We start from the raw sequence: 131157 nt of genomic DNA, 5'->3' as shown, positions 1-131157 counted from the left end.
GAGTCACGCAGGTGGCGTGCGGTGGAGGGCATACTGTGGCACTCACAGGTACGTGTGCCCATTGAAGGTGTACAGGTATATCAGGGTTCCCCAATTAGTTTTCCCCAAGGGCCACATTATGTCTAGGGTACCAAGCCGAGGGCCACAACATTGCAGGGGGCGACAAAAACGTTCGTTTAGCATTTTTCATTTTAAAAATGATTTAAACTAGTGAAAACAGCCGATCTACAAGCACACAGTGCTTGTAGATCTGCTGTTTTCACTACTTTTGTGCGACGGCCTTGTATGATTTGCAAAAGAACGTAGAAATTTGGAGATTCAAGCTTTCCACCCGACAACGACGATATACTAGTGTTGTTGCTGCTCTTATACCACCATTATTACTGGGGTTGGTGTGGGCCAGACAGTAGCCCCCCGTGGGCCGCAAATGGCCCGCGGGCCGCCTATTGGGGAACCCTGGTGTATATGGTTAACTATAATTACCCCTGCCCCCAGCGACCAGTAAAATACTCCCTCCCTTTCCCACTTCCGCATTACAAAACTTTGGATCTGTCTCTTATATCTGTTGTTTCAGATGATGACATGTACACGTTCGGCCTGGGTCAGTTCGGCCAGCTGGGCCACGGGACGTTCATCTTCGAGTCGCGGGTGCCTCGAGCCGTCGAACATTTCAGGAAAAGCAGAGTGTGCCATGTCTCCTGTGGAGAGAACCACACTGCAGTGATCACAGGTAATGTGTGCAAAGCAGGAAGTCTTTGTTTTTTTTGCATTAGTACACAAACATAGCCGATGTACAAGTTCACAACGCGTTGCTTCACGACTCGGGAGATGGATCTGCTTTTTTGACAAAAATGTCCTTTAAAATGTGAGCAGCTCGGGTGGCGCAGTGGTAAAGTCCCCAGTGGTGCAACCCGGCTTTGTCTGGCATCTATGCGAACACAATTATTGGCCCCGTGTTTGGGGGAGGGTAGCTGGGCGGGGAGGGTGATATTGGTCATTGCACATACTCCTACGGGCTGGAAAGGTGGGACACCTGTCAGAGTGAATTGTTGTGCGGGAGGAGTAGGAAGAAGACTCTACGTCCTCCTCACTGGCAGGTGAGTCAGTAGGATGCAACAGCAGTGACACTGACAACACAGACGTGTGTGGGGAGGAATCAATTGGCATAACTACTACATTGGGGAGAAAAACACTGTAAAAAAAACACCCAAAAATCGCATAGGTGCAGCTACAGTACGAGCAAATCTAGGCCTGACACAATTATTACATAATCGTCTAATGGTTAGTTGCAATTATTTTGTCGTAATCGTCATAATCGTTTCCATGTTGAAAAATGTTCATAATATATATTCGTACATTTAAAAAAATGTATAGCAGATCTACAAGCTCACATTGCAACGCTTTGTGAGCTTGTAGATCGGCTGGTTCCATTATCAACGTTCTTTTTAACCCATTTAGACCTGGTGCTACCTAGACATTATTTTACCTTTAAGGCAGGGACGCTCTCTGTGTCACATTAGTATTTGCTATACACATAGCAACCTAATTTATTTTACTTTTTCTGAATACAAATTTGAAGGTTTTCAGAAGACGTTTTTAGAATCGGCCTTAGGCCTAAATGGGTTAAAGTATAAAGTTGTCAAATATGTCAGTCATTTCTTTGTATACAGGATATGTGTCATATCTGCCGTGTGCAACTTCAAACATGTGCAACTTCAAACAGAAATGCAATTGTCAACGAACAACGAAAGCACGATTAAATCGTCAATCGCAATTATTTGAGTGACAATTAATCGTCATGTAAAATGTCGTTGTGGTGACAGCCCTGTGCACAGCTCCAGTACGAGCACATGGTTTCATGCAGTCTGTGTCTCGTCCCAGCTTGACTGATGGTGTGTGTTGTTACGGTGGATTCCAGATGGTGGCCTGCTGTACACGTTTGGAGACGGGAGGCACGGCAAGCTGGGTCTGGGAGAGGAGAACTTCACCAATCAGTTTAAACCGACTGTCTGTCCACGCTTCCTCAAGTACAACGTTCAGTCGGTGGGTGTAGCAGTGTGGACATGTTTCAGTTTGTTAATTTTCTCCCCTGTCCTATTAACCCATTAAGACCTCAGGGCGATTCTAAAAATGTCTTCTAAATCCTGTTTTCTGAATGTTGCTATAATAGCAGTGGTGCTCAAACCTTTGCATGTCCCCCATTTCAAAATAATGCAGGGCATGACATTAAGGCTTGTCCTGTTGTCCGGGACAACTAATACATCTTCATGGACAAGTTCATTAAAAATGTACTTGTCTGTTGGACAAGTGGCTCTTGGTTTCACTTTTTCTGTGACACTCCTAGCAGCTTTGTGCTGAGGGTGGAGGGGGCCAAGGGGGGGTATTATTTATTTGTCAAATAAAAAAAACGAAATGACTGTAATGGCTCATTTTTATCCGGACAAGTGACTTTTGGCCTGGACAAGTGAATGGGAAATGTACTTGTCAAAAAGGACAAGTGCCTCAAAAAGTTAATGTCAAACCCTGGAATAATGTGTTCCAGGGACCCCCCAGAATCAAAGATATGAGTTGAAAATGTTCGCTTAAAAAAAAAAGAAAAAAAAAAAAAGAAAAAAAAAAGAAGAAGTTACACAGTGCCGCTCAATATGCTTTATTTTGTATTGTTTTACCTTATTAAAAGATAATTAGACAGTGCCGCTCAATATGCATGATTCTTTTTTATAACCTAATTAACCGTGTGTGTGTGTGTGTGTGTGTGTGTGTGTGTGTGTGTGTGTGTGTGTGTGTGTGTGTGCGTGTGCGTGTGCGTGCGCGCCATGGCAGGTGATGTGTGGTGGCTGCCACATGGTGGTGCTGGCGCAGCCGCGGGACCATGAGAGCGGAGAGCTGACCCTGGAGGAGGACGACGCCGTGGCCAACTACCTGGAGAGGCTGGAGCTGCTGGGGGACGCCGCCGCCACCACCACCCTGGACCGGAGCCTCTCCGCCAGGGTCCGCAGGAGGGAGAGGGTGGGTAGAACTTTAGCCCCGGCCACACATACTATTAGGGATGAGACCATGGCTGTCACGATTATGACATTTTACATGCCGATTAAAAGTTTTACTGCCAGATGTTTTATTTATTTATTGGGTCTGGTGCCAGCAAAAAGCGGCTTACCTTTGCGATGTTATAGTAGATAGATAGACGTTTTTTATTTTTATTTTATTTATTTTTTTTTTTGATTGCGCAACATGCACTTTGGTGGACCTGGCAGCAGAGAGCGGCGTCATGCAAGAATTAATGTGAATTTGGCCGTTCTGAGTTGCCATCCATTGAGACCAGTCACGCGCCACAAAGCCACAGGGCCAGAGAAATCAACAAGGAAGTGAATTGGTCTCCGTTGATGTTAACGCATAATGGATTTTTTAGAGCATAATTGCGGAAGATGTGTTCACTGTACACGGCGGCGCCTAACCACGCCTAACCCTAACACATACCTTCCTTTCAGGAGCGCTCCCCGGACCAGTTCGGTGCCATGTTTAGCACCCTCCCTGCCAGCATGACCGGCGGCGACTACCTCGGCTCCCCTCTGCCCGTCCCCAGCCAGACCATCCCACCCAGGTTGCCCCTGCCACGCCTGACCCGCGGAAAGACGCCCAACGCCACTCGCCAACAACAGAGGGACGCAGCGTCAAAACGTCAGGGTACCTACATTACTAGAGATGTACCGTCACTGTTGTCTCCTTCCCGATACCCTTTCCGATAACTTGCGTATCGATTGATACTGAGTAGTACCGATCCGATACCAATGTGTTGTTTAACTACTTTTTTGCCACAAAATGAGTTTCCTGAGTTATTCTCGATGGTCCAGGCTGCCAGGCCTGAGTTCCCCGAGTTATTGTTTTATTTTGTTTCATTAATAATCAATTGCAGCATTCAAAAGACAAAATAATTGATGACTGTTTAATGACATATTATGACATATGTGATAAATGACATTGTATCGGAATTGCATAGACTGACATACTCGCCGATACTGTTACCATCATTTTAAGCAGTATTGGCAGTTTTTCCCGATATTGGTATTCTATTGGTATCGGTATTGGTACAACTCAACTACCTTGCCTTCACCTCTTCCTTCTCCTCGCACTCTGTAGAGGAAAATGTTAGAAACAAGGTTTAGTTTAAAGGCCCGCTAGTGGCCCCTAGAGGTTGTGCTATTTCAGGTGTCCATTCCGCCTTGACCCATTCACCCATCCGGTTTTGAGATGCCTTGTTATGTGCAAGTGCCAAGTGGAAATGATGACCTTAGCATGTCTAGTGATACTTACACTCTCTCGCAACCTAATCCCACACCTGTAAAGTTGTAATAATCAGGATTGAGGCACACCAGACACCAGCCAAACACAGGTGGACTAATTACTGCGAAGCTGATGAATAGCTTTGCATCCAGTGTTGATTTTGTCAACTAAAAATATGACGAAAAACTAAGCTGTGATGACTAAAACTAATACTAAATATATTGACAATTTCGTCAATAAAATAAAAAGTAAACTAAAATGTTGGGGAGGGACTAGTGGAAAAGAGTCATTTTACGTTTGGTTGCTCTCCTATGTTGCGTGCTGAAAATAGCAGATCTACAAGCTCACAACGCGTAGATCGGCTATTTTCAGCACGCAACCAAGTGCAAAATCAAACAAACAATAGTCCCGTCTTAGCTTACACAGGATCTAAAGTGAAATATCATCCTGTTTTCTGACATGGCAGAGCCAGAGCAGCATGAGAGAGACAGCCCGACTGACACTGACAGTGTTAAAGACCTCGGAGACACAACAGATTTCCTCAATATGGTAAGTCACGTCAATTACGTCTTCCCTTAAAGCAGCGGTTCCCAAACTGGGGATCGGGGGGAGTGCTTGTCAGGGTCTGGGTGTCCCCAGTTCACATATGATCATTTTGGGGCGTCATGGCCTGAAAGGTTTGGGAACCCTTGCCTTAAAGGACCATACTGCTGTCAATACAGATCCCCAAATGATTTTGGGGGGTGCCCAGATGATTAACTTAATGTGCAACATTGTTTTCTCACTCAACAGTAAACAAACCAACACAAAGTTTAACTGTGTAGACTAGAGGGTATCTACACATTTCTAAAATGACAATTTAAGGACTTTTTAATACCTCTAAAATGAAAAAGTATTATCATTGGCCAAATTGTGGAAATAGCTGATGTACATGCTCACACGCCTCGCGTTGTGAGCATTTAAATCTGCTATTTTCACAATGGAACCGTGTTATACAAATTGTGGGCCCCCAGTTAAAATATGGTAATTTGGGGGATCGCAGCCTGAAAAGGTTGAGAACCACTGTGTTAGATGACAGATATCTTTAATATAGAGATAGCATTATGTAATAGTATTTGTTGTTGTACACTGCAATGCACCAATCTCACCAACTCAAATTCCTTATGTGAAGATTTCTTTTTGCCAAATAATTTGATTTGGATTCAAAATCTAAACAGTTGTTTTAGAGACAAACATCTGTCTGCAAAGAGAGACAAGTTTTCCTCTATGCAAGTTTATTTGTTCAGTGTAAAAAAAATGACTTTGCTGTGATTTTATTTCCCCTTGGTAGACGCATGTGATGAAAGTGGACCCTGGGGACAAGACCCTCACTCTGTCCCCTATCCAGAAGGTAACTGAACAATCTCACCATATCTGTTCTCACAGTCAGTTCTCACAGCCATTCACTTTCATCAGGTTGTGTGCATAATCTGCATATCATGTTTACAGCATTCAATGACGTAGCTTATGCCACACATTCTACTTTAAGTTTTTCCTTGAAAGTCCCTTTAATGTTGTTATACTCTGTTGATTTACCAACTTCTTGAATCTTTGCTAATGTGAATAGTGTAAATTAGACATACAGTATCATACCAGCCTCTCACCTGTCACTCTATCTCCCATGTCTTAGTTGTACTTTTAGGTTATCAATTTCTGACTCTCCTGTCTTTTTTTAAACCTTTTGTCTTTTGGTTCACTGTCTCATGCTGCTTACTTTTCACTTCCATTCTAATACATTCCTCTCCCATCCTATTGTTTTCTTCATGCTTTCTCACACTTGGGATTAGAGGAAGGGTAAGCATGGTAAGGCCAGGGAAGGGGAGTGCGACAAAGACGACCAAAAGGGAGAGGAAAAACACGCGCGGCAGGGGCGTGTTTCGTCTACGGCCTCTTCCCCCCGGAGGGCAGAGCTCAGCCCGCAACCGGCGCTGCCCACGGAACTCTTAGGGAGCCAGGGCTCGCTTGCTGCACAGAGCCCTGGTCGCCGGAAGGCCCAGGGTCACGGGGCGTCGTCCCCTAAAAGAGCAGAGGAAAAGCTCCCGCAGCAGGGGCATGTTTCCTCGACGTCCTCGTCACCCCGGCGGGCAAAGCTCAGCCCTCAGCGGGCGCTGCCCACTGAACTCTTTCAGAGCGAGAGCGAGCTCGCTGCACAGAGCCCTGGTCGCCGGAAGGCCCAGGGTCACGGGGCGCCATCCCCTAAAATAGGAGAGGAAAAGCTCCCGCGCCAGGGACGCCTTTCCTCGACGTCCTCGTCACCCCGGCGGGCGAAGCTCAGCCCTCAGCGGGCGCTGCCCACTGAACTCTTTCAGAGCGAGAGCGAGCTCGCTGCACAGAGCCCTGGCCGCCGGAAGGCCCAGGGTCGCGGGGCGCCATCCCCTAAAAGAGGAGAGGAAAAGCTCCCACGTCAGGGGCGCGTTTCCTCGACATCGTCGTCTCCCCGTAGGGCAGCCCTCGGCCCGCAGACTGAACTTGTGCGGAGTCAGAGTGCCCGCTCACTCGCGGCACAAAGCCCTGGCCGCCAGACGTCACAGGGTCGCGGGGCTTCGTCCCCAAGCCGAGGAGAGGAAAATCCCTCGTGGCAGGGGCGCGTTTCCTCGACAGCTTCATCCCCGCGTAGGGCAGAACTCAGCCCCACTGACCTCCTACGGAGCGAGAGTCCCCGCTCGCTCGCGGCAGAGAGCCCTGGCCGCGGTAAGGCGCGGGTTCGTGGGGCGCCATCCCCAAGCAGAGGAGAGGAAAAGCTCCCACGGCAGAGGCTTGTTTCCTCGACACCCTCGTCCCCTCGCAGGGCGGAGCTCAGCCCGCAGCGGGCACTTCCCGCTGAACTCCTGCGGAGCCAGAGTCCCCATCCGCCTGAGGCAGAGAGCCCTGGCCGCCGGAAGGCACAGGGTCACGAGGCGTCATCCCCAGGCAGAGCAGGCGGTAAGGAGAATGTTGTTGCCATGGAGCGGTTAGAACCTGCCGCTTCAAAGGATAGAGCTGCTAGGAACAAACCTCTGAGCACAGGCGACGTTAGCAAAGTAAAGAGCCAACCACAGCCCAGGTCAGTCCAGGTGAAAAGCCAACAGGTTGAAGTTGTGAAGCAGGCAGAAAGGGGACCGCTGACAGAGGCTAAAGTCAGCTCTGCTCAAGGTTCAGGGTCCAAAAAGACACATTTTAAAAATAAAGGGGTGAAAGGTCAGCTAGTGCAGAGTGAGACCAAGCCGATTAAGGTAAAAGGCAAAGGAGATGCGTTGTCCTATGAACGAGGTGGGGTGGACACTCCTGTTCCAAGTGATTCTTTGGATCATACAGGGAGCTCGGAGAGTCCGCAAACCCTTTCCAAAGGCCACAGGGAGTCCAATAAGACCTCCAAGTCGAAAGTGAAAATAGCCCTATCGAAAGATCCCAAAAAATCAAAGAACGAGACAAACATAAAAGAGGCTCAAGCCATAAAGGGCTCTCACCCTGAAAATGGCAAGCGAGCGGAGGTGGAACAAAAACCCGACGGGACGCCGAAGCTCGGCCTCATCGCAGCCGCGTCCACACTGGCAGCCGCGTCCACGCTGGTAGCCGGCTCGGCTCTCGTCAGAGAGGTAACATCCGTTGGCAGTTTCGCTTCCCCGTCACCCGTCCCCTCCGACGGATCCGGCACGGAGAGCGACTCCCGCGACGTCTTGAGAGACAGCGTGGCCAAATCCGAACACTCGCAGAGTGAGGAGTCAGAGGAAAAATCCGAACGCTCGCAGAGCGAGGAGTCAGAAGCCAAATCCGAACGCTCGCAGAGCGAGGAGTCAGAGGCCGAATCCGAACGCTCGCAGAGCGAGGAGTCAGAGGCCAAATCCGAACGCTCGCAGAGCAAGGAGTCAGAGGCCAAATCCGAACACTCGCGAGGCGAGGATTCAGACTCAGAGTCCCGGTCATTCGCCGTTGAGGACGGCAGGAAGACCGCTGTCAGCATCAACATCGTACCACCCGAGCTGAGTGACTCTAAGGAGGAGGAGGAGGAGGAGGAGAGTGAGGGAGACGAAAGCGGGGAAGAGAACATGGAGGGCAGCATCGCCGACACAGCAACGGACGACCGGGACGAACAGGAGGCGGACGAAAGTGACAAGACGACAAGCGCGGCGGAGAGCGGGACCGCCACAGAGTCCGAGGTGGCCGGCGCCGGGACCGCAACGGAAGCGGAGGACAGCGAAGAAGAAGAAGACGACACCGACACCCTGACGCCAGGAGCAGAGGAAGAGGAGGAAGGCGAAGAAGAGGGGAAAACCAGCGAAGGCGAGGCGGAGGAGAGTGACAGAGGCGAGAGCGAAGGAAGCCAGTCGCAGGGAGACGGGCGGCAGGAGGCGGAGGAGGACGACGACGACGGCGGGTCGGAGGCCACGGCGAAATCTGAGAGCGGTGTCGACGACGAGGAAGAAGAGGAGGAGGAAGAGGAAGAGGGGACGACGGGAAGCGAGGGAGTGAGTGAATCCGAGACGAGCGGGACGGGAAGCAAAGTAAGCCAGTTAGAGGATGAGGAGGAGGAAGGAAGTGAGATAGCGTCCAGTAGCGAGATGGAGAGCAAGGGAGGAGACTCGGAGAACGAGGAGGAAGGCGACGAGGAGGAAGAGGAGAGCCAGGAGGAAGAGGAGAGCGGGGAGGAAGGAGAGAGCGAGTTGAGCAAGTCTTTAGGCTCCTCGGAGGAGGGGCAAGAGAGCGAGGCAGAGAGCGGGACTGTGGAGGGAGAGGAAGAGGAGGAAGAGGAAGAGGGAAGTGAGATGGAGGAAGAGGGCGAGAGCAGCGAGAAGGCAGAGAGCGACAGCCAAGGAGGAAGTGAGGAGGAGGAAGAAGAAGAAGAGGAAGCTGAAGAGGAGGAGGCTGGAGAGGAGGAAGAAGAGGAGGAGGAAGAGAACGAAGAGGAGGAGGAGGAATCTGAAGAAGAAGAGGAGGAAGAGAGTGAGGAAGAGGAAGAGAGTGAAGAAGAGGAAGAGAGCGAGGAGGAGGAGGAGGAAGAGAGTGAGGAAGAGGAGAGCGAGGAGGAGGAGGAAGAGAGCGAGGAGGAGGAGAGTGAAGATGAAACGGAGGACGAGGAGGAGGTGAAGAAGAGCAGAAAAAAGCCGGCCAACGTCCAGAGACAAAGTACCAAATCTGCTGCTACGAGGTCCTCCAAGCCAAGGTCCGGGAACAAAGGCCTGGACGCGGGGGAGGCGGAGGAGTTTTGGGACGATGTCTTACCCCAGTACCTCCGTCTGAAATAGCGCTTTGCCTTTTGCCAGGTCGCGAACGACAGAATAGATTGATACAATACTGAGAGACATTAGAACCGATTACAGTCGGGCTTCCCTTGGATGTGGGTTAGCCACTTAAACCTTATACATACAATATATACAGTATTTATGTTTTTAAATGCCGCATTTTGGCCTATTGTCTGCTGTGTCGGGGATTGGCTGGCCACCCACAGGGATTTTAGTTTTTTCTTTCTTTCTTTTGAGCTGTGACTCGGAGATATCGATCCATGCTTTCTCGTGAAACATTCTCTTTCGGTTTGTTTATAATGTTGTGTTTTTGTTTAAGCAGACCAGCTTGTGCAATTGTGTTTCAATAATTTAAAATAACCTTTGGGGTTCACTTCATTCACTTAACAGAGTAGTACAGTTAGAGAGGTGTACTGTAGTACTTAGTTGTCATTGTCTCGACTTCATCATGCTTTTGTTTTTTACTTTGCACTTTAAATGCTGACATAACTCTGACCAAAAATAACTGTGCCATGATATTCAGATGAAAGTTCCCAGTCTCTAGCTGATTTTCATACCGTTTTGAAATGACTGGAATCCAGTGCTTATTCGAAATTTCAAAAATCAAACAAACTGTAATGTTGGGAACTGTTATGCGATGAGCTTTTTATTTAGTTTTTTATTAGCTTGGCAGCTAGACATAAATAATATTTGATTATTGCCACAGTACAAGGTGTTTTGCCTTTAAACTTTGGCCATAGAAAGGTTACAACATCGTGATTAATCCCAATGATATGATTATTGGGAATGATTTATTTATTTTACAGTTTCTTTTCAGACATGTACCTTTTCCTTTCCTGCGTTTTACAATAAATGTTTCAAATTTTATATAAAGTGTTCTCTCCTGTTGTGAAGTATAGGCTACTTTAAAACTACTAAGTCGGCCATACTATCCATGACCATAATTTGCATTTTAAAACAGAATGCCATACGTTCTAAAAGTCAAAAAAGATGCAGAAATGAATAATAATGATAATAATATAGCTTAGACTCCCCTGCTTTTAAAGAGTTGACAGCGGTAATGAGGCATGAGGCCCAAAAGGCAGGAGCCTATCTCCTGTTTCCTTAGCATGAGGCAGCTTGACGTACAAACTACAAGTACACCCCCTGGACATAATGCTGCTAAGTTGCAGGGACTTAACCCCAATCCATGGGGTATGACCCGGCCGGGGATCGAACCCCGACCTCACAGTCATAGGCACATAGACACACTAACCACAAGGCCACCGAGCTGAACACAGTAAAATACTGACCATATTTGGTAAATCCCAAGATTTAAATAAAACTATTAATTTAAGCAACATGTTCATGTCCCAAAAAATCGACAAGCTCACATCACGTTGCAATACGTGTTGCATTGCGAATAGTGATATATCACCCAGCCCTTCTCTAAGGTATTCCAAGTCATGGTTATACCTGTAAGAAATGTCAGCACATCGTGGACTGTCACTCAACAGACTTATTAAGCGTTTCATTGGCCTGTTCCAGTCAGAGGTGGGACCCGTTTTCTTTCTCCCCTCCATTCATTTGCAATCCTCTCTGTGTGTGTAATCCCACTAGTAATCCTTAGAAATCCCTTACGGTGCGTACTCTGTTGTATGTAGTATGGAACTCAAGGTCGGATTCAGCCTACTTTCAAATCATACGAGGAGCTTCAAGTAAAACTTACAGGGAATTGCTTGAAGATAGGATCTGATTCAGTCATTCAATTCACGAGAGGACCTTTATTTATTAGTTAGTTATTAGCTAACATTAATGTAACAGCAGCCACTCTTCCTGGGCACTCCAGGAATGCATTAAAACGTACAATTCCCCACTCATTTGGGATTATATAAAAGAATGAATTGAAAGTAAATTGAGTCCGGCCTCCTCTCAGGGCAGTAAGGAACCATGTGTTGTGGATGGATGTCCTTGTAGCTTGTAGTAGCGTCCTCGCACTCCTGTTACGTTCATTGTGGGTTGTCTAAGATGGTACTTTTTTGACCCAAGTGTGTGAGTTTGTGACATGACATACATTAATGCAGGGTTTCTCAATTGGGTGCCGTAGTATCATTTTAAACTTGAAGTACAAAGTTATTTTCAGTCAGTTCTAACCAAAATGGCTCAACGTTTTCCTCGCAACATAATCATTAAAATATCGTCACTGTCGGGCAGACAACTCATATCTCCAAGTTTCAAATGTGTGCGTCTTTTGGTAAAGCAAAGCCCTGCTTCATCATACAAGACTGTCGCACAAAATGCGAGGCGTTGTGTTCTTGTAGATCGGCTGTTTTCACTAGTTTAGTACATTTTATAGATGATAGATACAAAACCAACGGTTTTGGACATAAAAGGTTTCCACCCGACAACGACGATGTGCTATAAATATAAGGTGCTGGGAGTGAAAATTATAATGTAGGTGTGCCTTGGATTAAAAAAAATATTTATGGGGTGCCCTGAGACAAAAAAGTTTGGGAACCCCTGACTTAGACCCTCCATACATACATACGTAAAACGGACCTGAGTTTCACTGTACTTTCTCTTTAGAAAAGGAATCTAAATCAAATCTCTTCACCAAAAATAGCCGATCTACAAGTTCACAACGCGTATTGGGATGCGTTGTGAGCTTGTAGATCGGCTATTTTTGGTGAATGTTCCACCCAGAATAGGGATGCTGGGGTTCAAGTGATTAAACAAAGTTAAATAAAGTTATTCATAATTTGTCCTAATCTCTCAAATCCACCTTGTGACATACTGTATCTTAAGGGGGAGATATTTACATATCTACATTTACAAGTGCTATTAAGTAACAGGGTACCGTGGATTAAAATGTTATTTACTGAGCAAAAAAAAAGAAGAAAAAAAAAAAAAAAAAAAAGTTTGAGAACCACTGCTTTAATGGGTGTTTTAGTCCAGGGATTCCCAAACTTTTCCACTCGAGACCCAAGACATACATTTGGTATCTTGAATGAATGAATCATTTAAGCCCCATTTCAAAAAGAGTGGAAATAGCCGATCTTCAAGCTCACAACGCGACTTGTTGAGAGCTTATATTGATCTGATATTTTCTTTTTGAAAAAGTACATATTTTTCTTTTTTATTCCTGAAATGTTAGATTTTCTTTTTTACTGTTGCAAACGTTAAAAATGGACGTTTACCTGTGGCTCTTAAAAATCAATTTTAGTCCCTCAAGCTGACGCTCTCCCTAACGATTTGCTTCAAGGGTATTCACGCATTTGTCACTCCTCTGACTGTTGATTTTGTTCCCCAGGATTTAAGACCCGGGGAAAGTAAGGATGAAGAAAAAGGAGAAGAAGAAGATGATGACGAAGAGGAGGAGGAGGAGCAGGAAGATGGAAAGGAGAACGACACTTCTACCGTGACAGAAGGGCGGTCCTCGCGGAGTTTGGACGGCTCGATTGGGGACGCGGACGAGGTCTCTCACAGTCCTGTAAATACCGTATGTCATTTCACACAGCATTGAACATAATCGTCGCTGCCGGGCAGAAACCTCTTATCTCCTTTTTGTGTTTTTATTTTTTCGTAAATGAATGCCATACTTGATCATAGTTCAGCGTCACACAAAGTATAAAAAATAGCAGATCTACAAGCTTGAAATGTGGCACAAAATTACACTTTGAGTTTGTCGATCTGCTATTTTTGAATTTCAATCCTAAAAAGTAACAGTTTTGGACATATGAGGTTTCCACCCGACAGAAGATATTCGCCCTGTAACAACTTACAGCAGTGGTTCTCAAAGTGGATTCCAGGGACACTGTGGGTTCCTTTAGGGGGGTCCAAAAAAACCCTGGCGGGTTCATTTGGTTCCGTTTGTACACTGTCAGAGTTAAGGGGAGACCTTGAAATGTGAAAGTTTGAGAAACCCTGACTTACAGTATGTCTTTGTTGAATGTTTCTTTTAACTAACAGGGGTCTCCCCGTGTCTCCAGTTCTTTAGTAAACAGAAAATACAATTTTCAGGTCGGAACCACAGTCAATCATTTACACCCCCCTTAACCCATTGTAAGCAAACAATTTAATTTTGAACCTTGTGATCCCATCATAAATCATAAACCATGGGATTGTATTGTTATTGTAGACTGACTGGATGAATCAAACATACACGTTTGATGCGTAGACTGACGATTGATGAAGTTACAGCATTGGTCTGCCAATTGGCTTAACGATGAACTAGCTAACTAGTAAACGCCTAAGGGCGACATGCGACCTCGCCCTAAAGGGTGAGGTCGCGCCATGTCTTGGCCATCTGGCCAGTGATGTATATCGGACCAGTTACCCATATATGGAGATCCCTGCTACCCATATATGGAGATCCATGTACTGTGTATGGAGATTTGCTGTGAGACCCTAACATGCTTACTCAGTTATTTGTTATGTGAAAGTCCTATGACGTCTATGAAATCTGACATCATACATACACTACCTTTATGCCCATATATGGAGATCCCGGTCTGTAGAACCAGCCACACAGATATGGGCTGTCTTCCTCCATATATGGGCATTCCCATAATTTGTCCTGTAAAGTCCTGTTACATATGGGCTTAATATTGATGACATCAGGGATATCCATATATGGGAATAAAAGGGATTCTGTTAGTGTGGTTCCCCTGACATCACAGTGATGTCAGAGTCTTTTCTGCGTGTCACTCCCCATCTCTCTCCCCATCTCCTGTCAGTCTACTGTCCTATCAATAAAGGCATAAAAACCCTAAAACAAATCTTTAAAAAAGGGCAATATTCTATTATTTCCAGAAAACAGAAGAGCTGAAAGAAGAATCCGTACCCGATGGAGAGCCGAGAGGTGAGCAAAGCATTTTCAAAGGCGTTGTTGTTTCTGTGAAGCTGCCATGTCAAGAAGAAAGGATTCACTCTGTGATGCTTCCAATATTAACTGTCTGTTAACTGTACTGTACAAATCTGTTAATGTCTCCAGAGTGTGAGATCACAGAGGGGTCCGCTACCATCGATACTGAAGACACAGACATCAGCAGCAAACCAGCCAATGGGACAGCAGATGACAAATCAGACAAATCAAGGAGCCAGTCAGGTTCAAGCAAAAAGGTGTGAGGATGTTCACAGAATTAATTCGCCACACCCCTGATGTTTATGGCTTCAAGTAGTGGCTTTGAGGTTTTTAAGTATATCAGGGGTCTTCAATGGTTTCAGGCCAAAGACCCCTTATTTGAGAGAGAGATGAAGCAGGGACCCCCACAACCTTTTCAGAGATTCCATAGTTTCATTGTTTGACAGCACAATCATCAGTGAATTTTGGATTCATGTCAATTTGTGTTTTCAGATATTTACCATTTGAACTGTCAATACTTAATTAACTTGGCCTTTCAGTCTTCTCTTTTTACCCTCTACACCAAACCTCTTTGCCAAAAATAGACGATCTACTAGCTCAGCGCGAGGCGTTGTGAGTTTGTAGATCATCTATTTTTGGCTAAAGTTCCCAGAATATGGACACTAGGGTTCAAGTGGTTAATATAAAAAGAAGAAAAAAGTTTCTATCACTCAAAGATTTGGAGGACCCCCTGTAGTAACTCTGGGGACCCCCTAGGGGTCCCGGACCCCCTGTTGAGACCCTTGAAGCATATGATTATATAACACTTAATCTTTGGACCAAATTGGGGGCGATATCTAACCCTACCTTGTATGTACTGTTTGTCCTCAGCTCTTCTCGTTCAGTCGGCTGTCATCCTCCAGGTCTAAGCGGGCCGATGAGGAGGTCGCCGTCGGTGCGAACGCGGCCGTCAAAGAAGGGACCCCGTCTGGGTTTACTAACAGCAAAACTGAGGCCGGCGCAGGCAGCCCGTCGGAGCAAACAATGCCCCCTCCCAACGCCAGGCGGCCGCGGTCTCGCTCTGAAACCTGCTCCTTGCTGTGATAACAGCCTTTGGAAGACGAAACTGCTTCTGTGTTTCAGTGGCGTGTGCAGTATCGTACAAACAGTTCAATGTGCCTTCTTCAGATGAACCACTATTATTCAAAGGTCAACCACTATCTGTTCACAAGTGACCAATCTGTTGGGTCCTCGCCTCCGCTCCAATCTCAACGGTTTATGTCCAACCTGCCATGCAGGACCGAGCCTATACCAAACACTACACGTGTGAGCGAATGTTCCTAATGGTGTACATCTCTGTAGTTTAACTGAGATGCACGATCATGAAATGATGGACGATAACCGATATTTTACAGGCTCATATCTGTCGATTCCGATCCCGATATTTATTACATTATAATATTATAATGCAATATACTGTATATCTTATTGGTATCGGTATCGACAGATATGACACTGAAAATATCTATATTTCATATTTGTTTTAAAAAAAAGTTGAAAAGCTTTCCCAGAAAACCCTGATTGAATCTTCAGCCTTCACCATTACAAAGGGCTTTTTCAGCTTCACATTCATATGTGAATATCATAAAACAAAATATCAGCTAAACCGATCAGTTATTTTGATATCGGTTCGATACCAACTTTTATGGCCGATATTGCTGATACCGATATGATGTGCATCCCTAACTTAAACACTATGTTCTTAATTCATCCGATTCTTTTCCCTCTACGCCAAATCTCTTGTCTGCCTATTGTTTTGCTAAATGTTTGCCTAATATGACATGCCCAGAGTTGGGACCTTAGGGTTTATGTGGCTAAGCATGCAGTGCACAAAAGATCATCATCCTACTGACTGAGACCTTACTGCAGGGTTCCCCAATTCATTTTCCTCAAGGGCCGAATTATGTCTAGGGTACCAAGCCGAGGGCCACAGCATTGCAGGGGGCGGCGGTGGCGTTCCCGCTACTCCAGTGACAGTTCAGATATCGTCGTTGCCGGGTGAAAATCTTGTATGTCCAAAACAGTTTGTTTTGCATTTATCATTTTTTGAAATTATTTTAACTAGTGAAAACAGCCAATCTACAAGCACACATAGATCTGCTGTTTTCACTACTTTTGTGCGACGGCCTTGTATGATTTGCGAAAGAACGTACAAATTTGGAGATACGAGATTTCCACCCGACAACGACGATATACTAGTGTTGTTGCTGCTCTTATACCACCATTATTACTGGGTTGGTGTGGGCCAGACAGTAGCCCCCCCCGCGGGCCGCAAATGGCCCGCGGGCCGCCTATTGGGGAACCCTGCCTTACTGTCTGGTTCAGTAAGAGGCGATAAGCAGAGCCCTCTATTGGAGAGTTGCGCCAACTCCGCTCAATACATGGGGCCAGGTCTTCTACATACACTACACATCTATTGGCGAATAGTGACAAAGCGTGAACCTGAAGTTTACAGAACTCATTGGAGTCTATGAGGGAAAAGTGACATTTCAAGTTACATGAACCACTAGACCAGCGCTGTTTCTGACGCCGCATTGGCATAACTCTCTAATACAAGGCTCTGGCGATAACGAGCCGTTCAGGATGAGCAAATACTGTATGTGTAAGCCATCCTTTTTAGCATACAAAACCCAAGGAATTGAGAGGAATCAATTGTCACATGCATAATATGACCTCATAACCTCTGACAATCACCCATGTCCAGTGTAGTTGAAGATGTGACTGATAAGCAGACATTTTAACTGCAGACTGCATACTATATATTCTCCCATTTTTCACGGGTTTTATTTCATTCCAAATCCCTTTCTCTTTTTTTTTTAATTACCTCCTTGACCAAAACCACAAAATAAGTAAGCATCATGGGCAAGTGCACTAATTTCTTTGGACACATGGTGCACTTAAATGACAAGATTCCATTACAATCAACAGACAGTTCAAACTAGGGCTGCAGTTGCAGCTATTGGTTATTTTCAAAGCGATTAAGTGTGATTTTATATATATTTTTATACATCAACAAATCAACAAATTCTAATTTAAGCATGCTTCGTTTTACAGTGGTGTAACGCAAAAATAGAATAAATTAGAAAGTAGCCAATCTACAGCCTCACAATGAGTCACAAACTTGTAGATTGTCTATTTTAGACTAATCGCAATCAAACTCATGTATTCAATCGATATGTTGGATTAAACGTTGCATCCCTAGTTCAAACACCCGCTCACAGCATTACTCCTTAAACCTAAATACACTAGACCCTCCATGGTAGCTGATTGAGCAACACTGCACTATATGACATGTATTATTAGTATCACCACGTTGCTGTGGATAACATTTTGTTTGTATTTTTGTATGGGTTTGTTTTGCATCTGTGTGGCACATCTTTTTTCTTCTAGGCTGTAGTTGAGCCTCTTGTGCGCGTGTGCAGTGAGAGAGAGAGTGAGAGCGCGTGTGCACTTTTCTAAACTGTGAGATGTAAATAATTTAATTTATTGCTTAATGAAACATCCTTAAGCACATTTGGGCATTTGCACTTTTTGATGTAATTTGTATGTTTCAGGGTAAACGCCCACAATGAATTTTATATTGTGATATGATAATCCCCAGACTCTTGTATGTCCATGTTTCATGACTTGGACTTTTGTGATACAAGTAAAGCATTTTGATATACTGTAAGAATGGGTGATTTGTTTTTCCTGTTGTAACATTCAATAACTAAATATGTGACAACCGAATGTTCGCTTGTTCGCTTGTTTTACAGTGTGTGTGTGTCCCCGGCCGAGGAGTTGAGGCATTACATTTATTTCGACTCGGTTCCACAGATGGATATTGTGAAAATAGCAGATCTACAAGCTCACAGTTGCGAGGCGTTTTGAGCTTGTAGATCTGCCATTTTAAAAAATGTGAATGTTAAATGTTAATAATCTTATATCATTTCACAATTTGGCCAATGTTTTTTATAAATGTAGTTTGCTGATCCCTTCTGATGCAGTAATCAATCATTTTGTTAAAGATAAATAACTAGAACTGCAGGCTGTTGAGATGCCAACTTGCTCCTTGTGCACAAGTAGGCCATATATGGCCAACTTGTACGCCAGCAGAGCGTGCCATGAGGTGCGCTCACCACTGGCATCACCAGGAATGCAGGTCCCTCATTGGCTTTTGGGACGCCACCAGGAGGCCAGAATAACTGACCTGGTGGAGACCTGTGCTCATATTGAACCCAGTTCAAATATGATTACTTTGGGGGCCGCAGCCTCAAAAGGTTGAGAAGCACTGTTGTAAACCAGTGTCTCCGTGATGCCCAAGGTTTCTGGAGTATGGCGAGTCGCTACAAACAAAGGACATATCTATAGGACCAGCACTGAAGCGGTGAAAAATGTTTTGACCAGCGGGAAGATCTGCATAATCGATATAGAGCCAAATGTAGGTCTCCTTCAACCCCATTTCCTTTGGATTCATGATTAAAGTCTAGCATATCATATTATTGGGGACTGGGTATTTTAGCAAAACGTTGGCACCATACTAGTCCTACATACTTTCACCTATAGAAACTTCACTCAAACTTAAAAAAGGGAGTAAAAAAAAGTCTGGACGTGTTTGTACTTTTCACTTCGAAATATTTTATAGTTTGGGAAATATTTAACTAAATTAATATTAAACCCCTTTATTCTTTCACTTGTTTGCAGTTATGTTACTTAAGCATGCTTTAACTTACTGACTCCATTTAAACTAGAGCTATCTCATGACTTCCATTGCTGTGATCAATGTTTGATATCTCTACAGCTATCTATCCCTCTTCAAAGCACATGAGTATCTCACAGGGTTTTCTGCTTTTCCAATAGATGGGAGAGAAAAGACACAGAGAAGGATACTTATGTTTTTGTAGGCTAGGCAGGCTACTACAATGCTCAATATAAATATGAGGTACTTAAAGTACTTTTACTTTACTTTCCATTTTGATACTTCAACTCCACTACATAGGCTACACAATATATTTGACTTTTTATTCCTTTACAATTACAGCATTTTTCACAGATTAGTTGTTACTTTACAGATTTTATTATTAACTAGAAGCAGTGCTCTTCCGAGCACAGGTCTCCACCAGGTCAGGTAGGTCCTGGTGGCGCTAAATGTGTGCAGGGAAAAGGTTTTACCTTGGCCTCTAAGGAGTGCGCATACAAAGTTTGACACTAATCGGTGGAGTTATAGGTGAAAACATGAATCGGCCTGTTATAGCGCCACCATGAGGCTGATTTGATTTTTCTTAAGTGGCATTTATTCCTCTGCCTATTGGGAATGTGCATGCACAATTTCACCAAAATCGCACACTGCGTTCAGGATTTCAGGCATTTTATTCAAAACTGACCAATCCTGCAAACTTTGAAAGCCAGTTTTAGCCAATCAGGATGGAATATGGAAAATCTGACACATCCATGTCGATCACATGACTGTAGAGATACTGTCTACTGATTTACGTGATTTTTGGACAAAATCTGTAGGAGTACTGGCAAAAGTTAGTTTTGCAAAAGTCGGCCTCCTGGTGGCGCTAGAACAGGCCCATGTGAAATATTTGGGGCAGAGGTTCTGAATTGGTATCGAGGGAGTGTGTGTGCACAGTTTGGCAGCGACCGGGCCAACGGCGCCGGAGATTAGCTGGTAACGGACAAACGGACGGACGGACAACATACTCTCCCTCAGCCTTCGGCTGGTGGAGACAATAATACCAAGTGTGTGTGTGTGTGTTTGTGTGTGTGTGTGTGTGTGTGTGTGTGTGTGTGTGTGTGTGTGTGTGTGTGTGTGTGCGTGTGCGTGCGTGCGTGTGCGTGTGTGTGTGTGTGTGGTGGTGAGGTCTGACCTCGACGTCGCAGGGGCGTCGTTTCAACGTCTTTTTAAAAGGCAGCTCAGGCGCAGCTCAGCTCAGGGTTGACTGCACGTCGTATGGACGTTGTATGAACGTCTGCTTGCGACGTGGTATCGGCCCGATACTCCGATACTATCCCGATACTTTTCGGGCGTCGTATGGACGTTGTAGGAACGTCTGCTTGCGACGACGACGTTTCCAGAGGGTCTGACTTGAACGTCCGTTGGTTGTGTGCCCTCTAGTGGGCACAGAGTTCTATTGTAACTTATAAACTAACATGCAATGTTGTATTATTAAATTACATTTTAGATGTTTTAGTTTTAGATGGCTTTTCCCAACCTATTGCCCAAACACCAGGGAAATTGTATTCTATATGTGATGCAAAAAATATAGCCTACTTGTGATGCAAGACACGTTTCACTGATTTATTTCAGAAGTATCATCAAATATATATTTAAAGACAAGATCAAACTTGATTTGTTCAAGCTCAAGGACAGGTTAGGGCTACTTGTTTATTGTTACATCTTGTGTAGGCCCCTTAAGGTAGTAAAACGTGTTTTGATTTGGCTTCCTTCAGATAGGCCTAATAGAATAGATCAACGGCAGAATAATGATAAGCTACAAATCGTAAAAATATATATAATATATATCAAGAAAAGAGAGAGTGCAAAAAAAGAGAAAAATGTATAACATAAAAACAATATTCGTATATTGGGCTCTATTAATTTATGGACTCATTGCTTTTTTTTCCCTCAATACTGGTCTGGAATATTAGACCTACTTTTGAACAAATTAAGTCATCATATAAGTTATAACACAGTATAAGTAGGCCTACATATAAGTTGTAAGTAGGCCTACTCATATGTAGAAGACTTTATTAGAAGTTTGCATAGGAAAAGGTACAGTTTCATGACGGTACAGTTCACTGGTACAAGGTCAACTGAAAGGAGATCCTAGAAAAGCACTAGTCTTATTTACACAGGAAACCATTGAAGTAGGCCTCATATAACATTGAATGACAGACGGATAGAACTCAGTACTATGCAGTATAGTCAGGGAAAAAAAATAAGAAAAAACATTGCAAAAAAATATACAATAGGTAAAAAAACACATTATAGCCTAACACATTATAATGACACTTTCTGTATGTAGCCTACGTTAAATTCTCATTGTTGTAAGACACTGCAATCATTTTATAATGCTTTATAATCGCTCTTAAAATGCATTAGAGCCACTTAGAGGAGTGAGGCAGGAGACCGCAGTCCGCAGCAATACAGTCTCCATGAATGTGTATACAGTAATAGGCCTATGTTGCAACTTTAGAACATGTAGTTCATTCTTTTGGCCACCAGATAGAGATCTGGGCCATTTTTTGGTTGAGTTGTTTAAAGCCACGCCCATTCCCCCCCCCCAAAGCCACGCCCATTTGCCTTCAACCTCCCACATTCCTCTGTGTTAATTAAGCAAGCTGCTAAAAAAAAAAGTTGTGCCTCACTGCCCATGCAATCCCTGCATGTGTGTGTGTGTGTGTGTGTGTGTGTGTGTGTGTGTGTGTGTGTGTGTGTGTGTGTGTGTGTGTGTGTGTGTGTGTGTGTGTGTTTAGGGCAGGGGTCTTCAACATTTTCAGGCCAAGGACCCCTTAGTTGAGAGAGACCCCCACAACCTTTTCATAGATTCCATATAGTTTCATCGTTTGACAGCACAATCATCAGTGTATTTTGGATTCATGTTAATGTTTTCAGATATTTAATCACTTGAACCATCAATACTAAATAAACTTGACCTCTCACTATGTACTTAGTCTGCTCTTTTTCCCTCTACACCAAAGCTCTTTGCCGAAAATGCTATTTTTGGCTAAAGAATATAGATGCTAGGGTTCAAGTGGTTAATATAAAAAAAGGGGAAAAAGCAAGTATCTATCACACAGAGATTTGGAGGACCCCCTGTGGTAACTCTGAGGACCCCCTAGGGGTCCCGGACCCCTGTTGAAGGCCCCTGATTTAGTGGATATACTGCCAGTAGGCCAAAGTATACTGCCATGCATTTTTGTTATATTTACTTTAAATGGTTAAAAAACCCCAGTGGTTACCAAACTGGGGGTCCGCCAAATCATTTTGGGGGATGTCCAGATGATTAGCTTAATGCACAACATTGTTTTCTCACTCAACAGTAAACAAACCAATATACATAAGTGTATACAGGGTTTCTACGTGTTTCTAAATGCATAATTGAATTACTTTAAGACCTTTCTAATACCAAATTGTATAGGCTACATAAGAAAGTGGCATACATTGTGAAAATGGCTGATCTACACGCTCACAACGCCTCACACTGTGAAGGGCTGTGACCTTTTAGATTGCTCACTCATTTTTGGGGGCCACAGTCTGAAAAGTTAATGGATTGGCCACATGAAGTCAAAAGATCAACATGGGAGCCATGCCATTGTTGGACCCAGACAAAAAGCATTGGAAACTGTGGTGGGAAAGAAGACAAAAAAGCGATTTTAGTATTTTGATTTCAGTGGTTAGGGGGCACGCATACAAGTGGCTAAATATGTCTTTTTAGACACAATAACCCTTCTTTGTTACTATTTAAACCAGCCCCCATAAATCACATCTGCCCATGAAAGATTGCGGTGCATCTTGGGAATGGGCTTATTGTGTCTAAAAATACACATTTAGCCACTTGCACAAATCAAAATCGTTGAAAATACTAAAACGATAGAAAGAAGTAAATGAATTTTTTTTAACACTCATCTTTTCTTTTCTCTAACGACTATCTAAAATATGAACCATTGTTGCAGAGTCTTGCTCAAGGACTCTTCAACACTAATTCTGGGGGAGCCCAGGATCGAACTGGGAACCCCTTGGGAAACCTTCCAAGTTGTAAGACAGCAACTCTACCCCTGCGCCACTGCCACCCTATCCACATGTTTGTCGTGCGTATTATTACAAGACACACTAACCACTTCAGCTCTATTACTGTAAGCCTATATTATCGTCTATTTCCAAAAGATGTCTTATACCTTGAGCTTGTGAAATGGGACATTCTGTGTAACAATTACTTTTAGTTTTGGTACTTTATATTTTGATGCAGATACATTTTGTGCTTTTTTCCTCAAGTAGCCTACATTTTGAATACAGGACTTGTTGTAACAGACTTAGAGTATGTCTACATTGCAGAATTGATACTAAAATGTCATAGGCCTATTAGTCCACCACTGGGGTTTACTCTCTGGCAGGCTGACCAGGATGTACTATTGAACAGTGCATGCTTTTAGTAGGACATCAAGGCTTGCCCTGTTGTCTGGGACAACTAATACATCTTTATGGACAAGTTAATCAAAAATATAAAATGTTCTTTAAAAATGTACTTGTCCGTTGGACAAGTGGCTCTTGGTTTCACTTTTTCTGTGACACTCCTAGCAGCTTTGTGCTGTATGCAGACTGTGGAGTGGAGGGGGCCAAGGGGGGGTCTTATTTATTTGTAAAAAGAAATTAAAAATAAATGACTGTGAAATGGCACATTTATATAAAGTGACTTTTGTGCCTGGACAAGTGAATGGGAAATGTACTTGTGTGCCTCATAAAGTTAATGTCGAGCCCTGCTTTTAGGATCAGCTGACAACCAAGTGTAAACAGTCTGCTGCCGTCGCTATGGTAACCATAGTTCTGGCAGTCCAAACAATGCAAATGTTAAAGGTTTGTCCCAGCGTCTCTACGGTTACAATTCTAATGCTTGGGATATAATGTTACAGGACGTGGACCTGAACAATTGAGTCAAGGGTTCAGGAAGCATCTGTTATTTTAGATTTTAACCACTATTTAACCATTATCTTATGCTTTGTCTTTTCAAAAATAGCGGACATACAAGCTCATAGTCATTATGCGCTATGCTATATGAGCTTGCAGATCTGCTATTTTTGAAAAATCTTAAATATTTGTGCAAATCTTTGAATATATATATATATCTTTTTTGAAGTGAAAATTTTGAACTAAAATATTTGCTTCTTGGAAGATAGATCATTTTATTTTTATTTATTTTTTAGGGGGGGACAGGGCATTTTCAATTAACACAACACAACAATGCCATGTAAAATACCTCGGAGTTAGCAAGAATGTTAGTTTCCATAGTCCCCGTTCATTCTTCGCTTTGACCCCAAGCATATACTGGTCTGATGGTTGTACTAGTCCTGTGCCTGGGGGTGTGCTCACAGTATATGAGGAATTGAATGTAGGGGTCTCAGAAGTAATGTTGAGAACCCAAACTGGTGCCCGTTGGGGAGAATAGGTGTCCAGTTGTGCAATACCCGTTGTATCCATCTGTCTGTCTGTGTCCCTTTCATGCCCATACATTATATGGAGATATCTTATCTCTGTCTGTCTGGCTCTCTTTTATGCCCATATGGTGTTCTGTGTCCAGGCCAGTCTGTTTGATCATGTCAGACCGACATTATTTGGGCATTGTTCCAGCATGCGGCTGTTTCACCCGTTTATGCCCATATATGGAGTGTCAGTGATGCGTCGGGCATTGTTTCAGCATGCGGCTGTTATGGTGGCGACACTATTTAGTATCAGTGATGTCAGCATGCAGACAGACGACAGATGGCGGACAGACCACAGACAGACATTCGGTAAATAATAGTTAGATGTGCTGTGGCTAGTTTTTCTGATACATGCACATGCTCAAGCTAACATGACTGAAAACCACTATATTAATACCACTGTTTATTGGATATTTGCAAATCGAATTCCATAGGTTTTTTCACACGGTATATTTCTGCACCAAGCATCTGCACAGAGTATAGGCCTATAGGGGATTCTGTGTCTTTGCCGTTTCTGCCTGGAGGCAACTGGAACGTGAGGAGGCCACCAAACCAAGGTTTGCCATGATTAATCCCCAGGATTAAGTATGCCTGGTTGTCAGGTGGGGGTGTCGCTCTCCATTCCAACATGTCGCCACTCCGAAATTGACTTCTTATTGTCGGAGTGGCGACACTTCCATAGAGGTTAAGTTTAGGGTTAGAGATAGGGTTAGTGTCGGAAAGGAGACATGTCGGAGTGGCGGGGTGGTGAGTGGTTACCCAGCTGAAGTTATCCACACCCACAGATGTTGTTGGATGGAGAAAAGGGGAGAGGATGATTTTTATGACGTTATTATATCGGCGTATTTCAGTTGGGCCTTTTGACTCAGAGGCTTTCAGCTTTCAGGAAGTAACCAAAAATACACAGGGAAGACATATTTGCATATTTGCGACCGTCAGATTGCAGTTTAGTATCAAAACCTCCACCGGCCGTCTGTCCGTCCGTCCGTCGGTCACACGCCACACGTCACACCTTTGCCCTGCTCATATCTCCGCATCAGTATGACATCACACTGCTTGGTGTGTGCCGTCAGGGTCATTTGTGTACGGTGTGATGTCATACTGATGTCAGCAGTGTGATGTCATACTGATGTCAGCAGCTATGTCTCTATATATGGAGTTATATGTTGTTCGTGTCCAAATATGGGGCTTGTGAGGTCAGACTTAGTGAGATTCGTCGGTTATCTCCATATATGGAGGGAGAACCAGCTTATGAGCCGATGAGTTGTGTCAGAGTCGAGATCCTGCTTGCACCTATCTGTCGGTAGATAATGCCGGTCTTATATAAGGGTCATTTGTGTACGGTGTGATGTCATACTGATGTCAGCAGTGTGATGTCATACTGATGTCAGCAGCTATGTCTCTATGGAGTTATATGTTGTTCGTGTCCAAATATGGGGCTTGTGAGGTCAGACTTAGTGAGATTCGTCGGTTATCTCCATATATGGAGTGATGTGTTGGTTATCTCCATATCTGGAGATTCAACCTTCAACGATTTTGACATCTTGTTACTAATCTGTCGGTAGATAATGCCGGTCTTATATAAGGGTCATTTGTGTGCGGTGTGATGTCATACTGATGTCAGCAGTGTGACTAGGGAGTCTTACTGGTACTACTACTCCTGACTAAAGGTTGCCAGTGGCACTTGTTATTCGCTATTGCATTTGTTGGCCTACCGTTTGAAACATGAGTGTCAGCCATTCTTACTCATGTGGGAGAGAAATTAGTTTCATTGTAATCTTTTGTTGTTGTTTTTGTCCCCCTATAACAGACATGGGCAACTGGCGGCCCGACCCCACCTTCACTTAATGCGGCCCTCAGGTTAATTAATACCAGAATACTGATAAATTATTGATTTCAGCTGTTCCAATTCCAAACATGACCTGCTTTAATTCCATCAGTCTATATTAGTAGCTTAATGACTAGTAGAGTAGTATTAAAATGTATTTTTTATGTCCAAAGTATTTGTATTTAGGTTCATAAAGTTAACATGAGTATATAACTAAATGTGTTTGAAATTGCTAAAAATGTATTTTTTATGTCCAAAGTATTTGTATTTAGGTTCATAAAGTTAACATGAGTATATAACTAAATGTGTTTGAAATTGCTCAAAACGCATCGCGCTGCGATGCGTTTTGAGCTTGTAGATCTGCTATTTTTGCTTCTTTTGTATGAGATACTAGAATGACAAAGTAGGACGTAGCAATATGCATTGTGGCCCTCTGGAGTGAAGGTGTAAATATAGTGGTCCTCGTCATCATCAAAGTTGCCCACCCAATCAACTGATTTGTTATTGTATATTAATCTCGAAGTTGTTGAAGGGGCCAAAAAATGGAGGGCTTTGCCTCGCCGTCTTCTCCGCTCATGAGAAGGCCATGTTTTGAAAGCACAGACCGCAATTTGGCCTGATAAAACTCCACGGAAATGCGCACACACATCGGTCAGTGTTCTGTTACACTCTGGCTCGAGGTGTTCATCTCAGATGTCGCCTGGCTCTGAGCAAAGCGCTCTTTGAGGTTTTCCCCTAGGCCTAATAGGCACTTGTCCACCACGTTTGCATTGCAAATTAATCTCGAACAGCAGCCCTGCACTGATCACACAACAGTGATCTGTTACCAGTGGTGGTAAAAGTACTCACATTCTTTACTTAAGTAAACTTATCAATACTGTAATGTAGAAATGCTCTGTTAGGGCATGGTCACACATATCGTCACTGTCAGGCAGAAAACGTGTATCCAAGTTTCAAATATATGTTTTTTGGTAAATTAATATCATACAAAAAGTGTCTCACAAAACTAGTGAAAATAGCAGATATTTTCACTATTTTAGATCATTTTAAAATGATAAATACAAAACAAACGGTTTTGGACATACAAGGTTTCCACCCGACAACGAGGATATACCTATTAGGACAGATTCTGCCAGTGCCAATGCATTTCAATGGAAATGGAGTGTTTTCTTTTTTCAGAAACCCGCACATGGCAGCAAACCGCTCCATCCCCATTGAAATGTATTTGCAGAATCCTCCCTCTAGGTAGAATACAAGTGAGGTGTGACCGTGCCCTTACAAGTAAAAGTCTGGGATTCAAAATGTACTTGAGCAAAAGAACACAAGTATTGGTATCAAAATGTACTTAAAGTTCCAAAAGTAGAAAGTACTCATTATGCAGAATGTCCTGCAGTTTTCAAATGTTTAAAATGTATACAAAAATATTTTGTAGTGGATTAGAAGTAGAAGTACTGACCATTGGAAATACTCCAGAAAAGTAAAAAATACCTCAAATTTGTAATTACAGGTAACCTAGTCATCACACAGCAGTGATCCTTTACTGCAGACTACTCAGAGCACTCAGAGGGAGATACCGGTATCCATTTTCGTTCCTGAAAATGAACGTGATCCTATGTGTAGATAATGGACAATTGGTGTTTACTCATTAGTTAGTGTGGGGACATAAATAATGACTTGATGACATGATCAATCCTCATTACTTCTCAGATGCAGTAGCTATTTAGAATTTCACAGCTCATCGGATGAATGCCCCGACAAGCAATAATATAATTGGAAGGTGACAGGCTTCCTAGATCAGATACTAGGCTATGTGACCAGCAGCAATACACCTGGAATGTGCAATACACCTGTACAATGAGTAAACTGGGCTTTAAATGTCCCAAATCTAAGATGTTTTGAAATTCACATACTTTTTTCCTATTCTTAGCCTACCTATACGCTATAGGCCTACTCCCAGATAACAGTAGCTGTGTTTACATGGACACCGTTCTTCCAATCTGATTAAAATAAACCCGATTGAAGGTTTTGGATGAAGTGTTTACATGTGGGGAGATCAATCCGATCTGGTGTTCGATCGGGTTGTGAAAAGGTGTAGACCACCCCTCTGCACCCAATACGAATTTAAAGGACAACTTTGTTTTTTTTTACAACAAGGGTTCATATTTTAGATTGTAATTAGAGTAAAGAAATGAGTGTTACAATTTTTTTCATTTACTGCTTTCTATCGTTTTAGAGAGTTTGATTTCAGTGGGTGGGGGCATGCATGCAAGTGGCTAAATACTGTGTGTCTTTTAAGACACAATGAGCCAACACATTCTTTATTATTTACAGCAACACTACTAGTCCCCATAAGTCACACCTAACCATGAAAGGAAACCATGCGGTGCATGTATAGGGGATGGGATTATTGTGTCTAAAAAGACACTTAGCCACTTGCACGCATGCCCCCAAGCACTGAAATCTAACTCGCTAAATTGGCTAAAACAATAGAAAGCAGTAAATGAAAACATTTTAACACTCATCGTTTATTTTCCCTAGTTACAATCTAGAATATGAACCCTTGTTGTAAAAAAAAACAAAGTTGTCCTTTAAATCGGGTTGGACTTGATCAGGTTTATTTAAGCATAGGCCTGGAGAAATGTAATCTGGTTTATTTTAAACCTTGTATTAATCCGATAAAAGATGTCCATGTAAACATATAGCTACTACTGTTGTTTCATGCAGACTCATGGCGGGACGAGGGAACAATTACGGGTCACATTTCACAGCTGCTGTAATCTTGGTTGCCGGGCAGCCATCTGTGTATTAACAGCCGCCATTCCTTCGATCTGTGCAGAAGAGCATAGCAGGGGATTCTCTGTTTGCCCCGCTTTTGGTCTCTCTGGCTTCTCTGGTTACCACAACATGCCGAGCCGTTGCCTAGCAACCCCTGGGCCTATAAAGGTGCTCCATGCACTTTTTACCTGACACAACAAAGGTCCCAGAGCCCCGCACATCACAGCTGAGTGAGAGACTATACTTTGAAGCAATCCAAAATGGTGAGGCCTTTTTTTTCTTCTCATTTATGTTCAAATGTTGTTAATACAAATGAACAAATGATTAATGTTCTTCTAATGCAGTGGTTCTCAAAATGGATTTCAGGGACCCTCTAGGTTCCTTTATGGGGGTCTAAATTGACCATTACAAGTCTGTAACTCTGACAGTGTGGGTCCATTTGAGTTAAGGGGAGACCTTCAAATTTCAAAGGTTGAGAACCACTGTTCTAATGTATGTTGATATTTGTGATGCAACAAAGGGATAGTCCTCAATGCTTCTATATTCGAGAGAATATTCTGTGAAAATGAAGTTAAGGCATTACAGACATGGACTTCGAACCGTGTGTATCTATTTGTAGGCCTATGTCCAGCAAAGTTTCATTTCAAAATGAGCCATCCACCATTTGGAGAAAGTGTCATCTTATGTTAGAAAACAATTGTTTGGGTAAAAAGGACAGCTATAAATGTCCTTTAATTATTTGTATTTGTTTATTTAACCTAAGAGACCTTTAATTATACGTAATGCTTTTGAGGATCATGAAGGGAAATGTTCAGTAATTCATATAAATATAGGTCTAGCAACTATTTATGCCTTCCCTTGGAAATTTACGTCAATGTATAACTCATGATGGACTGGCATAATTATTTGCTAGCCTAAGACCTTTGCTCACTAAGAGGAAACGCATTCAAGTATAAAACTTGTGAAATATGAAGAAAATGTAATTTTGTGCAATCTGTATGGTAGATCATGTTATTATGGGATGGTGTCTCCCTGCTCCTCTATTGAGACATTTAGTCATGTCAAAGGTCACGTCCCACCTAGACAAAAGATCTGAAATGAATTTTGATCTAATGGTCAAAACCAGGTTCAACAGAGTCTGTGTGGTGTGTGTGTGTGTGTGTGTGTGTGTGTGTGTGTGTGTGTGTGTGTGTGCGTGCGTGCGTGCGTGCGTGCGTGCGTGCGTGCGTGTGCGTGTGCGTGCGTGTGTGTGTATGTATATCTATTGTTTTGTTTTTCTGTGTGTACCTATTTTGTAAGTAAACACTCCACTTTTCCCATAGCGTGAATGTATCTCTGTCCATGTTGGCCAAGCTGGAGCTCAGATTGGCAATGCATGCTGGGAGCTGTACTGTCTGGAGCACGGCATCCAGCCAGACGGCCAGATGCCCAGTGACAAGACCATCGGAGGGGGAGACGACTCCTTCAACACCTTCTTCAGCGAGACCGGAGCAGGGAAGCACGTTCCCAGGGCCGTGTTCGTAGACCTGGAGCCAACAGTCATAGGTAAATAATTTCTTTTGATCTGATAACAAAAAGCATTAACTTGGGCGCCCACTGGCCTAGTGGTCAAGGCGCATACCACATACTAGGCTATGATGCCTGCTGGCGTCGCCGGTTCGATTCCCGATCCGGACGACCTTTGCCACATTCCCCATCTCTCTCCCCATTTCCTGTCAGTCTACTGTCCTATCAAATAAAGGCATAAAAAGCCCCCAAAAGAAATCTTTAAAAAAAAAGCATTAACTTCCTGACCATTGATTTTCATTTTCACAGATGCTTAATAGAGCAATGTACCCATGGCCACGAGAGTCTCCCCTGCACATGAAACGTATCATTCGTTACCGACAGGGACAGATTAACCCCCGCTACCCCCCTAATTTTTTAGGGCTCGGATTTTAAGCTATGATGATCATCTGTGCGCCAAAAAAGCACCTGTAGACAACAGAGGAGGTGCCCACACATTTCATTTTAGTAAATTGTCAATGACCACTCGGCCAAGTTCCCCCAAGGGCACCTGAGAACCAAGGGCCCTTGGCAACGGCCCTACCGGCCCAATGGTTAATCCCAGCCCTGGTTACCAATATCTTTATGCTTTCTCTAAACAGACAGTTTTGGATTGAAACTGAGGCTGCACAGTGTGCGCTCAAACAATACTTCTGTAAGAATTAAAACAGAATGTTGATTGTAACATCAGAATGATCTGTTCTTGGTGTTATTGGGTGGAAGGACATATGGACAACTACAGCCAGGAGCCTATTACTTAATCACTCAGTAGGTATGATTGAGTATGTCAAATTAAAACTTAATTAACGTTTAATGAAAATCCACACTCCATTTTGCCCATGGTGTTTGACACTTAAGACCCAAAAGGTAGCCATCTCTTCAAGACAAACTAATGATCATTCCTAACCCAGTTTCATAGATATATGTTCAAGTTATTTTGTTGACAGACACAGACAAACGAGCAACTTAACTGGTGGGGGGAACAGTCATATTAAATACGATGGATATGTTCCCATTATAGATGAGGTCCGCACAGGTACCTACCGACAGCTGTTCCACCCTGAGCAGCTGATCACTGGCAAGGAGGACGCGGCCAACAACTACGCCCGTGGTCACTACACCATCGGCAAGGAGATCATTGACCTGGTTCTGGACAGGACTCGTAAGCTGGTAAGCTTTTCTTTTCTACAACAGTATGAAATACTTAGTTTTTTCTGACAGAAAGATTTTTTTTTTTTTTTTATATTTTATAGTCTTGTGTAGCCAGACAACCATTCCACAATCTCCGAATGCTATATAGAGTCTGGAACTACACCTCCTGAACAGCCTGTAATGGAAGCTGGCATTTCTGTTCATGAAAATATATTTTAAAATGTCATTTCTGCTAAGCAGAGCTAAATATGCTTAGATGATTTTTATTTATATTAGGATAAATACGCAAACGGAAGTGGGGAGAAGGCTTCACTTCCGCTTTAAGCGGATACTCACCCTTCTTTTTTACGTTATTCCAGACTGTATGATGGGAGCATTTCCAAATCGTGGAGTCAACAGTCTGTCCACGCGAGACTATATTGTAATTAACTTGAACAAAATATGAACATATGTTATTCCCTGTTTTATTTATTCAGGCGGACCAGTGCACTGGGCTCCAAGGTTTCCTCATCTTCCACTCCTTTGGTGGAGGAACGGGCTCTGGTTTCACCTCCCTGCTGATGGAGCGTCTCTCCGTCGACTACGGCAAGAAATCCAAGCTGGAGTTTGCCATCTACCCTGCCCCTCAGGTGTCCACAGCCGTGGTGGAGCCCTACAACTCCATCCTGACCACGCACACCACCCTGGAGCACTCCGACTGTGCCTTCATGGTAGACAACGAGGCCATCTACGACATCTGCCGCAGGAACCTTGACATCGAGCGTCCCACCTACACCAACCTTAACCGGCTGATTGGCCAGATTGTGTCGTCCATCACTGCCTCTCTGCGCTTTGACGGTGCCTTGAATGTGGACCTGACAGAGTTCCAGACCAACCTGGTGCCGTACCCTCGTATCCACTTCCCTCTGGCCACCTACGCCCCGGTTATCTCGGCGGAGAAGGCCTACCACGAGCAGCTCTCTGTGTCCGAGATAACAAACGCCTGCTTCGAGCCGGCCAACCAGATGGTGAAATGCGACCCTCGCCACGGCAAGTACATGGCCTGCTGCCTGCTGTATCGAGGTGATGTGGTGCCCAAAGACGTCAACTCAGCCATCGCCACCATCAAGACCAAGCGCACCATCCAGTTTGTGGACTGGTGTCCCACAGGGTTCAAGGTGGGCATCAACTACCAGCCTCCCACCGTGGTTCCTGGAGGAGACCTGGCCAAGGTGCAGAGGGCCGTCTGCATGCTGAGCAACACCACCGCCATCGCGGAGGCCTGGGCCCGCCTGGACCACAAGTTTGACCTGATGTACGCCAAGAGGGCCTTCGTCCACTGGTACGTCGGTGAGGGCATGGAGGAGGGAGAGTTCTCTGAGGCCAGAGAGGACATGGCGGCCCTGGAGAAGGATTACGAAGAGGTGGGCACCGACACCCTCGCGGACGAGGGAGAGGAGGGTGAAGAATATTAGGGCTCCCAACGTTGCAAAATCAATGACTGTAAGGTTATTTTTTTTACTGTCCATTATCTCACAGTAATCCATATGAAGATGTACAGTTATGAGATATGTCCCAATAAATCAAACATGATTTCACGTGGAGAATCATACAGCCAGACTCATTGTGCCGTGACTTTCATAAATGTGTTGAATTAAAGAAGAAAGTGTCAAATCTGTTTCTACAATCGTTACTTTTCGTTCTATAGGATGCTAACTAACAGCTAAAATAATTTAAAAATGATCCAGTCACTCACCGATTGCCTGCATTATATTAGGAGCAGGAGTCTAGTTTACTAGGCTAGCGTTATACCCAGAGCAGTACACCATAATCAGACTTTTCATATAGTCAGCTTGGTTCTTTGTGTATTTTGTGCACATTATGTCCTTTCTTTGTGAATAAATTAAGCCAACTAAGACAAATGGACTGGCAGCTTAAGTGACATGGTTCACATAACGCTCACTGCTTTGATGTTTTTGTTTTTATCTAGGTCTGTCGCTTAATGCCATTTATTGTGCACATACAGTATATAGCTAAGAAGATATTAAATAAGGTCTATTTCTATTCCAGCCCTGCACAATGGATTGGTTTTAGAGTAGTAGATAATGTGTGCATACATGACAGACAAGCACAACACTCACAAACAGAATTTTAAGGTTATTGTACTTGAGAAAAATGTGGTATATTGTCAGATAAAGGTTTGGTGATTACATAGATATAAATTCATAATACAAATTAGGTATGACTAGAGGGAAAAAACATCGATTATTAGTTTTTACCTCTGGTCATGTCGGTCTGTCTGTCTATCAGTCCATCCTGATGCACAACACATGACCACTTTCTTAAAGGAGTTGTTCACCCCCAAAATGACTTTTTTCTATTGATTACCCATGCCATGGAGACTTGAGTTCAATACAAAGTTTTTTGTAACATTCCTAAGACAATAATTTGATTACAATTTACCCCCATTGATCCCGGATGGGGACCCAAATACATTTGGGTCCCCATCCGGAATCAATGGGGTAAATTTACTATAATCACATTTTTGGAATGCTACAAATACAAAAAAATATTATTGAACATCAAGTCTCCATGGCATGAGTAATCAATAAAAACAAAGTCATTTTGGGGGTGAACTACTCTTTTAACATGCTGAGGAAGGCTTGACACCCCAATTAATAAAAAGTACCATAAGTTTTCTTTCTTTTTTTAACGGCCAGTCTTGACTGAGGGGGCTAGTAGTTGGTCCAGTTGAGGGGGCGACATAGGATGGGATGAAAGGATGAAATATGATCCTCCAAGGTTAAGTTTATATAAGCCTCGCCCCTCTGCTTCCGCTGTCCGGTCAGAGTTTATATAAAGGCTGCTCGGAGCGCCTCAGCCTCATTCATCCTTCATTCACCGAATCCTCAACGTCGGCAAGAAGGGAAGCACAAAACAACTGTTCAAAATGGTGAGTGTTATCATGCAAATGGAATATGGAATACCTATATTTTAATAGAAACAAGAAGGGAAGGGACGTTTAAATAGCCTGCTGTTTTAGAAGTCTAAAATGTGGAGTAGGCTTTTGACTATAGGCCTATTAAATGGTCGTTAAACGATGATGCTGGACGATTAAAAACAATATTAATTGATTTGTTTTTCATCTAGATGATTTTTTTCCCTTCTTTTTTCATTTCAAACATCTATAGCCTATATTTGGTTGTTCATACAACTGTCTTCCCTCTGCAGATGCTAAAAGCCAAATGGTCCGACCCACATTATAACATGTAGGCTACTGTACAAATCTGTCTTCAGATCAATAAAGGCACATTTGTGAAGCTATAGGCCTATAGCTACTGGTCTCTGGTGGGTTTTATCACGGTCGATCTGCGTTTATTTAGATGAAAACGTGTCCTTCGGGTGCAGTGATGCTGCAGTGTTGTAGTGTGGGGACAAAAATCAATGCGGGTGTAACGTTACGATGATATTTGAATAGAGTCTGGAGAGGAGAGGCGCGACGTGATGCCGCGCAGCACACACACTGCGTCTGTGCTTACAATGGATAGATGCACACATGCAGTGCAGTGGTGTAAAGTAACATAAGCTATAGGCTACTAAAAACTAAAAAGTAGGCCTAGAATTTGGGGTATTTGTACTTTACTTGAGTATTTAAATTTCCAATCATTTTACTTCTACTCCACTACATCTTGGAGTGTGGAGGGGGGGTTAAAGTAGGCTAGGGGGACTATTAGTGGGCGTGGTTTACTGGTGCCACAAAAAATATCCCAATATCTTTTTCCCATGGATTTATATCAATTATTTTCAGCCTGGAATCAAAACATCCAGGACCTTGGTGAATCATGACCAAACCTTTGATTCTGTGAAAAGAAAAACATTGAAAACCGCTAAACAAATGCTATTTATTAAATGTAGTAGGCCTATATAGGCTATGATATCATTAAATATTCAAATATATTTTTTCACAGAATCACACGTTTTATGTTGATGACTTACCAGGATTCTGGGGGAAAATGAATGGCAGATTTTCTTTTTTTTAGTGGCACCTGCATGTAAACCACTGCTATGCCCAATACAACAGCCATAAAAAAGATTACAAAACAGGGAGAAAAGAAAACCCAGAGCTGATGCTGGTAAGAGTGTAGATACGACAAACATAGATATGAATAAAAAAAATGGGAATAAAAATATAATACTTTTTTTAAAGGCCAATAAAATAAAATAAGTCTGACCTTGCCATCTGCAAATGATACGCCAGCTGTCCATGGTAAATACACAGGACACCAGCACTTTGTTGTTGTATAAACACAGATGGCATATTGTGTGTGTAGGTTGTGCAATGTTGCCAGATTTTGTGAGAGAAGTAACAAGTAAGCAACCAGGTCTATAGGAAAACAAGCCCAAAAGAAGCAACTAGGGCACTAGGCCATTGGCACCAGGTGTAAAATGGGTTACAAAATCGTGGGATTAAAAAGAAAAAAACAAGCCAAAAAAAAAAAAAGGCATTCTGCCACTATTTACAAGCAACTGAACAGAAGAACATTTGCTTATAATAAGCAGACATGGCAACGCTGTATGCTATCAGCAGTGGGGGTGGGGTAGATAGATAGGGAGTGGCCTTTCTTTGTAGCACAGAGTTTCCATGATATCCGCTGACACAGCCTGCGGTCAGCGGATCTACTAGTCATCACGATTTGCTTGACCCCATCCCATCTCCATCTCCATCCCCATCCCCTCCCCTGCCAAATGGCGGGGGAGGGGATGGGGATGGGGATGGAGATGTGATGGGGTCGAGCTGATAGCGCCACACCGGCTGCTGCAGGGAAATTCTGCGGGTGACTCGGCATCACATATTTGACTGGCAGACGAGCCCCTCCCTTGCATGGCCTGAATTAAACATGGCCTAATATATATGCAGTTACAACCGCGGTCTATGTTTCCTTCAGTCCCTTTAAGATACGCAAGCGGATACGTGGTGAATAAATATTTAATCTGTGTCATGATGCGGCACTCAAGTGGCCCATCCCGTAATGGGATTATATGTATGACATATAATGGTCAAAGAAATAAAATGATAGATGTGTCATTTTACCGAACAAGTAGTTTGGTAAAACGTCATTATGGCTATTTGGATGGAGAAAGGTTTTACATTTTGTGAATGGATTAACACAGTCTTTTTTGGGGGGTTATACATGATGACTGCACTTAACACGTTTAACTCTCTGTGTTCATATATCGCAACCTTTTTGTGAAATCCTGATTTTAAGTACACGTAACAATGCTGCATTCAAGATCATAGTTGGGCTGGGCAATATGGACAATTAGTCTGGTAGGAAGATAGGCCTCCCGCGCACCCGAAAGATATATTTTTCTAACCTACCTTTTTAGAATCCTTAAGGTGTCTAGTTAATGAATTTTGATGTTCCCAGATCCAATTATTGTCCCATGTATGTTTTTTAACCATATGTTGTGTCCGTCCTGGATTTTTGGCTGTGAAAACGAATTACTTTAAATCAACATAGCTCCTGAACCATACATCCGACAGAAACCATTCACCCCATTTTATGTTCGTCTTTGCAATATGAATTGATTGACATGAAGATTTGCCATGGTTCCATCATGTTTAGTGCATTAAAACCCAAATAAACACAAACAAAGTTAAAATTCGCCTAAACTGGATCACAACAACTCCTCCCCCATGCACCCTATTGATATATTTTTTCTAACATTTGCATTTTTAAAATCTTCAAGATGTGTAGTAAACAAATGTTGATGTTCCCAACTTGAAATATTGACACATGTATGTTTATTCTGGCATAGTGTTTGCTATAGTGAATCTTTGCAAATGCAAAAAAGAGAATGTAAAATCTACACAAGGTCTTAACTATACATTATTCTGAGACAAATGTCCAATTTGTCTGTTTCATTTTGGCATGAGGCATTGAGGGAGATGGCTAGTGACATAATATGTACATTTATCATCAATACTCAAATAAATGCTAAAATGCAGACAATTCAATAGGCGGAATTGGGCCAGAGGACATTTACCAATACAAATGAAGGAGTTTATGTTTATTTTTATTTTTTTCAAATTGTTAATATGAATGCTTTAGGTGCTTGATACACACATCCCATCCCCAATTCAAAATATAGTGCCAGGTTTTAATTTTGCCTACAGTCTTGGATATCTGAAAACATTTAAAATATACATGAAGTCTTAATTAAATGATATGCTTAGACAAATTACCCTATTTTGTTTTATTTTGGCATGACATGTCATGCCAAAATACCATTTCATGCCAAGATTTGATTCTAGACAACCTCAGGTTTCGATGGAACCAACCTTGTCTGGCAGGGGGGGGTAAATGCCTAATGATTCAAAGATAGACAACATTTTGGCAAGGGATAAACGGCCATCACCAATTTTCAAAAGGACCTTTGAGCTTTCGCCTCGATTTATGTGAATGGAAACGCGTGAAAGCCTCCCCTGTACAGACATGCCAAATTTAGGACAATCTCATGCAGTGTTGGGTAGGAACCATGACGTTTTTTGTATTCAGTACAAATATGTAATTTACGCCTATTGTAAAAATGTTTATATGTTTTAAGACCACATACTGTACTTTCTTTATAGGGGCGGCATAGCTGAATGGTTGGGGAGCCTGCCTTGGGAACCAGAGCTCCTGGTTGTCCCAGGTTCGATTCCAGGCAAGCGTAGCAATGTTGATCTGTGTGGAGGAAAATAGGTATCTATCTATCTATATAGAACACTGCACTGCATCTCAACTCAATTAAAAGCACATTTCTAATGCACATTTAACATGACCACATTGACCAGGTCACCCATATGTTGTAGAGTTAAAAAAAAAAAACAATGCAATATCAACAATGCAATATAACTAGACATTAGCCTAGCATAAAATACCAATGAATACCAAAATAAACAAAAGCAAAACATAAGCATGTAAAGGAAAATCATGGACTGCCAGGGAGGTCTTTAATAAAGATAAAATATCAGTCGACTGGGCAGCTCTGATGTGTTGGGGCAAGCTGTTACAGAGCCTTGGGGCCCCAGGCTGTCCTGCATAGACCACAGTAGTGCATCTGTTGACCACTGTACTACATCTATAGACACTACATTGGTCTACAGATGCATTCAAGTGGTTTACAGATGCATTAATGTGGTCAACAGATCACAATAGTGGTCTGCAGCTAAAGTGGTTTACAGATGCAATAGAGTGCATGGTATACAGATGCACTACAATGGACTGTAGTGCATCTGTTGACCACTGTACTACATCTATAGACACTACATTGGTCTACAGATGCATTTGAATAGTCTACAGATGCACTAATGTGGTAAACAGAACACAACAGTGGCCCACATATGCACTAGAATGGTCTACAGATCACAACAGTGGTCTATAGATGTAGTACAGTGGTCTATAGATGTAGTACAGTGGTCTATAGATGTAGTACAGTGGTCAAAAGATGCACTACTGTGGTCTATGCAGGACAGCCTGGGGGCCCTCAGGCTCTGTAATAGCTTGCCCCTACACATCAGAGCTGCCCAGTAATCAGTCTTTATTAAAGACCTGCCTGATCTTTAGCTGAGACTGGCAGTCCATGATCTTCCTTTACTGATGCTAATGTTTTGCTTTTGTTTATTTTGATATTCTATGCTATTTATATTGCATTGTTATGTCTTGTCTATTATTGTTTTTAACTGTACAGCACTTTGGGTGACCTGGTCAAGTTAAATGTGCTTTAGATTGTGTTGAGGTGAGATGCAGTGGTCTAGATAGATAGATAGATAGATAGATAGATAGATAGATAGATACCTATTTTCCTCCACACACATCGACATTGCTACCCTTGCCTGGAATCGAACCTGGGACAACCAGGGGCTCTGGTTCCCCAGGCGGGCTCCCCAACTATTCAGTTATACTGCCCCTATAAAGACACTACAGTAGTTAATGTATGTGGTCTAAAACAGATAAACATTTTTACATATTTACATATTTTACTGGATTCAAAACACTGCATGGTTCTTACCCAACACTGCAAGTGATTGTCCTAAATGTGGCATGTCTGTACAGGGGAGGCTTTCACACATTTCTGTTCACATAAATCGAGATGAAAGCTCGATTGTCCATTTGGAAATTGGTGATGGCCATTTATCCCTTGCCAAAATGTTGTCTATCTTTGAATCATTAGGCATTTACAGTACCTGCCAGACAAGGTAGCATGACAAGGTTGGTTCCATTGGAAACCTGAGGTTGTCTAGAATCAAATCTTGGCATGAAATGGTATTTTGGCATGACATATCATGCCAAAATAAAACAAGATAGGGTAATTTGTCTATGCATATCATTTAATTAAGATACACGCATATTTGATATTGTTTGCAGATATCCAAGACTGTAGGCAAAATTAAAACCTGGCACTGTATTTTGAATTGGGGATGGGATGTGTGTATCAAGCACATAAAGCATTCATATTAACAATTTGAAGAAAAAAAATAGACTATGTCCTCTGGCCCAATTCCGCCTGTTGAATTGTCTGCATTTTAGCATTTATTTGAGTATTGATGATACATCACTAGCCATCTCCCTCAATGCCTCATGCCAAAATGAAACAGACAAATTGGACATTTGTCTCAGAAAAATGTATAGTTAAGACCTTATGTAAATCCGCCTTTTGAATTGTCTGCATTTTAGCATTTATTTGAGTATTGATGATCCATACATGTACATATTATGTCACTAGCCATCTCCCTCAATGCCTCATGCCAAAATGAAACAGACAAATTGGATATTTGTCTCAGAATAATGTATAGTTAAGACATTATGTAGATGTACATTCTATTTTTTGCATTTGCAAAGATTCACTATAGCAAACACTATGCCAGAATAAACATACATGTGTCAATATTTCAAGTTGGGAACATCAACATTTGTTTACTACACATCTTGAAGATTGTAAAAATGCAAATGTTAGAAAAAATATATCAATAGGGTGCATGGGGGAGGAGTTGTTGTGATCCAGTTTAGACGAATTTTAACTTGCTTTGTGTTTATTTGGGTTTTAATGCACTAAACATGATGGAACTATGGCAAATACTTATATCAATCAATTCATATTGCAAAGACAAACATAAAATGGGGTGAATGGTTTCTGTCGGATGTATGGTTCAGGAGCTATGTTGATTTAAAGTTATTAGTTTTCACAGCCAAAAATCCAGGACGGACACAACATATGGTTAAAAAAAACATATATGGGACAATAATTGGATCTGGGTTCATCAAAATTAATTAACTAGACACCTTAAGGATTCTAAAAAGGTAGGTTAGAAAAATATATCTTTCGGGTGCGCGGGAGGCCTATCTTCCTACCAGACTAAATCAAATAATAACAATATGTTTTACCTGTACTACCTCTAAACCTATATTGTGGGGGATGACTATTGCTACTTTTGCAGAAAAATATTTACACAATGAGATTTCTTATCACAATAATAATCAGTAATGCCTAAAGAAAGATTATGCACCGTTTGAGCTAGAATAATCCGGTAAGTAGTTCCGTTTTGCTGTAATGCAGTCTTTTATAGCCAGGAAAAGATGACACTTAATGTCATATTACGATATCCAAAATCTCTGACAATTCTAGTCTCAAATCATGATGTTGATATAGCTTGTATTCTAATGAAACTATTTTGGTGCTTGCTTTGTTTAAAAATGGGCCAGGCCGAAGCAAAGTCTTGAAGTGAAATTGAAGTCAGGCCGTGAGGAATATTTTAAAAACCTGGTCTGTGTCATCAAGGGCAAACGTGGCTCCCCTTGCATGACTGCAGAGCGTCTGTAAAGTAGACGTGTTCCTTATGTTTATGAGTACATAACAAGGCACACAGTGACAAAGATTTTCAAGCTGCAGGTTATATGGCAATAACACTTGTAGTACACACATTTATAGTGCATTCAAACATGTAGGAACATGGCACACGCACACACTTTCAGTTATGATTATGATTTTATTCATACTTTTTTTTTTATAGAATTGAAGGTAAGCATGCAATCTACTTTAGATCAAATAATTCTTTCTTTTGTTCTTTCTCTTTGCAAGGAAACAGGGAATCAGAGAATAAGTTGTATGTAATGGATGATATGAAAGTCGCTGTTCGAAGGGAAATTGACAGTCAAATTTGTATTTTATTTTTTAAATGTCCTGTAATGTCTTGTCGAATGTCATGTTTTGATGTTTTGTGTGGACTCTATAAAAAATAATAAGGGGGAACCCATAAAAATTGGTCCGCTTCCCAAACATGGGTCCCGACCCCCGAGACTCCCGGCCCACCGTTGTGCTTTCCAGTATAAGACACATTGTAATGTACAATATTTATCCAGACGATAACGGCTCTTAATTTCCCCCCTTGCAGCGTGAGTGTATTTCAATGCATGTGGGCCAGGCCGGCACCCAGATGGGCAATGCATGCTGGGAGCTGTACTGTCTGGAGCACGGCATCCAGCCAGATGGTCAGATGCCTAGTGACAAGACAATCGGAGGGGGAGACGACTCCTTCAACACCTTCTTCAGCGAGACCGGAGCAGGGAAGCACGTTCCCAGGGCAGTGTTCGTAGACCTGGAGCCAACAGTCATAGGTAAAGAAAGAGGTCAAAAGGAAAGCCACTTTTCGCCTAGGTTATATCTAGGCGTGCGCCTAATCGTAATCATTTGAGATAATCGCAATTATTTCGACCTAATCGTTTCCATGTTGCAAAAATAGCAGATCTACAAGCTTACACCGTAACACGTCACGCTTTGTTAGCTTGTAGATGAGCTATTTCTGCTATTTCTCACTCATTTTCACTGTGTCAGTTGTTTCTTTGGGTATTTAAGTTTGTCATATCTGGCCTGTGCGATTTTTGGTTCCAAAGGTTAAAGACGAACTGAAATTATGTTTTTTATTCATATTTCAATGCCAAAAACACAATGAAATAGCAATGATTGTGTGACAATGAATTGCAAACTTACATTTGTATGAAGAACGCATTGAGTCTGCACACCGGATGGATAGGAAGCTCTGTAAGCTTCCTATCCATCCAGTGTGCAGACTCTATATGTTCTTCATGATGATTCTGCTTGTCTAGCACCTGGGCCACGGATGTGCGTGCACTACTTCCTTCATTCAACTTACATTTGTAACCGTGACTGCCATAGTTGTGTGTCGGTTATAATTCATTGCCTTGGGCGAACGATGCACAGACTAAAGAAGTGTGTATCCCCGTGTCGTCCCTCAGATGAGGTCCGCACAGGTACCTACCGACAGCTGTTCCACCCTGAGCAGCTGATCACTGGCAAGGAGGACGCAGCCAACAACTATGCCCGTGGTCACTACACCATCGGCAAGGAGATCATTGACCTGGTTCTGGACAGGACTCGTAAGTTGGTAAGCCAAGCTAAATGACATAACTCCACCCAACTCCACCCCAAGCGCACCGCAGCTCTGAGCGTGCACGGTGGGTTTAACAGTAAATCGCTTATTTTGCACGCTGAAAATTCCTATTTGTTTGTAGTCAGCCGTCTTTCATAATGTTGCATAACTCTCCACGGTGATTTGTCCCAAATGGGCTGCCGTATTAAGCGATTTACTGTTAAACCCACCGCGCATGCTCGCAGCTGAGGTGGGATTGCAATGGAGTTATGAGATTTTTCAACTTTACCACTCGTATTTTAATGAAATGACAACAGATTGTGGTAAATTCTCCTTTATCGAAGCAACAGTAATTTGAACATTTTCCGTATTCATCAGAGAAAAGAAAATCAGGGAGAACCTGAAGAATGCTGTCTTGGGGCATGGCAGTGTAGATGTTTTAGTCATAAAATGCATGGCTTATGGTCATCGCCTAGCATTGTGCACACATTAGTTATAACATGAAATACTAGTGATATTATAACATGTACAAAATGTAGAGAGGTGCTACAGGGGAAGGCGAGAACTTGACCAACTCTTTGTTCTTCGTTTAGGCGGACCAGTGCACTGGACTCCAAGGTTTCCTCATCTTCCACTCCTTTGGTGGAGGAACAGGCTCTGGTTTCACCTCCCTGCTGATGGAGCGTCTCTCTGTCGACTACGGCAAGAAATCCAAGCTGGAGTTTGCCGTTTATCCCGCACCCCAGGTGTCCACAGCCGTGGTGGAGCCCTACAACTCCATCCTGACCACACACACCACCCTGGAACACTCTGACTGTGCCTTCATGGTAGACAACGAGGCCATCTACGACATCTGCCGCAGAAACCTGGACATTGAGCGTCCCTCCTACACCAACCTCAACAGGCTCATTGGCCAGATTGTGTCGTCCATCACTGCCTCTCTGCGCTTTGACGGTGCCTTGAATGTGGACCTGACAGAGTTCCAGACCAACCTGGTGCCGTACCCTCGTATCCACTTCCCTCTGGCCACCTACGCCCCGGTTATCTCTGCGGAGAAGGCCTACCACGAGCAGCTCTCGGTGGCCGACATCACCAACGCCTGCTTCGAGCCGGCCAACCAGATGGTGAAATGCGACCCTCGCCACGGCAAGTACATGGCCTGCTGCCTGCTGTATCGAGGCGATGTGGTGCCCAAAGACGTCAACTCGGCCATCGCCACCATCAAGACCAAGCGCACCATCCAGTTTGTGGACTGGTGTCCCACAGGATTCAAGGTGGGCATCAACTACCAGCCTCCCACCGTGGTTCCTGGAGGAGACCTGGCCAAGGTGCAGAGGGCCGTCTGCATGCTGAGCAACACCACCGCCATCGCGGAGGCCTGGGCCCGCCTGGACCACAAGTTTGACCTGATGTACGCCAAGAGGGCCTTCGTCCACTGGTACGTTGGTGAGGGCATGGAGGAGGGAGAGTTCTCTGAGGCCAGAGAGGACATGGCGGCACTGGAGAAGGATTACGAAGAGGTGGGCACCGACAGTATCGGAGAGGGAGAGGAGGAGGGCGAAGAGTACTAGAAGGCTTGTTGTTGGCTCCAGGAATGGTGTACATGATATCCACGGTCATCGTTATTATCCCAGTTTGAAAAGAGTTGTCTTCATTTTGCCGTTTGCTCCAAAACGTTGTGTTACAACGTTCAATTCAATAGCAAATTTAAGGCTCAACTCCCCCCGAAAATGTTTATGTATCAGACATGTTTTTTTTAAGAAGCACATTCCTGCCCCACCCTTTTAATAAAGAAACGTACTTCAAGTAATTCATCTGACTTGTGTTTTCACTGGGTTACTGTTGTAGAATCAGCAATCAATCAGAATCTGTATAGAATCAGCTGATTATTGTTCTCTCATTAGCAAGCACACACTGCACATTAATAGGTAGTAGGTAGGTACCCACCACCACCCTATGCAACACACATGTTATATATTAGACAAACTAGGTTTGTGTATAAGAACATTTGTGTATAAGAACATTGTTATTAGACAGAAAATGCCTTTTCAGGTCAGGATCAAATCATGAGATACTCATACAAGATACAGGACAATTACAGGTAAGTGAAACTGGAAGTGATGGGCGGCAAAGAAATAAGCAGACAAAATTGGAACTGGAAGATTTAAACCTGAAGCTAATGAATAGGTAAGCTCTAGAGTAGACTATATTCAGATAGTAATCATTGCTATAGAGCAGGAGTAGGCAATTAACCTAACATTGGCACAGGGGAGGGTGATCACTGGCACACTGGCAGAAGTGTTAGAGAGGATTTTTATTTTAAAACCAAATATTCTTTTAGTCACCAAATTTGCAGCAAATTACATCCTGCACACAATTCTACATTCATTAAAAATCTGAACTTCGACTGGGGAGGGAGTCGGGGGGATAGATGGTTATTGCTCTCAGTCTAATGAGTGTTATAACAATGTCCTGACAATTAAAAAAATATGTCAGAATTTTGAAGGGGTGTCATTAAAATGTACATATGTTGACATGGCACACAGACACATGTCACACATCTAGAAAATAAAAACATGGCACTTAATTTCAAAAAGGTTGCTGACCCCTGCTATAGAGTAGGCCTAGCCTATAGACTAGAGTGTTTGTTCAGTAACAGGGGTCTACCCGTCCCTCCAGTTCGGTCTAACAGCATATTTGAGCTAGCATCTATTCTATGGCAAAGTGTAGCCTAGCCAGTGTCTGTTAATGTTGCACCATTAATTTGGATATAGATGGCTAAAGGACGCCCCCTACTGACATAAGAGAAGAAGTGAACGACATGCTCAGGAGCAGAAACGTGTCTGTTTGATTTGTGTATTTAAAAGAGCAAGCATTTAAATCAATGGTATTCATTCTTAATTGTATTATAGTTGCAGCTGTGTTTACCTATTTATGACACTCTTGTCACTCAATGTTAGCCTATATGAGATACATAAAGGGTTTGGTGTGTAAAGAAAAATAAGCCAAAAAGCGTAGGATCTCCTTCAGTTGACCGTGTACCAGTGAACTGTAGGCTACTGTCATGATGAAACTACAGGGCTGCCAAGTTCCAGAAATTTTTAAGAGTGAGACATTTTTTTGGGGGGGGGGGATGTATTTTTTGGCCTTTTTAACATCGATTTAGAGCGATTTCGTGGCGTGTGGGGCTTAAGTTGGTTGGCGCAGACGGGGTCACTACCTCATGCTTATAAAGCATTCAAACTGAGTGACCAGCACAAGTAGAAATAAACTTGCAACAAGAATGACCAATAAATATACATTTATTAGTAAAACTACTAATACTGAATACAGTACTACTAGTAAGGCTAGTGGTTCTCAACCTTTTCAGACTGCGCCCCAAATAATCATATTTTAACTGGGGACCCCTCCACCCTATAAGCGTTCAGGCAACATTTTGTAGGCTATAACACGGTTCTACTGTGAAAATAGACATGTGAGCATGTAGATCTACTGTCTATTTTCACAATGTCTGCCTCTATTACTTGACAATTTGGCCAATGTTTAATTTGTCATCTTAGAGCTATTTTGTCACTTTAGAAATGTGCAGATACCCTATACACTTAAACTTTATGTTGGTTTGTTTACTGTTGAGTGAGAAAACAATGTTTCACATTAAGTTAATCATGGCGACCTCCACAAAATAATTTGGGGACCCCTGGGGGTCCCGACCCACATGTTGAGAACCACTGGGCTACTGGGATTCTTCCCTCTAGTAGAGTAGTAGACTAGTAGGCCTAGTGTTGGTGCAAACCTCCCTATCTCTTCTAAAGCCCTCCTCAGAATATGGGGATATTAGGGTTCAAGACAAGTGGATATAACCCATGAAATTATTGCGCGTGGGCTCTTTCGTGCATGCGCTCGCGGGAGGCAAGAGCTGGATTGTGGTCATCTTTGTGAAATATTGCCCGGCGTTTACTCGCGGAGCGAGTGTGTTTCTCCACCGCGGGGGCGGCGCGATCCCCGGCCCCGCAGATCGAAGCGAGAAAGCCGCCGTCTGTAGGGCTCTCTTTCTCGCTCCGTCGCCTGCATGTGTGTATGTGTAGAGGGGAGAGAGAGTGGAGGAGCAGAGCAGCTGCATTCACTGCGCTTAGAATTCTCCGTGCGACTTTTACCAGTGAGAAAACCCCCGCAACTTTCGGGAGAGGTCCGTGGGATGGCTGTAAAATTGCGTGAGAAATGGCATGTGTGGCGTGTGGCGTGAGAAGAGGTTAAATTGCGTGACTCTCACGCTCAAAGCGTGAGACTTGGCAGCCCTGAAACTATATACCTTCTCATAAACTTCTAATAAAGTCTTCAATCAATCAATCAATCAATCAATTCTAATAGTAAAACTATCTAAAATGTGTAGGCCTAGACGTTTTTCAACGCAGTATCAGTGATTGTCATGCACGTTTTCTCCTCCTGTGTGTGTGTGTGTGTGTGTGTGTGTGTGTGTGTGTGTGTACGTACGGTAGCCAGATAAGTCGACCTCTTTCAAAGTCGACCCAGACTCTTTTCCCAACGGGTCTGTGGCTAAAATTAGCCACAGATTTGACTAAAATCAAATCTGTGCTTCTGGGGGTCCCTGGAACAAAAAGGTTAGCAATAGGGGTCCATCCGTGGAACAAACTATTTTGAGATGGGGGTCCACGGCCAAAAATACATTTTGGGGGTCCTTAACCACTGATAGGCACATTCTACAAATGCCTTCTAAATCATAACAATTTTCTGAAAAAAACTTATGTGGCCATCAGTGTTTCTCAAACTTTGTCATGTGAAGGACCCCCAGAATGATATGTATTTGGCTACGGACCCCCATCACAAAATATTTTGTTCCAGGGACCCCCAGAAGCAAATATTTGATTTTTGTCTATTCTGCATCTAGCTGAAGGCCTCAGACCCGTTGGGAAACGAGTTTGGGGTCGACTTACGTACGTGCGTGAGAGAGAGAGAGAGAGAGAGAGAGAGAGAGAGAGAGAGAGAGAAAGAGAGAGAGAGAGATGGATAAACTAGTTGTATGTATCATTGTTGATGATTGATTGATTGATTGATTGCTAAAACGATAACACAGAAATCCCCGATCAGGGCGTGTTACCATGCATCAAAAGGTTCTTGCTCTACGGGAACACACAAACATAAAAATGAAATGAAACAAAATAAAATAATGCTCTGTGATCGCTTATTTGGCCTTCCTGTTCCTGACTGTGCGGAAGTGACGCATGATACGAGGAAGCAAACAAAACAACACTACTCACATGTGTGCATGGTGGGAGCAAGAATTCAACCTCGGACCACATTTATTCTCCACGTTGAACCAGAGGGAGTTTTATCACCGTGTTGTCCATCAACATGACTGCACCACAACAGCAACACTATCCCCCTCCGGACTTTGGGGGTCCTGCACCAGACCCGATCATCAGACCTCCGTCCTTCCAGCACCAGCCGGGTTCAGGAGGAGGCTTCCATCCCAACATGTGGACCTGGGGGGCGGGCGATCATCAGTCCCCCCAGGGCTCCGGCCCATGCATGATGAACCCGTGGGACCACCACGGAGGTGGTGGTCCGGGCGGGTGGCAGCCCGGTTGGACCGGCCCACCACCGGGCTCCAGGGGAGGATGGGGGAACCACCGTGGCCCACATCATCATCAACCCTACGGCAAGTAGCACTGAGCGAATGTCCTGGATCTTCTAGTGCAGTGGTTCTCAACCTGTGGGTCAGGACCCCCAGGGGGTCCCCAGATGATTAGCTTATGTGTTAACATTGTTTTCTCACTTAACAGTAAACAGAACAACAGTAGGCCTATAAGTGTACAGGGTATCAACACACTTCTAAAGTGACAAAGGACTTTTAGGACCTTTTTAGTATCTCTGGTGGTTAAACATTAGCCAAATATTAGAGGCAGCAAACTGTGAAAATAGCAGATTGCGAGGTGTTGTGAGCATGTAGATCTGCTATTTTCACAATGGAACAGATCGAATCAAACTAAATTTGATGCCAACTCCTACAATTCGAAGTGCTTGACAGGGTGGGGGGGTCCCCAATATTATTATTTTGGGGGTCACTGCCTGAGAAGTTTGAGAACCAGTGTTCTAGTGAGCCATTGGTTCTCATTGTCTCCACCAGCCGAAGGCTGAGGGAGAGTATGTTTTCCCCTCCGTCCGTCCGTCCGTGCGTCCGTCCTTGCGTCCGTCCGTCCGTTACCAGCTAATCTCCGGCGCCGTTGGCCCGGTCGCTGCCAAACTGCACACACACTCCCTCGACACCAATTCAGAACCTCTGCCCCAAATATTTCACATGGGCCTGTTCTAGCGCCACCAGGAGGCCGACTTTTGCAAAACTAACTTTTGCCAGTACTCCTACAGATTTTGTCCAAAAATCACGTAAATCAGTAGACAGTATCTCTACAGTCATGTGATCGACATGGATGTGTCAGATTTTCCATATTCCATCCTGATTGGCTAACACTGGCTTTCAAAGTTTGCAGGATTGGTCAGTTTTGAATAAAATGCCTGAAAAACTGAACGCAGTGTGCGATTTTGGTGAAATTGTGCATGCACATTCCCAATAGGCAGAGAAATAAATGCCACTTAAGAAAAATCAAATCAGCCTCATGGTGGCGCTATAACAGGCCGATTCATGTTTTCACCTATAACTCCACCGATTAGTGTCAAACTTTGTATGCGCACTCCTTAGAGGCCAAGGTAAAACCTTTGCCCTGCATTTTTTACATCAGCCTTTTATAGCGCCATCAGGAGGCCGACTTATGTAAAACACATTACATGCCTGACCTGGTGGAGACCTGTGCTCGGAAGAGCACTGCTTCTAGTTCTTAAATGTTTTCATTCCAAGGACTCACTCACCCACAACTCAAGCAGTGGTTCCCAAAACGTTTAGCTCGTGACCCAGAAGAGAAATTAGACTTTTGCCTGGTACCCAAGCTAATGAAAACAACAGACTATTTTCACTACTTCTTAAACGTTTGTTTTCTAAGTTATGTAATATTCGATTTTTCTTTGATTTCTTTATGAAATGACTGAATTTATTTTTGGGAATGTCTTTTGAAAATGTGGGTCGGGACTCATTTATTGGTCGCGGTCATGTTGTTTCAGTTTGGATTCGAACCCCCCCAGGCCTCAGGGGACCCTGAGGGTCACTGGACCCTACTTGAGAACCACTGTTCCAGGGGACATGTTTATATACAGTCAATGTAAGGACTGTTACTGTAGACTTATAACTGGCCGGCCCTTCACGTATAAGCAACTCAGATGTCATGATGCTATCTGACATCTAGAGTTGCAATACCAACCCTTGACAGCCCTTTCATCCAAACAGAAAACAAACAAAGTTAAACTCACCAAGATTGCACATGTAAGGAAAGCTTGGATTATCCTCTTTGCATCTCTTAAGTTAGTTTTTGTTTCATCTCATATTGTAGAGACAATATCAGAATCAGAAGAATCAAAAGCCTTATTGTCTTATCACAGATTTACAGAAGTAAAGAAGGGGAGAGGAGATCAAGGAAGAAAAAACTAAACAAATATATGTACATTTACAGAGATAAAATATAAAGGTGCGTGAGCATAGCAGCAGATGTATACTTAGATACACAAGATATTCTTATGGCATAGAAGCAGATGTATACTGTGCAGTGTGCATGATTTGTGGACGTTAGTTAAGATGCTGGGGGGGAGCATGATGTTATTGGGCTACTTTCTTGTGTTGGATTTTGGAAGCACTTGTTTTCAACAACGCAACGTCCTCCTGCCTCCTGCATTATGGGCAAGTTTGAAACGGGTGGACCCATTGAGTAATTTCCAGCGAGTGCTTCCAAACTCGGAACACCTAGAGAAATAAACACCTGCAATAAATCTATTGACTGAAAGTAGCTCATGTCACGTCTATGGTGGATTTTTATTAAACTAAAACCACCTGACAAGAGGATAATCCAAGCTTTATGTTCAGCTGCAATCTTGGTTAGTTCAACGTTGTTTAATACAATCAGATAGGACTTTTCAACTTGCAACTCTAGTTGACAGATAGCATTATAGCATCTGATTTACTTCTGGCTAATAACTGGTTACCTTGAAGTTAAAGTTGGATTTAAAAAAAGATGAACTAACCACCAGGACCAGATCTTATACATATAGCAGAATAGTGATACTGATAACTTGGATTGTCATATTTGAGATTGTCCACGACTCTATTTCCATGATATTGGCATTCAAGTTAGAGTTTATTTTGAAAGTTTAAATCCAATAGTTGACCACCAGCATTCAAATTAATGAGACACAACATATATCTTTTTTATTCTCCCACATGCATGTTCCAATATTTAAAAGATAAGAGCACATTGAATCATGTTAATATCAAGCTATGAAGCTCAGCAGTCATCACTGCCGGTTTATAAAACTACCACTAGATGCTGCTATTGTGTAAGCTGCTGTCTGGCACAGTTGAGGAATATGTTGTCATGCCTGAAACATTTGGCCCTTTCAGGACAGAACTTCTACCGTGGAGGACATCAAGGTGGGCATCGGGGTGGGAGACAGAATAACGGAGCTCCCTACAACAACCAGGGAAAAAAGGTAAAAAAAGGTCCCTAAAAAGGTCAGCTGAACATTAGTCTGTCCTGTTCAAATATCACAATGGTCTATTGTTGATTGTGTCTATTCTTTGGTTATACAGAAACGATACCAAAGAAGAGTGGTTTGGTGTGATGTCACAATTATTACATAATTGTCTAATTCTCCCCTTTGCAAATCCCGCCCATTCTGCCCTGTTACTATGGTGGTACAGATGACCCTGGGCAGATTGTTTTTATAGTGGCAGTGAATGGGGGGAGAGGGTATTTTCATTGCCTCATTATTTCAATTTAAAGTACCAAAGGAAAAACATCTAGGTGATATTAATAAAAAGGGAAGACAAAGGTACAGTAGTTACATTGCAAAACAGGGGGTTTCCCCGAAAATATATGTTTTAATTTGTTTAATCCCAGTGGGACAGAATCACCATTGCAGATTCTTTTATAGTGGAAGTGGATGGGATTTTTCTTTTTTTCATAGCCTCATTACAGCTATATAAAGTACCCAAAAAAACACATCTACGTGATATTAATAAAAATAATAACTCTTAGTTATATTGATAAGGTCCATGTGAACTAGTTTGTTGAAGCTTATTCATTATATTGAGCGAAATCGCGATCACCTCGCGTGGCCGTACTAGACGCACGCCGTGTCGCGCAGTGCGGACCGTTGTTGAAAGCCTGAAGCAAGATTCTCCACTGCACAAACTCCACCCCCGATAGCAAAAAGTGAATGTTTTTTTTCTGGTTGGCCAGTCAGGGAGTCTCAGGGACCAATCAGAAGGCTGACAAACGGTGGATTGCAATTGAGATAATCACAATGGGCCCGATTCATCAATCTGGTCGTAAATATAGTGTAAATAAAGTGACTAAATCTGGCTTATATTTCTGTTTTACCTTCAAAATCCCTGACAAAAAAAAAACATTGATGAATCTGACCCCTAACTTGGGAATTTCCTACATTCGGTAAGAAAAAGAATATGGGCGTAATTTGGCTGTAAAGTGCTTGATGAATCGAGTCCAATGATCATAATCATACGACAAACGGTTCATGAGATATATAGGCACTTCCTGTTTGGCGAAGGGCACTTCCTGTTGCACCAATTAAGGTCAAGGACTCTTAATCAAGTCATATGACGCCACCCACGCGTCTGTACGACAAACGGTTCATGAGATATATAGGCACTTCCTGTTTGGCGAAGGGCACTTCCTGTTGCACCAATTAAGGTCAAGATCTCTTAATCAAGTCATATGACGCCACCCACGCGTCTGTACGACAAAGCGTCCGTCCGTCCGAGCGTCCGTCCATCCGTCCGTCTGCCCGTCCGAGTGTCTGTCCGTCCGTCCGAGTGTCCGTCCGTCCGTCCGAGCGTCCGTCCGTCCGTCCGAGCGTCCGTCCGTCCGCCCGTCCGAGCGTCCGTCCGTACGAGCGTCCGTCCGTACGAGCGTCCGTCCGTCCGAGCGTCCGTCCGTACGAGCGTCCGTCCGTCCGTACGAGCGTCCGTACGAGCGTCCGTCCGTCCGAGTGTCCGTCCGTCCGAGCGTCCGTCCGTCCGAGCGTCCGTCCGTCCGAGCGTCCGTCCTCACACATCAGCTCCCGCTCACACATCAGCTCCCGCTCAGTCCCCGTCCGTTTCCGGACGGAGCAAGCTTGCTCCGTCCGGACACGGACGGTCCGATCAGCGGCTGTCTCTCTATCCCTGTGCAAGAAATGCATTTTTTATTCATATGTTCCAATGTTCAATGCCAAACACGCAATTAAATTGTCAATTGCAGTTGCTAGTGTGACAATTCATTCAACTTAAATGTGTAATGGTGACAGCCCGAGTCTAATCTTGTTTTTAACCCACAGCAGAAGAATAAGAAGGAACCAGAATTTACCCATTTTTGTGACACCTGTGACCGGGGTTTTAAGAACCAAGAAAAGTATGATGAACACATGTCTCAACATGTTAAGGTAACTGAAGTTAATTTACTCATAAATTGCTTTCTCAAAATGTGCCCTGTCTGCTTATGGCATTTGGCACACTATCCCTTACTGGCAACGCTGTGATTTAATCATATAATCTGTTTGTTCTTCAGTGTTCAGTTTCGGATTGCACCTTCACTGCTCATGAGAAAATAGTCAACATCCACTGGAGAAATGTAAGTGTACTGACTAATGTGACATCTTAACAATCTGCCTAGCAAGCAGGAAATAACCATAATGTTTTACTGGCCAATAATGTTAGCCAATGATTATAATAAATATCAGCCAATACTGATTATCCACTTGAACCCTAGATTCCCTGTTCTGGGGTGAACATTTTGTGAAAATGGCAAATTGACAAGCTTGGCTATTTTCTGCAAAGAGATTTTGGTGTAGAGGGAAAAAAGGGAGCGGACCCGCTCTAGAGTCCCGGGGGACCCTTTTTATATGGTTAAAGAGGTTCATGTTCATATAGTCTTTGCCCATATGAAAACTAAAGAAGACTATTACTATTACACTACTTCCAATATGTCCAAGTAATGCAGACAAATCAAATATTTGAAAGTTATGCCTGAATTTGTTATAGTTATCATAGATACCAATGGAAGGTATGTTTAAGAACATCTTAATTAAAGCCTTCATTTATACGGGTAAACATTTTGTGCTCATGTGTAGTGGAATTGTGCAAATGTTTATTGGCTGAAATTTGAGACAGTCACCCTCAACAATAGTGCTTTTAAACCAGGAAAATATCACCTAAAACACTTAGGCGATATGTTATCACAATATACCATATCCAAACTCCCAGACGATAGCTAGTCTCATACCAGCATTCTCTCTTCTTCCAAATATCTACAGAACCATGCTCCAGGAGCTAGAAGAATCAAGCTGGACACACCGGAGGAAATTGCAAAATGGAGAGAGGAGAGGCGCAAGTCAGTACTAATAAACCCTGTAATCAGCGGTGCTTTGGTGTTTTCTTTTCAGGGCGGACGGTCATTTATTGACGTCACGTGCACGCGTGCCTTTAGATGTGTGCGTGTGCCTACATGTGCGCATGGAGCAAATAGAAAATACTGCGCAGCTTAGAGAAACTAAAAGTTTGCTTGGAACGAATCTCAAACAGTACAAAGTAATCGAGCCATTTAGCCTGAGGACGCACGCACAATGCACATACAGTCAGTCACCACTGGAAACCTACGTAGCCTAGGTATTAAAGTAGCCTATCCATATATTAAACCATTAACCTGCCCGACGCGTCGGTTCAAAAAAAGAAGAAAAAGTGCACCCTGGCCATCTTTAAAACCACCTCAAATCAAAAGGTTGATCCTTTCTAAGTTAATATACTAATGATTGCTAACGTGACAATGAATAATATCTTGGTCTGACTTTAAAAAAAGAAAATAAAGAAAAGGTCCAGCTCCTTGGTTCAGGAGCGTTGTGTGTTTTTTCCGTCCACTGCGTCCAGTATAAAAGACTTATTTTTTAACGCAAATGAAACATTTATTGATGAACAGAACATGAACAGTTTTGTTTTACCTGTCGTTTGAAAAGAATTACTACAATTATTTTCGATAAAGATGTTTCTTTCGTTTTTTAACGCGTTGAGCACAGAGAGTCCATAGTTTTGTTTGTCGTTGTTTTATTTTTGTGGCGACTTGTGAATCTATGGGGGATGTGCAAACCCACCACTCACTGGTAAACCTGGTAAACGTGTTATGCAAATAGCCATTTGATTCGATAGGCTATGGTGCGTCGTTACTCGTATAGCCTATAACTCTATGGTTCTAGCATGCACTGTTCCATGCCGTTCCTGCGCATGCATATGGGAAATATATTGGCCGGACAGCGTCCGGTCAAGTCCGGCCTCGAAAGCACTACTGCTTGTACTATGGACGCTAGGGCTGTTGACCGTTCCTCTGGTGTCCTGTTTTTAACAATAACAAGTCATTTTCTATTAGGATTTGTTTTTATAATAATAATATTTTGTTTGTTTTTATAACTTGCTTACTACATTGTTTTCTTTTGTATTGTCCCTGTCAAATAAAAATAATCGAAAGTTATTTTTTATATTTGAATATACAAATATTCCCCATATTCGAGGAATATTAGAGATTCTAATATTAATTTACCAGCCCTAATGGACGCCATAGCTTATTGTTTGTCTTTGATATGTCTTCCATGACCCTTGCTTTGGCATCACCTAGTTGTTGCCTTTATGCAATATACAGTATATGCACCCAGTTACCTAATGTTGTACCCAGTGACCTTTTTCTTTACCATTACACACCACTAGGTGGTGCTAGTAAGCCATGCTCTTCCATCTCAAATGTACCTGCTTCTCAAACGCCAAACCCTAATGTTTGATTTTATAATGTGTGACAAAGCTAGGATTTGCCAAGGGAATTTTTTCCCTCAGGATAATAATGAATGGATGTTCAATTATTGTTCAACAGAATTCCAATTATGTCTTTTTCAGGAACTATCCGTCACTTCAGAATGTGGAGAAGAAGAGAAAGTTGATGGAGTTCAGAGAGGAGACAGGAGGGGTCCTGGAAACTGCACAGTTTGGGTATGTACTACTTCCACTAATGGAGTATAACGTATTAACCCAGAACCACTTTAGTTAAATCATTATTTGATGCTTTAACTATTGAAAAATAGCGGATATACAAGCTGACAGCACTGAGTGTGCTTGTAGATCTGCTATTTTTGAAAAGTCTTGAAAATATGTGCAAATCTTTGAATACATGTATTTTTAAAGCGAACATTTGTAACTCAAATATTTGCTTCTGGGGGGTCCCTGATACATAATATGTCGAGGCAACCCCATCTTTCAAACATGGCAACCATGTTTGTTTACATTTGAAGAAAACATAAAGGCTGCTATATCATGAATGCCTGAACGGATTTCCAAGCGGATTCTTTTGTTTGAAAGCTATGAACAGCGTGCACACACGTGGTGCATGATCTATGCATGGGTGTGCATGATCCGTGCTATGAATTACATGGAAGACTTGTGGCATCCTGGAACTTCAAAGAGATTTTTAAAATGCAGCGAATGAGTTAATGACATACATTTCCTCCATTTAGAATGTTCTCTCTTTCTCTATTGTAGCTAACACCAGGAATAGAGAACTCATCTGCCTGTTTAACCACTTATACAGAACCATCTAAAAACAATTGAATATTGTGTAATAGTTCATTTTCTTCTGTAATATAATTAAAACAAAAAATAACTTTCATAGATTCTAGATTCATTGCACATGCAGTGAAATATTCAAAAGTTTTTATTTATTTTTTATTTATTTTTATGGCATACAGCTCATGAAAAAGAAAATTACAGAATATTACACGAGACCACTCAAAATGAGGATTTATGATGCTGAAATGTCAGCCTTTTGAAAAGTAAGACTCAATACTTGGTCTGGAATACTTTTGAACAAATTATTTAATCAATGGCATGACTCAACCCACAACACATTCAATGCCAGATATCTGTTAATTCAGGCCGGTAGACAGTGCCAGCATTGATCCCCATTGATTGTACCTTATTTTGAAGACCCACCGAAGCCACGAGCACGTCCACGCTGTGCACATTCACACTGTTCTCATATCATCAACGTGGGTGTCCTCTTTCACCAAGAAAAGGAAAAACTGTTACCGCGACGATCCACCGAGTAGCCACGGCCCGTTGGAAAAAAGCCCCATCCCAGCCAGTTGACACAAACCCGGGAGTAGATACCAGCATACATCCATGTTTCTGCATTTAAATCGCATTGGCCCGAATGGAGAAGCAGATCTGCACATATGCGCCCAAAGCATCATGGGAAATTGAGTTCCTGCATTACTCCGGGCTTCATGAGGCCGTGATTTGAAACAATGAATAGATCAGTTGACGGACACACTGTTCAATGGCACAGAACCTGAACATACTCGTCAATGGCATCAAATGTGTTAAGACCTAAGCCCAATTCTACAAATGCCCTCTATATCGGTAATTCTCACAATAAAAAAATATATATGTTAAAAAATAGCAGATGTACAAGCTCACAGCGTGGCATGAAGTGACGTGCTGTGAGCTTGTGGATCTGCTATTTTTGAATATCCAGCGCTCAGACCTATGACACAGATGCTTTCCCGGTTTTTAATGGGTTGACACTCTGTCTCTAGACGAATGAGAGGCCGAGGACGAGGCAGAGGCCGAGGTGGATGGCGAGGTCGCGGGAGGTTCCAGGGCGGCAGCGGCGGCGCACCCCAACGAGGTGGCCCTCAGTGTCCAGAAAGTGGCACTCCAGGGAGGCCACCGCCCCTCACTCAGCCCCCCAGGGAAGGGGATCCATTGGGGGCTCTCGTCAACAGTGACCCGGGTGAGTGACTCAACGTTGGCAGCAAACGTATAGGCCTAGAATTATTGAATGCTTTAGCTATAGAAAAATAGCAGATATACAAGCTCACAGCGCGGCACCGAGTGCCGCGCTGCGAGCTTGTAGATCTGCTATTTTTGAAAAAGTAGTGAAAATGTGTGCAAATCTTTGAATATATGTATTTTCAAAGCGAACGTTTGTAACTCAAATTTTGCTTCTGGGGGGGTCCCTGGAACTAAATATTTTGAGATGGGGGTCCGTGGCCAAATACATATCATTCATTCAACTTCAAAAGTTTGAGAACCACTGACATAGTAGTCTTTCAAGAACAGACTAACTGAGCTCCAGTGAAGTGAAAAGGACCTTTTCTTTGACGATTGCTAGCCAGATTGCTGACATAGAAACATAGGTTTTTCAAAAGACACTTATAGAATCGGGTCAAAATTCTAATTTTCACGTATTTCAAAAATAGCAGATCTACAAGCTCTAAAGCATAAAATAATTATACACTATAATGTGTACCCGTTCTGAATGGGTTAAACAAACAACACATTTTGTGATCAGAGGTTCCCAATCAGTAGTAGGTGGAGATCTCTGATCCCGTGGCTACACCAGCACATCTGGTGACATCTAGGGCTGGTCACGATTATGTTTACATGACGATAAATTGTCACTCAAATAATTGCGATTAACGATTTAATTGTGTTTTTGTCATTGACAATTACATTTCTGTCTGGCTTGTAGGCTTTTAAGTTGCACATGGCAGATATGACACATAACCTAAATATACAAAGGAATGACTGACATATAGTATTTGACAACTTTATACTTAAAAAAAACAACATTGATAGTGGAAATAGCCGATCTACAACCTCAACAGAGCTTGCAGATCTGCAATTTCCACTGTTTTTGAAAATGTTTGAAAATATATGAAAAATGTTCAACATATAAACGATTATGACGATTATGACAAAATAATTGCGATTATGTCAAATAATTGCAAATATACAATTATGTAATAATTGTGACAGGCCTAGTGACATCTAATCTAAATGCAATGAATTGGCATGGAAACAATTAGGGGGAAAAAACAACTACAACTTCATTGTAGGGCAGGGGTCCTCAAATACAAATCTTGAAGGTCCACAAATATTTTTTTGAAACAGGCCCGGGTCCGGGGAAAAAATAAAACAATTAATATATATATATATATATATTAAAATATATTTATATTCGCTTATTTTTAATATGTCGGTCAATCTTAAATAGTAGGCTAAGATACAAAAAAGTACCAACCAGGGGTTGACACCATGGTCTCAGAGGCACTTGTCCGTCTGGAAAGTACAGGTCATGTTCTACTTGCCCTCAGGTCATGACCACTTGCCCTCATTATTGTTCATCTTACATAATTAGGGATCCCTTTCTTATTTTTTTACAATGGCTGATGTGTTGTTGTTTTTTTAGTAGTAGTTTGTTGATACAGTAATAACCTCGCCCACCAGGCTTCATGCAGTAATGGTCTTTTCCCGTTTCTTTCTTTATTAAAAGGGTCCTTAAATTATGACTTCACTGTCATCTGGGCTGGGGACTCCTCCAAAATCATTTGGGGGCATTACTTGATTGAAGAGAAACAACCCATTAAAGCAGGGAGAACATAATGTTCAATGGAGCAGAGATATTTTGCGCTAGTGCTGGTTTCTTTTAACACACTGGGATAATCTTCGAATAATTTATGCTTGTGTCGCAACGTGAATATCGATATGAAAACAAGGTGTCGCGCGTCAGAGACAGGGGAGCACACACTGAACGCGGACGGCTGCGCAGCGTCGCATCGTGGTATCGACGCACGTTGTGCCGCACGGTAACCCCAACTGGATGCGGCGCGCTGCCACACAGCACATCCATTTCCCCCGGTGGGGAGAACCATGGGAGAACAACATCCATGCAGAAAGAGAGGCAGCCGTCACGGGCCGTCGGGCCGTGGCACGTCGCGACAAACTCTGGAGATAAGATTCTCCAGAATACGTATTATTGCAAACGTATTATGAATACGTTTGCAATCCTGCAAACGTATTCATGTTGATGATGTTTAGCGTGAATGAAACCCCACTGATTTATAACTAGTTGCATTGTTGGTGGCTGCTGCTGTTGCTGCTGCTCCGAAAACATCCGCGGTCTGTAGCAACAGCCTATCAGCGCATCGTTGTCAAAGACATGACAGCCCATAATACTTTGTTGCCAGGCATCAGCCAATCACCGCGTCGTTGTCTCTCTCTCTCTCTCTCTCTCTCTCTCTCTCTCTCTCTCTCACACACACTCAGCGCATGCAATGAAAGTGAATGAATACGAGAAGTGGAAACAAAAACGTGGAGATGTTTTTCCACTTTTTTTTTTTTTTTTTTTTTTTTTTTACAATAATTCGTCCTGGGTCCGGTCGGCGGTGCCTCGCGGTCCGGACATGGACCGCGGTCCGCCTATTGAGGACCCCTGTGGGGTATTCACAAATAGTCATTTTTAGTATTCAAATTATTCCACCTCAAAGTATTCGAAATCGAATAGTCTAATATTCAATAGGAAATATATATATATATATTTTTTTTTTCATCCAATAAAACAAGCAATTCTCGGTCTAGTAGTGACAGTTGCATTAGCTGGCTCTTCTTCCATCATGACATAGAATTTGCCGGCTAGCCGCTGTTTTTCCCACTGGTAATTAGTTACGGGGCACAAATGTGACACATGACATCAGTATAGACAGAGCATTAACCAATTCATCCACCAGGGGCATTGACAACTCATTCTTATGACTTCCTATCTAGCCAAGCTGTATAAACCATGAAGACATAAATAATTTAAAAAAAAAGAGAGAGAAAGAAATGATAAAATAATATGTTCGACTTCGGTGTGCAACGTCAAATAGTGACTTTGATATTCGAATATTCTAATATTCAGTGAATGCCCTACTTCATTGCCTAACCCTAACCAATGCAAAGACAGCATTGCAGGCCTTCATATTAGAATGGTGAAATGATTGGTTTTCACAGTAGTGGGACTAGGTTTGTCAGCGCCTGTTCAAGCCACTGTTCTAGACTAGTCTACGTTGAATTTTGACCTCACCAGTTGTATTAGTATAGGCAGAGATTTCTGATGGTCTGGCTATGCGAGACCACACACATGGTGACCCCACCCTTCCAAAGTGTTGACTCAAATGCCACTAATGGACAGGTCTATTTGTTCTGGTGTGGTATTACCACCTTTTTAAGACATTTACATTTAATCCATTTTGGTGGATCCATTCAATCACTTTTAAAAGTAGTCTTTATGTTCTGTCTCGCGTATTGCCAAGTCCCTTCTGGGAAGAAAATGATCTTAGGGTGCCGGTGCGAAAGCTGATCCTTATGCACTCCTACACGCTTCCAGATTCGGACAGAGAAGAGTCGGGTTCCAAACAGGACGGGCTCGTGGTGGCCCCCAAACAGATGAGCTCGGGACTGGGGTCACTAGTGGCCAACTACGGATCCATGACCGAGAGCGATAGTGACGAGGAACCAGAGGGTGAGTTTCAGTATCAAAACACAGGCCCCAGCAAGGGATGGGACGATATGAACATTTCATATCACGGTTATTGTGACAAAATAAATCGGGATTTACGATATTATCGCGATATTCAAAATCCATTATCCTGGGGTGGAATATTTGCCAAAAACTAGCCGATCTACAAGCTCACAACGCGTCGCGAGCTTGTAGATCTGCTATTTTTTGGCAAAGACATTTGATAGAGAGTGAAAAAAAGACTATCAAGTATGTATATTATAAGTACCTTTTACCAATTAAGTGGTACCAGATATGCAGCTCGGCAAATAAAATCTGAATTGATCCCAGTGCATGACGGAGGACGATATCACGATAAATTAAATCTCCACGATACGATTATTGTGTCGTATTATCGTGTTTTTAATCACGATAAACGATAATATCACGTTATCGTCCCATCCCTGGCCCCAGCAGACATGCTGCTCAGTACAACTACACCCAAAGAGTCATGGGGTTACTCTTCCCTTCACGGCGCATATTTGAAATGGTAAACTTGGTGAAGGGTCGTTATTCATTGCCCGCGGAGGGTGGAGCTGTTTGGTTTTGTGTGTCAAAGCACAGACGCCTGACGGCGTTAATGTGGGCTTAAAGGTCAGCCGTCTGTTTCCACAATAAGGAAACATGTTTCTGTTTGTGAGATCATCAACAGTGACACCATTAAAATGTAATGGCGTTGATCAACAAACAGCATGTTCCGCATACACGATTGGACTTGCATGCAGTCATGTGCTTCCTTCTGACGATCAGTACTTGTTGCATGGAAATGACCTTGTGTACAATGTAAAGCAAGTCTTTAATGGGGTCTTTAATGGGAATGCAACATCGTTTCAGTTGTTAGACCTTTAAACAGGGTTCCCAGTACTGGAAATGTTTTGGAATTGATCAAGGGTCCTGGAAGGTCCTGGAAAAAATCGCTATGCATTGTCTTTGGTTATTGATTTTGTTAATACCTCTGAAATTACAAATTAAACATTGTCCAAATTGTCAAATATTAGAGGCAGAAATTGTGAAAATAGCCGATCTACATGAGCATGTAGATCTGCTATTTTCACAATAGAAACGTGTTTTTCTCAACTCTTAGTGCTCGTCAGGGTGCCAGGTCCCCAGTTAAAATATGATTATTTCAGGGGTCACAGCCTGACAAGTTTGAGAACCACTGGCATACACTACCTGTCTTTGGCCATTGCGCATAGGAGTAAGCGACTTGTTATTGAGCTGAATTATTGTTATATAGTCCTGGAAATTGGGTTAAATATTCTGGGAAAGTTTTGGAAAAGTTTTGGAAATTAATTGGTAAAAATGTGTGGGACTTTTTAAAGTCCTGTTTCTGTGTAGTCTTCAAAATAGATAGTCACCAAGGTAGTCTTCTCGCAATTAAAAAGCCTTTATTAAAATGGCATTCCTATGAGGCAATTAAAACGTTGAGTCAAAAACGAATATTTTCATTGTCTCATAGGACTGCCATTTTAATAGGTGCCATGGCATTGGTCCGAAATCTCATTGTTCCTACATCCCATTAGTCAGAATCTGGTTATGTTAACTCATTGACTGCCAAGGCCCGAGTTTCACAAGTTATTACAGTAGTCCCAGGCTGCCACAGCCCGAGTTTCCCGAGTTGGAAGCCATTTTGGAAAAAACAAAACAAAAAAAAAAACATTTTTTTTTTTTTTTTTTTTTTTCAAAAACATTTTTTTATAAAAAAAATTCTAAAAATGCCTAAAATGTATTAGGCATGATCGCAATCGCGAAATTGCATGGTTAGCCCCATAACAAACATCTTTCAAAATGGCAAAAATAGCTGTTTTGTCTGACTTTGAAGGCTTCTATCTCATGAATGCCTGAACGGATTTCCAAGCGGATTTCTTTGTTTGAAAGCTGTTAAAAAGTACTACACATATGGTGCATATATGGTGAATGGGCGTGCACGATCCGTGCACAAAAAATTGATCCGTGCACTAGAAATCTAGGAACGTGGCATCCTGGTACTTGGCGGCCATCTTGAAAAGGGCATTCAATGAGTTAACCTGGTGAAAAATACTATGCTTAAACCTAACCCAAAACCTAACCCTAACCTCAGTAAAACTACCTAACCCAAACCCTAACCTCAGTAAAACTATGCCTAAACCTAACCCTAAAACCTGACCCTAACTAAATTCGGACTAATGAGATGTAGGACTAATGAGATTTCAGACTTATGGGCAGTCCCCTTTTAATAAAAGCTTTTAAATTGATGGAAGTGTGCCAAGTGTGCCTTGCATTCGGAAGACTTCTAGCCTAATCCAAAGGGCAACCTTCCAGACAACGCTTACTGATCCTCCTCACCCAAGCAGCATTCCAGCCATCTGCCAAGTGTCCATACATCTTCCTTTGTGTTTCAGCTATTCCCATACAGAGAGGTAGCACACTGTTGCAAGAGAACCAGGCTCTCCTTAAGACTCTGCCCGCAAGGCCCCAGGATAAGGCACCTCCCGGGGATTCGAGACCCCCATCTCACGCCACAGACGCCCAATCTAGCCCTCACGCCCGGGGCCGAGGAAGGGGGAGAGGGGGGAGAGGAGGAAGGGGTGGCAGAGGAGGATGGCAAGCAACACCTCAAAAGCGACGTGCCACCCTGCTGGAGATGGTAAGGAGGCAGAGTACACATGCACAGTCAATATTTACTGTATAAAGCATATACAGTAATAATTGAAAATGCATCTGCATTGTTAATCACAATGCAATACGCCAACATATCTGACAAGAAAATTATTATGATCCTCAATAGATATAGATGGATAGATGATTTTAATACTGTTTTATTTTATCTTCTATAGTATGTATGTGCATCAATGAAAATAATTACACTTAAAGGAGTAGTTCACCCCCAAAATTACTTTTTTTCTATTGATTAGTCACGCCATGGAGAGTAGAGTTCAATAATATTTTTTGGTTTTTGTCACATTCCTAAGACAAAAATGTGATAACAATAAATGTACCCCCATTGATTCCGGATGGTGACCCGTTTCGAAACGGGTCACCATCCGGAATCAAAGAGGATAAATTTACTCAAATCAAATTTTTGTCTTAGGAATGCGACAAAAACCAACAAATATTATTGAACTCTACTCTCCATGGCGTGACTAATCAATAGAAAAAAAAGTCATTTTGGGGGTGAACTACTCCTTTAAGAACAATCAAAATGTTATTTAGTGACACATTGCTGTCATGATCTGGTGTCATTTTCTCTCCAATGTTCACAGTTACTGGCCCCAGATGTCCGTCACGAGAGGAACGTCCTCCTGCAGTGCGTGCGCTACATCGTCCGAAACGGCTTCTTCGGTCTGGAGAATGGACCTCAGAATGGGGATCCAACGGGGCACGCCCCTGCGAATGCAGCCGGCGGCACCGCATCAGAAAACCATATCAAAACTACAGAGAAAAAGTGTGAGAAGGAGGAAGTTGTACTGAGGGAGAAAGTCTGCCCGGGGGAGGCCCAAGACACTCGAGTGGACTTGGAACCAAAGGCGAGGCAGGGCACCAAGCTGGGAGAACAGGTTCTCGTCCTCGACGCCAAGGACAATATCACAGATAAAGAGTGTCACGAGCTTAGGACGACTTCGACAGAGGAGGTCCTGCCTAGCTCTAATGTTTATGATGATGAGATATGGGAGAGCCCTGGTGCTGCTATGTAAGCAAAACAAAAATGATTTACGTGTTTCAGTTCATGGAAATTATGTTATTTTTGAATGAAATGATCATTGTTTTGAACAGAGGGGGATGACATGCAGTTAAGTGCCTCGTGTTGGGTTTGAACTGAGGTCAGCTGCGATAAGGGCTATAGCCTTCAATGATTGTGACATGCGCTCTCTCATCTGTTTTTGTTTGTACTTTTAGTTATGTATACGTCTCTTTGTGACATACATAGACCGTACACTTTTTCACTATGCAAATAAATGTCATTATTATCCTTGTGGCGTATTATTTTCAAATGTGTTGTAATTTAGGACAATCTATATTCTACACTACATCAAGTCAGGCCAGAGGAAGAAACTCCTTCCAAGTTTGGTATAATTAATTTTAATTCCTCGCCACTAGCAATACAAGTGTCTCTCAAGTATGTAGGGGCACGGCCCAAGTTTAGGTTGAACGTTTACAGAGAGTGCGGCTGTTGTGCCTGTTTACTCTGTGAGGTTCCAGTGTTGCGCAACAGCCTTTGGAGTCGCGCTTCACAGAGTGGAACTTTCCTAGCACGCAGCCCCCCTTTCCCTCCCTCACCGCACTGCAGGTGCATGTGTCATGTTTACAATTCGCAGTGATGCTGACATGTTGGAAGATTAATGCCGGGCGTGTCTTCGTGTTAAAAAAGATATATATAATATATGCTGCCCCTTGAGTTTCAACGTGCCCTTCTCGGATAAACCACCACACTGACTGCTGTCATGACGCTCTATCTGAAGCAGGGACGTGCTGGCCATTGGGAAAAGCGGGACAACTCCCGAACGGCTGGTTCATTCCCGGCCGGTCCAGGCCGGCCATTAGGTAAAGAAAAAAAAAAAATATGTCGGCCTTCGTTTCATTTTGGGGGCTGGGCAGCCAACAAAGTAAATCGTCACTGTCGGGCAGAAACCTTGTCTCCAAGTTTCAAATTTGTACATTTTAGGCCGTTGCACAAAAGTAGTGAAAACAGCAGATCTACAAGCACACGACGCCTCACGGGTGCGAGGCGTTGTGTGCTTGTAGATCGTCTGTTTTCACTAGTTTAAATCCTTTTTTAAATGATAAATACAAAACAAAACGGTTTTGGACATGCAAGGTTTCACTTTCCACCCGACAACGACAAAATATAACATGTACAGTAATTGGCCCAGTGGCTTGTCACTTGTCATGATCTGAAATGGCAAATCTTTGAGTAGCAGCAGCGCTATAGAGAGAGATCTCTCTCAATAGCGCGCAATGAGGGCCTCTCCAACTCTTTTTTCCCGGGCTGAATCAGGGGCCCAGCATGTCCCTGATCTGAAGTGGTGGAGCTTTTCGCCTGGAGGCAGGGTGGCAGAGAGAGATCTGTCAGAATGTTGAGTGATTGCTCGCTCTGATGATGTATAGGTGATCTGCACAGGGAGTGTGCAGGACTGAGTCGTCTTATCGAATGTTGATCAGTCGAACCAACAGGCAAAAGAAACGGGGCACATGAGGTGATGTTTATATTGTGTCATTAATAATAATACATAGTACCATGTAGCGCTTTTCCATGTACTTAAAGTCGCTTTGCAGACAAAATTAAAACCATGTTTATTAGGAAACACTATTGTTAACAGGTTAAAAATGTAAGAAATAATGGTAGAGAAGGGGGATTAGAATTAGGTATGGGATGCTAGTCTGAAAAGGTGGGTTTTGAGTGTGGCTCGTGGCGAGGTTGGGGGCAGCTTAATCTCTCAAGAACAGGTGTAGTTTAACTTTTCTTTGACTATGGCTAGCAGGGACGAGCCGAGAATGTTTTCCTAAAAGGGTATTTTGGTGAAAATATTGAAAATAGCAGACCTCCAAGCTCACAACGTGTTGTGAGCTTCGGCTATTTTCGGTGCGTGCATGGTACCACACTGAACTAAGCATAATCAAGTCAATACTGGAGATGTGTATAAACTGCATGGATTTCTACACGGAGGGGAATAATTTCAATTTAAGATGCTGAATTCAAGTTCAGGAGAGTTTGGACAAGGCAATTCTCTTGAATGCTGCCTTCAGGTATGGCATGGAAAGGAGGCATTTGCATTTTTTTCACCACAGTAAAAACTGCATTCATGGTTCTGGAGAGGGCACTTTTTGAGCGGTGGTAGACCGCTCCTTAGCATGGCCGTGTGTGTATCCGTGTATGTATCCGTGTATGTATCCGTGTATCCGTGTATCCGTGTGTGTATGTAGCCTGAACTACCACTCAGTGACCAGAGAGGGTGCTGTTGAGTCTAGTCTGAGCATCAACTGCAATACTCTCTCTCTCTCTCTCACACACACACACACACGCAAGCGCGCGTGTGCGCACACACACACACACACACACACACACACACACACACACACACACACAAACACACACACACACACACACCACAACCACCGCTCAGTTCACACGGGTGTGATTTTACAGAAGGATTAAAAGGCAGGGGCTTTGATGTCTATGTGAGCATGTGCCTATGATGGCTAGCAGATTGGGGGCAGCTTTGATGTGTGCTGCTGGGAGTGAGTTCCATAGGGAGGGGGCGGCAACAGAGAAGGCCCCTGTCACCCCAGGTGATCGTTTCAGTCAGTAGTCATTCGAAACATCAAAATGTCATTAAATTAGAAACATTATTTTGATGCAATTCAATCAATCAATGCATCGAAAGCTATAGTCTGTGAGCGTAGAAAAAGCAGTTCAGCATCACAACCACACCACCAGTGGTGTTCATGGAGAGAAGAATAATAGAAGAGTTTTATTTGTCGCTCATACAGCAGCAACATGTTGGTGGCCATTGATTGATTGATTGATTTAATACTTTATTAGACAGAAATGCAAACACTGGTACAGTTTTTAATTTGGGCTAAAAGGATAACACCAAAAAGTCCTGAGGATGTGTTTCCATTGTGGTCCTAATGTATCCAATTCATCAGCATAAAAACACCAAAAATACAATATAATCATTGGGACGTGTGTGTGTGTGTGTGTGTGTGTGTGTGTGTGTGTGTGTGTGTGTGTGTGTGTGTGTGTGTGTGTGTGTGTGTGTGTGTCTGTCTGTCTGTCTGTCTGTCTGTCTGTCTGTCTGTCTGTCTGTCTGTCTATCATTTTTCAAGATTCTCATACAGCATTTGTCATACCGGTAGATACCTATTGGGCTAGTATTTTTGGCCTTTCCTTTCCTTCACATCATGTTTAGATTTTTCGTTTCTTTCCTACCAGTTTTAAATAATGTGCAAATAAACTAAAATTCAAAAGATAGCCTAATACAAAAAAAATGATTGAGATAGAAATAAAGTACAGGCAGTAGAAACCTGTCAAATATGTGCTAAGAGGCAAAAAAAAGGCACACTATAAATCACTTGTTTTATATTATTCCGCTTTAATAGTCCATTAATTTTGTCTATGTGCATAGTGCAAGTAACAGCAAACTGCAAATGCCTCGTTTACCCTCCGTCGTACGGCGGTGTCGCGCCGGCAGACAAACAGCAGATCTGCAAGCTCACAAGTCATCGCCTCCGCGACGCCTTGTGAGCTTGCAGATCTTCTGTTGGACACTGCGCATGCGCACGTGCGCTTGTTTGCGTACACCCCTCCCTCGCCAGGGACCTGGCGTTTTCCAACGGGTCTGAGGCCCTAAACTAGATGCAGAATAGATAATTCTGCATCTACCTCAAGAAGACCCACATTTAGAGTGAACATTTTTAACTCAAATCTTTGCTTCTGGGGGTCCCTGGAGCAAAATACTTTGAAATGGAGGTCCGTGGCCAAATACATATCATTTTGGGGGTCCTTGACGTCCTTGACATGACAAAGTTTGAGAACCATTGATGTAGGCCGATTCTACAAATGTCTTCTAAAAAACGTATGTTGCTATGTGGTTCCCAAACTCTGTCATGTCAAGGACCCCCAAAATGATAGATATTTGGCCGTGGACCCCCATCTCAAAATATTTTGTTCCAGGGACCCCCAGAAGCAAAGATTTCATTTGAGTTAAAGCCCTAAACTAGATGCAGAACATCTATTCTGCATCTAGCTTAGGGCCTCAGACCCGTTGGCAAAAACGAGCACGCCCCTCGCCCTCCCCTCTCCTCTCCTCTCGTCCCCTCCTCTCCTCTCTCTCTCTAGACTAGACTGACAGCCCCGGCCCGTAGCGTACCGGCAATGATACAGCAAACACACACACACCCCTACTGCACGTTATAGCAGCTTTTATAACCACCCGACAAGACAACATCGGACGCGATCGATCTCCCTATCGATCGATATCGACTGATCATGGATTTACCGATGATCGCCGTCTGATCCATCCCCACCGCCGCCGTCTGATCTGGAATACAGAAAGGAGACATATTCGGGACGTGTCTGGATGAGATGGATGGCTCGGTTGGTGGTGGTGCGACACACACCGGCCAGCCTGGTTCTCCTCCTCCTCCACCTCCTCCCTCCACTTCTCTGAAGAAGACCACCTAAAAAAAAGGACCTCCCTTCATCATCCCCATCCTGCATCTCTGGATTATAATATCGTCTATAATATAAACATCGTGAAAACAATCTGCGATTCTCTTCTTTGGGAGGTAATGAACCGGCAAGCTGCCCGGCTCCGAGAAGGAGACTGACTATAGGGCTGGTTGCCATTAGCGGTCCAGCTTTAGCTTTTTAAGCTAACGGCTAGGTAGCTATTTAAAAAGGGGGGGAAAAAGCAAGCTAACTCCCCATTGTTTTGTTTATTTGCTTTGCATCACTGAGGTGGGGACGGTCATAACACATATATGCAACGAGACACTGCCGGCCGGACACCGTGGACAATACAGTGCCGTTATTTTATCAGTATTATTAGCGTTAGCTTGGTTGTTACACATTCATTACGTTGACTTATTACTTATGGCCCCATAGAATTGAACCTGACAGGAAACCATCTCGAATTTCAACCCAACCTCAGTATATTATTCTTGAATTGGGAATTAGCATCCATAACACTGAACGGTCTGCACTGTGGGGTGTCTACTGAAACCAAAAGTCACCACCAAAGTTGTGCAGAAAAGTTTACCCCAGTGACGTCACTGGGGTACAATCCATGAATGTGAATAACCCTTACTGTCTGGTTTTCTAGCCGCTATACCCTTGGCGGCGCAAGACCCTGGTTGGCCGTCTGCTTTGGGCCCATAGCAGACAACACAGCCGGCGGCAGCCGCGTCTTGGCCCTTGTTGACACCGACATGCACCACCAGGACTTCTCTGGAGATCCAGCCGGGACTGGCAGTAAGAAGATGCCCCACCAGGCAGCAGCGTTCCACCATCGGAGGGGCAGCGCCGGTGCGCCTGCGTCCTCCGCAGCCGGTACCGGCAACGTGGACGACAATGCGCCACAGGCCGGGTCCTCCTCCCCGATGCTCCACCACCAGACACAGTCGTCTCAGGCGACCGGCGCTCAGGTGAAGAAGAAGAGCGGCTTCCAGATAACGAGCGTCACCTCGGCTCAGATCAGCGCCAACAACAGCCTGGCGGACGACACGGAGAGCTACGACGACATGGACGAGTCCCACACGGAGGACCTCTCCTCCTCTGAAATGCTGGATGTGTCCGCCGTGTCCCGGGCGACGGACACGGGGGTGCCCGAGAGGAGCTCCTCCGACGAGACGCTCAACAGCCTCCACGGGGTCGACACGCCCGGCCTCACGTCCCCCAACGAGCCGCTGCACCCACAGCCGTTCCCCCCGGGCCCCCAGCAGCAGGTGTCCATGGTGAACGGCACCGTGCACCATCACCACCATCATCACTCCGACAACATGGCCGGAGCTCAGCTTCCTCCGCCAGCCACTGGGGGGGCCCCCGCCGGGGCTCCCATGGCTACCTCTGGCCCGGCTCCGGTTTCTACAGCTGTGCCAGGACCGAGCCAGTCCCAGAGGCCACCGGTGTTGGATAACATCATACCTGCTGCCGCCGGGGCAGCGATCCAGCAAGTAGCTGCTGCTGTCGGTGAGACTCACCAAACTGTGAACGCTCTCAACGCCTCAGGTGGAGGCGGGCAGGGGGTTTCCGCTGGGATGGGACAGGCTGCCACCCCCAGTGCCCCTCCCCAGCAGACCCAGACTCAGGCCGCCACTGGCTCCCGCTTCAGGGTGGTCAAGCTGGACACTAACTCTGAGCCATTCCGCAAAGGGAGGTGGATGTGCACGGAGTACTACGAGAAGGAGGTCCCCCAGACCGCCGCGTCAGAGACCGCCAGGGCTGCCGCTGCGGAGGCGGCCGCGGAGGTGGAGCCGGCCAGCCCGGGCCCGGCTGCTCTGCAACCGCCCCAAACGCTGCAGCCCTACCCACAACCAGGCCAGGACTTCACAAGCCCCCAACCCATGCAGACCCCCGCCCAGGAGGGTGTTGTCGGTGGCGGGGGGCACATTCTCCAGCAGCCTCCTACCGTGCCACAGGTGATGGCACAGGGTGCCGGGGGTCAGCCTCCCTCCGCGATGCCCCAGCCACTGCCCGTGCAATATGCTGCTGCTGACTCCCATCAGGCCCAAGCTGGCTACGCTGCACCCCAGCTCCCTGGCGGGATGGTGGGCCAGGGAGCGGTTCGGCAGCCAGATTTCATCCAGCCCACGGCCCCTTTCCAGACACAGGTGCCTCCGCAGCCTCACATCACCCCGAGTGTCTCCATGACGATGGGGCTCGGGGGCGGAACCCAGCCGGCGGGCGCTCCTGCTCCGCAGCTTTTCCTCCAGCGCCAGCAGGCCCCCGCTGCTCATGCCAACTTTGCCCCGGCCCCGGCAGCACAGCCCCAGCAGCAGCTCCACCCCTCTCAACAAGCCCAGGCCCACCCCGCCGCCGCCATGCCAGCCCCGGGGGCGCCCGCTCCTCATGGGACCCACTACTTGCCCCTGACGTCACTGCAAGCCGACCTCCAGCCTCTCCTGGCGCCAGGCGCGACTTTCATCCAGGGTGGACCTCAGGGGGGGCTGCAGCACATGGACATGGGCTCCCTGAGGTCTGCCCAGCTGGACGATCCCCAGAGACTGCTGTTCCAGCACCAGAGCCTGCTGGGCATGCCCAGGGGAGAGAGAACGGTCACGCAGGCCATCGGCGCCGCCGGAGCTCTGACCCAGATGGGGATGGCGGCCGAGGCCAGCGCACTGGTGGCTGCTGCTGCCGCGGGTCTCAGGACGCATACCGTAGAGGGAGACGACAGGTGAGGTTTGAATGGCTCATCTTGGCCTATTACAAGAATACAAATGTAAAAAAAAAAAGAATCATCCACTTTAGGCCAAGAGTGGACATTTTATGTTTTAGATATGCATCATCAGTGAAAACCTATAGGCACAATTTCATGAATAGGGTTAGCGTAATATGATTAGATTCATGAATATTCTATACTATAGGGATGGGACGATATGAACATTTCATATCACGATAATTGTGATTGTGACCAAAGAAATTTAGATTTACGATATTATCGCGATAATCAACATCCATTATCCTGGGACGAAACATTTGCCAAAAGATAGCAGACGCGTTGTGAGCTTGTAGATCGGCTATTTTTTGGCAAAGACATTTGATAGAGAGTGAAAAAAAAGACGGTATCAAGTACGTATATAAGTACTTTTTACCAATTATAGAGGGTTTAAGTGGTACCGGATATGCAGCTCGGCAAATAAAAGCTGAATTGATCCCAGCGCATGACGGAGGACGATATCACGATAAACTAAATCTCCACGATAGACGATACGATTATCGCAAGTGTTTTTTTATCACGATAAACTATAATATCGATTATCGTCCCATCCCTAGTATCATCCTATAGCTTTAACTCACAATGTCATGAATAGGGTTTGCGTAATATGATTAGATTCACGAATATGCTATACTAGTGTTTTGCTATTTATAACCACAACAGACATCGCATACAAACTGCACCGCGGGAGTTTGATTCATTGGATTCTAGCAGCTGTAGGTTGAGGCCAACGTTAGAGGGCAAAGCAGCCTCATGATCCCCTAAAGGTCACTTTGATAGTGTTCAGTTTGAGTCTTCAGATTTCTAGGCAACTGACGCTGGCGCAGCCTGTCGTCGGTGCCCTGAAACGTGCTATTCTGAAATATATCTGTTGCTGCCTGTAAGTGCTGAGTCACTGTGTGCAGGACCATGATGCACTGCTCTGTTTGACCCCCAGCCCTCTATTACACCAGGTTTGGAGAACAGCTTCAACATGCAGTAGTCTCTTCTCTCTGTCTCTCTCTGTCTCTCTCTGTCTCTCTCTCTCTCTCTCTCTCTCTCTCTCTCTCTCTCTCGGCTTTTATTAGACACTGTGGCTGTGTTTAGTTCTGACACCCTTGGGGAAGCTGCGCACAATGGTTTGTTCACGTTTCACAATGTCACGGCACTTTGGCGAACCAACCTATCCGCCGTCCACTGTGTTTATCCGTTCGGCTCTTTCCTGAGGAGCAGTTTATCATTGCGCGTGCAGGTACAGTAGCTTCCTAGAAGAGGTGCGGTTGTCTCTAAATATAGCCGCCTGCCCTGGATCCAACCACAAACTCCTGCCATGTGCCGTTGGGAGATACAGCAGAGGGTCTTTGTCTTTGGGCAGCAGCTGTCGCCGCTGCAGCCGTGATACGGGCCCCCGCAAAGGAAGCGGAGAGCCGCGTTCGATCCGGGCCATTAAAATCTTGGCTCTGGTTTGACAGCGAAATGTAAGCATTCCTCCTCTCTAGGCATTGTGTGTTTTTGCTAGAGTTCTGCTAGTGGTGGTACCATGCACACGTCTGGGAGGTCTCAAGTTTGAAATCCCAGCTGCAGTCACAGTCTCCACTCGCACTATTGAGCAGACAGAGCCCCCACCAGATTGTGGTCTAGAGCAAGGGTCTTCAACGTTTTCAGGCCAAGGACCCCTTAGTTGAGAGAGAGATGAAGCAAGGACCCCCCACTACATATCGTATAGTTGCAGATTAAAAATGTACATGGATTATTTCTTATACAACTTAGACTTGACAGCACTATTATCTTTGTAGGCTGGATTCATGTGTATTGTCATGATATTTAACCACTTGAACTGTCAATACCTAGTACTAGTCTGCTCTTCTTTTCCCTCTACACCAAACCTCTTTACCAAAAATAAAATAGCAGATCTACAAGCTCACAACGCCTCGCGCTATTTTTTGGCTATAAATGTTTCACTAAGAATAGGGATGCTAGGGTTCAAGTGATCAAACATGATCACACAAAGATTTGGCGGAGCCCCTGTAGTAACTCTGAGGACCCCCTAGGGGTCCCGGACCCCCTGTTGAAGACCTCTGGTCTAGAGATAAGAAGTTCGTGACCTCAAAGCCTGACCTGGAAATGAGAAGTCACATGGTAAATTTGTAGATTGTAAAAAGAAAGGGGAAAAGTACACACACAAATGTGCACATAGCAAGTAAAGGTCCAGATTATTGCTCCAGTTGCAATAACTTTGTACACACAAATATTGCTAAAGCTGCAATCCATGACATCTGCAAGTTCGAAATACAGCAAAGAGGGCAGAGCATCTATTGTTGTACTGTACTTCCGTGTTGGGTATCCTGCAGAGTGAATCTGGAACACTGCTGGGTACAATTCAACTTGGTCAACATCTGTCAGTATCAGAACATGGAGGGTGCCTCCAACCACTGCCAGTGTGTGTCTGCCAGTGTTACTGTTCTAAAGCAGTGGTACTCAACCTTTTCAGGCCGTGACCCCCCCCCCCCCCCCCCCAAAATAATCATAGTTGAACCCTGAAAAGCACTACTAGGAGTCGGAAGAGTTTAGGAAGTACATTTTATTTAAGACAGTTCTGTTGTGAAAATAGCAGATCTACATGCTCACAACAGCAAGTAGAGCTGCGATTTTCACAATTTCTGCTACTAATACATGACTATTTGGCCATTGTTTAATTTTTCATTTTAGAGGTATTAAAAAGGTCTTACAAGTCCTTAAATTGTCACTTTAGGAATGTGCAGATATACACTTAAACTGTATGTTGGTTTGTTTACTGAGTGAGAAAACAATGTTGCACAATAAGCTAATCATCTTGGGGTCAATCATTATCCTGGGGTGGAACATTTTCCAAAGAATAGCAGATTTACAAAGATGGGATATTTTTGGGCAAAGAGATTTGGTAGAGACTAGAGTGAAAAAAAGACTGTATCAAGTATGTATATTATAAGTACGTTATACCAATAGAGGGTTTAAATGGTACCGGATACGCAGCTCGTCAAATAAAATGTGAATTGATCGCAGTGCATGACGGAGGACAATTTAACGATAAATTAAATATCCACAATACGATTATCGTTAGTGTTTTTAATCACGATAAACGATAATATCGCTTATCATCCCATCCCAATAAACAATTATTCACCTTAAAAATGTTACCATCTTTAAATTATCCCATTAGGGTGGCTGTGCGAGTGTGCATTGTACGTTTGTAGACTTTGTACACATGCCCGCTAGAGTAGGCCCAGAGAACGGAGTAAATAAGTGAGAGTAGGCCTATTCATGTTCAGCTGTTAGTAGTCAGAGCTCCCCCCCCCCACTGTGACAGCCATCACAACAGCTGACATATCCCCACCATGGCGCTGGTGTGTTTGTGTGCCTAGCCCACTGTGTGTCTTGTGTTTTCCGCTGCGCATGTGTGCACGTCCAGGCGTCTGTTTATGTGCCTGCCTGCCTGCCCTCTGTCCGACTGTGTGTGTGTGTGTGTGTGTGTGTGTGTGTGTGTGTGTGTGTGTGTGTGTGTGTGTGTGTGTGTGTGTGTGTGTGTGTGTGTGTGTGTGTGTGTGTGTGTGTGTGTGTGTGTGTGTGTGTGTGTGTGTGTGTGTGTGTGTGTGTGTGTGCGCGCTGCACGTGTTTGTGTTTTGCCATGAGTCAGTAGCTGTACTGTCTACAGTGCAAAACAGTAGCTGGTCATCACATTGTGTGTGTGTGTGTGTGTTGTTTACAATCCTGCTCCTATCACGTGGGTTCTGTCCCTCTCACTCTCTTGATCTCTGATCTCGATAGGGTTCTCTAGACACGGATCTAGATCCCTATCTCTGTTACTTTCTTTCTCTCTTTCCTCTTGTGTCCCCTGTTAAACCATTAAGACCTGAGGCAGATTCTACAAATGCCTTCTAAGTCAGTAGTTATCTGACTTTTTCATGCCAAGGAAGGACATGGCCGCCTGCGGACCCCCATCTGAAAAAATGTTTTGGGCCAGGGCCAAAAGGAATCCAAATTATTCACCATTTTTCTCAAAGAATTTCAAAAATAGCAGACGTACAAACTCGCAGCATGGCACGAAGTGACGAGCTGTGAGCTTGTACATCTGCTATTTTTGAATAGCCAAGGCTAAAATCTAAAATGCTTTCCCGGTTTTAATGGGTGGCTTAAGATGTTAGTACACCATGTAATCTATACTAACACTTCTCAGACAGTTTTTTGTGATCACACACTAGGCTAGGTATGACAAACCTTTTTATGGGCACTTTGCAATGGCTTTGATACAACCGAACACATAGTGAGTCAATAATAAAGTTAACATGAATAATAAAGTTAAGATAAGTTCTGACTATCTGGGGAGAAATGTCTTATGCAGATCAAACATAACTACTCAACTGATCACAATAGCCCTCTCATCTGCCTGATGGATCAATAAGAGGTGGGTGCATGGGTGCCCAGTAGGGATGGAACTTGAAACAAGGGTTCGCTACAAACTTCAGGGTTGGTTGAAACTAAGGTCTCAGAGTCACTTGCCCATCGGGCAAGTATAGTTCATGTTCTACTTGCCTAAATGTCATGCCCACTTGCCCGAAGAGTAAATCTTCCATTATAAAATGATAGGTAAGATTTTAATTACCGCTCAATTTAACACTTTTTTACCCCCTGGGGCGGTGCGATAAATGTCATACGTACCTACATTTTTATCCAAATACGTGCATAGCTGTGATTGAATATGACTACCGGTTCACGCCTATTTTATATTTTTAAGTGTTGCAACAGTGAACACAGCACAGTATAGGTAAACAGTGCTCTTATTTTACATTCCACAGACCAGAAGACAGAGTGCTCTGGCCACGTTCAGGTGTTTAGACAGATATCTCATGTTGTGTTTATAGACAGTTGCGTCCCCTCTGAAATGAGCACTTTCCCGGTCGGGCAACCTGAAAGCCAACTTCACCTGCCCGAACGTTTTATGTACCTGCTGGGGGCAGGTGGGCAAGCCTTGGTGTCAATGCCTGCAAACGTGATAACAAATTTATTGAGTACCCGGTATCAATAAGCTTTGGGCTTATCAAGCTTGTTATCGAGCAGAACGGCCCATAAAACGATCAAGACAAGAGGCGATCAGGAAATTATTACAGTACTATTCATTATATAAAGTCATTTAACACTTATTGCACACTAATAAATGATTGTTTTTATGATAATATTTGTTACTTTTGTCAATTGTCATCTTCATAGATGGTGGTCAGCCACAAACTCATAGTCACAACAAGTGGCCAATAAAAAAAGATACCAGTTCTGTTCAGAGTTTGTCTCACGTCTTTCCACAAAATATTAGAAAACGCTCAATAGTGGGCTCGATAAAAGCCCGACACAATAAGCAGGATCGATAAGGTGCTCTTTATCAATACAAATGTACGAGCTCCATCCCCAGTGCCCAGTGCCTGCCCTGCCCACCCCTGCACTATGCTATTTTGTTTCCTATTTCTCTCTGTCTCCCGTTCCTCCCTCTTTTCTCCCTCTCCTCCCCATCTCCCTCTTTTCTTTTCCTGTCATTCTCTGTGTTTCTGTTTGTCTTCTCAAACCGGATCAACATGACTTGACATTAACGCTAGGGTTGGAGTCAACATGACTTGACATTCAGCTCAGTTACGTGTTTACTCCTCATGTAATTCATTTCTATGATCAGGAAACTCAGAAGCGTCACTGCTTTTGTGGAAAGTGAATTAGTTTACATTGCACTTCCTGCAGCCCAGCCAGCGCAGTTGCATTGTGGTTAGAGCAGGGGTCTTCAACAGGGGGTCCGGGACCCCTAGGGGTCCTCAGAGTTACTACAGGGGGTCCTCCAAATCTTTGTGTGACGGAAACATTTTTTCTCCTTTTTGTATATTAACCACTTGAACCTTGAGAAATTTAGCCAAAAATAGCAGATCTACAAGCTCTTATCTGCAATTTTCAGCAAAGAGCTTTGGTGTTTGTGCTGTCAAACGATTACACTATATGGAATATATGATAAAAGTTTGCGGGGGTCCCTGCTTCATCTCTCTCTCTCAATTAAGGGGTCCTTGGCCTGAAAACGTTGAAGACCCCTGGGTTAGAGTGTCCGACTTGAGACTGGGTGGTCGCGGTTCGGTCCCCGGCCAGGACACACCAAGGATCATAAAAATGTTACCCAATGTTTGGGTAAGTCAGTGTGCCGCGTTTAGCATCATATATCCAGGGGGTGTACTTGTACACAAGATGCCTCACTCTAAGGCAGGGGTCCTCAAAGTTTTCAGGCCAAGGACCCCTTAGTCGAGAGTGAGATGAAGCAGGGACCCCCACAACCCATAGATACCATGTGGTTTCATCATTTGACGGCACAATCGTCAGTGTATTTTGAATTCATGTCAATGTGTTTTCAGATATTTAACCACTTGAACCGTCAATACTTAATAAACTTGACCTTTCACTCTGTACTTAGTCTGCTCTTTTTCTCCTCTACACCAAACCTCTTTGCCAAAAATAGCCGATCTACAAGCTCACAACGCCTCGCAGTGCGAGGCGTGGTGAGCTTGTAGATCTGCTATTTAGGCTAAAGTTTCAGAATATGGACGCTAGGGTTCAAGTGGAGTCACACAAAGATTTGGAGGACCCCCTGTAGTAACTCTGAGTACCCCCTAGGGGTCCCGGACCCCCTGTTGAAGACCCCTGCTCTAAGGAAACAGGAGAAAGGCCCCTGACCTATGGGCAACATGACCTTGGCAGTTCTCATGGCTACTTACTTTATTACCTTACCTGGCTGCATCTTTTGTTGACGTCTTGGCTGTCAACTGCAGCCTGCTCTAAAATAATGAAAAGGGAATGTTGCAGTATTGACAGTATGCCAATATTCTGTGATTAATTGTGGGAAGTGAAATGACTGTAGAGATATTTGAGATATTTGAGCTACTGTGCATTTGAAACCCTGGTTGCTTAATGGAAACCTGTTGACAAGTGGTTTCTGTGTTGACAGACTTATGAATTAGTGGTTCTTCTTGCTTTAAAAAAGTATCTCTAGCCGAGGTTTTCACATTATGAATCTGTCTGTTTTTATGGGTTTTTGCCCGAAGGACTTTGAAATGGCTTTGAACGAGCCGTAGGCAAAAGCTGATATGGGAAGACAGGCGGGGTGTTTTACAGAAGACAGGTGTGTGCGTGCGTGCGTGCGTGCGTGCGTGCGTGCGTGCGTGCGTGCGTGCGTGCGTGTGTGTGCGTGCGTGCGCGCTATTGTTCAGCCAGTTCTCTTCTCTTTTATGTTCATCGTTGCTATCGGGCAGAAACCGTTTATCTCCATATTCTAACTTTGTGTTTTTTTGTAAATTAACACCCTACTTGATCATACTACAGCCGAGCGTCACACAAAAGCATCAAAAGTAGCAGATCATATATCTTTTTAAAAACATTTGTAACTCAAATCTTTCTTTCCCGGGGTCCCTGGAGCAACATATTTTGAGATGAGGGTCCACACGGTCAAATACATTTAATTCTATGGGTCCTTGACATGAAAAGGTTTGAGAACCACTGATATTAGAAACATAGGTTTTTCAGAAAACCATTAAGATTTAGAATACTTTTTTTAGGTATTTGTCTGGTCTAAATGGGTTAATGTCACACAACACCAGAACACCTAGTCACAGCCATACCACATCAATCATCATCATCACCACTGTGTCCTGCTCATAGTAGCAAAAGAAGCAGCTCCATGTCCAATTCCATTTGTCCCCTTTGTTATTATTTACTCTTCCTACCTATTTACCACTTCAACTTGGTGTCTCTATTTGCCATCTGCCTCTGTGAATGTTGTCAATGCTAAACAAAAACCACATGTGCACTGTGCACATGGGGTGATCACTGCCTGCCTCCTGTGAATTGTTTTATTTTAACACTGGTAACTTAACTGGTGGTCGCAAGTTACTATGAAAAGTTCTACTGGCTGTCTGTCCCTCCGTCTGTCTGTCTGTATGGCTGTCCGTCACGTCACACTTTTGCTCCTACTCTTATCTCCGCCACTGTTGCACTGTTGCCACTTTGATGGCAAATCACAACTTCTGCCCCTGATTTCTCACATGGCCTCTTCTAGCGCCATAATCAGGCCGATTTCTGCAAAACACATTTTTTGACACTGCTCCTACATATTTTACACAGTATCTCTGAAGTCATGTCATCAACATGGATCTATCTCATTTCCCATATTCCCTCCTGATTGGCTACGATTGCCTTCTAAAGTTTGTGTATGCGACGTGACGGTCGCATAGGGGTGGGCGATATGGCGATAATTATCGTCTCGGCGATACAGCTTTGCCACGATAGGCCATTTCAGAATATCGTTTCTCTCGTGATACAAACAGTAATTTAGAAAAGGCTCTGGATACAGCGAGTGCACGTTCCATGAGTCGCAGCTCTATTGCTTAATTTATACTTCTATAGTACTGTGGTGTAATTCGCCAAAAAGAACAGATCTACAAGCTATAACGTGTCGCGGCTCAACGTGTCATATAGTTTGAGGATCTGTCCCCTGCTTTCACGGCCCCTCCCCCGTGCAGCACGCAGACAGCTACAGAGTGTCTACAGCACTGACTGAGTTGTGATTGTGTGCAGGAGCACGGCACAGTGGTCCACGATTTAGTTTCACTTTCACGGGACTTTAGTAAAGCAGTGATGCAGCTTGGCCTGCATTCTTTGAAGCATATTTTTTATAATGGATGCATTAAACTAACAGGACGCAAACTACTTATCCGTCCTGCTATCGCTATCAGCCATCTCACTGCTTGCAAAGCTGAACTGTGCTGGAGTCTCATCCATAGCTGTGTGTTCTGGCAGTATTGATGAGATGATTTAGATCACCTTGTAAATCCATGCATCTGTTTTTATTAACTATAAACAAGTAGCTATTTGCTGCTATTTGTAAAGTGCTTATGTTTTCACCATTGATGCATGCGTGTGTCGTCGCGAATCGCGGTGAAATCGTCGCGTCTATTTTGCGTCTATTTTATCTATTACATAATTGGCTTAGTCATAAAAACCATGCCATTATTGTTAGTAGAAAAGCGAAAAGCTAGGATGATAATGAGTGAGTAATTCTCTAAAAATAAAGCTTGTATCATAACAAACCTCCTCAGGGGCGGTGACGTTTCAATATTCAAATGGGTGCTCGTTTTTTACCCCGCCCCCCCCCCCTCCCCCCCCGCCCCCGCCCCCGCCCGCCTGCTCGGCCAGCCGCTTAGACAAAATGATAATAATGACCATTGCTATGTTTGGCCACTAGAGGGCACTGAAAACCCACAACGCTAATATGTTCCCCATTTTCAGCAGTTTTGTGACACTTTGGTATCATGCCAATAAAGCTCCTTTGAATTTAATTGAAAACCAATGAAACAGAGCAGCCTGAATTAAAAATGCAGACAGGCCTATACTTGAGTAACTGTAAATGTACAAACGTATTGGTATCAAAATATCCCATTTCATGTCAGCAAAAGAAAAGGCATTTTTTTTTCCATCATTGAGTACTTTATTTACAGTTTGCCAATAGTACAGTGGTACGATAACGATGTCATAAAATGAATGCACTGTAGGAATTTTTTATGACACACGAGCAATCATGACTTTTCAGCAATCAGTGTGTTTCAACATCTTAACACAGTAATTAATGCATGATATTGCACCTACATTAACATGCTACAAGCAGAAACAGACCTTTTTTTCCCAAGATCTTTGTCTATTTTAATTGTGGAGGAACATGGTTTTTTTTTTATGTAATATTTTCTGTGTAAAAAGAAAAAGAGAAAAAAAACCCTAATAAATATTGTCAAAAAAAATGTGGATGAAACATCTCTCCCTCCCTGATCGCGGTCTGTCACCTTCACTGTGCCTGCTGCAGTGCTGCTTGGCCATCATGGATCTCTATAAATGAAAAGTAATTCAAAGGAGCTTTACTGGCATGATAAAATACTATAATGCCTCATTCACATAGGGAGCAGCAAAGCTAAAGTTTAGCTTGCTTGGTCAATGTTATCTCAATGGAAACCAGCTTTAAAGCTTTCAAAGCTTTGTTCTGTGTATCTCCTGTATCTTTAAAGCTGGTTTCCATTGAGATAACATTGACCAAGCAAGCAAAACTTTAGCTTTGCTGCTCCCTATGTGAATGAGGCATAAGAACAGTTCAGTTGAGATTTTTTTTTTATTATTTTGGAGGTGGGGGTAGAATACTGTAGAGCTACATGGCTACATCACACAGAGTAGACATACAGCCAGGATGTGGAGGCGGGCTATGACGCTGGGTGACGCCCTCGAAAGGGACAAAGCCGACGTGTGATATCGGCCGAGTGCCAGGAATGCAGTTTGGCCAGTTTGGGGCGAACGACTGAGTGCTAGGAATTGTCGGCGAAAAATCAATGGGCTCTCATAACAGTACGCTCAAGCACTCACGCGCCCCCTATGTTCCCGCCGCTGATACCTCCTGACTTTGGTTGGTCATAAGGTAATTTGTTTCCCCTCAAGTTTCAATGGTAAGGCATGGGTTGTTGTCAACCTGTGGGTCGAGACCCCCAGAGAGGTCCCGCCAAATTGTTTTGAATATAGCCTATCTACAAGCTCACAACACTCAAAAAACATTTCAAAGGAACCCATAAAACATTTCTGGGACCCATTTGAATGACCTGAACCATCATCACACCAACTAGTAAATATTTTGAGGTAAAAGATGATAATTGTTTAACACATTGACCGCCATTTTAACATACCTCCGTACTCCCACCTGCCATTCGTCTCCATAGACTTCCATGTAATTGGGTGTGCACGGATCATGCACACCCATGCCTAGATAATGCACCACGTGTGTCCACATTGCTCACAGCTTTCAAACAAAAAAATCCGAATGGAAATCCGTTCAGGCATTCATGAGATAACAGCCACTATGTTTAACAAAGATGGCTGCCAAAATGGCTGCCATGCTTGAAAGATGGGGTTGCTATGGGGGTTAAACATGCAATTTCGCGATTGCTATCATGCCTACTCCATTTTTGGGGGTCAAAAAAAATTTTTGAAAAAAAATTTTTTTGATTTTTTTTTTTTTTTTTTTTTTTTTTTTTTTTTTAATTCTCGGGACTATCGGGCCTGGCGGGGAAAGACATTGGAATAATCTCGGGACTATCGGGCCTGGCAGGGAATGAGTTAATCAAACATCTGAATGTTATCATTAAAAAAAAAACTATCTTTCTATCTGCAGCATAAAAATGAATAGATTATCTATAGAATATCTGTGTGGGTCTAATAAACCAACCATAAGGTAATTTGTTTTCCCTCAAGTTTCAATGGTAAGGCATGGGTTGTTGTCAACCTGTGGGTCGAGACCCCCAGAGAGGTCCCGCCAAATTGTTTTGAATATAGCCGATCTACAAGCTCACAACACTCTGATAACATTTTAAGGGAACCCATAAAACATTTCTGGGACCCATTTGAATGACCTGAACCATCATCACACCAACTAGTAAATATTTTGAGGTAAAAAATGATAATTGTTTAATCAAAAATCTGAATGTTATCATTAAAAAAATCATAGATTAGTCTATCTTTCTATCTGCAGCATACAAATGAATAGATTATCTATAGAATATATGTGAGGGTCTAATAATCATAATAAACCTAAAAACCCGCATAAAACAGTATCGTGATAATATCGTGTATCGTGATACTGCATGAAGCATATCGTGATAATGCTTTTATCCAGTATCGCCCACCCCTACGGTCGCGTATCTCCCGATTAGGGAGTCTTACTGGTAACTTAATGTTTATTTTACGTTTCCCTCCTTTCTTGCCCGAGTTATACTCTGTATAATTTAACATAAGTTACAGTAAGCCTCTGCTTCTCTCTGAAAAGATGAGAATGTCTACCAAGCACAGGACTTCCAAAACGGGAAGAGAACGCTGACAAGAAGGGGAAACGTTGCAAATCCGGTATTGCGAAGAGACAAAAAGGAAAAATAAATGAGTGGTGTGTTGTGATTTATGGTCATCTCTGCGTAGTTGGTGGTGTGCAGTTTAAACGAAAGGATCACCCAGGACTCGTCTGGTGTGTGTTGGGAGCTATACTTAGGTTCTTTTGTAACGTTTTCAACAAAAGACAAATGGCTCTCGGGGTTAGACCCAGGTCGAGCCTAGCTTTTCTGACCGCAAGCACAAGTGAGGACATGAATGTTTTTGACCTTCAAGGCTACAGTAACAACTGCTACTAGTCTTTCTTCATACATCCAGATGTTGTACCGTAGTAGTGTACTGTATTTGTCATTAAGTCCTAGCACTTGCATGCATACATTTTTTAACAACACTTTCCACAGTTTAAAGTCTTTATTTTATCCCTAGATAATTTAGGGATCACCTCATGTTTTATAACACAATTCACTTTACTGCTGTGATTGCAGAATACCTTATTAACAGAATAATGCCTACTCAAAAAACACAGTTTTCCCTGTAAGGAGGCCTGTCTGTTAGTAGGAAGTAGGCATTAGGTTTTCACTAGCAATCTCTAGTTCCAACACATGGCCCAGTAGAAGACAAGAGCATAGCAAAGGCTTTGCCCCAGTTTCAGGAAGAGGCTCATTTATTTGTATAATAAAGTTAAATACATGTTGGAATGCGACAGTTGAACGCTTACATTTTCTTGCTTAGAAAGTTATCTACGGTGTTATTTTGTCCAATCTCTATGGCAACATACAGTATAACTTGTTACTGCTTGAAGGTCAAAATTGCATTTCTCCCCTGAGCAAGCGGGCAGGCTCTATTAGCTCAGTGATGAAGGGTTCATCACTTGCACAGGAGACACAGGTTCAAATCCGGGGTAGGACATAAAAGTTAGTTACATAATGCAGCTTTAACATTCTCCAGAGTGTGTCTGTCCCAGCAAATTTATTGAAACTTTATAATGGTCTCAGTGTTGCCTCTATGGCAACGAGAAGCGAAGATCTCTGGAATGTGGCAGTGCCACATGTTTTCATTTGGTCCTAGGGGTTAGTTACTGTAGTTTTAAGTCCTTTACGGGTGCTCACATACTGCATTCCTTAATGCTGTATTTCAAGTTGGTAGAACAACATTAACATTCACTCATTATGCTAGAATAAAAACTAAGAGATGCTTGTAGAACATTTTGATCAAATTGTATGTACTGCACAGGTGGATAAACTTGCAGTGTGGATACAGGTGAATAGTTTTGACCTCTTGGGACCGCCAGCTGGGTCAGGTGCTGTTGTCAAACGGCTAAGAGCCTTCAGGCTATCAGTTTATCTAAAGGGCTGGTGTATCTTCTACTGCACTCAAATTAGCACCTCTGTCATATACCCATAAATATAATTACAATATTCACAGCGACCGCAAGATTCCGCAAATTCTAGAGAGACGGCAAACAAATGGCAGAGAGAGAGAGAGAGAGAGAGAGAGAGAGGAGAGTTGGATTCAAACCCGAGTCCAGCTGAACTCACAAGAATCATACATTGGATTGGTTTATTGTTTATTCTCCAAAGGATCTTTTTTTTAAGATATGTTTTGGGGCTTGTTATGCCTTTATTGACAGGACAGTACCGTAGACTGACAGGAAATGGGAAGAGAGATGGGGAGTGACACAAAGCAAAGGTTGGTCGGGGAACGGGAAATCGAACCAGCGACACGCTGTCAGGCTACACTGAGCCAAGAGTGGTATGCGCCTGGAACGGTAGGCCAGTCGGCGCCCCCCAGCGTGGTTATTTGAACATGAAATCGATTGGGGAACCATGAGATTAATTTGATCCCAAAGCTAGAACGTGTTTGTTTTTTCTGCAACTGAAAGACATGATACCTCCTCTTCTGAGGGGGGGGGGGGGGGTTTAATGAACTACAGGTGCACAGACTCAGACTGAAACAATGGGTGCGTTTATATGCACATTCAGAATGGCATTCAGAGTGAACTTATTCAGAATAGAGCTTCATACCCAAACGTTTACATGGGACCTGAATACAAGTATCCCTCATTCCACAGTCGTTTACATGACCAAAGGATTCATTCGGAATAGAACTGTGGGCATGTGTACTTCAGTATACTTCAGGTCGGAGAAGGGTAGGGTGGGGGTGGGGGGTGGAAGGGGGGGGTACTCGGTGCAACATACTTCATTTATTCCAGACAGCAGTTCATTCAGAATGGAGCGTTTATATGACAAATGTATCCCGATTGAAGCGGCATATACCACCCCTTCAGACCAGAATGAAAATGCATTCCGGTCAGACCGGAATGGCCATTCCTAAACGTTTATATGAGCATTTCTATTCTGAATGAGCAGTCATTCTGAATATAAGTGGAATACATCTGTGCATATAAACGCAATGAGTTATGTTGCTAGATATTGTAACCGTGAGACGACCACACCTGATAACAATCTCACCGTATAATGTCTCCTCCCACAATCTCTTGACTTCAATCTCATCTGATAACAAGTCCTCCACTGTAAACCTGATCAACTGATAACTCCTTGCCTGCTCACCTGACATCAATCTTTTCTGATAGAAACTCCTCCTGTATCTCCTCCCCTCATAACAATCAGTGAGGCGTTTATACTGTACACCTATCCAGGGGTGTCACAATGGGGAGGAAAGTGGGACTGAGTTACTAGGGCCCAAGGTGTGTGTGTATGTGGGGGGGAGGGGGCCTTAATTATTTTATACTTTAACTATTGACAAATAGCAGATATACAAGCTCACAGCGCGGCACTGCGAGCTTGTAGATCTGCTATTTTTGAAAAGTCGTGAAAACGTGTGCAAATCTTTGAATATATGTATTTTTTAAGCGAACATTTGTAACTAAAATTTTGCTTCTAGGGGGTCCCTGTAACTAAATATTTTGAGATGGGGGTTTGTGGCCAAATACATATCATTTTGAGGGTCCTTCACATGAAAAAGTTTGAGCACCACTGACATAGTAACTTAGGTTTTTCAAAAAACTTTGAAATATTCAGACTTGCACAAATTTTCACGATTTTTCAAAAATAGCAAGATCTACAAGCTTGTATATCTGCTTTTTTGGAGCTGTGTGGAACAGAGCTCCCCATAGGCAGCAATGTGTGTCCTCACCGTCAAGTGAGAACTGTCCTCACCATCAAGTGAGAACTGTCCCGTTGAGTTTGAACAGGACCTTTTGTGACCACACGAGGGCGCTGTTGTTCAGGCCAGGCCAGACACCCACACACACACACACACACACACACACACACACACACACACACACACACACACACACACACAGCTCCACTTCGAACAGAGGTTCGATTTTTTCAATAGCTAAAGCACAAAATGTGAGTGAATCCTTGTACCCAGGGCCCAGAATGTGGTGCGACACCCCTGCACCTGTCATCCCCTCCACCCCTCTTTTCATTTCTCTATATTCAAGTCATCTCAGCGTCAACTTTTCATCCCTGGGCGTGGTATTTACGATCATTGCTGTTGACAAACTTTACTGTGCTTTTTGAATCTTGCATCAACATGACTACACCGGATCTTGGACTGTTTAACCAGTATGCAAATACTTTGTCATGATGTCATTTGCTGCTTGGCACTCATTTACAGCTCGCATATGGCTGCTGTAGTGAGTATTGAACCAGTAACTTAGTTTGTGGCTTGCTCTGTTGGTTCCGCTTAATAAGTACTAGACCAGCCTGCCAGACAGTATTCTACACTAGGGCTGCAAATATTATCTTATTGTCTCCGCCAGGCCGAAAGGCATGGGGAGACTATCTTTTGCACCCGGTCCGTCCACGTGCGTGCGTGTCCGTGTGTCTGTGGACAGCTAAACTCTGGCTTTGTTGGCACGATGGCAGCGGAACTGTGCAAGCACAATCCCCGTGTGCCAGAGTAGAACCTCTGCCCTCAATTTTTCACATGGGCCTGTTAGAGTGCCACCAGGAGGCGGATTTGTGTAAGACACATTTTGGGACAGTACGCCTATTTTGTCCAAAGATCACGTAAATCGGTATACGGGTCATTCAGATTTTTCATATTCCATCCTGATTAGCTAAGATTGGCTTCCAAAGTTTGCAAAAGTGCTCCCTTTTGAGCAAAATGGCTCAAATCATTAACACTGAGTGCGATTTCCATGAAATTTTGCAAGCACATTCCCACTAGGCCGAGGAAGAAATTAGCAAAAATTGCTGATCTATAAGATTGATGCGACATGTGAGGTTTTACATCTGCTGAGTTTTTTTAATCTTTAATGATTCTTTTATGTATTTATCAATTAAATCGATTAGCTATTGCATAGGCATGTATTCTTTGTGGAAACTATAAATGAGAGATATCATTCTAAGTGACTAAAGCTCCCCTCAAGCCAACTTAACTCACTTCCTGACTGTTTATCCCCCCTGATTTTCCAAATTGAGCATGGTGGTGCATCGATGCCGTTTATTACCCAGCTTGGTTGAATGCTCGGTTCTGATGGTTTCATCACAGCATTCTGCGGTCTGTTATTTCTCAATAGAAGCAATAGCAATCAGCTCATTCGCAACAAAAGTAAATTTTACCCTTATGTACACAAGGACAAAATAAAACAGCCTGTGTCAAATGTGGAAACTAATGGACTGTTTTCTTCTTGCGGAAGAAATTAAATAATTTTTGAATCAATACAATATTTGTTAAACTTCAATTAATGCATTTCTTTATTAGGTGTGTAATAAGCGTTATAACGAACCATTGAACTCAAATCTTTGCTTCTGGGGGTCCCTGGAACAACATGTTTTGAGATGGGGGGGGGTCCACGGCAAAATACATACAATTTTGGGGGACCTTGACATGAAACAGTAACCACTGACATGGAAACATGTGTTTTTCAAAAACCTTAGAGGGATTTAGGAGACATTTATAGAATCGGGTCAAAATATTCAAAGACTTCAAGATCGCAGCGTGGCACTCGGTAGGAGATCTACAAGCAATAGGAGATCTACAAGCTCATCGTGTGTTTGCGACGCATTGTAGATGTCCTGTAAACAAAGGAGGGGTCCTAGTATAGACCCCTGGGTAGGGATGGACATCGGTATCGGCCAATATCAAAAATCGGCAGGTATTATATCAAACCGGCCGAATCGGTGACCGGCAGGTCACTGACATAAATACCGGTTTTATGCAGATTGTCAATGGCACAGCACAGCATGATGCTCTGGTCCTGTGACTAAAGTAAACATTAGCAAGTAGCAGCCAGTCTACTTAGTGGCAGCCTACAGAATACAGATGGTGCTGATTACCTTTGCAATGTATGGATATATTCCATAATCCTGTGTCAATGTCGTCTCCAAAAAGAAGGGGGGAAAAAGCATGCGTCACCTGCTTTCCTCCTGCCTAGTCCAGACGGTCATATTAGACTGGATATTGTCTGTGATTTTGGATATTGTACTATTGTGATTGATTTGGCATTAGTGTTCTTCTAGCTTATTGGTACTCAAATTGAAGTATGTCTTGTAGGCCTACTTGGCCTGAAAAAAGGGTATTGGAACAACCCTATTTTCTAGTTCTTAGCTAAAGAAATCGGTATCGGAAAAATCGGTTTTGGCAGGTCAGACCTTCATGAAACCGGTGGATCGGTATCGGCCAAGAATTTTGCAATCGGTCCATCTCTGCCCCTGGGGGACTCCGGTCAAAGAGTGTGAATCCTTAGTTGAGCCTGCGGGTGATATAACTGAACTAGCCTGGCCTTTAACTCACACTGGTCCCCTGACAGCCGGGCCCACACATGTACCCCTGTGAAAGGCTACTGTGAGAACGTTTACTCTTAGGGTTTCAGCCCACGCACATTGTCAAAAAGGCTATTGAATGATCTCGCCCTCCTCCCGTCTATTGTCAATAGACAGAAGAGCAAGAGGACGGGAAAACAGGAAAGCATAACTTTGCCGACATATTCTTCGTCTGAACGCGGGCCAAAAGTCGTATTGATCTAAGGTTGTTTTTGCTTTTGTGCAGTTGAACCCGGAGACCTCGGGATACTGGCTCAACGTGATTCTCAGGGCGCATGGTGGGCTCGCCGTGTGAGGCCTGGAGATGGGATTCATGGCTCTTTGAAGTGAGCCCGGATCTCTGGGATCCGTTCCTCTCAAAGAGCCGTTCAAAAAGACTCATTTTAGTTACTATAGTTACTTTGTCGATTTTGTTTATAGTTACAAATCACTTCAACCCTATACATTTCGGCCATATATATATACATTTCCACCATTTGAAAATAGCCGATCTACAAGCTCACAATGTGTCGCATTGCGACGCATTGTGAGCTTTGCGTCGCATTGCGACTCATTGTGAGCTTGTAGATCTGCTATTTTCAATTGTTTTTCCTTCATTTTATTAATTGGAGAACCTGTGAAATGGGACATTCTGCATAATGACTACTTTGTACTATTGGTATTTTAAGTACATTTCAATACTTTTGTACTTTTACTCAACAAACATTTTACTTTTACTTGCAGTAACAGTATTTCTACATTGAAGTATTGATACTTTTACTTAAGTAAAGAATTGACTCCCCCTCATCAAAAAAAAAAAAAAAGAAAGAAAGAAAGAGACGGATCCCTAAACTGCGAACCGGATCCCATCGTTCATTTCAAAGAGCCGTTCAAAAGACTCGATTCGTTGGCGAACGTCCCATCTCTTGTTGTGAGGCCTGACTCTGCTCCAACATGTGGTGGTGTGTAGTTTCTGACAGGCATTCCGATCCCCAGGTAGTTAGCTCCAACCTGGTACAGACATGTTTGTGTAGGAACGGTCTATAGGAGTACCGTCACGTGTTCCTCTGTATGATAAGCCCCTGATGTAATTGTCTGTCAGAGGTGTTGCACTTGCACTGACGTTGTACGGTCAGGTTTAACACAGAATCGTAGGTAGAGTTCTCTTTCATTCCGCTGTAGAGGAGTGGTTAAATGTCTTTTGACTTGTTTTTAACGGCATGGCACATAGGGGCCGAGCTGGGACTGTCTAGCACTAATGTCCCAAACAACTGGTCTGCTGCTCAGTGTCAATTTTCTTCACAGTTCCAGTAGGCCATGGAATTCAGTTCGGACGATTCTTTTGCTTTTCGGAACTTTCATATTGTACTGGAAGGCAATGGATGGACTGAAATTGGGCTGAGACTTTGCTCATTTATAACAATGCTAAAATGGAGCTTTTGTAATATAACATCTTTATCCAATGCACTTTACATTCATCGATGGCAGAGGAAACCATGCACCAACCAACCTGCTCATCAGGAGCAGTTAGGGGTTCAGTGTCTTGCTCAAGGACACTTCGACATTAACACAGGGTAGCCCAGGATCGAACCGGGAACCTTCCGCTCTACCTCCTGATCCACTCCCCGCTCCACTAGACTGACCATATGACGTAAAAGATCCAAATAAGAAGCCACACTGTTAGTAGAGCTCATCTTAACTCACCGGGTGCCCACGCGTCAAACTCTTTGATGTCACTGGAGGCCCACAACGTTTTGACGTGTTTACTGTATTTACAGTATTAACTTTAAATCTCACCGTTAGGTCGGGGCTACGCCTGGATGCAGCCCATTAGCCGCTGGTCGCTTCGAGTCGACGCTGAGAGCATCGCGCGGCCGTTTTTCTCCGTATACTCCAATGCATTTCCCCATCTTTATCTCTGATGTTTGTTTTATGGCTAAAACTGTGGCGGGGTGCGGCAAAATGTCCAAATTTTGATCGGCAATGAACAGTTATGATCAACACTGGTCCATACAGAAAGTTACACAACAACATCCTGTCTGCGGTCATGTGACCAAGTGACGTCATGACGCATGCATTGACGCAGCAGGGCCGGATTCAATACAATGGTGGTGGGCCTGGGCAGCGAGAGGGGATAAATGGGGCTCAATCCAGGGGCACCCGATGTGTTAACCTCACTGGTATCCCCAAAACTACAAAATATGTTATCTTGCACCAACTATTATCCTAATTTATCTTGAGAAATAATTTGTTGCCGTTTTTTATGCTGTATTCTTCATTTACAAGAGTGTAGACCAGGGGTGTCCAAAGTGTAGCCTGGGAGGCCAAAATGAGTCCCGATGACAGATTTTGTACGGCCCCCAGCTTCATTCCTACCATAAACGGCCCGCCAGCACCATCAAACAAGAATATGTTATAGTATAATTGGTAAGGATTCATTGTTCCCTGTTGTCTCATTCTGAAGGAGTCAAAGAAAGGCTCTTTTGTTGTGTTTGCTACCTTGCAGGTCTGGTTACATTTGGTAATGTGAGTTGTTTTGTGCTTTGTTCAGAGCACAAACAAGGTGACTTTGTGATGGTCCGAACGAAAGTACATTTTGTCTGGAGAGATAGTCTGGACTAGGGGTGGGCGATATGGAAAAATACAATATCACAGTATTTTTCCAAGCTGTATCACGATGCACGATCTTATCACGATTCTATTTCATGTTGGTTTTTATGGTTATTTATTTTCAAGTTACTTAACAGTACAACCACCTAAACTAAAGGAAAAAGTTCCCTTTGAGAGGTCTAAATTGACCCTTACAATGAAACTCTGACAGTATAGAAATGAAACCAAATGGACCCCGAAGGGTCCATTTGGTTTCATTTGTATACTGTCAGAGTTAAGGGGAGACTTTGACATTGCAATGAATCTTTGTATTAACAATTCAACAGGATTTTTTATAAAGCTCCCTCATTGTATCACGATATATACAATATCTCTGAAAAGCAATATCGTGGAGACATTGTATCGACTCTCAACGATATTTATCACCATATCGCCCACCCCTAGTCTGGCCACAGTTTGGACACACCTGGTGTAGACTGTAGAGACAGGAAACTAAGGAAAGAGAGAGGAGATGCGACAAGACGGGAGTCGGGTTCAACCACAGGTCCATGTGGCTCCAAGGAGAGCATATTATGGTCTGTGCCACTGCCTGCCTGTCTGAGCTGCCACGCAGGCACACATGAAAGTCACTGGTTGACTTAGGCTGTGATGTCACCCAGATGACCCTCACTGTATATACAGTATACTGTAGTTCCTGCAAGCGCAGCTCAGTGAAAATGAACGGATAGTCTTGTTATTGCTCTTGTACTCCGGTATCGCTCGCCAGTATCGACGTCTCACAGCACACCAGTGTAGCCCGGCACACGGTTTGGGAAGTGTGTGTGTGTGTGTGTGTGTGTGTGTGTGTGTGTGTGTGTGTGTGTGTGTGTGTGTGTGTGTGTGTGTGTGTGTGTGTGTGTGTGTGTGTGTGTGTGTGTGTGTGTGTGTGTGTGTGTGTGTGTGTGTGTGTGTGTGTGTGTGTGTGTGTGTGTGTGTGTGTGTGTGTGTGTTAAGGTTGGCAACTAACTGAAATTCAAGTAAGGGACACCTGGCCGGGGGTCGCCTATTTCCAAGAAAAATACGGGACACCCAGGAAAAGATGAAATCGTACTGTACAGTTTTGTTATATTAACCACACGTCTTTGAATATTTTGACCCAATTATTTAGGTGTCTTCTAAATCCTTGTCAAGGACCCCCCAAAAATAGCAGATCTACAAGCTCGCAGCGCGGCACTCGGTGTCGTGCTGTGAGCTTGTATATCTGCTATTTTTCAATACCACTGACCCAATGGCCTAGTTAGAACACACTTAGTGAAATTGAACATGGAGAATCGTTAACTCTGAAGGCTCTTATGGGTGAAAATACCCCTTTTAATTCCTGGCAAAGGTGTTTGTTGTGCGTTGGCAGTTCCGTGGGAGGCTTTTTGTGCGTGCCAGCTGCTCTGTTAGACCTGTCCTGTTACTTGAAGCTAGTTTGAATAGGCCTGATGATGTGTTTGGGCTCTGCTTTTAAACTCAAGCGCTCCAACATGGCTATACCTCGACTCCGCCACAAGGTGGCAGCGACGGCTCATGAATAGCGCCCGTCTTTGCAATCCCATGGTTCTTTACATAACATCACATCACCCAAGCCTTGGGAAAGCACTGGCCTGAAACGCTGTGTTCTCACACAGTGGAAATGGCTTCTCTGTCTCAAACTGGCACAATGAATGGACCGGGCGCAGTCCCCCTTCAAAAGCACCAAGATCCTCTGTAGTCATTTCACAATGAGAGCATTCTACTCATTTGAAGGACCCACAGTTCGATATATGCATTAGGCCAAGGACCCCTATTTTAGTACGTTTTTACCTCTCACAGTAAAACCCTCTGTTCATTTTAGCCTACTCAGTGGGTGTACAAAATGGAATCGAATTCTTTCAGGACTAACTTATATTCAAATCTCGAAACAACCTGTTTATGCGTTTAAATTGTCTGTAAAGCACATACTTATACGTACTTAGAAGACTGCACTAATGTATTTGATTTGACCTATCGTTATTAACTACATCCAGGTCATTGTATAACGCTACTTTCATTTTTTGTTGTGCTATAGTTGATGCTTTGGGTGCGTGAGAGTGGGTGTGTGAATGTATTTATTTTGTATACTTGTACTGTATATAGAGGGTAGCGTTGTCCCGACGTGCCATTGTTCTGACGTCCCATTAGTCCCACGGTACCTTCCCATTAGTCCCACGGTACATAACCTCAGTAAAACTATGCCTAAACCTAACCCTAACCACCGTCGGACTAATGGAACGTCAGACTATCAATATTTTCCCTATGTAACTATGGTATGTTTTTATTATTATTATTATTTTAGTCTATGGCATATAGGTCAAACTCAAGGCCCGGTGGCCAAATCAGGCCCGTAAATGAATTAACTTTGGCCCACGGGATGATATTTAATTACTATTAGAACTGGCCCGCTGGTATATTGCACACGTACACCATCATAATACTACAAGTCCCACAATGCACTGCAAGTGCAGGAGTTTTCAAGCCAGGTGGGAGGCAGAGTACATGTACTGTGTGTCTTCTGAGTGGATTTGATTTACTTTCTCATTTTACTATATGAAAGCAGTGATTGGGGAGGATCATAGAGACGCAAACTCGGCCCTCGAACATTTTGTTTATTTTGGCCCACCTTCTATTTGAGTTTGACATCCCTGGTCTATGGGAACCTCTCAAAAAATGAGATGCTTCATCTCAAGATGGCTGCCCTTTTCTTTATTTTTTTCCTTTTCTCCTTTGCTTCCCCCCCCCGTTTCAATAAATACTGACAAGAAAATGGACCCCTCTGGGTCTGTTTGTTTCTTAACTATTCAGTCGTTTTGCCGGGGAACCCCCTCAAGGACCCCCGGAGGACTCCCCTGTGTTTTACTGCATAGTGCATACCAACGTTCTCCACACCTGAACGTCCTGAGACTATTTCCATATCTTAGAGACTTAGAAATATACACCTTGTCAAATATATCACCCCAGTGGCAGTTGAAGTCTCACTTGTTTGTGAGTAATTTAGTCTGCCATTTAGCCGGGGAACCCCCTCAAAGTGCCCTGAAGGACATTTTTTACCAGTGTTTTACTGCATACCAATGGTCTCCACACCTATGCCATATCTTAGAAATATACACCTTGTCAAATATATCAGTGGTTCTCAACCTTTTCAGGCCGCGAAAATAATAACTGGGGACCACCCGATCACCCTGACGAGCACTGAGAGTTGAGGCATTACATTTTGTATAACACGGTTCTATTGTGATAGCAGATCTACTTGCCTCTAATATTTGACGATTTGGCCGGTGGTTAATTTGTCATTTTAGAAGTATTAAAAAGTCATTAAATTGTCACTTTAGAAATGTACCCTCTATACACTTAAACGTTATTACTGTTGAGTGAGAAAACAACGTTGCACATTTAGCAAATCATCCAGGGTCTCCCCAAAATAATTTGGGGACCCCCCTGTGGGTTCCGGACACACAGGTTGAGAACCAGTTAAATATATCACCCCAGTGGCAGTGGAAGACTCACTCAGGAGTCTGTCTGTATGAGGAAACGCGAAAGGAACAAATTGTCCTGAGAAAGTCTTGTTATGGAATATTGATGATCCACCATCCTAGACAAGGCCGCTGCTGCCAGGGGTGTGGTGTGGGTCTGGGCCCTGGGTACAAGGATTCACTGCGGGCCCCCCATGAATGTTCATCATAGGGGGAGGGGGTTTAACCCATGTAGACTGGGAGCGCATTATTTTGCATTATTTTGTGCTTTAACTATTGAAAAATAGCAGGTATACAAACTCCGCACCGTGGCACTCGCTGTGATTGTAGATCTGCTATTTTTGAAAAATCGTGAAAAAGTCTTTGAAAAACTATGTTTCTATGTCGTTGATGCTCAAACCTTTTCATGTGAAGGACCCCCAAAATTACATGTATTTGGCCATGGACCCCATCTCAAAATATTTCGTTCCCCCCCCCAGAAGCAAAATTTTAGTTACAAATGTTCCCTTAAAAAACAAATATATTCAAAGATTTGCACACATTTTCATGACTTTTCAAAAATAGCAGATCTACAAGCTCACAGCGCGGCACCCGAGTGCCTCGCTGAGCTTGTAGATCTGCTATTTTTCAATAGCTAAATAATTAAGGCCCCACCTTGGGCCCTCAGTCCCACTTTCCCCCCCACCCCTTGTGACGCCCCTGCCTGCTGCACATACAGGGGGATGCACACTGACACTAGGGCCCTGAAATGTACTCAAACATTTTTCTTGCAGGCATGCGTTGCTGTGCGCCGCGCATGGCAATGTGCTGGGGAACGTGTCACGTTTGCCTGCCTTGTGCCCTCACAAGAGTCTTGAAGAGACTTGCAGGCTGGAGACACTGTGTGTGTGTGTGTGCGTGTGTGTGTGTGTGTGTGTGTGTGTGTGTGTGTGTGTGTGTGTGTGTGTGTGTGTGTGTGTGTGTGTGTGTGTGTGTGTGTGTGTGTGTGTGTGTGTGTGTGTGTGTGTGTGTGTGCACACGCGCAAAAGTATTGGTATCAAATTGTACTTAAAATACCAACGGTAAAAGTACTACTTAGTAAGTGAGCTTGTAGATCAGCTATTTTCAAATGACCAACTTATATATAAATGTTATATATAGGGCTGAAGGGGTTAATGTATGTTTTGTAGTAATAATCAAAATCTATAAAGTAATAGTAACTAATAATTGTAGTGGAGTAAATGTACAACATTTTCCTTTTAGATGTAGTGGAGTAGAAGTAAAACTTGCTCTCTGTGTGTGTGTGTGTGTGTGTGTGTGTGTGTGTGTGTGTGTGTGTGTGTGTGTGTGTGTGTGTGTGTGTGTGTGTGTGTGTGTGTGTGTGTGTGTGTGTGTGTGTGTGTGTGTGTTACGGTTGGCAACTACCTGAAATTCAAGTAAGGGACACCCGGTTGGGAGTCCCCTATTTCCGAGAAAACCAAGACACCCAGGAAAAGATGAACTCGTACTGCATGTACAGTTTTTTGTTATATTAACCACAACCCCAGCGTTCATATTCTGGGGGGAACATTAGCCAAAGTAGCAGATATACAAGCGCACAGTGCCGCGCTGTGAGCTTGTAGATCTGCTATTTTTGCAAAAATCGTGAAAACATTTTTAACTAAAATATTTGCTTCTGGGGGCACGGCACCGAGTGCCACGCTGTGAGCTTGTAGATCTGCTATTTTTTTTTATAGTTGACGCATAAAATTAAGATTTCTTTTGTGGCTTTTATGCCTTTATTCATAGGACAGTAGACTGACAGGAAATGGGGAGAGAGATGGGGAGTCAGTGACACGCCTGCTAATCTAGTCGGGATCGGGAATCGAACCAGTGACACGCTGTCAGGCTACACTGAGCCTATGTCATGTGGTATGCGCCTGGACCGGTAGGCCGGCGGGCGCCCATAAATCCTTATTTCAAGGGGCGGTTGGCAACCGCTGTATGTGTATGTGTACAGTATGTGTATGTGCGCCTGTGTGTGAGTGATTCTAATTTGGAGGGTGTTTATGTTTTGGCACATAAATATGCTTACAGAGGTGTGTATGTGTGTGAGTCCGAGAGAGGGAGAGAGAGTGAGAGACCATTGGTGTTAGGAAGTTGAAGGTTTAGAAAGGAGCAATGTTTCTCAAATGCGTAGCAATTTTCTCTCTCTCTCTCTCTCTCTCTCTCTCTCTCTCTCTCTCTCTTTTTTACAGGAACATAAAACACAGTTATGTTGTGATTTACAACCAGTGCTGGATAGTATACCATGAGCTATGAAATTATATTTATAGCCCTCATATTGACCCATCTGCTCTAAACAAGTGTCATTATACATTTAAGTATGTGTCGTGCTTAAAGGCCAAGCAAAACAATATACAGTACAGTGTGTGTGTGCGTGCGTGCACGCATGCATGTATGTACTGTATGTATGTAGTACTGGAATAACACCTTGCACTTACTTGAAACGCATCCGTATTGAATCCATGACATCATGTTTCATGACGCAAGGATAACGATGTTGACAGTTAAATTTGAGTTCATTTATTTTAAATAAGGCTTCTTTTTTCTCTGAGAAACCGGAGAGGTTTACGCCTCATGCAAGAAATACGAAAAAAGAAATACTCTTGTCTCTTCCTGCTGTGAAACTTCCTTACCTTCTATGATTACAGGAACAGAGTGGATCTGATGTTGACCTCCTTTGTGGTTTGCAGCTAATGTAGCGTTTACAAGGAAGTTCAAGAAACCGAAGCTTATTGTGCTTTAGTTTTGTCATAGCAAGTTACCTCAAACCTAAAATTATTTTAGATTATAAACGGGGACAAAATTCCAAATCCATGTTGTCTTTGGTAGGCCTGTCACAATTACTGCATAATCGCCTAATCGCAATTATTTGAGATTCATCTCAATCATTTTGGCATAATCGATTCCATGTTGAGAAAGGTCGATACATTGTGAAACATTTTCAGAAATTGTGAAAAGTAAGCCATTTACCATGAGAGTGGGTTGTTGGCTGATTTACCACTGTTTCAGGGCGAACAACCCTGAAACAGTGGTAAATCAGCCAACAACCCACGACCTTGAATGGTAAATTGCTTTTCTACCACTTTTTCCTTATAATTGAAAGAAAACACAGTTGTAACTTGCAAGAATCTTTAGTTACAATCATTAATTGTTTCAGTTCGCGGGGTCCATGAGCCAACTCAAGGTTGTTGGCCTATTTACCACTGTTTTAAACCAACCAGAATCCAGTATTTGAACATGTGACTAGAAAAGGTGGTAGAATAGCTGATACACAAGCTGACAACAAGCTTAAGCTGACAACAAGCTTGTAGGTCGGCTGTTTACACTACGTTGTAACAAGTTTTGAGTATAAAATGTTAAATATTATATTATAATATTTTGGCCATAATACATTATTTATTTTTTATTATTGGTATCGGTCATTGTCATTTCGTTGGGTATTAAAGTTTTTTGTCATTATTTGTGTGACAATTAATCGCCAAGTGCGGTAAAATGTCATACCCTAATCTGCACAGCCCTAATCTTTGGTTTATATTAGGTACAAAACACTTGTCTCTGTCTTATCTTTGTCCATGACTCATTTCTCAGAATCCTTAACGTATGTGTTACATAAAGTTCTCCCGGCGAGTGATTGAACGAGCCAGTCAACTCAGGTGATCTCTCCCAGCTTCTTCCGTCCGCGTAATGACAGTCTGCACACGATAAGCACCGCCGAGGGGATAGTTGAGTGGAGTAGGAACACTCCTCAAACAGAAACATGAATGATTCTGTCTATACGCAACCAAAGCAAACGTTTATTCCCTTAACGCAGTGGTTCTCAACCTTTTTCAGGCCGTGACCCACAAAATAATAATATTTTAACTGGGGACCCCCAAACCTGACGAGCACTATAGATAACACGGTTCTATTGTGAAAATAGCAGAACGGCTATTTTCACAATTTCTGACTCTAATATTTGACAATTTGTCCAATGTTTAATTTGTCGTTTTAGAGGTATTAAAAAGTCCTTAAATTGTCACTTTATAAATTTGCAGATACCTATACACTTAAACCTTATGTTGGTTTGTTTACTGTTGAGTGAGAAAACAATGTTGCACATTATGTTAATCATCTGGGGACCCCCCAAAATAATTTGGGGGAAAAGAGAAATTCGACGTTTGCCCCGGTACCCAAACTAGTGAAAAATAGCAGAACAACTTCCCGTTTTTATCTATGGGAATTATTGGATTTTATCATTGTATTTATGAAATACTTTTCGAAAAACGTTGGAATTTTTCTTATGGTTGAAAAGTTGTGATTGTTTTGTTTAAACCTTTTTTTTAAATCTTTTGAAAAAAACAAAACAAATGTCCAGGCCCAGTGTTTGGGAAACGGCGGACTAGCTTGCCCATAAAGGAATGTACTTGCTTAATAAGTTGCTTCCTTGATAAAAGAGAAAGAAAAAACACCACCATGATATGTGTGAACTTTGACTCCCGCTGCTGTTTGGACACAGTCAATCTGCCACCATGGAGCCCAGTGTGGTGCATGCGAGCGAGCGTTCTTCAGCCCGTCGCCCAGGGAGAAGAGCGTAGCTTTGAGTTTTCCTTTGCATAGGGACGTGCAGAGAATGTTAGAGAGGCAGGGGCTGGAATTTCCAAAAAGGCCTTTTGGTGGAAGCACCGAAAATAGCAGACCTCCAAGCTCACAGCGCGTTGTGAGCTTGGAGGTCGGCTATTTTCGGTGTGTGAAACCACACTGAACTAAGCATAACCAAGTGAATACTGGGGATTTGGCGTAATGGCATGGATTTCTACACAGAGAGGGCAATTCTTTCAACTTAAGATGCTGCATTCAAGTTCAGGAGAGTTTTGACAAGGCAATTCTATTGAATGCTGCCTTTAGGTATGGCACGGAAAGAGGGCATTTGCATTTCTTTCACCATAGTAATAAAAAATCACACCCAATGTGAAGTGAGCGGGGGTCGTGCTTGCATAACGTCTTCAGACTAGGATATAGGTCTAGGATGTAATTGGTGATGTAATACTGGCTACACACACACACACATTGCTATGGCAAAACGCTGAGGAAAAAGTGGCTACAGATAGGTCTAGGATGTAATTGGTGATGTAATACAGGCTACACACACACACATATTGCTATGGCAAAACGCTGAGGAAAACACATTGCTATGGCAAAACGCTGAGGAAAAGTGGCTACAGACACACGCACAGCCACTCTATGGAGCGGTTTACCACCGCTCAAAAATTGAATTTATGGCCTGGAAAGGGCGGTTTTTACAGACGGATAGAAGAGCAGGGGCTCAAGCCCCTTTTGATGTCTTATGTGTGCACTTGCCTGCCTCTGCAGGCTTTTCACCTCCTAACAAAGCTGAACTGTCCTTCTCCCCCCTAGGCCGGCCTCCGGCGCAGTTTGATTGATTCTCTGGGAGAGATCCTCCTTTAGACATTCGTCTCTCGATGCCTTGTTTTGACCGGGGGTTCTCCAAAAAGCTCCACTAACTCACACTTGGCAACGTGAAAAGCTGCTTTAGTTTCCACCAGTGTTTGATTCTTGGAAATCTACTCCGCTGTAGTTAATACTACGTGGAATTGGAGAGACGGCGTCACTTGGAAACGAAACCCCAACCCCATTAACCCATTTAGAACGGGTACACATTTTGTGTATCATTATTTTATGCTTTAACTATTGAAAAATAGCAGATATACAAGCTCACAGCGCGGCACCGAGTGCCGCGCTGCGAGCTTGTATATCTGCTATTTTTGAAAAATCGTGAAAATTAGCATTTTGACCCGATTCTATAAGTGTCTTTTGAATCCTTCTAAGGTTTTTTGAAAAACCTATGTTTCTATGTCAGCAATCTGGCCAGCCATCGTCAAAGAAAAGGTCCTTTTCACTCAACTGGAGCTCAGTCAGTCTGTTCTTGAGAGACTACTATGTCAGTGGTTCTCGAACCTTTTCATGTGAAGGACCCCCAAAATGATATGTATTTGGCCACGGACCCCTATCTCAAAATATCTAGTTCCACGGACCACCCAGAAGCAAAATTTGAGTTACAAACGTTCGCTTTAAAAATACATATATTCAAAGATTTGCACACATTTTCACGACTTTTTCCAAAATAGCAGATCTACAAGCTCGCAGCGCGGCACTCGGTGCCGCGCTGTGAGCTTGTATATCTGCTATTTTTCACTTGTTAAAGCATTCAATCATTTCTAGGCCTAAATGGGTTAAGTGGGTGGTTATCAAAGCGAGGCCCAGGGACACCCAGGGGTCCTTGAGAGGGTTCCAGGGGTCCCCCCGCTAAAATGAGACATTTTAACTACCGTCTTATTTTATACTTCTTCAAAAATAGCCCTTCCACAATCTCACAGCGCTGCGCTTTGTGAGCTTGTAGAGCTGTTATTTCGCTCAGTTTGGAAAAGTAGGCAACGAGGTCTTATGCACACCTGATAGGCTTAGAGACGGGTGCGTAGGCAGGGATCAATGTATACTTTCAATCATGCACAAATAGTATGCTCAGTTTTGAAAAGAAACGATAATGATTCAAAACATTGCCTATAAGGACAAGCCCAAAATGGGGACGCCAGGTAGAAAGTAATTAACTTCACCATTATGTATACGACTTGGAAGTTAGCCCAATGAGAGAATGGATAATGATGACATCAACTCTTTATTGACAGACACTAGGTCCAATAAGAAGACATACAAAAACACAACATTAAAAACGGGGACTGCCCCATAGGTCGAACTCCTGTTGGATCGAACAGCGTCTGCAGGTTAGATAATCACCCGCGAGCGTCGGCAGGTTAGATAATCACCCGCGTCACGGTTACTGAGGTTAGGTTTAGGGTTAGAGTTAGGCATAGTTTTACAGAGGTTAGGATTAGGGTTAGGGTTAGAGTTTGGTGGTCGATCCACAGGATGTTCGACCTAATGACAAGTTACCAAAACATCACGACAATAAATAAATGAAATAAAAGAAAGCAATCAGAACACTAAAATAAGGCACTATACCAGTGTTTCCAAATGCAATAGACAATATTCATATCTGAGGTTTCACTCTTTCCACTGTTTTCTCTCCACCCACAACATTGACACTTTGACAGTTGTATATTTCTGTACTAAATCGAATCTACCAACAAACATCTTCTGTTATGGCGGTCGCTGGCACTAAATCTTTTCTAAAAGGGCAGTCCGTGGCCTAACGCCTATCAATTTGGGCGTCCTTTGACTTGAAAATGTCTTAGAACGACTGCAGTCTTGTGAACTTTAAACACAAAGGAGATGGTGTGGAGATTGGCTGATAAGAAAGCACAGTGTTAGTATGGGGTGTACAGAGGGCAGTATGTCTGCGTGTCTGTGGCATCATGTGACTTGATGTTAGTAACCATCAGCATGATCCTTTGCCTCAGCTAAATGTTTACTTCCTAGTGTGTAGTCTGGCTGTGGAATTGTGTAACCGAATGTATTTTTGGATTGCGATTGAGCATGGCAAGGGGTTAGATTCCAAACCATCACCGCGTAGATACTCATTGTGCACACATAGACATCAAAGGGGGCTTAAGCCCCTGCCCTTTTACCCCTCTGTAAAAAGTGCCCTCTCCACTCCAGACCATGAATGCCGTTTTCACTAAGGTGAAAGAAATGCAAATGCCCTCTTTCCATCCCATACCTGAAGGCAGCGTTCAAGAGAATTGCCTTGTCCGTAGCGACAATAGCCGACCTCCAAGCTCACAACGTGTCGCAGCGCGACGGGTTGTGAGCTTGGAGGTCTGCTATTTTCAATATTTTTACCAAAAGGCCCCTTTAGAAATTTCAGCCCCTGCCTCTCTAACATTCTCTGCAGGTGTGTGTGTGTGTGTGTGTGTGTGTGTGTGTGTGTGTGTGTGTGTGTGTGTGTGTGTGTGTGTGTGTGTGTGTGTGTGTGTGTGTGTGTGTGTGTGTGTGTGTGTGTGTGTGTGTGTGCGTGTTGTCAAAAATATCGATTTATCGAAAAGTATCGATTTTGAATATAGTATCGATTTTCAATATGACTTTTCCATAGTTTCAATAATATCGATAATATCGATATTATCGATAATATTGATCAGTTTTTACCTCTCTCGTTGGTTTACACCAACATTAATTTTATGTGTGTCCTTCCTACTTTGGCTTATTCCTAGTTATTTTAAAGGCCTATTTGTACTTAGAATGTGAAAAAAAAATCAAAGGCAGGCCTTTAAAAAGTGCACTACCATCTACCTCAAGAAGTTCTGTATTTTTCTTTAGATAAAAATAATCATTTTTGCACTGAAATCGCTTTGGTTGCGTGGTATCGAAAATGGTATCGAGTATCGAAACGTTTCAAAATATCGTATCGAAGTTAGAAATCCAGTATCGTGACAAGCCTAGTGTGCGCATGCACGTGCATGCACATCTGTCTGCATAATATATAGACAACGTTTTGGCAAGTTTTGGGCAGGTGGGGAGAGAAGTCATGCGTGCGATGGCGGGCTATAATTGAGTTTGACAGGCCTTGGGCAGATTCCTTTAATCTGTCTGCAAAAAAATCCCCTCCTGCGTTTTCTCGGGGGTGTGCTGTGCTGCGCGTGAACAACACAAACCCCTGTGTTTTGCAGGAGGTCCGAGCAGAGCTCTTGCTATACTGACTCTGCAAAGTCATGACGCTGTTAAAAATACCTCGTCGCCCTTTCACGTCTGAGGAGGGTTGAAGGTTTGTACCTCATTTGTCAGTGGGAGACGGCAGGTAGGAATGCTGGAGGGCCCGTATCGGCCATGTTGTCTCCCTCTCTCCATGTCCTCTTGGTCCGTATGGCGCGGACAGGGGCGTCACAACAAGGGGTAGGAAAGTGGGACTGAGTTACCAGGGCCCAAGGTGGAGGGGCCCTATGGTAACTTTAGCTATTGAAAAATAGCAGATATACAAGCTCACAGCGCGGCACCGAGTGCCGCGCTGCGAGCTTGTAGATCTGCTATTTTTGAAAAAGTCGTGAAAATGTGCGCACATCTTTGAATATATGTATTTTTTAAGTGAACATTTGTAACACAAATTTTGCTTCTGGGGGGGACCCTGGAACTAAATATTTTGAGATGGGGGGGGTCCTTCACATGAAAAAGTTTGAGCATCACTGACATGGAAACAATAGGTTTCTTGGCACACATTTTCACGATTAATTTTTTTTTGCAGATCTACAAGCTCGCACGCGGCACTCGGTGCCGCGCTGTGAGCTTGTATATCTGCTATTTTTCAATCGTTAACATTCATGGGGGGCCCGCAGTGAATCCTTGTACCCAGGGCCCAGAATTTGCTGTGACGCCCCTGGGCATGCCACGGAGGCTGGGTTATGTAAGGTGTTGCGTGCGTGCGCGGCCCAGGCAGATTCACATAACTCCAGAGGGTCGACCCCTGCCCCCGAAGTCGCACACATACAGCACTCTTAGATGGGTTTGTATGGTATGTGCGCCTGCCTGCATGCATGCCATCTTCCACGTTGTATGCATGTGCAGATGCATGCGTATCAGATTCGCTGTTTGGTTTTTTTTTGGGGGGGGGGGGGGGGGGGGGGGGGCGTTTTGTACATGCAGGCACATGTACCAGCCTTCCCCAGTGTGGTTGTGGTTGTGCGTGTGTGCGTGTGGCGTGCATGCATATGCATTTACGCTCTAGTTTCGCAGTAGTACAGTATGTGAAACGGCACATCATGTCTCCATCCGTCTGTCTGTCTGGACGTGTACGCCTTTTTATGGCCTATGGGTTTGCACGCTCTGACATCACTGTGATGTCAGGGGAACCACTCTAACAGAATCCCTTTTATGCCCATATATGGAGATCCCTGATTTCATTAATATTAAGCCCATATCTGACAGGATTCATACGGGAATGCCCATATATGGCATCTGTGGCTTGTTCTACAGACAGGGATTTCCATATATGGGCATACAAGGGATTGTATGATGTCAGATGTGATATACGACATAGGATTTTCACATTTCACAGCATGTTTGGGGTCTCACAGCATATCTCCATACACGGTACATGGATCTCCATATTTGGGTACCAGGAGTCTCCATATATGGGTAACTGGTCCGATATACATCACTGGCCAGACGGCCAAGACATGGTGCGACCTTCCCTTTAGGGCGAGGTCGCTTGTCACCCTTAGGCGTCTTACTAGTCATAGATACTGCCCTTATGTTAACGTGTGTAGTGCTCTTGAAGAGATGCTGGTATATGGTACAATCATCCTGCTAGTGACCTATTGAATGTAATCACCATCAGTAGACCATCCTAAGCTGGATTCCGCCGGTCCGCGTAGCTTTACACTTAACTCGCGGACCAAAACACACACACACACACACACACACACACACACACACACACACACACACACACACACACACACACAGTGACACAATCTCTTGCCTCTGGGGCCCTATGATGCAGAATTAAGCGAACAAATCCCAGAGGACTACGCAATGATGATGTAACTGACGGACAGCAAGAGACGGAGAGAGAGACAGATCTTGGAGAGGCAGAGAGGGAGTTAAGAGATGCGCGGCACCTCGCAGAGTGTGTTCCCGCGTCTCGCCACGTGTTCTTGGACACAGCGTATAGCCCAGTCCTACTAGTTCTGCTATGAGGCTCAGCTCCTTGATCGTCATGGCAACGCGCCTCCTTTCCGGGTCCCCTTGGCACGGGTTCCTTCCTTTGCATTGAACGTGCACACACATGTTTGCACCCTCCGCACTTACATAACCGTCACCCTTTCACTGTTGCTGGGAGCTGGCAGGCTTTCGATTGTGTTCGACATTAGGTTCTTTTAGTTATTCAACCGCACCCATACCCATAATGGTATACAGAAGGGATGGGACGATAAGCGATATTATCGTTTATCGTGATTAAAAAACACTCACGATTATCGTATCGTGGAGATGTAATATATCGTGATATCGTCCTCCGTCACGCACTGGGATCAATTCACCTTTTATTTGCCGAGCTGCATATCCGGTACCACTTAAACCCTCTATAACTGGTAAAAGGTACTTATAATATACGTACTTGATACAGTATTTTTTTCACACTTTCAAATGTCTTTGCCAAAAATAGCAGATCTAGAAGCTCACAACGCGTCGCAACAAATGTTCCGCCCCAGGAGCTTGTAGATCTGCTATTCTTTGGCAAATGTTCCGCCCCAGGATTTTGATTATCGCGATAATATCGTAAATCGTGGTTTCTTGTGTCACAATAACCGTGATATGAAATTTTCACATCGTCCCATCCCTATAGTATACAGTGTTGTTTAGTTACGCAGCATTCTCTTTGTTTTCAGACTGAGAGCATTTTTTTACTTGTAAGGTGCTTGTATGGAAGCGCTGCAACGTAGTGTGTGTCAGTGTGGTGTGTGTGTGTTCTGTTCTGTTCTGCTTTGTGTGCCAGCTTGCATTATCGTACCAGCGGGTTTGCGCGGAGCCACGCAGACTGGCGGAATCCGGTTTTTAAAGGGCCGATGGCCTTCATGTTAAAAAGACGAGTAAATATGAAATGTAGTCAATACAGGACATGCTGCCCTGGTTCCTTCACAATGGAGAGAGGATGAGATATGATACAAGTTTGTTCACATGATGTGAAATTTGGCCGCGACAGTATATCCGTGCAAGCCAAATTTGAGGCAAGAATATTGTCATTGTCGGGTGGAAACCGGGTGTAAATAGCCGATCTATTGTGTGCTTGTAGATCGGATATTTACACTACTTTTGTCTCTCTCTCTCGGTCGTCCTTTGTGCTACGCTACTTTTGTGCAACACTGTGTGAAGTAGGACTTTAATTTTGAAAATAAACATAACAAATGTTAAACTTGGAGATATGAGGTTTCTGCCTGACAGTGACGATATGCAAGTTAATAAATAAAAGGCAGAAATATCTTACGTAAACATGAATGCCCTTTTTGTAGCTTGTCACACATATCCCAGAATGCCAGCTTCGCGTGTTCTGTCATTAGTCACCGAGTTATGTCACCGTCTTCTTCGGTTACATGTCTCCATTCTGACATGTCTCCTTTCCATTTCCGACATCTAATCCTATCCCTAACCCTAACCTCTATGGAAGTGTTGCCACTCCGACAATAAGAAGTCACTGTCGGAATGGAGACATTTTGGAATGGAGCACCCCCCGTCGTCTTCCCAAGTCGCTGCAACAGCCAGCGTCTGCGGTTGGAAGGCCCTTTTTGTTGTGACCACACACTTCTTCCTGAGCGGCAGTCTCCTCTTGGAGAACTCTGTCGACAGCGGAAACGTTACTCACACACTCAGCTGGGTCCTCTTTGTGGGGGGGGGGGGGGGGGGGGGGTGGATGGAGGCAGGGTCTGAGCAAAGATGGAGCCAGGTTAGAACAAAGGTGTGTGGGGTGTGTGGAGCAGTGTTAATTTTGTCAGCAATTTTGATTTAATTACATTTGTCATAGTTTAATCGTTGTCAGCTTGTAGATCTGCTATTTTCAGAGCGCAACACCCGAGCGCAACCAAACATGAAATGAAGTTCTTCTAGATCTCTTCACCACTCGTCCCTCCCTAACATTTTAGCCTGGTTTTTATTTGTTGACGAAATTGTCGTCATATTTAGTCTTTATTTTAAATTTTGTTTTTTAATTTTGTTTTCGTCAGTGAAAAAAGGTAGTCGACGAACATTGTTTGTCATCGTATTAGTCGGCGATATTAACACTGGTGCGAAGCAACCGTAACTTCTCTGAGACTCGTAGCACGCGTCAAAGTACTTCCAATTGCCAATACTTTTACTTCTACTCCACTACATCTCAGATCCAAATATTGTGCTTTTACTCTCCACTATATTTATTTGAACTCTTTAGTTACTCGTTACTTTGTAGATTTTCATTATTATTATTATTACAAAACATACATGAACCATTTCAGCCCTATATACATTTTAGATGATTTGAAAATAGCCTCTTCCTACTCGCCCTCCTCATGTCTTCACATCCTCCAGGGTGTCTTCTTTCTTCATCCCAGGCTGTGTTTAGCTACTTATATAACTGATCAATGGCTCTCAGACCTGCAGGGGGAAAGCGATCTTTTAGAGATGCTCTCACTGAAAGGTCTAGAGGGACGTGTGTGACTCACATTCAAAAGCATCATGATAATGTTGTGGATGTGTGAAGTTCACTGTGGTGTGATGAGGCGTCGTGACACGTTACGCACAGTTTGTGTAGCCTACGGAGATGATCCTACGGAGATGAGGCCCTCACCTTAGGTCTCCCAAATGGGCTGTGTATTTGAGAATACAGTTGTAATCCTCAACTGCCTATTAGGGATGGGACGATAATCGTTATTATCGTTTATCGTGATAAAAAAACACTTACAATAATCGTATCGTGGTGATTTGAATTTATCGTGAAAATATCCTCAGTAATGCACTGGGATCAATTCACCTTTATTTGCCCGAGCTGCATATCCTGTACCATTTAAACCCTCTAATTGGTAAGACGGTCCTGGAAATAACATACTTTTTTTTTTTTTTTTCACTACCAAATCTCTTTGCCAAAAAAATATCCGATCTACATGTTCACAATGTGTTGCGTTGTGACGCGTTGTGAGCTTGTACATCTGCATTTTTTGGGCAAATGTTCTGCCCCAGGATAGGATGGATGTTGGGGATATTTTGATTATCGCGATATCGTAAATCGCAATGTCTTTGGTTTGGGCACAATAATCGTGACATGACATTTTCATATCGTCCCATCCACACTGCCTATATTCCTCCATAAAACTGCCTATATATCAATTTTGGGTGAAAATCTCACTAGTTGAAGTTTGTCATTACTGGAAGTTTGTCAAGTTTGTCAAGAAAAATCTAATAATCTTTTTTCTTTTTTGTACAGAATACTTTGAAATTACTTAGCACCAATACTTCTTGTAATGGTAGATAAGTCATTCTGGGAACAAAGCTCAAAGGGAAACTTTTGCAGATTTAGCAGAGAAACACACAGAAGTCATTGTATTATTACAAGAAGTCAGGCATCATTATTTTCACATTAGATTAGATTTAGATTGGATGTCGCCATGGTTTTCATTTAAGATTAGATAATCATTTCAAAGCTTATCTTCAGATGAAATAAACATTCTTCTAAGTTCTAAGCATACTCCACATGCATGATGTCTGTTCTGTTTCTTGTTGCGTGCGTAGAGTATCAGTGCCCGCTGCATGGCCGTAATGCAGTGACACCATGCATGGAGTGACCCCTGGCCACCTTACATAAGCTTCCTGCGTGTGCGCTGGGGTGTGGCAAGAAGAGTGACAGAACTCGCCATTTTCTTATCACGTTCATCACCACTTAGGGCTGTCACGATTAGGACATTTTACATGACGATTAATTGTCACTTAAATAACTGCGATTAACGATTTAGTTGTGTTTTTGTAGTTAACAATTACATTTCTCTTTGGCTTTTAGGCTTTGACGTTGCACATGGTAGATATGACACATAACCTAAATATACAAAGAAATTACTGACACAGGCATTGACACTAAGGCTTGCCCACCTGCCCCTGGCAGGTAAATAAAACGTCAGGGCAAGTGAAGTTGGCTTTCTGGTTGCCCGACAGGGCAAGTGCTCATTTGAGAGGAGACACAAATGTCTATAAACACAACACGAGATATCTGTCTATCTAAACACCTGAATGTGGCCAGTGCGCTGTCTTCTGGTCCGTGGAATGTAAAATAAGAGCACTATTTACCTATAATGTGCTGTTTTTACTGTTGCTAGTGCTACATTTAAAAATATGAAATAAGTGTGAAAGTGTAAAGTATTTGGTATTTGGATTTGGATGTATTGAGGTATGACAAAAAGAACATAGCCGATCTACAAGCTCACAACTTTCCACAATTTCTTACTAAAAAAAAAAATCTTGTACATTTTTTCAACATGGAAACGATGATTATGAAAAATAATACCGATTATGTCAAATAATTTGCGATCAGACGATTATATAATAATTGTGACGGCCCTATCACCACTTAACCTCACCCCAACCAGAGGGAGAGAGAGAGAGGGGTTCTGCTCAGAGAAGACAAGTTGTGGTCATCCGAGCGTAACTAACGAGGGGCCCGAGCGAGCTCTAAAATGAATAGCCAGAGAGGCGTCGGCTGATTGACATGCGGCCCAGGAACATTTCCTCTCACTGTGTGTGCTGACAAATTACTCCTTTCACTCAAGACCGGGTTCCCCTCGGGCACGAAGAATAGTTCCACCTGATCACACAAAATGATCGGTGTCTCTGTGTAATGATTTTCGTGCCGACGTTTTTGTGCAGCAGACTGTGTAGCACGGATACATGCGTACAGGGGTGTCACACCAAATTCTGGGCCCTGGGTACAAGGATTCACTCACCGTTTGTGCTTTAACTATTGAAAAATAGCAGATATACCAGCTCACAGCGTGTTTTAATTGTGAAAACTTGCAAGTCTTTGAAAGACCTATGTTTCTATGTCAGTGGTGCTCAAACTTTTTCATGTGAAGGACCCCCAAAATGATATGTATTTGGCCACGGACCCCCATCTCAAAATATTTAGTTCTAGGGACCCCCCAGAAGCAAGATTTGAGTTACAAGTGTTTGCTTGAAAAATACATATATTCAAAGATTTGAACACATTTTCACGACTCTGTGCCACGCTGTGAGCTTGTATATCTGCTATTTTTCAATAGCTAAAGCATAAAATAATTAAGGCCCCTCCACCTTGGGCATAGTAACTCAGTCCCACTTCCCCCCCCCCCCCCCCCTTGTGACGCCCCTGTATGCGAAGGTGACATACTGTACAAAAGGTGCAACGCCGTGGATCGCTGGAACAGCAGCCGCCCCAGGTAGAGTTACTGTATGAGTCATGTTTGGAGTATTACCTCGGTTGTTTTTTGCCTTGATCATAGACTAATCAGGCAGCAGACATCAGCCATTAACGAGCGTGACCTACTTGTAACACTTGTCGGGTAAATAACCGTTAGGTTTGGCGTGCTGATGAGTCAGTGTTGCGGGTGAAGTTAAACAGTAACTGGCTTCAACGTCTTTAGGCAAAACTTGGCCTTGTGTAACTTTACCTAAATATGGAGCTAATTCAAGACTGGGGAACTTCATATTTTGAACTTCAGCCGGCATTTCTGATGCCAATAATAATGATGATGATGATAATAATAAAGCATTTACAATAACAATACAGTCTACATTACAAGTGCTAATGCAGCAATAGGGCAGTCACGATTATGACATTTTACGTGACGATTAATTGTCACTCAAATGATTGCGATTAACGATTTAATTGTGTTTTTGTCGTTGATAATTACATTTCTGTGTGGCTTTTAGGCTTTGAAGTTGCACATGGCAGATATGACACGTAACCTAAATACACAAAGAAATGACTGACATATTTGACAACTTTCTACGTAAAAAAGAACATTGATAGTGGAAATAGCCGATCTACAAGCTCACAAGCGTTGTGAGCTTGTAGATCTGCTATTTCCACTATTTCTGAAAATGTTTGAAAATGTGTGAACATTCTTCTACATTCACGATTATGAGGATTATGACAAAATAATTGTGATTATGTCAAATAATTGCGATTAGACGATTATGTAATAATTGTGACAGCTCTATGCAGCAATCATACACAACATCAGTATAAACAGTGGTTAGGTAACAAATAGGTCAGCTCTGTGTAGGACACACGCACACACACACACACACATACACACACACACACACACACACACACACACACACACACACACACACACACACACACACACACACACACACAGAGCGGCTTTGGATAGCAGCGGATTCATAATGAATGAGAGCATCCCACTTAAGTTCAGACCCTCTGTGATGTCATGGCCTCACGGTTCCTTGTGATTGGTTGAGATGGGGAACCGTCAACGATTGGCTGAAAGTAAAGCGGTCTCCAGCACACAGTACACAGTGAGTGCATACACTGCAAAACCTGGGTGCATAGAATGGTTTTGATCCATTAAAGAGCAAGGTACACCCAACATGTCTCTGAAATACATGAAATACATTTTAAGTACATTTTGAAAGCTTCGTTTCAAGTAACATTTGAACATGTAACGGTTTCGGTTTCATATTGACACTGCAGGTTTTAATGAGCGACAAGGTCTGCACTGTCGCCAACCTCACTTTCCCTTTGACTGCGGTTGTTGTGTTTGCTCACTGTACAGGATACAGTCCAAGGGACAAAGGATCTGACCTTCGTCTAACGAGGTCACTGTTTTTTATGTGGACGAGTCACATCAGTTTACACTATGTACAGTGAGGCGAATTCGAGCTACGCAGCCGACTCCGTGCGCGCCGGCCGCCATTTTGTGTAGCCGCCCCTCGCGATCTCCGTCCGCCATCTTGGACCGACCGTGCAGCCTTGTTGAAAAGACCGGTTCCCCCTCTCTCTCTCTCTCTTTCTCTTTTTTGTTCTCTACAGAAGCTACAGTCGGTAATTGCCACTGCTCCTTCCACCGTTCGGGTACAGTGTGTGTGTGAGTGCACAGAGGTGCACATTGGCTCTTTTGTCTGACCCGACGGCCAGCCTGCACTCTTGTTTTGATCGCCTTTTGTCGAGAGCGATACCGCGTGGCTTTGCGCATGCCTGCACAAGTAGTGCGTTCCACTTCCAACATGGTGGTACACGTGAGCTGTGAGCAGTGCAGATCCATGCTGTTCCTATGTGTGTGTGTGTGGGGGCGTTTGCCTGTTTCTCTGTGTATAAAGTATGTATGTCTCAGTGTGCACACTTTGATGAGAATTGACAGGCAGGGCTAACCAGCACAGCATTTGGTCCAATACACAGATTCTCTCTCAGCTAAAGGATTCTTAAAACCACCCGGTTTAGGAGCCGCACACAGTTATTAATACAGTTGTGAGTGGGTTGATGGCGGGTGTGAGTATGCCTCTGTATTCTGCTCCGTACCCTCTGCCAAAAAGAACAATCCACTATACCTAGACCACCACCCCCGCCCCGGCATGCACCATCAAAAGTAAAAACGATAGCTGTTATCACAGGAAAGAAGAAAGAAGAGACTATACCGAAAGTAGAAGCGAGAGGATTAAGATCAAATGGGTGGGGCTTTTAGACAGGGGCGTCACAAGGTGGGACTGAGTTACTAGGGCCCAAGGTGGAGGGGCCTTCATTATTTTGTACTTTAGCTATTGAAAAATAGCAGATATACAAGCTCACAGCGCGGCACCGAGTGCCGCGCTGCGAGCTTGTAGATCTGCTATTTTAGTCGTGAAAATGTGTGCAAATCTTTGAATGTATGTATTTTTTAAGCGAAGATTTGTAACTCAAATTTTGCTTCTGGGGGGTCCCTGGAACTAAATATTTTGACATGGGTCCGTGGCCAAATACATACCATTTTGGGGGTCCTTCACATGAAAAAGTTTGAGCACCACTGACATAGAAACATAGATTTTTCGAAAAACCTCCGAAGGATTTGAAATATTCAGACTTACACACATTTTTAAGATTTTTCAAAAATAGCAGATCTACAAGCTCGCAGTGCGGCACTCGGTGCCGCGCTGTGAGCTTGTATATCTGCTATTTTTCAACAGCTAAAGTACCCAGGGCCCGGAATTTGGTGCGACACCCCTGCTTTTAGGCGGCCATGCATGCGCGCTCCACAAAACGGGGGTGTGTGGTTGTCCACGGCTCATCCCATTGGACGGATCACCCTAATCTCGACTGACAGTTTACATAACCAGGATAGTGGCGTGGGGGCGGCGGTGGGGAAGAGGGCGGGGGGGGATAGCGGTGACGTCGGTACTCGACCGCCTTGTCTCGACCCCGGCGCATCCAATCGCCGGAGAGCCTATATGTCATATAGGCAAAGTGGGCGCAACGTAAAGAGGACTTACACATAACTAGCGACGCGCGGCGCGGGCGCGCGCCCGCATGTACACAAGACTCCCACTCCCCATACCCACCCATGACCCCATTGTTGGTCAGGCAGAGGCTCAGTGAGGGTCCTTCAGCCGAGAGAGGGGGAAAGTAGCAAGGGAGGGGGGGTTCGGGGTCGAAGGGCACAGGTCAAGACAGGGGGAGAAGGAGGGTAAGGACAGGAGTTTTGGGGCTGTAGGGAGGGTGTTCGTTGTGGTGGTGCTGGGGTGTTTTTTGGGGGGTATAGAGTCGGGGTGGTTCTCTCCGCTAATCGATCGGATCGCGGCGGGATTAGCCGTGAGGTACGCAGCGACAATGAGAGAGACAGGGCTATCGGTGGTGGCCGGAGGGCCAGAGCAGGTCGGGAGGAACGGCATGGCCCTCAAACTGCTCTTCTTTGACCTGGACAAACATCTGAAGAGGTAACGATGGTCGGAAAGGGGGTGGGATCAATTGTCTTGACATGGGGATCTGGGGGTGCGGAGTAGTGGGGCCGGGTGGGGTTGCGGTAGGTTGTGCATACATACAGTAGGTGTAGGTGTTAATCCATTTAGTCCGGGAACGAATCATTACCCATTATTACTTTAACCATTCTTTTATGCTTAACTATTGAAAAATAGCAGATATACAAGCTCACAGCGCGGCACCGAGTGCCGCGCTGCGAGCTTGTAGATCTGCAATTTCTTCGAGAAATCGTGAACATTTTGTGCAAGTCAATTGAATATATTGACCCCAGTTCTATAAATGTCTTCCAAATCCTTCTTCTAAATTGGCGGTTCTCAAACGTTTTCATGTCAACGGACCCTCAAAATCACATCTATTTGGCCCGCGGACCCCCATCTCAAAATATGTTGTTCCAGGGTTAGGGTTGTTCCAGAAGCAGAGATTTGAGTTGCAAAAGTTTGCTTTGAAAAATACAGTATATATTCAAAGATTTGCAATAAAAATTGCAAGATTTTTCTAAAATAGCAGATCTACAAGCTTGCAGCCACGCTTGTGAGCTTGTATATCTGCTATTTTTTTAATAGCTAAAGCATAAAATAATGGTTATAATAAGGTCTTGATGGGTTAATCTGCAACTGTACCTTTAGTAGTCTACCTTGGGGATAGTTTTTATTGTTGTGTCTTCATGTTTTCTGCTTGTCAGTGTTTGTTCTGTCATGTCCATGGAGCAAGGTGTACAACGGTGTTCATCCAATGGGGGACGTGTTTATACAAGCATACTACCTGCATAGGAAGGCCACCTGTCACAACTCCCGTGGTTATTAATTATCATATCTAACCTCGAATCAATGCATGGAATCCAGAGGTTGCCACCCATCTCTACTCTTATCTCAGCCTCCCCGAGGGCAATGCCAGCGCAGGCGAGGACACGATGTTCTCGCCAGCGTGTGTACGTTATCACGGGCGGGGGTGTGCAAAGTGTGTTTGGTTGCTCCTCTTTTTCATAGTGCCATAGATAAGCATTGGGGTTACACGTCCCAAACTCGGTCCCCCCCCACACACACACACACTTCCCCTAAAAATGTAGGCCATCCATAGACTCCAGTTTGCCAAAGTCAATAGCCCCTGTATGTATAGCAGTCAGTTATGCATTCATTAGTCTGGTCTACTACTTAAAAGAGGTCATCATTCCAACAAGATGCTGTCTTTATTTCTGACTTTTTTTCCCCCCAATTTCTCGGTCATCATTCCAACAAGAGGCTGTCTTTTTTTCTTTCTTTCTTTTCCCAATTTCCCAGTCAAAGTATGTCATTGTATTTGACACAAGCATTGAGTAAGAGACATATTACCTCTTTATAACACCTCCCTTGGGATAGGAGGAACTTGTCCCAACACTAAGTGCATCTAAGGCTGTGAGAATCACTATGTCAACACGGGGCATTCATAGAAACACAACCACCCGTCCACTGGACGTCTCTCAAGCAATAAGACTTTTAGCCAGTGGCCCGAGTGGCTTGTGTTTCTATGAATGGCCCCGCTGTAGACATACTGTACATAACAGCCTTAAGATGCTTAGAGAGGGACAGGTGAGCCCTGAAAGGTCGCTGGACGCGACTGCCTAAGCCTCGTGTCGACAGGATCTCACTGTTATCGTCCTGTCCGAGGAAGGGGTTAGAGCAGTAGTTCTCAAAGTGGATTTCAGGGACTCTTACAAGTCTGTAACTTTGACAGTGTACAAATGGAACCAAATGGACCCTCACGGGTCCATTTGGTTCCATTTGTACGCTGTCAAAGTTAAGGGGAGACCTTCACATTTCCAAGTTTGAGAACCACTGGTTTAGAGGTTATAATGCCTGATAAAAAAGGTAAACGGGGAAGCAATGAGGAAAGCAGGAAATTGTCCATTCGAAATCAACAGGGTTGCACGAGAGCCGAGTGTTAAAGAAACGTACGAATCCCGTTTGTGAACAGAGCTTTTGCACACTTGAACAAAGACGCTACGACTGTTTATGTAACAGTGTGTAAAACCCTGCCAGCCTGTCTTCCCACTGTCTTTCAAACAGCATCTGTGGGCTTATGTACGTGGTCTGGTCAAGCCATTATGTAAACGTGCTTGCATTTTCCCTTCAAATAGTTGTTGCACACTTGTTGGTCAAAATCATGCAGCAATGAAGAATACAAAAAAGAAATGAATCATGTTTTGGGGTCCCGTTTAACGTAATTATTTCTTATGAACAACAATCAATAACCAAAAGGTTGACATGATGGGCGTGGGATCATCGTGTTGTTTGTGAGGCCTGGTGAGAACACAGTGTTCCCTTGCGCGCTCCACAAGACAAAGGAGCCAAGCTGTAGAGTTCTCATCAGTGTTTCTGACACACTTTCCAGTTTCTCGTGTGATCAAGATCATTTAAACATCCATTTTCAGTGTTTATCTGTCAAGAGCATGGTGGTTTTGTTCCATTTTGTTTTATTTTACACAAAATGATGGAGAGCCCCGATCATCCATAATTGTCTAGAAAAGCTACACCAGCAATCAGTTCAGTCAATAAATAATCTATCATTACTCAAATGTTTCTTTTTCTTTCCCACCCCTCCTTTTTTTTTTACATCTTGACTTGTTACCAACATAAGTACAGTCCAAATGACATATTTTCCAGCACAATCATACTCCAACCTTTCCTATTTGGAAATTTAAACAACACTTTTGAACACAGAAATGTCAGCCAGGTCTTTGCTATGATCAACCAGTCTACCTTTTTGTATTATGAAGATGTTTCACACGTTTCTTTATTAAAAAATAACCTACAAAATAAACCCGTATGAGGTTTTGCAAGGTGGCTGTTGTTGAGTGTGTGGTCCTAACCGATAGGTGGAAGCATTGTTTCACTCAGCAGGTTGTCTAAACTGAACAGACACACGCTTCACACTTGTCATTGTACAGCCTGTACTTTCTCCTAAATACAGCTGCAGGAGAGATAACACCTTGTGCAAAGACAACCTGGGGGGCTAGAATTTCTATAACTTCAATACGTCTGCCCATAATGCACATCACTCCATGTTGGTGCATGCATGCCATTCTCATGTTGAAAAATCGCCAAAAGCAACTTCTTTACAGCAAAACAGAACAAAGTCCGCCCGTCTGGAGTTTGGTTTCGGTACAAGTTCCCATCCTATCACCTCTCCCGCGCGCTGTGTGTGTGTGTGGGTGTATTTTATATACATCAGGTAGGCGGGCCGTGTTGCATAGATTATGCAATGATGTAGTTGTGCGCCAATGGGCTGCACCTTGGTTCTGCGCTCATCATAGATGACTGGTGCTCAACGTCTGGTTCGGGGACCACAGGGGGTCCGGATGGCCTGTAACTCCAGTCTGAGTGTATATGCCTACAAATGGGCCCTTGTTTTCAGAGTTTTACAACACTGACCATTTTAAGTTGCAGATTGGGCTTGTCCAATTGTTTATATTTTTGAAGGTTCCATTTGCAGTGATGTAAAGTAGCTAAGTACATTTACTGTACTATAGTACTACTGTAAGTAATATTTTTGAGGTATTTGTACTTTGTATTTCCCATTTCCAGTACTTTTACTTATACTCCACTACATCTTGGATCCAAATGTTCCACTTTTACTCCTCTACATTTATTTGAAAACGTTATAGTTACTAGTTACCTTGTAGATTTTGATTATTATCACAAAACATACATTAACCACCTATACACTTCGACCATTTGAAAATAGCCGATAGCGACGCATTGTGAGCTTGTAGATCTACTAGTTTCAAAAGGTTTTTAACATTTGAAAACGTGAAAGGGGACATTCCCCCTAATGAGTACTTTCTACTTTTGTTACTTTAAGTAGTACATTTTGATGCCAATACCTTTGTAATTTTACCCAAGTAAATGTTGAATTCGGGACTTTTACTTTGTAACATCTCTACAATGCAGTAATTGATTATTTTACTCAAGTAAAACAAAAATGTCAGTGCTTTCCACCAGTGTCCCATTTCTATGTACACTCTCAGAGCGACCCCTGGCGGGGCCGCGGGCCAGGCGTTGAGAAACAAGCGGGGCACCGATTATGCAACAGCCTGCCTCGCTCTTGCAAGCGCGCGGCCTCATGCATACATTATGCGCCTCATGCATAGATTATGCAGCGCTGTGTGTGAACGCAGCTCCACGGCAGAGCCAGAGACGCTTTGTGCTCACTCAGTGCTGAGAGACCGAGGCTGGTGCTGCAGCAGCGAGGAGGCTGTCCCGTCCCCGGCTGCGAGCCCCCGCATCGGTGCGGGAGAGACAGATCCGTGGTCCCCCCCACACCACCCCCACATTATCATATAGAATGATCTATTTTTCTACTTTTATATCCCCGGATCTATTTTTGTTTTCTACGCCTGGAGAATCGCCTTATTCTTCGTGCTTGGAGGACACCGTAAAAGACGGGCTAGAATGAATTCCCAGTGTTACGCAGTGGCGATGGACCTCGGCGTTTGCCAACTGAGGAATCTGTCCATATCGTTCCTGTCCTCCGCGCTGGGCAGTGCGGCGGTCAGGGTTGACAATAGGTAAACCGAAACGACAGACATTGCTTTATTTAGTTTCGCTTTACAAAATCGTGCAGAAACCAGATCGCCCTGCGTTGTATTTGTTATGCAACGTCCGATGGATGAACGCTGTGTTCGAATGAATGAGAACCGCTGGGTCATTCATTCGCCATCAAAGGGCTACGGCTTGATATTTTAATCCGCGTTCTGCTTCGTTGTGTATTATGACTGGCAGCCACCAGTTATAATATAGACTAATAATAATGTCGGTAAAGTATCAGTCAGGTTCGCGATCGAATGCCATCGCGATTGTCATTGCTTTCGTTTAATTGCGTCTCCTGAGTCGTCGTCATCATCATCACTAATGTTGTCCCGTTGTGTGTGCCAATAAGAATTTAACTCGGGAGGTTCCATGTTCGCACTGGAAACATTTACATGAGCAAACATCACAGCGATCACCCTTGCATTTAAACAAATATAGGCTAAGTCGACAGACACTTCGAGGAAGGTTGACATGATTATTCCGATGGTGAAATTGTGGATTCTGTCATTGCGGGAACCTGAAGCATAATAATAATGTGATTTTATTCTTTGTTTTTCAGCTCCTCGGGCACAAGTGTGGTGGCCATAGACAACAAAATCGAACAAGCCATGGTAAGATATGTCCCATTCTTCTAATCTAATCCTCTGGTGTTTGTAAATAGGCTGCTATTTGCGGCGTGCACCACTGTGACTGGGTTATGTAACTAAATGCTTTACAGTGTGTGCTTACACAGTAGGCTATACGCAGCCCTGTTTATGTGTCAGTGTATTCGAGACAATTCTTCTGTCTTGAGAGTGTAAAATTAGTCCATTTGGTTTCATTTGACACTCAACTAGAGTATATGTGTCGGTGTGGGCCTATAGCCAATGTTTCTGTCTGTAAGTAGTGATCGGACTTTGAATGTCTGTGAGAATGGATTTATTTAGTCCTTATTTATGGACAAAAGGTCGTGCTGTCGGTATATGCTAACAATGAATGAAAACACGTCCAAAAACACGTTTACACTGGACATTTACAAGTCCAAAGCAGGACAGTTATTAATTATTATAGGTTTGTATGACATAACTGGGGGGAAAAACGGACCTACTTTATTTAAATTATTTCTTTGACTGGACTTTTATTTGTGTATTCATTGAATTGGACTGGTCACTCGCTACTACAGCGTTCAAAAGCATCGCGACGTCGCCGTTTAAATGTATGACCGCAAATTTGGGACGCATATTTGGTCACGTCTTTTTTGGAGCTGTCATCGTTTTTTGTACCGGTTGACCTCCCTCCGGCTTGTTTGTTTAACGACGTGGGCCCGGGTCTAAAGTCCAACACACAGACACCTATTGTTTCTCTATTGATCTATCCGTAATGATTAATCAATCATCTCCATTTCAGTTCTTATGCATGTAGCCTACACTTGTTTACTGGACTGCTATGATGACATTTTGTATTCAGCTCAACAGCAAATAATAGCCTACACTATTAAAAATCGTAAACAGTGCACACATTAAACACGCCACACATACACACACAATGTCCCCCCCTCTCCCCTCAGTTGCTAGGCAAGCGACCACTCAGTATAAATAACTCAGCCGTCGATTGGCTCCTCCCACCCGATGCGGGAACATTTTGTACCTCGGAGTTTGCCGGGTTGAGGGCGGATCCCGGGTGAGGAGGGATGCACGCACGTTATCATTGCCAGTGCGGGACTGGCCTGCCTGCTTCACACAATAAAGGGAGTAGTATCAAAAATAGCAGATCTACAATGTGAGCTTGTATATCTGCTGTTTTTAATAGTTAATAAAGCATATAATAATGGTTAAAATAATAATGCATTTCAGGTAGTGCTGAGGCATCACCATGGGAATGCTGCAAGCATTGAACTTTGAAATTGATTGATTGAATAATTAAATAGTACAGAGGTGCAATTATAATGCTGAAAGTATAACACAAAACGTTCTAAGGGCTTGTTTCCATTGTGGTCCTGTGTGTTCAATTAATCAATAGGTGTACATGTAAAGACAAACAACAATAACTCATCAACAACAAAAAAACAAACAAAAAAAATCTTTGTGACGGGACATTCCCCCCATCAAATCGAAATTCACTTTCTAGTAGGTATTTCTTTGGAAGAAAAATGTTAACGCATTGATATACATTTATAATAGAAATTATGTCAAATGGATCGTTCCCCCTTTGTAATACAGTCGTAATATAGGCTGGTGGAGCGCCTGACCTTTGCGTTAAATCATTTCTATTGCAAATTCAGGGCTCCTTATAGCTGGTGCTACATGGCATGTTTTCTCTCTGGCGCTCGTTATCTCTGAGTCCGCATTGAGTGTCACATACAGCACCACAGGGCAAAGATCACCGTTACTGTAGCTTTTGGTACATCTTGGATGGACACACACACACACACACACTCTAGAAGTTTGCGTCCCTTTGGGCCGCTCACATATAGACATTGTGCCAGCTTTGCCACTTTCCCACATGTTCCAAGTGCCCAGTTGTCCAGGTGCCCACTGCCCAGTCTGCCCACCTCTCCAAGTACCCACATGTCCCAAGTGCCCAGTTGTCCAGGTGCCCACCTCCAAGTGCCCACATGCCCCTATTGCCCAGTTGTCCAGGTGCCCACCTTTCCAAGTACCCACATGCCCCTATTGCCCAGTTGTCTAGGTGCCCACATGTCCCTAGTGCCCAGTTGTCCAGGTGCCCACATGTCCATAGCACCCAGTTGTCCAGGTGCCCACCTCCAAGTGCCCACATGCCCCTATCGCCCAGTTGTCCAGGTGCCCACATGTCCCTAGTGCCCAGTTGTCCAGGTGCCCACATGTCCCTAGCACCCAGTTGTCCAGGTGCCCACCTCAAGTGCCCACATGCCCCTATTGCCCAGTTGTTCAGGTGCCCACATATCCCTAGTGCCCAGTTGTCCAGGTGCCCACCTCTCCAAGTGCCCACATGTCCCTATTGCCCGGTTGGTTTTGGTGGCCAGTTGTCTAGGCGGCCACCGCTCCAAGTGCCCACATGTCCCTATTGCCCAGGTGTCTGTCTGTCCATCCATCCATCCATGATCCATCCATGATCCATCCATCCATCCATCTCTATTAAAAAAGATGGATGGGCCCAGCCCTGCAGCGCCTACTGTGTGTCAGTCCTTGCACACTTTCCCACATGTCCCTAGTGCCCAGTTGTGCAGGTGCCCACCTCTCCAAGTGCCCACATGTCCCTAGTGCCCGGTTGTCCAGGTGTTGTGTACTTGTAGATCAGCTATTTTCACCATTTTAGATTTTCACTATTTTAGATTTTTATAATGATAACTGCGAAAACGAACGGTTTTGGACATACAGTACAAGGTTTCCACCCGACAACAATTTACTATTTAGGCATTTAGCAGACACTTAATCCAAAGCGACTTACAAGGTAATACACCAATGTAGTAAGCAAGGTACTGTAATACATCAATACATCAACATTAATACATCAAATGCATAGAAATGTCAATATATATATAAACATATAAAATGTAAAAATAATGTAGGTAGACCAAGCACCTAATCAGTAAAAACTTATATAAAACCTAAAAATGCTATCTAGCTTTCATGGTCATTGAGGGTAGGCAAGTGCTACAGTAAGTGCTATGGGCTTAGGTGGAGTCTGAAGAGGCGAGTCTTCAGACCACGGCGGAAGCTACCTAAGCTGTGACTCAAGTCCTTAAATTAGATCTTATTTCCTACACTTATTTCCTATTTCCTTGTTTTCCTTGCTTGAGTAACATACAAGCAAGGAAATGGGAACTATGAAATAGGATCTCATTTAAGGACTTGAGTCGCAGCTACGCAAGGTTTCCACCCGACAACGACGACATGACGAAACGTTCAGCTGACCGGTCCTCTCTCTCTCTGCCTCTCCCTCCTCCCCTCCCTCCCTCCCCCACAGGACCTGGTGAAGAGCCACCTGATGTACGCCGTGCGCGAGGAGGTGGAGGTGCTCAAGGAGCAGATCAAGGAGCTGATCGAGCGCAACTCCCAGCTGGAGCAGGAGAACAACCTGCTGAAGACGCTGGCCTCGCCCGAGCAGATGGCCCAGTTCCAGGCCCAGGTGCAGGTCGGCGGGACGGGCGGCTCGCCAACCGCGGCGGCCGCCAACGCCGTCATCGCCATTTCCGCCGTCAACCCCGCCCAGCCCCCGCCCCCGGCCAACGCGCCGTCGCTGGTCGCCCCCCCACCCTCCTCCTCGTCCGCACAGAACGCGGGCGCCTCCGCGTAAAAAGGTCCTTTAATGGCAGGGCGAGCGGATTGCGCCCTCCCCATCCCGCCTCCCCGCCAGCGCCAACCCAATGTCCTCGTTCCCCTGCCGGCCCCCGAGGTTGCCACGGGAGCGTAGAAGAGGAGGACGGAAGGAGTTTTTATTTTGCCATACTGTGAACCGACCGATTTATCATTATGCCACAATCACGGAGAACAAGTGCTACCTGCTCACGCGAGAAGAAACGCCACGAAACCCAGAGGAAAACGAAACACGATCAGAGAGAACTCTCCCCCCACTTTTTTTTTGTTTTGTTGTTGCTGCACCTTTTAATTTAATTGACATTTGGAGAGGTTGGATGGAGTCGTGGCACTGCTGACGTGCGTTTGCGTTCTCTCTGCAGCTTTTAATTCGCTTCGGACAATCGTGTTGTTGGCTGCGGCAGCGGTGCTCTCTGTGGTCGTTCACCGTGGTGAAGATGATGACGATGATGATTATGAGGGTTAGGGTTAGCCCCTGAATCACTGACGAGAGGAAGGACCTTAACCCCGACCCCCGGGAACTCGGGACGGGGTGGGGGGGAGCGGTGGGGTAGGGGGAGCTGCCGTTGCATGCCTCCGTCAGTGTCGTCCTGAATCTGCCCCCCTCCCCCACAACCAGACCCCACCCCACCTACCCTGGAGTGACTTGGAATCGTGCTGTGGTCCCCCCATCCTCACCAACTCCCTCCCCTTTTATTCCATGTCCATTTCTTGTCTTATTTTTTTTCTTTTTCTTTATTATATATTTTTTCTCCTGCTCTCTTAGCTGTAGAGGTATAAACTAGGAACAAGCACTTTTTTTTCCTAAAGGAAGAGACTTGTATTAATGGTAGAGGGACCATACAAAACAAAAGCGAGAGAGACTGAGAGAGACGCTCGCGCGCACGCACACACACACACACACACACACATACAACCTCCCATCTGGAATGGGAGGCAGAGAAGAAACGGATAGTTCTGGGTCTCCCTTTAGTTTTTTTAATAATCACTATTCTCACAGCTGTGGACAATAATGGATTGGAAGGTGACCCGAGCTGACCGTTTCGTGCCTGTGTGCGAGTGTGTATGTGTGTACGCATGAGTGTGATGCACATTAGCTACGCATCAGTGTTCGCGGCGGGAACTCTGTGTTCTTTTTCTATACGGTTCCTTCCCCCACCACACACACATACATACAGTCTCTCTCGCTTCACCTCTGATCGATCATCAATATTTATGCAGGGAGATTTATTTTGTTTAGGATAATTTTTTTGTTTCATTTTTTTTTTTTTTTTTTTTTGGATTGGAAGATTTAGGATCCTCGCTTCTCATTTCATCTTTATTTTGTCGATCGTCAATGTAATTATGCTGTTCAAGTGGTCTGTAAAAAATGGAACGAAATATATACAGAGATCAATAGGACATAAAAAAAAGGAAAAGACTGTTTATAGGCTTTGTACAGAACTACACGTTTTCCAGTTAAGCTCTGCCAAGTGCCTGGTTGCTAACCATAGATATCTATATAATATTAAAGCCTTTCTTTTTTATTCTTTCTCCACGCGCATGTGTGCGCGTATATATTTATCTATGGTTTTGCCAGGTTTTGAACTAACTGTGATGTCGGCACTCAAGGGCGAGAACAGAAGAGGATTTTGTTACCTCTACACTAAAATGCTGTCTCTCTCTCCCGTCGCGGGCACACGGCCTTGTACTGTATACAGACTGGACTCAGCAGCAGTGACTCTCTCATATTATCTGGACTTTATTTTTTGGAGGGGGGGTGTGGGTGTTGTTGTCGTTTTCAAGGATGTATAGTTTTTTTCTTTTCTTTTTTCTTTTTTGTACGACCGAGTGGTGTTTGAGTCGCCGGTGCAGGCGGCTCGAGCTAAAAAAAAGAGACTTGGTCGAGGAAAAAATGTGTAGAACTGTTGTTGTCCATGTTTCGTGCATGTTCCCCAACCCATCACAAATGTGACGTTACAATTGCACTAAACAGCTGCACCTCAACCTAAATAAAAAAGCAAGAAAAAAAAATCAAAATGAACATGAGCTTGTCATGTCCTCTTTCCATACAACGCTATGTTTTAGTGCAGTGGTTCTCAAACTTTGACATTTCAAGGACCCACCTTAACTCTTAACAGTATACACACGGAACCAAATGGACCCATTTGCATACTGTCAAGAGTTACAGACTTGTAAGGGTCCGTTTAGAATCCTCTCAAGGAACCCGCGAGAGCCCCTGGACCCCACTTTGAGAACCACTGTACTGCATTCTTGGTCAGTTCACACTCTGGCGTCTGGCATTTTGTTTTAAAATACAAAATGAGGTCATTGTAGTAAATATTAATATTTACCAGTAATCATTTAAAATGGGATGAAGCTTATCATTGCTGAGGATATAGACACAGATTATGAATAATATAAGGATGTGCATCCCCATTTAGCCTGTAGTACCATAATACCATCATTACTTGCATATAAGAATGTAGTACTGTATATCCCATATTGCTCAGAGGGATAGTAACACTTTGGTTGGTTAGGGTTGTCAGGCAAGTGTGCATGCTAGGAAAGATGTTCTATAATGTGCGTGCGGTCAGGGCATCCTCAGGGGCCATTCCGCAGTCAGCTGGTCCCTGCATGATAGTTCAACGTCACATTTATGTGTATGTATGGACGCTCTCACAATTGGAGAATATATTAAGATGCCTATTTTGAACATAGTTTTCCAAATTGAGAACCACCGTGATTTGTATATCGTCGTTGTCGGGTGGTTTTGTATTTATCACTTTAAAAACGATTTAAACTAGTGAAAAGGCGCTGTGTGCTTGTAGATCTGCTCTTTTCACTAGTTTTGTGCGACAGTCTTGTGTGATGAAGCAGGGCTTTACTTAGCAAAAAAAACATACACATTTGAAACTTGGGAGATATGAGGTTTCTGCCCGACAGTGTCGATATGCAGGGCTACATTTTGGCTTGGAAAGGTGGCATTTTATGGGACACGTTTGAAGGGGTTGCCTAAACCCCGACACAAATCTAGTCGGTGTCAACCCATAGATAATCACAAATCAGCAGTTGCATGACAACCGATTAGTTTATCACATTGTGACTGTCCCTCTGGGCTATGGGCTCCAAACCCTGGCATATTACTTATGGCCCTGCGAGCAGGCGGTATGAAAACAGCGTCTAATACATAGAGCCCTCTCATTGGCTGCATCCCGGCAAGCCCCTGTTCCTTCTAGTCCCTGCCTCCGATGCTTATTCACGTGTGGCAGCATGCTGGATTCACGGGAACGCGCTGCTCGCAATCACACTGAGATGACTATCGTCTGACTATGCCACTGTTATGAGGAAGCCTCTGTTCTGTGCGCAAAATCAATCATAATGCACTATGCCAATAGGCGCTTTATTCCATTATAATCTTATCTGAATGAACCCCCCCCCCCCCCCCCCCTCTCCAAAATAAATACAAATAAAATAAATAATAATAATCATATTTGAACTGGGGACCCCCACCCTGAATGTACTAGGAGTTGAGGTATTACGTATTACATCTAGTTTGATTTGGTTCCACAGATACATTTTGTGAAAATAGTTGTGCTTGTTAGATAGGCTATTTTCAAAAATGTTGCCTTTTTCTTATATTATTTGTCAATTTGGTAAATGCTTCACCAATTTTTATAGTCGTTTTGTTACATTTGATGCAGTGATGGTCTTTTTTTTTAGGTTAAAGGTATTAAACGTCCTTAAATTGTCATCTGGCGACCCATATCATGTGGAAACCCCCCCAGGGGGGTCCCGACCCACAGGTTGAGAACCACTGATCCACGTCACAATACATTATTCAACGAAGCGAGCCTTATTTTGTCTAAAATGTAGTTTTCTGGCCAATCTTTTGTACATTTTGAAGGATGACATACATTTCTCCTATAAGGACAGGCTCAAACACGATGCCCTAGTGATGGTCTGGGGGGGGAGCGGGGGAGAGAGAGCTCGCAGCCTCATGTCCAGATGGCACTTTCACAAATCCCACTTCATTGACAAAGGTGTTTTCTTGAAGCTTGCTGCCCAGGGTACGGGATGTACTCTGGGGCGGATCAGTGGCGCATTAGAGCCTGGTATTTACGCTAGTCTGTCTGGGATGTGCGGCACTTAAATAGAAATGATCCATTTTCACTTGACTCCCTATCAGTTAGGAGCCCATCTGGCTCATATCCACTTTTTGTGTTTCATCATTTCTGTCTAATGTGTAATGTACACGTTTCCTTCATCACCTGAAATGGCATGGCAAATAATTTAGGGCTACTGTTAATTAAATATTGTCTTTGAATAGCCATAACATGATATAAACATTCACTGTGGTAAAACAAATTATGTCTTTATCACAGATATAATGGAAGCCCATCTCCACCACTGAATCAGAATGACAAGGCCTGAATTGTAAGCTTTTTATTATCTTTTATTTTCTGGTAATTTGTGACTTTATGTCTCAGAATTCTTTCAGCATGGCTCTGGAAGAGGCTATGAGAGGGTCTATGTGTGTGTCTAGAGCTAATCTTGCAAACAATCAATCAATCAATTTACAATTTAGGCATTTAGCAGATGCTTTTAATCCAAAGCAACTTAATAAGCAGGTAATACATCAATATAATAAGCAAGATTATGTCAGTTACACATCAACAACAATATAAGTGCATAGGAATATCAACCTGGAAAAACAATAACATAGGTAGACCACACACCTAATCAGTAAAAAAAAGAATTGCTATCTAGCTTCATGTGTGGTCATTGAGGGAAGGGGAGTGTTGCAGTAGTGCCATGGGTTTAGGTGGTGTCTGAAGAGGTGAGTCTTCAGACCACGGCAGAAGCTAGGAATTGAGACATTAAGGATTTAACAATGTAATGTGCAGTAGGTGCAACAAAGCAGTGCCATGAATTGATGGAATGATGCAGATACCTTAGGACAACCACTGGAACTGGTTTATCTAGATTGGTGCAATAGTGTTTGTTTACAGCAGAGAATTATGTTGGTTCCATTCGTCACAATCGAGAGGAGGCACAAAAAAAACAACAACTCACAATTCAGGCCATTTTATTTTTACACGAGTGGGGGAAAATTGGCCCCCCGACCCTTTGACCAAGCCCAGCCAGCAATCCGCTTACATGACATTCCCTTGAAAGGACCCCTACTGTGCAGTAGACCTAATTGCTGAAAAAGCAGGTCGTCTGGTGATAAAGTCTAGGCTATTAGTGTCGCTCTGATGACTGTGTGGGGTCTTATCTTGTCTACAGCATACCTACTGTACTTACCTTGGTATAATAGCCTACATCCCGTGCCAAAACGGGCAAAGCTTGGGCTAAGCCCCTCCCCCTGTTGGATGTTTGTGCTTTAGGATGAAGTGCACTTTGGCTCCTGCTATCGTCATAGAATTCCTTTTGTTCTCGCTTGCAATTCCAACCGTGCACTTTTCACGTCACTCTGAATAAGAGTGTTTTGCTAAAATGCCTAAATTGTATTTGTAAGTTACTTTCCGGGGCGCTGCGCAGCCTTGCATTTTTCAGGCCTAATGTGGCCTACAAATCTAGTTTGAAGTGGTCCCCATTTCAAGGTTGTGCTTTATTGTTACATCTTGTGTACAGGCAGTGTTAATGTTGATGTCTTTTGAATTTGAATAACACACCCGTTAGTCTTAGTCCTATTTTAGTCAGCTGAAATTGTTCAGTCTTAGATTCAAGATTCAATAACTTTATGTCAACATAGTTGATAGGAATTTGTCTTGGTTCACTCTCAAACATAAATCAAAAAATAAAAACAAGGACAGTGCACATACAGTATACGGACACCCATAAACACACAAGAGTAAACAACGGGAAACAATCCCCCGCAGCAGTTTAAAGTGCCATATACATACAGTATTTTGCCACATAAGTGCATAACGAGTCAGTGCAAGTTCAGATGTCTAATAGGTATGGGGTAGGTGCTGTCTCTGAAGCGGGATGTTTTGCTTATAGGCCTAATGCTTCTGTATCTCCTGCCTGATGGGAGGAGATTGAAGAGGTAGTGTGCGGGATGAGAGTTGTCTGCTGTGATTTTATTAGCCTTCCTAATTATTCTTGCGGAGAAGAGTGATGAGAGTGAGGGGAGGCTATGTCCGATGATCTTCGATGCTCGGCGTACTACCCTCTCTAGCTGAGTCTTGTCCTGGGATGTTGTGTGACCAAACCAGACAGTCATTGTCAAGTCTATTCTTATGTGACTAAATTTAAAAAAATCTTAATCTTTTAGTCTTAGTTGCCAGTGTT

General features: G+C 43.6%; 5 protein-coding genes across 5 annotated transcripts; all 5 read left to right on the top strand.

Moving 5' to 3' along the window:
• Nucleotides 1-10984: 10984 nt before the first annotated feature.
• On the top strand, nt 10985-18095 carry LOC308280235 (uncharacterized protein; the record flags this gene model as incomplete). Its single annotated transcript, XM_080720496.1, has 5 exons — nt 10985-10996; nt 12829-13017; nt 14331-14379; nt 14512-14639; nt 15253-18095. 5 exons carry the CDS (start codon nt 10985-10987, stop codon nt 15463-15465), a joined length of 591 nt encoding a protein of 196 aa, XP_080576622.1. The 3' UTR covers nt 15466-18095.
• A 12439-nt stretch (nt 18096-30534) lies between these two features.
• Nucleotides 30535-33357, top strand: LOC308279976 (tubulin alpha-1A chain-like; the record flags this gene model as incomplete). Its single annotated transcript, XM_080720214.1, has 3 exons — nt 30535-30751; nt 31773-31921; nt 32380-33357. Exons 1-3 carry the CDS (start codon nt 30631-30633, stop codon nt 33355-33357), a joined length of 1248 nt encoding a protein of 415 aa, XP_080576340.1. The 5' UTR covers nt 30535-30630.
• An 8957-nt stretch (nt 33358-42314) lies between these two features.
• LOC308280527 (tubulin alpha chain-like) lies at nt 42315-44884 on the top strand (the record flags this gene model as incomplete). The annotated part of the gene is made up of 3 exons (XM_080720833.1): nt 42315-42540; nt 43180-43328; nt 43907-44884. Exons 1-3 carry the CDS (start codon nt 42333-42335, stop codon nt 44882-44884), a joined length of 1335 nt encoding a protein of 444 aa, XP_080576959.1. The 5' UTR covers nt 42315-42332.
• A 7002-nt stretch (nt 44885-51886) lies between these two features.
• On the top strand, nt 51887-65661 carry nufip1 (nuclear FMR1 interacting protein 1). Its single transcript, XM_080720683.1, has 9 exons — nt 51887-51920; nt 53769-53873; nt 53999-54061; nt 54744-54820; nt 56365-56457; nt 58059-58255; nt 61673-61807; nt 64225-64469; nt 65086-65661. The coding sequence occupies exons 2-9, from the start codon at nt 53856-53858 to the stop codon at nt 65515-65517; spliced, it is 1260 nt and encodes a 419-aa protein (XP_080576809.1). The 5' UTR covers nt 51887-51920; nt 53769-53855; the 3' UTR covers nt 65518-65661.
• Nucleotides 65662-70519: 4858 nt separating this feature from the next.
• LOC308280234 (TSC22 domain family protein 1-like) lies at nt 70520-126901 on the top strand. Its single transcript, XM_080720495.1, has 3 exons — nt 70520-72720; nt 121161-121212; nt 124529-126901. Exons 1-3 carry the CDS (start codon nt 70754-70756, stop codon nt 124856-124858), a joined length of 2349 nt encoding a protein of 782 aa, XP_080576621.1. The 5' UTR covers nt 70520-70753; the 3' UTR covers nt 124859-126901.
• Nucleotides 126902-131157: the final 4256 nt, after the last annotated feature.

The sequence above is a fragment of the Nannobrachium achirus genome (assembly GCF_963921795.1).
Source record: "Nannobrachium achirus genome assembly, chromosome: 24".
NCBI classification, from domain to species: domain Eukaryota; kingdom Metazoa; phylum Chordata; class Actinopteri; order Myctophiformes; family Myctophidae; genus Nannobrachium; species Nannobrachium achirus.
The sequence above is the reverse complement of the archived record's forward strand: the minus strand, read 5'-3'. Positions and strand labels throughout refer to the sequence as shown.

Bases quoted from the DNA above. Each gene is read 5' to 3' on its own strand.
- nufip1 (XM_080720683.1), top strand. The intron at 54,821-56,364 runs GTCAGTACTAAT...TGTCTTTTTCAG, and splicing joins TGGAGAGAGGAGAGGCGCAA to GAACTATCCGTCACTTCAGA. The intron at 64,470-65,085 runs GTAAGGAGGCAG...CAATGTTCACAG, and splicing joins GTGCCACCCTGCTGGAGATG to TTACTGGCCCCAGATGTCCG.
- LOC308280234 (XM_080720495.1), top strand. From the start codon at position 70,754: ATGCACCACCAGGACTTCTCTGGAGATCCAGCCGGGACTGGCAGTAAG. The intron at 72,721-121,160 runs GTGAGGTTTGAA...TTTGTTTTTCAG, and splicing joins ACCGTAGAGGGAGACGACAG to CTCCTCGGGCACAAGTGTGG. The intron at 121,213-124,528 runs GTAAGATATGTC...CCTCCCCCACAG, and splicing joins ACAAAATCGAACAAGCCATG to GACCTGGTGAAGAGCCACCT.